Genomic DNA, 144,179 nt, shown 5'->3' with positions numbered 1-144,179 from the left:
AGAAAGGAAGGGGGGGGGGGGGACAACGGAGAAGAGGAACAGGGATAGAGGGCAAAAAAACAAAAAACAACTAAATAAGCAGACAAAAAAATTCATATATCAATCACCTGGATCACCTGTTGAGAAAGAAAAAAGAAAACAAGCAGCAGAAAACGAGAGCAATAGAATAAACAACATCACAATGATCTATGGGAATATAACTGTAAATATTAAACATTATTGTGCAGCACGTAAGATCGACAGAACACAGTGTGCTTTGAGGTAGGAGCCAAAAAGGGTGTAGTTTGTGTGTGTGATCACCCGTGTGTACACCTGTGAGCATGGACACGCTTGTTTTTAAAAGGTTCCTTCATGTAATGATCTGCTAGAGGGTGTGGGGGAGCCACTGCCGGGTCCTCCAAGGCATGAAGCAGGTATGGAGGAGATCAAAACTCCAGACATCCAGAGGCCCTCAGAAGACAAGAGACCAAGGAAGACCAACAGAGGGGCAGCTGCGCCACTGTCCCGGAAAGAGCTGAGGAGAGTCCCAGATGAGGGCTCACTCAGGAGCCGCGGAGCAGAAGCCAGGGGGGGTTGTGTCCGTGAGCTCCGCCGGCAGCCAGCTGTGCCAGAGTGACCGAGCCCCAGGTCGAGAGGCCGAGGGAACCCCACCCCCGAAGTGGCCCGAGCGAGCCTCAGGCTCCAGGACCCGATAAGCAGCCACCAAGGAGTGAGCCAGTGTGTACCTGGACGCCCACCCCCAGACACAAAGAACCACCAACGCACCGATGTCTGAGGGCGTCTGCCACCGGCAGGGGAAGTGGTGGGGGAGATAGGCCTCCAAACCTTGGAGGGGCTGAGATGTCCCCAGAGAGGTGGCGTCTGATACCCAACCTGACATATGGACACAGACAAACAGGCACACACAGATACAAACATCCATTCCCACCCTCATGCTCTCATATGCACTTACTCCACACTCAACCAACGTGGAGAGAGACATAGAGAGACACAGCAATCACACTCCCCAAGCGTACTCTAAGAACCAGGTCTAGGTACCCTTGCCCCTGGATGGGGAAACTGCACCCAGACCCAGGTGGTGTTACCCTTTTCCCTGGGGTGGAGAGAAGCAGACCGCTCCGACTCCGCAGCAGCAGGGAGGCCCCACATTCCAGACCCCAGTCGGACGGCCAACTCCTCCTCCATGTCCCCCGCTCCAGCAGGTCGCAGTTGTGTGAAGACTCCAAACCTCCCTCCGCCCGCTCATATGTAGTGTTGATGCATGTGTGTTCTAAGGTGCATTTAAAACCCAGGAGGGCATGGAGCTACCTGCCAGAGAGCAGCAGGTAAGCGCATAGCCCCTCCTGATAGCCCTCAATGTCTACGTGTATTTAAAATTGAGAGGTGGGTAATGACGCCAGGGGTGAGGTTGTACACCCTGATGGTCTTTTGGAGTCCTCGTAGCATGCCCACCCCCAAGATCCTATATGTATGTGTAATGAGAGTGTGAGTAATGTGAATGTCTAAGTTGTGAGATAAAATTGAGGCACAGGCAACCAGAAGGGGACAGAAGGGAGGATGCCTCCCCTGCACCCTGGTGACACACCTTTACCCCCAAGGCCCTGCATGTGTGGGTGATTGTGGTGGAGCGGGAAGAGGGAGGCAGCTGGAAATGGGTAGGAAAGGAAGGGAGGGGCAAGTGACCCCTCCCTGGGGCCAGCTTCCCCGCTGACCTCAGTAGGCACCCCCATACTCTGCAACCCGCCAGGGAAAGGGGGCACAGGCCCATCCGGACCGGGGCCCAGTACAGCAGCGACGCCCGGCCCCACAGAGCCCGGAACAGCCCACCCGACCCCACCACAGAGAAAACTGCATCCACCCCGTCATCCACTCATCTTCCAGACTACACAAGACAATAGACGCCCAGGCTGAGATCTTCCTCCACCTCTCCTGTATCTCCCCCTCCTGCAGAGTGAGTTCCTGAAGAGCTCCTGCAAGGTGTAACAACCTCCCCCACCAGTTGGAGAGCCCCCCAGGTGGCTTGATGCAAAGGCGGCAACCTGCGCCAGGGCTGGGCCCCCATACACCCACCCGCCCACAACCCCAGCAACACACCAACCAGGACCCAAGCCCCTGAGGCCCGGCCAGGGCCCCAGCCCAGAGACGGAGCGCCCCCAGGACCTTACGCCCGTCCCGGACCCACCCAGGGGCAGCCAGGCTACCAGGTCAGTAACCCACGTCCGTCAGCACAGACCCTCCCCTAGCCCCGCTGCACGCAGCCACGAGGAAACCGTCACCTGAGAGCCAACAGAGCCCCTAATAGGTCATGACTCCTACCCCGGGTTGAGCCCCCCAAGGAAGATGCTCCTGGGGAAACCCCCGACGCCCTAAACCTGTCCCTACCCCCACACCAATCACAACAGCGAAGGTGGGACCAAACTATGACCCCCCCACCCCCACTGGGTGATGGAGCTGATCAAAGGAGCCCAGAGCAATTGATCTGATGTGGTGGCAGAGGCTGTATCAAGACTAATGTAATCTAATAGATAATTTCTATATTGGTTAGAATTAAGATTATTTTTATTTTTCCAGTTCATGAGGACTGTTTTCTTGGCTATGCATAGGGCAGTGAAAATCATATGGGCTATATTCTTTTCTGAAGTGACATTATCTAAGCTGCCCAACAAACACACTAAGGGGGAAGTTGGAATGTTACATTTCAGACACTTTGATAAGTCCTCACATATCTCGCGCCAAAACTTCTGAACTGGTGGACAGAACCAAAGAGTGTGGATATAATTGTCCGGTGAATTGGTTTGGCAGTGTGAGCAGTTGTTGGTAGACGTAAAGCCCATCTTGAACATCCGATGACCTGTATATTGCACTCTATGTAGTATTTTGTATTGAATTAATTAAAGACTGGGATTGCTAATTAGATGAAAGGTTTTTAAGCAAATCTGAGACCAGAAGTTTAGGTCTAAGTTAACTGATAAATCCGCTTCCCATTTTGCAATAGGAAGTGATATTGATTCATCTGTTTTAGAAAGCATTCTGTATATTTTGGATAGTAATTTGGGGGTTTTAAGAGTAAGAAATTGAACCACACTTGGTGGTGTTTGTAGTTCAGCTTGACCTGTTTTAAATTTCTTTTTTACTATGGATTTAATTTGTTGATATTCTAAAAATCTTTTCTTGTTGATCCCATATTGTGTAACTAGTATGTCAAACGAAATAAATTCTGTTTCTGTTTTTTGTTTTTTCTTAAGATTTCACCAGTGTTCAATGAGCCCACTCCACCATCTTTTGGGGTAGTTGTTTAATACTGTAAAACTGATTATTGTAATAACACAGTAAGTATGTAATATACCATACAATGTATATTTGTAATTCATTCTTGAGCAAATGCTGAACTGAAATTATGAACAGACCATAAAATCAGGAGCCTCTATCAGCCTTATCACCATCCCTGCTGTCTCATCATCTTCATCTGACAGTACATATGATTTCTAAACGTTATTTAGATGACCAAGTACATCTGCAGTGAAACTACTCAAAAGTTTTTATAGAATAAATACCATAACACAGGCATTTTTTTTCTTATAAAAATCAGTTTGAGTCTTGTTCCTGTCATGATCCTTTCAATAATATAAAGAAACACAAAACACTGTGTCTGACTTCTTTATATTATTCTATGTTTTTTGTTTAGGTTTGCTATGTGTTAGGGTTTTGTTTTATACTGTGTTCCCTCTGTCTGTCTTTGGTGTTACTGTGTCTGCTCGTGAGTCTGTTAAGTTCAGTGTCTTGTCTGGTTCTCTGTGCCTGTTAGTTTCCTGTTTTATTCTAAAGGTCTCTGTCTCATTGTGAGTGTGTTCAGTTACCTTCCCCTGTCTCGTCAGCCGTGATTTCTCCCAGGTGTGTTCCTCTCCTGCCCCGCATCCCTTGATTACAGCTGTGTGTATTTAAGCCGTGTGTGTTCTCCTGCCTGTTGCTGGTTTGTCTGCAATAATCCCCTCTGTCATCCTGAGGAGTTTCCCTCCCTCTGTGTCTCTCTGTCCTTCACCCCGTTTGATTATCATTTCAGGTTTGCTCTTTAGTTTTCCCAGTTTAGGTTTCCTCAGTTGTTTCTCATACCCCACTGCCTATTGGTGTCATTTTGACACTTTGAAAATAAACATTCACTCATATTATCAATCGTTTGCCTGTGTTTAGGCTCGTTTAATAATTCCACACTGCTCATCCCACGAGCCGTGACAGTTCCTGTAAAATGTGTCACAATAATAGTCGTGTTGAGAAATGAAGGATCTCTGCCCACAAAAAAAAAGTCACTAGTGTTGATTTAACTTACAATGTGATTATTTAACTGCTTTAAACAGATAAACAAAGAGCTAAATGCAGAAATACATAAAGTGACATAAAATGGGATGAATGTGCTGGAGTATTGTTGTCTGCTTGCGTCCATGTTAGTATGTGAAGTCCAACATCTCCCTCTAGTGGCCATATGTAAACCATGTGTGAGGATGGTGTTAATGTAAAATGTGAATCATAGTGTTCCAGTCAGTCATCAGTGTGTCTCTGCACAGCTGTAATTAAAATGTGTTCAGAGGGCCTCAGTGTCTGAATGGTTCCAGTTCAGCTCCATAACAGCAGCGTCCCTGGTTTGATTCCTGTGTTTCAGCTCATATCTGCCTCTCTCACTGAGGGGGACGTCCTCTACATGGAAATGGATTTGTTCATCAATCAAACTACAGATCACTGACAGCAAAGGAGATTTTCTGCCATGTTTCTTTTCATATGTGTGAACTGACAAATGTTTTACTTCAGAAAAAATTAAGAAATAGTGCGCATAGTTATTGTGTTTGATTCACTTGATGAATTAAAATTATTTGTAGTCTCCCACCACTATATTTGAACCAATAGAAAGCTGGTGCTCAGAGGAAGAGGGCGGGCTTTACTTGGTGTCAGAGACAGAAATGAAAAAAAGCTCAAATGAGTGAGAAGGACGATGAAGGAAACATCTGTGCTGTGTCTGCTCTGTAAGTAGAATCTCTGTGTTTGTTTGAATTCTTGTACTTTGACTGTCTGCTCTCCTGATAACTGATGATGGAGGAGAAGACATGAAAAACAAATCAGGCTGAATTCAAGTTCAAACACCACGAGGACCAACTGCAGGTCTGAACTGACTCTTTATCTTTGCTCAGGAGTCGAGGAAACACAGCAGGCAGTGAAAAGATCAAATCATTCACTCATTATATCAACACAGCTGCACAGTGGACACATGACTTTACAGGGTTATTTAAAAGCATTTTATTTTATTTTGTTTTATTTTATTTTTTTGACACACTATTTTTGATGTCCAAACTGTAGCTTCTCCCCGAAGGGAGGAAGTATGTAGTCACTTCTTTTAATTTGTTAGCAATTTAACATCCACAGTTTTTAATATATAATTTTTTTCAAACTTTGTGTGATGGTAGATGCCCAACCTGATTTCATTTCAGTAAAAATCGCTCTCAGGGTCACACCGACTGTGAAAATCGCAACTATTTATTACAATCATATTCTTCCTATTTAAATTTTTTTTGTATATTCATTTTTTAAAGGATCATCTTCAAACTTGACAGCTATACACTAGACCTTGGGGGAGGACATGTGTTACCAAGGCTCGCCAATCATTTGACCTTGATTGTTAGTGTCCAAGGTCAAAGCTGAGCTTGAAAAAAATATTTCAATGAACCATGTTGATTAATACATAATATTAAAAGCACATGTACATTGTACTACACAATGTACATATTTTTGGTACAATGTCCCATGATCACAATGACGCCATAAAGTTATTCACAAACTCACACACTGCATGAATATATGATCAAATGCAGGGCGACCGTGGCTCAGGGGGTTGGGAATCGCATCTGTAACCGGAAGGTCGCCGGTTCGATCCCTGGGCTCTCTGTTGTGTCCCTGGGCAAGACACTTTACCCTACTTGTCTACTGGTGTTGGCCAGAGGGGCCGATGGCGCGATATGGCAGCCTCGCTTCTGTCAGTCTGCCCCAGGGCAGCTGTGGCTACAACTGTAGCTTGCCTCCACCAGTGTGTGAATGAATAGTGGCATTGTAAAGTGCTTTGGGTGCCTTGAAAAGCGCTATATAAATCCAATCCATTATTATTATTAAATCTCAAGTTTTTACACTTTATAAAAGATTTCAGTCAATTCTGCTCCTCATGTCGGTAAAGATAATAAAATACACAGTTTTAGTAGGTAAAGCTTCAAGGATATGGGACAAAACTCAGACACCATAGTGTTAAAATCAGCATGTTGTAATACAAATGTAATGAAACATCCATGTTTTGGTTTAGCCCTTCCCTTTGAGGGGAGGTGGACTCTGACTGACTCTTATTGAAACATGTTGCTGGCAACAAAAACGAAATGAGCAGATACATCAGAGAGAGACGAGTTTGTGTGTTTGTCAGCTGTTTGTGTGGAGTTGTTCTTTATGTTCACCTCAAATCAACCTGAGTGTCATTTCTCTTTAGTTCTGATCTCACTGCTGAGCTGCACAACAAACCAAGGTCAGTAACCTTCTTCTGTCACAGTTTAAACCTGAGAAATGCTCACTGATATGACCTGATTGGGTTCATGTTTCAGAATTAAGTAAAACACCTTTGTGTCAGGCAAAAGTATAACCAATCTGTCACAGGCTGGGTCTCCGACCCAGCACTCTGAGTTTTCTTTGTATTTGTCTCATTTTGTTATGTGATCAGTTTTGTGTTATTTCCTATTTTCCTTTAGTTTAGGCAGTTATTATTCTTGGTTTTCTATGTTTTGGGGTTTTGTAATTATTCATCACGTATTAGGTCTGTTAAGTTGTGTTGTCATGTTTTAGTATTTCCTGTTTTATTCTGGCAATGTCATGTGTTCTTTGTTTATTGCTTTCCTCTCCTGGTCCTGTCATTAGGTTTATGTCCGTCAGCTGTTTTCCCCCATGTGTCGCCACTTCCCCTGATCACCTCATGTCTGTATTTAAGCCTTTTGTTTTCTCCACGCCATTGTCGGTTCGTTCTGTCACGGCGGGGTGCGCCGGTGTGTGTGTGGAAAGAGGACCCAAAAGCAGATGACGATGAGGAGTAGTAAGGTTTTAACAGAAGGTGAAGCTTTATTGCGATGCCGGCAGGAAATAAACCAAGAGACCAAAACAAGCTGGCAAAAACACTAAGAAACAAAACACTAAAGGTACTAAGACCAAAAAACTATAACTATGACTGAGGTGAGATTAAACAGACGAAAACTATAACCATGACTGCGGTGATGTAAACAGACGAACCGACAATGGCGTGGAGAAAACAAAAGGCTTAAATACAGACATGAGGTGATCAGGGGAAGTGGCGACACATGGGGGAAAACAGCTGACGGACATAAACCTAATGACAGGACCAGGAGAGGAAAGCAATAAACAAAGAACACATGACATTGCCAGAATAAAACAGGAAATACTAAAACATGACAACACAACTTAACAGACCTAATACGTGATGAATAATTACAAAACCCCAAAACATAGAAAACCAAGAATAATAACTGCCTAAACTAAAGGAAAATAGGAAATAACACAAAACTGATCACATAACAAAATGAGACAAATACAAAGAAAACTCAGAGTGCTGGGTCGGAGACCCAGCCTGTGACAGAGCCCCCCCCTCAAGGGCGGATTCCAGACGCCCGAAAACACCCAGAAAACAAAACCACAACAACCCACCAAGGGCGGGCGGCGGGGGCCCAGGACGGAGGGCCAGAAACAAGGCCACAAAAAACAAAGAAACGAAAACACACAGAGCAAACACAACAATGGCACAAAAAGTCCGAGACCCGACTTCAGGAGGGCGACCATGAACCCGGCAGAACAGGAGCGAATGGCGAAGCGGTTCAGGTGGCCGCCCCGGAGGCCGACAACAAAACAAAAGACAGTTCAAAAGTTCAGGAGGCCGACCAGGAGGCCAACGGTCCAGCAGTCCAAAATCCACGAGCTCAGGGGGCCGACCCGGAGGCCAACGGTCCAAGAACCCAGAAAACAGTTCAGGAGGCCGGCCAGGTAGAAGGCACCGGTGGCGACGGAGCAGATCAGGAGGCCGACCGGGCGGGAGGCAGCGACGGCGACCGAGCAGGTCAGGAGGCCGGCCGGGCGGGAGGCACTGGTGGCGTAGCAGTTCAGGGGGCCGTCCATGACGGCGGCGTAGTTCAGAGGGCTGTCCATGATGGCAACGACGTCCAGTCATCGGCCGGACAGAACGTGCAGGACGTGCAGGCCGGACGGGACGTGCAGGCCGGACGGGACGTGCAGGAGCAGACGAAGCTGAACACTCGGAGGCCGGACCAGGCGGAGCTGCAGAGGCCGAGGCCGGACCAGGCGGAGCTGCAGAGGCCGAGGCCGGACCAGGCGGAGCTGCAGAGGCCGAGGCCGGACCAGGCGGAGCTGAAGACACGGAGGCCGCAGCAGACGAAGCACAGGCCGGAGCCGCAGCAGACGAAGCACAGGCCGGAGCCGCAGCAGACGAAGCACAGGCCGGAGCCGCAGCAGACGAAGCACAGGCTGAAGCTGGACCAGGCAAAGCACAGGCTGAAGCTGGACCAGGCAAAGCACAGGCTGAAGCTGGACCAGGCAAAGCACAGGCTGAAGCTGGACCAGGCAAAGCAGAAGCACAGGCTGAAGCTGGACCAGGCAAAGCAGAAGCACAGGCTGAAGCTGGACCAGGCAAAGCAGAAGCACAGGCTGAAGCTGGAACAGGCGTAGCAGAAGCAGAAGGTGGCTGGACGAGCTCCTCGGGCCCGCCAGCAGACGTGGCATGAGGCTGGAGGGGTTCTCCTGAACCCCCAGCAGACGTGGCATGAGGCTGGACGGGCGCCTCGGGCCCTCCAGCAGACGAAACTTGAAGCCGGCTGGGTTCAACTGAACCTCCAGCAGACGAAGCACGAAGCTGGCTGGATTCTTCTGAACCTCCAGCAAACGAAGCATGAAGCTGGCTGGAGTCTTCTGAACCTCCAGCAGACGAAGCATGAAGCTGGCTGGAGTCTTCTGAACCTCCAGCAGACGAAGCATGAAGCTGGCTGGAGTCTTCTGAACCTCCAGCAGACGAAGCATGAAGCTGGCTGGGTTCTCCTGAACCTCCAGCAGACGAAGCATGAAGCTGGCTGGGTTCTCCTGAACCTCCAGCAGACGAAGCATGAAGCTGGCTGGGTTCTCCTGAACCTCCAGCAGACGAAACATGAGGCTGGCTGGGTTCTCCTGAACCTCCAGCAGACGAAACATGAGGCTGGCTGGGTTCTCCTGAACCTCCAGCAGACGAAACATGAGGCTGGCTGGGTTCTCCTGAACCTTCAGCAGACGAAACATGAGGCTGGCTGGGTTCTCCTGAACCTCCAGCAGACGAAACAGGAGGCTGGCTGGGTTCTCCTGAACCTCCAGCAGACGAAACATGAGGCTGGCTGGGTTCTCCTGAACCTCCAGCAGACGAAACATGAGGCCGGACGGGCTCCCCGGGCCCTCCGACTGACACTGAAATTGGCTGCACCAGCTGTACCTCCGTCTCCAAACCGGCCTGGATAGCAGTCCCACAGCAGCTTAGCTGAGCCTGATGGCTAGCTTTTCCAGGGCAAACAGTCTCTGTATAGCCGGGCTCATTAACCGGAAAAGTAGTGTCAGTTTCCATAACCTCCGGAGAAAAAACATGAGGTGCCAAGATATAGTCACTCACTTGTGTTTGTGTAATGGAGCGTCGGCGGCGCGCACGCCGTTTTTTCTTAGGAGTGGAAGACGGCGGTGAAATAGGTGGAAGTCCCTGGTAACTCCGAGGTCCCCCGAGAGCCAGTCGAGTTCCCCGGAAAGAGTGCTCGTGCTCCGGAATGAGCCACGGCTTCCACCGGAGCTCCTCCTCCAAGAGAGCGCAGAATATAGACTGGCGCTCGTCGTCGTCCAAGTCTATGGTGTCCGGCGCTTCCTCGCGCTGAACTGTGACAGGAGTATGGCGAAACTGTGATGAGGGCGTGGAAACTGGTGAGCTGAGAGGTGGTGACGCTGCGGCGAATCTCAGCGAACCGACACGAACACACTCAGGTTCCGGAGGCAGCAATGGAGATGACTGATTGTGGGGTTGTTGTGACTGGTGGGTGCTGGAAGCCTTTTCCTGACTCGACAATCCCTGGGCCTGCAGCATCTCCTTTATCTTAGTAAAGGCATCAAGTATGGCAGGTGAGTCCGGGAGCTGGAGAAGGCGGGGATCCCTCTCCATGATAGCTTCAGCAACGCTAATCATTACCTGCTTGCTCTTTAAATCGGGCGCTGTAAGGATGCGGTCGAGGATCACTTGGATCCGAGCAGTCTCCTCCAGACACTCGGTGAGAGCAGCATCCGCTGGGTCCATACTGGTCGGTTCGTTCTGTCACGGCGGGGTGCGCCGGTGTGTGTGTGGAAAGAGGACCCAAAAGCAGATGACGATGAGGAGTAGTAAGGTTTTAACAGAAGGTGAAGCTTTATTGCGATGCCGGCAGGAAATAAACCAAGAGACCAAAACAAGCTGGCAAAAACACTAAGAAACAAAACACTAAAGGTACTAAGACCAAAAAACTATAACTATGACTGAGGTGAGATTAAACAGACGAAAACTATAACCATGACTGCGGTGATGTAAACAGACGAACCGACAATGGCGTGGAGAAAACAAAAGGCTTAAATACAGACATGAGGTGATCAGGGGAAGTGGCGACACATGGGGGAAAACAGCTGACGGACATAAACCTAATGACAGGACCAGGAGAGGAAAGCAATAAACAAAGAACACATGACATTGCCAGAATAAAACAGGAAATACTAAAACATGACAACACAACTTAACAGACCTAATACGTGATGAATAATTACAAAACCCCAAAACATAGAAAACCAAGAATAATAACTGCCTAAACTAAAGGAAAATAGGAAATAACACAAAACTGATCACATAACAAAATGAGACAAATACAAAGAAAACTCAGAGTGCTGGGTCGGAGACCCAGCCTGTGACACAAGCAACAGTTTGTTTGTTTTTTTGTTAGTTTTTTTCATTTTAACCCTCACAGCTCGTCTGACTGTGAGTCCCAGCAGCTCTCAGTTTTTTGAAAGAGACTTTGTGTCTCTGAGCTGTGAGGAGGACGACAGCTCTACTGGATGGACTCTGAGGAGAAACACAAGCAAACAACAGAGACTTCGGTGTGGAGGTCAGATGACAAAGCCAACCAGTTATTCCTGTAACATCAGTGAAATATTCACATGGGACAGTGGAGTTTACTAGTGTGAGTCCAGAGAGGGTCCCATCAGTAACATGGTTAACCTGACAGTCACTGGTAAGCTGAGTGTGTGGAGTTAGTGTTGATGAAGCTGTGTGTAAATGGATGAAATGCTGTAGTTTGTCTCTGTGTTGAGGTGGATCAGTGATCCTGCAGAGTCCTGTCCTCCCTGTGATGGAGGGAGATGACGTCACTCTGCTCTGTAAAACAAAGACCACTCCCTCCAACCTCCCAGCTGCTTTCTATAAAGAAGGCTCCCTCATCAGGAAGCAGCCTACAGGTCACATGACCATCCAGCATGTTTCCAGGTCTGATGAAGGCCTCTACAAGTGTGACATCAGCGGTCATGGAGAGTCTCCATCCAGCTGGATCACTGTCACAGGTGACACACTCACCTGTCTGTGTTTCTGCAGCTTTCAACATTCACAATGTGACGACAACTTAATGACTGTGTTTGCTTTATTTTAGGGGAACAAACCACCACACCTCCACCTACATCCACACCTCCACCTACATCCACACCTCCTCCATCACGCTCTCCTCCTGTTCTCTCTGTGTTGACATGTGTTGGATCAGTCTGTGTTGTGGTTCTACTGGTGTTACTGGTTCTGCTGGTGAGACGATGTGTTCACAGGAAACCTGAAGGTGAGACTCAGACGTCCTGATCTTACAAGAGTTGGTTTACTGAATGATTTTAAAAAATTTACTATTGTTACTTTGTTGGATTGACATTCTTTTCCCATTGAAGTAATTATAATTTGTTGAAAATTACAAACATAGAAATGTTTTCCAAAATAATTTCTTTATACAAGAGTTATGACAGCGGTTAAATGTTATTATTTCAGCTGAACAAGAAGAAGTTGCAAATGATAATTTCACAGATGACATCACATATAGTGACATCAAATCATCACATCATCAGCAAAGGGCAATCAAAGAACACAGAGGTAACATTGTGTTTTTCTCTCACGTGATATGGGTGGTAGTTGTGAAATAATTGTTTCTGCCAGACCTTGTCAAGATAGCCAGCTAGATAGATATGGGAACCATGAAGAAACTGCTAGGAAAGCCTCAATCACCAATTACCTGGAGAGGATAAGTTAAGGATAAGTCCTCATAAGGTCTGATCCAGATAAATAATAGCTACACCCTGCCAGTGGTCAGAAAACCCGTTGGGATAATAAGCTAAAGGAGGAGATAGAAGCCACTGACATCAAGACAAGAAAGCTCCTGATACAATTCAGAACAGCAGGGTGCAAGTATGGCCTGGAAGTCCCGAGATCAAAATGGGACAAGCACCTACCACAACACAAAGAGAGAAACGTAATTAAATGTATTCTACAAGATGAAAACCGCATTGTTGCTTCTAAAACCAAGGTTAAACTAATGGACTGTCCTTAAACTAACTTACATCTTTCATTCTGCAGACATTGATACAGATGTGGTGTACTCAGCAGTGAGAACTGAAGATGTCACTTGTGGACACATAGCCATCAAACCAAAGAAGATCAGAGGTACAGCTGCTGTTTGTCTGAACAGAGTGAAAACCAACTGTTCTTTTCATGTCCTCACGTTTCCATTCTACACTGAACAAAAATATAAACGCAGTGCTTTTGTTTTTACTCCCATTTGTCATGAGCTGAACTTAAAGATCTGAAACATTTTCTACATACACAAAGAACCCATTACTCTCAAATATTGTTCACAAATTTGTCTAAATCTGTGTTGACATGCCACACCTGTGAGGTGGGATGGATTATCTGCGCAAAGGAGAAGTGCTCACTAACAGAGATTTAGACAGATTTGTGAACAATATTTGAGTGTAATAGGTCTTTTCCTCTATGTTGAGAATGTTTCAGATCTTTGAGTTTAGCTCATGAAAAATGGGAGCAAAAACAAAAGTGTTGCGTTTATATTTTTGTTCTGTGTAATTTAGCTAATCCTAACATGATGTCATCATTTGGTAGTCACAGATAATCAGGGAGGACCACCCTGTTTCTGCACTAATAAGCATTGTTAGTGAGCAAGGATGTCACACATGCAAGCTAAACCAACAATCCAGAATACTGGGTAGAACACTACAACTAGAAAAATGTAAACCATTTGGTGCAGTCCTAGTTATAAGAACACCATCCAGGAAGGTACTGTTTGGATACTACATGTTCAATTCAATTTTATATTTACAGTGCTAGATGACAACGGTAGCCTGAAGGCACGTTCCATTATAAGGTAAAGATACTACAATAATACAGGAAAATCAGAGAAACCCCAACAATCCGATGACCCCCTATGAGCAAGCACTTTGATGACAGTAGCAAGGAAAAACTTAAAAAAAAAAAGAAACCTCCAGCAGAACCAGGCTCAGGGAGGGGTGGGGATCTGGTGTAACCAGGTGGGGGTGAGGAGAGGAAGACAGGAAAAAGACATGCAACATATAAACCGAACCGCGTGTGGTGGTGGTCTGAATGTTCAGCCTGTCTGAGAAATCGTGTCCTTCTTTTAATTCTTAATGTTATTCAATGGAGTTGATGACTGTGGCTTTGAAAGAGGAGGGGAGAGAAACCACTGATATCACATGCACCAGTATGATGACTGAAAGCTGGAAAGCTTTAAAATTACAGGGAAAGTCTGAACTGGGACTGTGTGTGATGCAGAGAGGTGGAGATTGGAGGTCTTGATTGAACTACAAAGCTTGTAATCATGTTTCCTGTTGTTTGAACTGTGTGTGTTTGTATTCAGACTTTAAACCAGAGCCAGACGTCGTCTACTCTTCACTGAAGTAGTCCACCAGTCCACCAGTCCAACCACTGATGTCCATCTGCTGGTCTCTAACTGGTCCCCCCAGCACCTCAGACAAGAGGAAATCCACATGTTGAAAATTTTTTTATATGCTTCATATCATTTTCTAACCAAATTATACTCAAATAATTAAAAAATAAAATAATTTGTCTTAATTGAAATGCAATCGGTCATATACAAATATTAGTTATTTTATGACACCAACGTCTTTGATATCTTTGCATTATTAAAGATGTATATATATTTTTTTGTTGTGACACTTTCGTCGTGTGGTTCAGTGGGTTTCACTGAGATGTCGGATGGAAACTTTAACTTGTTTACTTGTGGCTAACTGATGTACATCTCTCTTCAATGCAGGAAACACACACATTACAGGAAAAAGCAAAGACATCATTCAATACTGTGAACTGCACAGCAGAGCTTCAGTACAGGATGTGTCTGTTTGAGACTGAAAGACTTTATGTCCTTGGACACTCAGAAACCAACCAGCAGCAGGTGACATGGTGTACATTTTCATTTTAATGTGTTTAATTTAGTTTAAATGTGAGAATTGTCCAGTGGTTTCAACAATTTTGCCTTTTTTTTCCTCATTTAAATTGATTATAAAATGGAAAATGGGGTTAGTCTTTGAAAGCTGAACTTACTTTTTATTCAATAATCCCAAGCATCATTTTAGTTATCATTAGTCCTTGTGGGAAACCTTCACAATGTCACAAAGAGACTTTTAACATCCAAACTTAGAAAATATTTTTTGGGCTAAACAAATCCTTTAGATCTTGCCCTGAGGTCTTTTCTGAAAACTGTTTGGTCACCACCTACAGACAAATCAGTTCTTCTCATTAGCATTCAATTTTTTTGTGGTCTGAAACTACAAACTTCTGTAACAAACACATACAAGGAACGCCATAACCATTTGGCTAGCATAGCATACAAGAACATCTGTGCTGAATACAGTCCAGAGGTGAAAATGAGACACACCCTCTAGGGTGATTGAAAATGATCAAGCTAAGATCCTGCAGGACTTTCAGACACAGAAAAACATAAAAAAATTTGTGATACAGATGTTTTAATGCTTCAGTTTATAACTTCTGTTATTCTGGTAGGACAGAAGAATTCCCAACTCAGCACTTCCTGCATTTGCCCTAAGCTTCCTATTTGACTGTCCCTAAAGTACCTCACCTAGGATGTGAACTGAAGGATCCTCAAATGGTTCAATCACCTTGAATCTAGTCCCTTTTAGCCCTTTTTAATAGACCAAGCTGAGACTCTTGAGAGAGCCCAGATACAAAGGAAGCCATTTTGACCCTCAGTCATCTTTTTGGTCTCTTCCTACAGAGCTCATGGCCATAGTAAGAATGTTCGCCGATAAACCCAAAGCGTTTTTTTCATCTCTCCATTAAATATAACATAGCACTACATCTGTGTTATAGAGGTGCACCAGTCCTTTATAAGCAAGATCAGAAAAATACTTGAACAAGGTGTTCAAGTATTTTGCAATCTTGGTCACAAAATGCTTAACAAAAGGCTTCACATGAAACCCTTGATTCGAGTCAGGAACTATCTCAACCCAGAGTGTGCACTCTGCTTTATTCCAGTTAGGAATGATAGTATTAAACTGCTGAAGGTCTGAATTCTTATTCCAGCTATTTCATACTTGGGTACAAAGTGCTTGAGTGTGAGGTGGAGGTCTTTATTCTGTAAACCACAATGTCTACAAAAACTAGAGAGATCCTAAAATCAGTGAACCTAATAATGAATCCAATACACTGTCCTTGTTGGCTATAGAAATTCTGTCTGTAAAAAACGTGAACAAAATTGAAGATCAAAGTGCAGCTCTGGTGGAGTCAAACAAGCATCAGGAAGGAGTCTGAGTTGTTGTGGACTCACTACCCTCACTACAGTAGCACAAGGACCAGTTTTCCTGCAGAAATTTATCAGATTTCCATCCATCCATCTAAATATTTTAACCCAAAAGCACCTGGCAAACGACACCCGGAGTAATGTAACTGAATGTATTCTCCGAGATGAAAACCGCATTTATCCACCTGAATCCAAAGTCTGAGTAATGGACTTCCTGTCCTCTCCAGCATTATGGCATTGATCTTACAAAAACAAGCTGAGGATTTATACTTGTAGGAAAAAGAAATCACTCAGCAAAGCTTAATGTCATTTTTTTTTTTTTTTTTTTTACAATGGCTGATCTAACAACTCAAACAAAAAGGAAATACTGTGGATGTTAATTGTTTTGTGAGGATTAGTAAAAATCATCTCAACGTCTGGACAAAAGGATCTGTAATTTAGTTAAAATAATGCACATCTCAAATTGTAGCAAATTAAGCTATTGCTTAATTTTGTCTTCTCTTGAGTCCTGAATGTAAAACCAAAGCAGCAACTTCCTGTTGTTCACTACAGCGTGTTCCATTTTGGCTCATAATACTGTTCATGTTGTCAGAACATGTTTGCTTTGTGCTTTGTGGTGAAGTGCATCAGTTTGCATTAACAGAAGATAAAAGCTCTGTGGTCGACCGCCTTTTTTGCACAAACACCCACGGGTTCCTTCTGGTCAACTGTTTGTTCACAACAGAGGTGGTAAGCACTGTAAAAAATTAACCCTTAAGTGTGCAGTGCTATTACAGTTGCTGCTGTTAAAGTGATTTACGTGTTTGATTCTTCAGACACTGATCCATCTGCAGTGTATTAGGCTGTGAAAAAAAAAGATGCCACTTATGAACAATTAGCCAAAGAGGACCAGAGGTACAGCTGCTCTTTATCTTTAACTCTGAAAAAAGCCAAGCAAGTTGTTTTTCTTCCTGCCAAGTTAAACTACTCCTTTTTAAACACAGTGAACAGTGCTACCCTACCTATTTCCAGTTTGTATTATCCACAAAGCTAAAGACACACTTACCATACTCAAGATCATTCTGTAAATTCAAATTAAACTTACTAAAAAAACTTAATGCAAAGAAAAAAAGATTAAAAAAAGAAAAAATATGACACACAATAAACAATTTGATGTGCAGTAACTTCTTGCAATCAATGTGCTGTTAAATGGCTACAGGATCTAGAACTGAAAGAGCAAACATTTACTCTTCCTAGTGGCTGAAAACTGCCTAGTTGTTGCACTTTTTTGACCACATTTCCAAGATGGTGATCACAAAGTTTCAAGCCTATCTGAGTTTTTCATCACTGGCTCTGTGAACCTGCTGAGAACCAAGAATAAAAAAGGATCTTACAGTTTAATTTCTTTGTCCACTACAGAGGACATAAATAAATAAATAATAATACATTTTTATTTATATAGCACCTTTCAAGACAGAGTCACAAAGTGCACAATATGCACAAAGCGAATTGTCAGGAAAGAGATGGCTGTTTGGAGACACACCTCTTTTATTAATATTTTGAAAAACAAGTTATGGGTACATATTTGCACAACTTTTTAGGTATATGTACAAGTAGCGGTAATTACAAGTACGAAACATGTGCTGTGCTTCATAAACGAGTAACAAATGTAGTACATAACAATAACTTACAGCACACCAGAAAAATAGATTCAGACTACCTTTTAGGCTCAGGTGGATGAATGGATGTTTTCACACTTTTCCACGCTGTCAGATTCCACCGGTGGAGTTGAGCATAACTTGCTTTTCACAAGTTTATTGCCGCACACCATCCACGACTCCCGCTGAACACGTAGCGCTACTTTGAAGTTTGTTTTTCGCGCTACTTGTACGGCACTATGTTGCCTGGCGGATGGACATGTGACCAACATACCACTCTTGAACCCCGATACTGTGTGTCTGATCACATGCCCTTCCGCCAGGCAACGTAGTGCCGTACAACAGCGGAACAAACAAAACAAATCGTCTTACGATATGACAAAAATCAGGGACGATCCATAGAAAAGCCGCACCTGACTAAAAGCCGCAGGGTTCAAAGCTTGTGGAAAAAGTAGCGGCTTATAGCCCGACAATTACGGTAATTATTAAAAAGACTGGTTGAGAAATCAACACCATTTTGAGTCCCCAACTATAAGCAAGCCCACCACCCCGACCAGACAACAGAGGCTGGGTAATAAAAGTATAGCCATCCGGGCAAAGTTCAATAAGTGACGAGTAGTCTACATCCCGCTGCCAGGTCTCAGTCAGGAATAAAAAATCGAGTTTTTTAGATAATATAAAATCATTCAACAAGAATGATTTATTAAAGAGAGATTGAGCGTTGAAAAGCACCATATTCAGTGAGCTAGAAGCCTCATTATTTGCAGAGGCTCGAGTTAAGGGACGTAAATACACAGGGTTCGAGCCGTCACGCTCATAGAATCCACTCCCCGAGGGAAGAAAAAGCCAGCCCGCAGCAGAGTCTGGATAAACCCTCCTGAGGTGGCACAGTCTCAAAGAGCCGGGCCCAGCGTATCCAAACAAGGCCGTGGAAAACAAGTCCCCCTCCATGGAGCTTTTCTGGATACAGGAGACAACGCACGCTCGACGTCACTTACCAGCCAAACCACGCCGCCAGTACATCCTGAGCTTTACCTGAATACCTCCTCTTCTCCCTCTCCTTCTCCGTGGTCTAGAGGGACCACTGAAATCGCCTGACGAGGATCCAGCTAATGGAGGAGGGTGGAAAATGCCAGAGGACGACGAGACATTGTGTGGCATCATAGAGGATCGGATGGATAGCAAAGCCAGGCGATCATACACCAGGGCCACAAATACATCATTAAAACTGAGTGAGAACAGTAGAGCATAAAAAAACAACACAACAGTAGTAGAGCACGACAAACTACAACCGGAAGCGGCAGAGCCAAACACAGGCGCCATCATACCGGAAGCCATCGGTCTGTATATAAACATAATGGATAGGTTGGGTGTCAGGAGGTTAAAAACTAATTTTATTAACCTTTTTTGGTTTTTAACTTTTTAATGTAATTTAATTCTGTAGATGAACTAATTGTTAAAGATTGCTAAGTTCCAGGTTTGAGTATTGTGAATACCATGGTTGATTCAAGACATATTTTGTCAGGGTTCCTGGGTCGGTGACCCAGTGTTTTCAGTTGTGTTCATGTTCAGTTTATTTTGCCACTTCCATGTTCTCACTTCCTGCTTTTCCTGTGTCAGCTCGTCTCGTGTCATTAGCCAGATTATGTTCAGCTGTGGACTCACCGGTCTCTCATTATCATCCTCATCAGTCTATGTATTTAAGCCCTCTTTTCCCTTCGGCCCTTGTCGTGTCATTGATGTTCATGTCGTCTCTCCGTATGTATGTTCAGTTAGTCAGCCAGCCAGCCATTCATCCAGTCTTTCAGCCAGCCAGTCCTTCGTTCCTGCTTTGTTCATTCACCTGCTCCAATAAATCCTCATCATTTCTGCACCGTGAGTCCTGCGTTTGGGTCATCTCTTCCACGCCTCCACACACAACTCCTGTCATATTTAAAGTGTTGGCATCAGTTGAAGATGCTAATATGATTCTAAGTAAATATTTTAGTATATTTTAAGAAAAAAAGTAACTTTAATGCCATTATGTTATTTATATTCCCACAGCTGTGATCCAGTATCTTTGAACTATTATTCAAAGTTTGTTTAATAATGCTGCAAATTTAATTTTTTTTCCTGTGGTTCTGAGGGTTTGACTGAGGTGTCACATGGAAAATTTGACTTGTTTGATAGTGGCTAACTGATACATGTCTGTCTTCAGACATGTATTCATCCTGGCCACTGTTTACATCCCGCCAGATGCGGATGCGCAGGCACTCGCGGAGCAGATACTGCACATGGAGCGGACATTCCCGGACTCTCTCATCATTGCTCTTGGGGACTTTAACAAAGCCAATCTGAGCCATGAGCTTCCCAAATACAAGCAGTATATTAAATGCCCGACCAGAGAGGAGAGGACATTAGACCACTGTTACAGCACGATCAGCGGGGCCTATCGTGCGGTGCCCCGCGCTTCACTCGGACTTTCTGACCACGTCATGATCCACCTAATCCCCGCGTACAGACAGAGGCTGAAGCTCTCCAAACCTGTCGTGAGGACCAAAAAACTGTGGAGCAACGAGGCTGTGGAGGAGCTTCGCACGTGTTTGGAGTCTACGGACTGGGACACAATGAAGGCTGCTTCTAACAGCTTGGATGAGTTTACGGACACTGTCACCTCCTATATCCACTTCTGTGAGGACAGCATTGTGCCATCACGCACCAGGGTGAGTTATAACAATGACAAACCCTGGTTTACTCCTAAACTCAAAAAGCTGTTGCTGGAAAAGAGAAAGGCGTTCAGAAGCGGAGACAGGGACTGCTACAGAGAGGCCAAGTACAGGTTCACTAAAGAAGTGGACATTGCTAAACATCAGCACTCTGAGAAGATGCAGCAGCAGATCTCAGAGAATGACTCGGCCTCTGTGTGGAAAGGTTTTAGGAATATCACCAACTACAAGCCTAAAACCCCCCACTCCACTGATGACTTGCTCTTGGCCAACACCCTTAATGACTTTTACTGCCGTTTTGACGAGCCATCAGGCAGCCTTCACACCTCCAACGGCCCCAACAATAGAGGCACTTTGGACACTCATTCCCCCACCTCTCCCCCCTCCATAGAGCCATCACCACCTTCAAATACTTCACCTACAACACCCCCCTCCTCACCCCACACAAAAGAGGATTTCACATCACCTCCTCCCACCACAACTCTTCATATTCATGAAGCAGGTGTGAGGAAGCAGTTTAAGAGTCTGAATGCTCGAAAAGCTCCCAGCCCAGACGGTGTGTCTCCTGCCACCCTCAGACACTGTGCAAATGAGCTGTGTTCTTTCTCCTCTGCTCTTCTCCCTGTATACCAACTGCTGCACCTCCATCCACCAGTCTGTCAAGCTAATCAAGTTTGCAGATGACACCACCGTTATTGGACTCATCTCGGACGGGGATGAGTCTGCCTACAGGAGGGAGGTTGAACGTCTGGTGTCCTGGTGCAGCCACAACAACCTGGTGCTGAATGCCCAGAAGACAGTGGAGATTATTGTGGACTTCAGGAAACACACAGCTCCACTCTCCTCCATCATCCTGACTGACACCCCCATCACCTCTGTGGACTCATTCCGCTTCCTGAGTACCACCATCACCCAGGACCTGAAGTGGGAGCCCACCATCACCTCCGTCATTAAGAAAGCCCAGCAGAGGATGTACTTCCTGAGGCAGCTGAAGAAATTCAACCTGCCAACACGGACGATGATGCAATTCTACACTGCAATCATCGAGTCCATCCTCACCTCCTCCATCACCGTGTGGTACGTTGGAGCCACTATCAGGGACAAACAGAGACTGCAGCGTGTTGTGTGCTCTGCTGAGAAGGTGATTGGCTGCACACTCCCATCTCTGCAGGACCTGTACACCTCCAGGACACTGGGGCATGCAGCTCGGATCTCAGCTGACCCTTCTCACCCTGGACACAGTCTGTTTGACCTGCTCCCCTCAGGCAGGAGGCTCCGGTCCATTCGCACCAGAACCTCGCGCCATAAGAACAGTTTCTTCCCCTCTGCTGTTGGACACATGAACAATAACCGTATGACTGTTCCCACTACTAACACATGACCCTACGCTGTGTTCACTGCATCATTCCATGTTTGGCACTGATCACCACCTGCACTCATGTATATATCTTTCTACGTAGCACTTTTAATTCTTATTCTTATTTTTATTTTTTCATGTCTATTTAAGCGTAATTTATGACAGCATGTTTGCACTGAAGCACCGCAGCAATTTCCTAATGTTGTAAACCTGCTCAACATTTGGCAATAAAACCCTTTCTGATTTCTGATTTCAGTGCAGGAAACAAACACTACACTGAAACTGCAGACTAACAACAGCAGTAACATCATTAAGTAGCCATAGATGTGTGAGAAAATCTTCAATATAGGAAGTATCTGTTTGAGACTGAAAAGTACACTTTTAGAGACCAGTGAGTAGGACATATGGTGATTTTATTTTCCCTTTAAATTGTTCAATATTTCCAGTAGTTCAAACATGAATCTATTCATTTTCAAATGGTTTAAATTCAGTTTTGGCGGGTTGTCTACTGCTCCTCCTTGAATCGCTACCTTATCGTGGTGGAGGGGTTTGTGTGTCCCAGGGATCCCAGGGGCTATGTTGTCTGGGGGCTTTTGCCCCCTGGTAGGGTCTCCCATGGCAAATTGGTCCTGGGTGAGGGACCAGACAAAGAGCGATTCAGAAGACCCTTATGAAAAGGATATCGAGGGAACAGGCCCGGGGACGGTGCCCGAGAGCGAGCGTCTGGTGGCCGGGCCTTAGTCCATGGGGCCCGGCCGGGCACAGCCTGAAGAGGAGACATGGGCCCATCGTCCCGCAGGCCCACCACCCGCAGGAGGCGCCATAGGGGTCGGGTGCATTGTGTGCCGGGTGGCGGCCAGGAGCGGAGGCCCTGGCGGACTGACCCCCGGCTGCCAAGACTGGCAATAGGGACATGGAATGTTACCTCTCTGGTGTGGAAGGAGCCTGAGTTAGTGCGTGAGGTTGAGAGGTACCGGCTAGATATAGTCGGGCTCACCTCTACGCATGGCTTGGGCTCTGGAACCAGTCTCCTGGAGAGGGGCTGGACTCTGTCTCAGTCTGGAGTTGCCCCTGGTGAGAGGCGGCGGGCTGGGGTGGGTATTCTAATATCCCCTCGGCTTGCTGCCAGTACGTCGGGGTTTTTCCCGGTGGACGAGAGGGTTTGTTCCCTGCGCCTTAGGGTCGGGGAACAGGTCCTGACTGTCATCTGCGCTTATGCGCCGAGTGCCAGTTCAGAGTACCCAGCCTTCTTAGACTACCTGGGGGGGGGTGCTGGAATGTGCTCCACCTGGAGACTCTGTTGTCCTGCTGGGAGACTTCAATGCTCACGTGGGTAATGACAGCGAGACCTGGAGGGGCGTGATTGGGAGGAACGGCCTCCCTGATCTGAACCTGAGCGGTGCTTTGTTATTGGACTTCTGTGCTAATCACAGTTTGGCCATAACGAACACCCTGTTCGAACATAAGAGTGTCCATAAGTGCATGTGGCACCAGGACGCTCTAGGCCGTAGGTCGATGATCGATTTTGTAATCGTATCACCAGACCTGCGACCATATGTTCTGGACACTCGGGTAAAGAGAGGGGCTGAGCTGTCAACTGATCACCACCTGGTGGTGAGTTGGATCAGGTGGCGGGGGAGGACGCTGGACAGACCTGGTGCACCTAAACGCACAGTGAGGGTGTGTTGGGAACGTCTAGCAGAGGCCCCAGTCCGCGAGATCTTCAACGCACACCTCCAGCAGAGCTTCAACAGCATTCCGAGGGAGACTGGGGACATTGAGTCCGAATGGACCATGTTCAGCGTCTCCAATGCCGAAGCTGCTGCATTGAGCTGCGGCCGCAAGGTGGTTGGTGCCTGCCGTGGTGGTAATCCCCGAACCAAATGGTGGACACCAGAGGTGAAGGGAGCCACCAGGCTGAAGAAGGAGTCCTATCGGGCTTGGTTAGCCTGTGGGACTCCGGAGGCAGCCGACAGGTATCGACAGGCCAAGCGGAGTTCGGAGAGGCCATGGAAAAAGACTTTCGGACTGCCTCGAAGAGATTCTGGCAAACCGTCAGGCGTCTCAGGAGGGGAAAGCGGTGCTCTACCTGCACTGTGTATAGTGCTGGCGGAGCGCTACTGACGTCGACTGAGAAAATTGTCAGGCGGTGGAAGGAATACTTCGAGGACCTCCTTAATCCCACTGACACGTCTTCCGAGGAGGAAGCAGAGTCTAGGGATGAGGGGAATGACCCGCCAATTTCCAGGGACGAGGTCACTGAGGTAGTTAAACAACTCCTTGGTGGCAGAGCCCCTGGTGTTGATGAGGTCCGCCCCGAGTTCCTGAAGGCTCTGGACGTTGTAGGGCTGTCCTGGTTGACACACCTCTGCAATGTTGCGTGGAGATCAGGGGCAGTACCTGTGGACTGGCAGACCGGGGTGGTGGTCCCCATCTTCAAGAAGGGGGACCGGAGGGTGTGTTCCAACTACAGCGGTTTTCGTCCTGGTCGCGGAACACTGGACCAGCTCTTTATCCTCTCGAGGATACTTGAGGGTGCATGGGAATTTGCCCAACCAGTCTACATGTGTTTTGTGGACTTGGAGAAGGCATTCGACCGTGTCCCTCGGGGTGTCCTGTGGGAGGTGTTGCGGGAGTATGGGGTGTCTGGCCCATTGCTACGGGCCATTCGATCCCTATACAACCATTGCAAGAGCTTGGTTCGCATTGCCGGCAATAAGTCGGACTCGTTCCCGGTGGGTGATGGGCTCTGCCAGGGCTGCCCTTTGTCTCCGGTTCTGTTCATAATTTTTTTTGGACAGAATTTCTAGGCGCAGCCAAGTGGCGGAGGGCTTTCACTTTGGTGGCCTCAGAATCTCATGTCTGATTTTTGCGGATGATGTGGTTCTGTTGGCTTCATCGGGTGAGGGCCTCCAGCTCGCAGTGGAACGGTTCGCAGCCGAGTGTGAAGCAGCGGGAATGAGGATCAGCACCTCCAAATCTGAGGCCATGGTTCTCAGCCGGAAATAGGTGGAGTGCCCACTCCGGGTCGGGGATGAGTTCCTGCCCCAAGTGGAGGAGTTCAAGTATCTCGGGGCCTTGTTCGCGAGTGATGGGAGAAGGGAGCCGGAGATCGACAGACGGATTGGGGCTGCAGCTGCAGTAATGCGGACGCTGCACCGGTCCGTCGTGGTGAAGAGGGAGCTGAGTGTAAAAGCAAAGCTCTCAATTTACCAGTCGATCTACGTCCCTACCCTCACCTATGGCCACGAGCTGTGGGTAGTGACCGAAAGAACGAGATCGTGGATACAAGCGGCAGAAATGAGCTTCCTCCGAAGGGTGGCTGGCCTCTCCCTTAGAGATAGGGTGAGAAGTTCGGCCATCCGGGAGGGGCTCAGAGTAGAGCAGCTGCTGCTCCACATCGAAAGGAGGGTGGTCAAATCTCTGCACTCCAGCCCTCTGTGCATAAGAGTGCTGGAACATCATTATTATGTACACATTTTTCCATCTGGTATATGTAAATGTTCTCTTTCTCCCGTAGCCAGACTGACATTGCGATTTCATTTACCTATCGGTGCAATAGCCTGCATCCTGCTCAGATCCATCATAATGCCACAGTACTTTGACTTCCTCTCGCCAGATTGCCATTAATAGACAGAGGATGTATGTATTCATTCCTGAGGTGTAAAAAGTAATCAGGTAGATGCATTAAGGGCAGAAGGGTGATAATCCTCTCCTCTTCGCACTCTCATATTTCGTTGCCTTTCATCACCCTCTTCTCGGTGCATGCCGGGAGCAAAATTTGATTGATAAGGAAAGCATAAACAGCGTGACATGGAGAGAAGCTGAGTTCATAAAGAACATCATCGATTGTTTGTTCACCTATGGCCACGAGCTGTGGGTAGTGACCGAAAGAACGAGATCGCGGATACAAGCGGCAGAAATGAGCTTCCTCCGAAGGGTGGCTGGCCTCTCCCTTAGAGATAGGGTGAGAAGTTCGGCCATCCGGGAGGGGCTCAGAGTAGAGCAGCTGCTGCTCCACATCGAAAGGAGCCAGCTGAGGTGGTTCGGGCATCCTACAAGGATGCCCCCTGGGCGCCTCCTGGGTGAGGTGTTCCAGGCATGTCCCACCGGGAGGAGGCCCCGGGGCAGACCCAGGACACGCTGGAGAGATTATATCTCTCGGCTGGCCTGGGAACGCCTTGGTATTCCCCCGGATAAGCTGGAGGAGGTGGCTGGGGAGAGGGAGGTCTGGGCCTCTTTGCTTAGGCTGCTGCCCCCGCGACCCGGCCTCGGATAAAGCGGATGAAGATGGATGGGGTTGTCTACTGGTCAGACAAAAGCATATTTCAACGTATTAGCTTGGACACCAGACAAAGTTTTGCAAGTTTTTGTATTGGCTGTTTTACAAAACCTTGTGCACAACCAGTAGTAACGGAATACATGTACCGCCGTTACATATTTAAAATACAAAATATGAGTAACTGTATTCCGTTACAGTTACCGTTTAAAAAGGTGGTATTTAGAATACAGTTACTTTGTTGAAATAAATGGATTACACAGCGGTACTTTCCTGTTTCATGTTGTCGCGGGTCAGGACTGTTTGGGTTTTGTTTGACAGCTACATTCTGTTGTTCCAGGCGGCAGCGTTACGGTTGCCATGGTTACAGGGTGACGCTATCTCTCTCTGTGTGTTTCCTGGGTGAGAGAGAGCGCCTTTTTGTTGTTGTTGTGCTAAGCTAATAGGCAGAATGCTACAGGTATAGCTCTAAAGAATGTAGCATCATCCGTACTGCAGGGAGAATGGACTGCCATACACGTTGTGTGTCTGTGAGCGAGGGAGGGAGAAAAAGGAAAAGTACGAATGGTCATCGAGCAAAAACGGGAGCTGGAAGCATGTAAATATAATACAGGGAGTGCAGAATTATTAGGCAAGTTGTATTTTTGAGGAATAATTTTATTATTGAACAACAACCATGTTCTCAATGAACCCAAAAAACTCATTAATACCAAAGCTGAATGTTTTTGAAAGTAGTTTTTAGCTTGTTTTTAGTTTGAGCTATTTTAGGGGGATATCTGTGTGTGCAGGTGACTATTACTGTGCATAATTATTAGGCAACTTAACAAAAAACAAATATATACCCATTTCAATTATTTATTTTTACCAGTGAAACCAATATAACATCTCCACATTCACAAATATACATTTCTGACATTCAAAAACAAAACAGCGACCAATATAGCCACCTTTCTTTGCAAGGACACTCAAAAGCCTGCCATCCATGGATTCTGTCAGTGTTTTGATCTGTTCACCATCAACATTGCGTGCAGCAGCAACCACAGCCTCCCAGACACTGTTCAGAGAGGTGTACTGTTTTCCCCCCTTGTAAATCTCACATTTGATGATGGACCACAGGTTCTCAATGGGGTTCAGATCAGGTGAACAAGGAGGCCATGTCATTAGTTTTTCTTCTTTTATACCCTTTCTTGCCAGCCACGCTGTGGAGTACTTGGACGCGTGTGATGGAGCATTGTCCTGCATGAAAATCATGTTTTTCTTGAAGGATGCAGACTTCTTCCTGTACCACTGCTTGAAGAAGGTGTCTTCCAGAAACTGGCAGTAGGACTGGGAGTTGAGCTTGACTCCATCCTCAACCCGAAAAGGCCCCACAAGCTCATCTTTGATGATACCAGCCCAAACCAGTACTCCACCTCCACCTTGCTGGCGTCTGAGATAGATAGGGGGATATCTGGAGCTCTCTGCCCTTTACCAATCCAGCCACGGGCCCATCCATCTGGCCCATCAAGACTCACTCTCATTTCATCAGTCCATAAAACCTTAGAAAAACCAGTCTTGAGATATTTCTTGGCCCAGTCTTGACGTTTCAGCTTGTGTGTCTTGTTCAGTGGTGGTCGTCTTTCAGCCTTTCTTACCTTGGCCATGTCTCTGAGTATTGCACACCTTGTGCTTTTGGGCACTCCAGTGATGTTGGAGCTCTGAAATATGGCCAAACTGGTGGCAAGTGGCATCTTGGCAGCTGCACGCTTGACTTTTCTCAGTTCATGGGCAGTTATTTTGCACCTTGGTTTTTCCACACGCTTCTTGCGACCCTGTTGACTATTTTGAATGAAACGCTTGATTGTTCGATGATCACGCTTCAGAAGCTTTGCAATTTTGAGACTGCTGCATCCCTCTGCAAGATATCTCACTATTTTTGACTTTTCTGAGCCTGTCAAGTCCTTCTTTTGACCCATTTTGCCAAAGGAAAGGAAGTTGCCTAATAATTATGCACACCTGATATAGGGTGTTGATGTCATTAGACCACACCCCTTCTCATTACAGAGATGCAGATCACCTAATATGCTTAATTGGTAGTAGGCTTTCGAGCCTATACAGCTTGGAGTAAGACAACATGCACGAAGAGGATGATGTGGAAATACTAATTTGCCTAATAATTCTGCACTTCCTGTAATAACCACTGCAGCCAAGAAGAGTGCCTGACGAGCCCAGTTGTAAGTAAGCTATTAAGACTCGACTGTACGCTGTGTTCGTGTTTTCCTCCGAAACAATAAGTTCCATTGGAGCAGCCTTTCAACGCCTCTCTCTGTCTCTCGCAAGCAAAGTTGACCCACACAACAAAGTAAAGCTATTTTTCGGCTATGAGCCCGACACGGAACCAACGTATTAGTCAGAGGTCTCTTTACTACAGTTCGGAGCCGCGAACCTTCAGTAACAGTAATAAATCACACAGCAATAGTAGATTCACGTAGTTGTAAACAGCATGATAATATAGTAAGTAATCCAAAGTATTCAGAATACGTTACTCTCATTGAGTAACGTAACGGAATACGTTACAGAATACATTTTGGGGCATGTATTCTGTAATCTGAAATGGAATACATTTTAAAAGTAACCTTCCCAACTCTGTGCACAGCAGATAATATTTTATGAGAACACGTATTTAAGTTATTCACATCTATTGAAAAATGTATTGTTGAATGATAATCTGGCTCTGGATTATGGAGTAAATGAATGAAATGGATAGGCTAGATGTGCTTCTCTCCAGCCAGGAGATCTTTCTGTTCTCAGACAATACCAAGGAATCCCTAAATCCGCTGAAACTCATAATCCCTATAGAGTTTCCTGGCGCTCCACCTCTTACTCCTGCTCCTCTGAGGGCACAGAAGAGGTGGAGTAATCAGCTGAGGGCTCTGTAATTTGGACATCAAAGAATTCCCAATTCAGCATTTGCCCTTGGCTTGTGACAAGGCAGGGTCCAACGCCCACTGGGAATGAGTCTGAATTATTGCCAGCAATGCGGACCAACCTCTTGCAACAGTTTTACAAGAACTGAAACCCCATACTCTTTAAACACCTTACACAGAATACTTCAAGGGACATGCTCAAATGCCTCTAAACTCCACAAAAAACATATAGACAGGTTGAGCAAACTCCTGTGCACCTTAAAATGTCCTTGAGAGGATAACGAGCTGGTCCAGTGTTCCACAGCCAGGATGAAAACGACAATGTTCCTCCTGTATCAACTAAATAGTCTTTCCTTGGGAGGCTGAGGAATGCGATCCCCCTATAACTCGAGCTAGCCGTTAAAGATGCGCACTCAGACCAAAGCACAAACATTTGTTAAAATTATTTTTATATTTTTATATATTGTATATTGTTTATTTAGACTCAAAGAACTCAAAAAAATCACATACTTGAAATACCAGTTAAAATTGTATTTTTTTTCTTGTTTTGTTCTGCCAGGATTGCAACTGTCATATAAATATGTTATGTTTTATAACAGCAGTAGTTTTAATGCTATTTGTATTTTATGCATGCTTATTGATTCGTGTTCAGCTGTGATCTGGTTTCTTTGCATTATTAATAAAACCTTTGGTCTCACCTTTTTTGCTGTGTGGTGATGTTTGTTTCACTAATGTGACAGATGGAAAATTTCATTTGTTTGGTTGTGGCTAAATGATAATTAGAAAAAATATATATCTTCAGTGCAGAAAGCCAACTTTAGACTGCAACTGCAGACTAAAACCAGTAAAAACATTGTTCAGTCTCTGAAAGATGTACAGGAAAGCTTCAGTACTTCAGACTGAAACACTTGTACTAATACTAGTATCTGAGGAAATATTTTTTGACACTTGATCTTTTTAATTCATTGGTCTAAAGCATCACATTTTTACACTGTTATTTACACTGTCACATTTCACTGTTATTGCTCTGGGAAAATTTCAGTGTCACAAACAGAACTTTAACATGACAACAAGAACTGAAAGGTTTTGGTGTCTGAAACTAGAAACTCATGAACATGTGATATGACTCAGACTGGACTTCTTTTTGCATCATACCTCATGAAACAGCACAGAGCCTCTCCTAATAAACCACCCAGAAGCTTGAAATGATCATGACTCATGTTTCAAGTCTTCCATCTACTGGTTTTACTGGGTATTATACCAGAGCCGGATAACCTCTTAATATCCACCAGTTGACTAATGAAGCAATTTTATTTTGTTATCTTGGATTTTAGACCCACCTAATCAAACTTTAATCAGCATGGATTTTATATGCAAAAGATATGCATTGCGCCCATATGCAAATTTTAGAGAGAATTAATTTGAAATGTGATGTCTTCAAACTTTGTTTTCCCATGATAACTTTTTTATATGTACAGTGTGTATATGCCCTACACGGCAAGTTCGAAAACCAGATAATTTTGAATTTTGTGTCATTTTTTGCAACACTCTCAGTGTGTAACAGCCTTGATATTGGTAATTACCATAAACACCCACGTGAAGCTGGTTATCTACTTTATATGTTAACTGAGGGTTTCCATGCACTATCACATGAAAGAGGTGGAGTTGGCAACATCTGACTAATAACAAAGGGACATTTCAGGGGTCATGTGACTCTTCTTCTTCATGAAATGATCCCCATGACACTTACACCAGAGATGTTATCAAACAACGATTAAAAATACATAAAGAACACAGAAAATATAACAGTGAAATGCAATGATGTTGACTTTATCTGACACAATATACAGACCAAAATCACCTCAATGAAAAAAAAGAAACATAATTACTCTCGTCTATTCTGGTTATGGTCATGTGATTTATGAGAAGTGCTTACAGGTGTATCCTCTCATGGTCTTGTGGGTGGTTCTGCTGCTTCTTTGTCCCTCACTGTAAACAGATGTACTGAGAGACTCCTGCACTGATGTTTCAAAGGAAAGTCCAAACAGCCTCACTGGTTCTCCATAAAGAACAAAGATTTGCTCTCTGTGGCTACAACAAAACTTAAAGACAATCAAAGGTGGACAAAGTTTTCCAGAACAGCTGTGGTTTTATGGAGGCTACAGCTAAATGCTGCCTTCTCCATAGTACTATATACTGTTACGAGTTCAAAATTGGGGATGGAGACAAGAGAAAAAAACCACAATAACAACACTGGTCCGGCCGGGTTAAGTCAAACGATCATTTTAATGATAACACACGTGGGAGATGGACACTGTATGCAGACAGCCTCAGATCTCAAAATGGTGGAGCATTGATCACACTCTTATAGCCTCTGGTGCCCCCACCTTATCATAAAAGCCTAAACATTCACATGCTTTTCTCTCACACGGCGCCTAAGCTACGACCTTGGCTCCCCGTTTATCTGCTCCTGCTGAGATGGGGCAGAAAACTCCAGCATGTTCCGTTCTCTTCTAATCAGACAAATAAGGCAATGACTTTTTGCAAACAGCATTTCTTATGACATCATAAAACAATATCATTCATCCACAATAAATCAGCAGTCTAATGTAATGCAAAACAGTTTAACTACTGCAATAGTTATCAGCTTCTTCTAATTCAGGATAATAATGCACACTAAAACTACCTAATAATTCACAATCTTTAATTAGGGGTATAACATGGCATAAAATAATATTATAATCTAACAATACATTTTTATAGAGTTTTCATATTGATTCAATTCTTTCATGTTTGAAGATGACACAAGGTTGGGTATGAACCATCACATGCACATGCGTGGCTGTTGGCAATTACTGGATAACTGATTACTGTATTTGTACAGTAAGTTTGTTTCTAATATACCAGATATGGAGCCAGAATATGTCGATTAAGGGGATATGCAGGACAGGCAGATGAAGGACGGAGATGTAAGTTTGATTCTAAAAAGTGTGACAACTGCTATTAATAGAACATACCAGTGTGATGTCTTCATGACAAGAACAAATCCCTGGAAAAATGAGCCAATTAGAATCTTCAGCCGGAGAGCTGTTCCTCCAGGTGTGTCAGTAGAGTTCAGTGCGCCTGTGATCAGATAGGAGCTGCTTTCAGCCATTTGGCGATAACATTGTTACTTCTGACAGGATACTACCACCTGCTCCAATAACTCTAAATATGAGGTAATTAAAACATAAGAAAATAGCAATATGTGTGCAATATTTCTGGAAATAACCAGAAGACATCGAACAGGAAACATACTTACAGACTGTCCAAACTTAACACCATAAAGAGGATGCATATGGATTCCACCATGCCTTTCTGTACCACTGTGCCTCCAGATAAAATGGCGTTTCTATCCTCGTTGAAGACATTTTAAGACCTCCTCCACCACTAGGGGTCAGTATAACAAATTTTATTTACTGGAGCCAGAACGGGGTTAGTGTGTCTCTCTGTGCTATCTGTCAGTGACTCCATGAATTGCTGTGCTTTACATTTTCAGTGTTGTGGTGGAATATTTTGACAATTCGGAAAAAAAATATTCTACATAAGTTCAGTGTATGCAGCTGAATGATTGAGTCATTGAGTGTTTGTTTAATCTTCAGGTTCTGTTTCCTAAGATCATTCTTGTTCTGTGAGGTTGAAACCACACACACTGATGATCGTGTAGATATCAGATCAGCCATTTATTGATTCAAATGACAACACAAATATGTGATGATCTGAGTGTACATGTTGCTCTGTAGATTACAGAGCAGAGATGGGCAGTAACGCGTTACTTGTAACAATCAGGTTAAGATTACAAGATAAAAAATCAATACTTCCTCACAGTAACTGCACTTGTAGAGTTACTTTCTGGTGTGGATCTGTTGGTGTTTTTTCAGGTAATGTGGAGATTTAAAAGTCTTCTCACACAGGTCACATTTATAAGGTCTCTCCTCAGTGTGGGTAAACATGTGTATTTGTAGTTGTGCATCTGTTGTAAACAGTTTCCCACACTGATCACAGTAGGAAAGATCATTTCCAGTGTGAATGCGTAGGTGACTATTTCGGTACTTTTTTTCACTGAAAGTTTTTCCACAAAAGTCGCAGCTGTACGCCTTAATTCCAGAGTGGGTAACTAGATGCCTGTGTAAGTTTCGACTTTCACCAAAAGCTTTACCACACAAGTCACAGCTGTAAGGTTTAACTCCACTGTGGATGAGTTGGTGTTTTTTTAAGTATCCAGCCCAGGCAAAAGACTTTCCACACAACTCACAGCTGTAAGGTTTAAATCCACTGTGGATGAGTTGGTGTTTTTTTAAGTCTCCAGCCCAGGCAAAAGACTTTCCACACAACTCACAGCTGTAAGGTTTAAATCCACTGTGGACGAGTTGGTGTTTTTTTAAGCATCCAGCCCGGGCAAAAGATTTTCCACACATGTCACAGCTGTAAGGTTTAACTCCACTGTGGATGACTTGGTGTTTTTTTAAGACTTCAGCCCGGGTAAAAGACTTTCCACACAAGTCACAGCTGTAAGATTTAACTCCACTGTGGATGACTTGGTGTTTTTTTAAGTCTTGAACCCGGGCAAAAGACTTTCCACACAACTCACAGCTGTAAGATTTAACTCCACTGTGGACGACATGGTGTTTTTTTAACTCTGCAGCCAGGGTAAAAGACTTTCCACACAAGTCGCAGCTGTGAGGTTTAACTCCACTGTGGATGAGTTGGTGACTTTTTAAGCCTTCAGCCCGGGTAAAAGACTTTCCACACAACTCACAGCTGTAAGATTTAACTCCACTGTGGATGACTTGGTGTTTTTTTAAGCCTTGAACCCGAGCAAAAGACTTTCCACACAACTCACAGCTGTAAGATTTAACTCCACTGTGGACGAGTTGGTGTGTTTTTAAGTTTCCAGCCCGCGCAAAAGACTTTCCACACAAGTCACAGCTGTAAGCTTTAACCCCACTGTGGATGATTCTGTGGTTTTTTAAGTCTCCAGCCTGAGTAAAAGACTTTCCACAAAACTCGCAGCTGTACGCTTTAACTCTACTGTGGATGAGTTGGTGTGTTTTTAAGTTTCCAGCCCGCGCAAAAGACTTTCCACACAAGTCACAGCTGTAAGGTTTAAATCCACTGTGGATGATTCTGTGGATTTTTAAGTCTCCAGCCTGAGTAAAAGACTTTCCACACAACTCACAGCTGTAAGGTTTAACTCCACTGTGGATGCGTTGGTGTGTTTTTAAGGTTTCAGCCCGGGCAAAAGACTTTCCACACAAGTCACAGCTGTAAGGTTTAAATCCACCGTGGATGATTCTGTGGATTTTTAAGTATCCAGCCTGTACAAAAGATTTTTCACACAAGTCACAGCTGTAAGGTTTAACTCCACTGTGGATGAGTTGGTGTCTCTTTAAGCCTCCAGCCTGGGTAAAAGACTTTCCACACAAGTCACAGCTGTATGCTTTAACTCCACTGTGGATGAGTTGGTGTGTTTTTAAGTTTCCAGACTGGGTAAAATCCTTCCCACACTCATCACAGCTGTAGGTTTTCTCTCCCTTTCTTCTGTGAGGTTTGTCAGCCTCCTGAGAGCACTGACTTCTTGCTCCATGTTGGTCCTGCAGTGACAGAGATACAAACAGAGGCAGTGAGTGAAATGCAGTCATGGAACAAACTGAAACTCCCTCCATTGGTGGAATCAAACATGTCAACAAACACCTTGTTGGTGTGTTACCACCACCTTCTGGTGATGGTGTCACATTACAATAATGTGACACAATGAGAGGTATAATTAAAATGACATTAGGAAATATTGATCAGCAGAGAAAATCTTTTATTTCATAAAAAATTCAAAGTTCAACTGATGATATTGTTGTTTCAATGTGTGTAGATAAAATATGATCTTTGTATTTTCTTGTGACTTCTGTGGTTTCTGATTTTGAATGTAGATTCTGTATATATGGAGGAGCCCAGGATGGAAGCTGCTCTTAACAGAAAACTAATACTTTTCTCACCTTTTGTGTTGAAGACATTGTTTCCACTGTAGTGGCTGAGCTGAGTCCAAATGGCTGAAATTGTTCCTCTGCTGCACCACCAGACTCGTCTCCTGTTACTCAGCAAAAAAGAAGTACACACACACACACACACACACACACACACACACACACACACACACATTAGGGGTGCAACGATACAGAAAATTCATAGTTCGGTTTGATACTTTGGTGTCACGGTTCGATATTTTTTCGATACAAAAAAATGTTCATGCTTTTTTAATTTGTCATTTATTAAAGTTATAAATATATATTTTAACTCAAAAGTACAGTTTTTAAATTTAATGTTGCTGAAACAATAAAGTAATAAAAAAATAAATAAATCTGATCGAGAAATCACTCATCTTTGGAAAAGAGAGTTCATTACAGAGAAATGGCTCTTTCCAAAATAAAAGCTATACTATACGCTTCTTCAGGGCTATATTCTCATCAGCATATTAAACATATCAGGTCCCCATAAGGAGAATCATGTGCTAACGGCTGTCTAAATGACTCGGGTAAAGCTTGTAGCATGCATGCTTGTTGTTTTTGTCTGCTTCCACTTGTCTTTGCACTAGGATGATGTCGGCGTAAATGTGCAGTCATATTCGTTGTGTTCCCACTAGTGCTGTCAGCGTTAATCTGAAATGACGTTAACGCCACAACACGGCAAATCTCCGTTAACGAGCTACCGCTGATCGCCCCGTGCGTGGGGTTGGACGCCGTCAACACGTTAACGAGCAAACTGCACTAACGCAGTAGTTTCCACCCATGTAATTGAGCATTGTGTGGCACATCCGACATACTGTTTTACTTTTGTCCATGACGCACATACCTTCAGAGTCATATGTCACATGAAGACCAAAATAGTTCCAAAGGCCAGATCTGAATGAGGGTGGAGGAGGTTCAATTTGCCATGTTGCAACCAATGACTGTATAAAAGATGGACGACGCGACACCGCCTCCTCCCATTGTGCAAAAATGAAGCCAAAATATCCCGTTTGTGGAGGCTGCCATCTTGCAAATTTGGAGCCAGAGTCTGCGCAGTAATGACTTGAGGTGGAGCGACTGTGTAACACTCCCGCCCACACACCCGCTGGACATGACCACAAACACGCCCCCTACACTTTTTACGTAGCACCTGTGGCTCGAGTTTTTTGCTGGTTTACCACGACTGACGACTCGTTTAATTAAGGTAAATACAACCATGTCACTGTTATAAGAAAAGACACACAGCTTATCATCTTATAGTTCTAAAATTGCTCTGTTGTTAATTCGTTTGCTAGATTAGCCGCTAGCATATGCACTGTGTTGGAGGCTTGTTGCTAGCTAGTTAGCGATGCTACACACCTGTTACTCTAATAGTCTGTTATTGAAGGATTCAGCACTCCTTATGTTTTTTTATCCATTTTTAGACAGCGATGAGATCAGCTGCACACTCCACAGAGGCCCAGAGTTACTGTTAATATCAAAAATATAATGCTGTCCTTTGAGATTTTAACATTTAAGACTGAGTGTAATCGATCTAAAACTGTTTAAATCTCTAGTCTACAGCCTGGTAACATGAAACTTTAAAAACAACGGCAGAAGGTTTCAGTAGTGTAGTCTAATGTGTTCTTTTCATTTAATAATAATCCGTATTATGTATAACAGCTACATTCACCCTGGAGAGAAACTAGTGAGGGAGACCATCAGGACCGAGCTGGGTTTCTGGGTCCAGAGGTTTGGAGAAACTTCTTCCCTTTCTTTCATCACAGCTGTCCTGTGCCAGAAGTTCTGTTGACCCACTGAAAGAGGCTTCATTTAAGAAACACCAGGAAGATTGAAGCTCATCGCATTGATCAAGCAGGACTCATGATCTTCACCAGCAGCTCCCTCACAGGGAAATCTTCAGCACTCCTCTGTAGGCCCGCCCCAGAAGATGGATAAACCCAGCGTTTCATGAACACTGTGATGAGACCTTTGGTTTGTGTAATGTTATAAATACTCAGATACTCCCCAGAGGCTCCGGACTTTTACATAAAGATATTATATTCAGTCCTGTAGAAAGTTATATATTTAAAAATATATGATCCTCTCTGGTTACTCTGGTATGAATAACTCTGCATCACTTTATGGTAAATAACACACTATATGCAAAAAAACTGCAAAAAACTGTTTGTAGTTCAACATACAAGTGATGACCTTTGACCTTCATAAGGTTTTATTTAATTGTGTCAGAGAAACTCAAGCGTGCTCTTCATGCAGCTGAGTACATCAAGTGTTTAAAACTATGACCTCAGAGCGCATCGAAAGCCTTTTGGCCTCCTTCTCAGCAAGCTTCCACTACTCTCACCCTGGGGTTGCGCTCCCCCAGGCTTGTACCTGTGGCTTCATGTCCTGGGGTGGGGGTTGGTTGTTCTCCTGCCCTGCACCCCATCCTTTTGTTCATATTCCAAGACTATTTTCCCCAGCAACCGCCATATTATGATGTTGCAAGCAATCACAAACCCTACAGTCTGTCTAACTCCAATGTCTACCAAGCAATCTATTATTCTCAACAGAGCTAAACTCAACATAAACTGAAACCACATTAAAGTTAGCTCGATGCTTACCTTTAGATGAGCCCACAAACCGAGAGAAACTCCGTGATGAAGCTGGAACTCTTTCCAAACACAGGAAACAGATCAGGGAGCAGAGACCCACGTGGTTCACGCTGATCTCAGCTAGGATCCAGGAGACAAGGGTGTGCAGATCGATGCAGATATCGATCCAAACGTTGGTAGTGGTATATGTTCCTGTAAGTTTACTACTTTACTCCCGTTTCATGAAAAAGCAGCTCTCTCTGCTCGACTCCTCTCCTGCACACACACTTTGCTCCGCCCCCTTTATCTGGCTCCGCTGTGATTTGTTGCTGTGCGGTCACGTGACTCAGCTGCACAATGCAACCCCGTGGAGTGTTATTTCAAAAGTAGCGCCAATCTCCTTTTCCTAAACTCTTTTCCTTGGCCTCGATGAAAACGTCATCGTGGGGAGGACAACTGCTGAGAAGTCAGGGAAAGAGAGGAGCGGTGCTGAGAATTGGAACAGCCATACACTCGCCTCTCTGTAACAAGGTGACACCGGATGTCCGCCTGTTGAAACTACATTGTGCTGAAGATGGACTACAAAACAAACATCTTACTTCGTCACAATGTGTTCTAACCCTGTTGTTTTATGGAGGTTATATAAACAGGAACAGCCTGTTAAAAATATTGCTTCATTATTAAGTTTGAATTTTAAAGAAGAACCAACAGTTAGGGTCAGATTTACTAACATCTGCAGCAGCTCAAACACGTCTTTTGATGTTAAAGAGCTGCTAAATTCCTAATAAAAACAAAACAAGTTTTTAAAATGTAGCCAGCATTTTGCTCTAAATAAAAAATAAAAAAAACCCACAAACCAAACAACCTAAAACAGATAATTAATGAATGATGAATACCTCCAGTTACGCATAACTTTCCTTTCATAACAACCTTCATTTCCAAGAGGGTCTAACAGCAGTACAGATTGTGAGGAGATTTTGACAACCTAAAATAAAAATTGTATTTAGTAGAATATGTGTATTATTATGTGTGTGAATGTGTGGATGACTGGATATGTAAAGCGCTTTGGGGTCCTTAGGGACTAGTAAAGCGCTATATAAATACAGGCCATTTACCATTTTATTACACTCACTTAAGTAAACATAATCAATTGTAAGCATTTTCAAAATAAGAATATGCTGCTAAAAAGAACAGTAAAACAAAAAAGAGAAAAAACACATGAGGTGTGAACATGTACCACAAGGATCCAGTGTGCACCGGAGTTCAGTGGGCACAACCAAATGTCCTCAGCCGGAAACAACATCTGTGGAATATTTTTAAGTTTATAAAGGTTTAGATTTATTTACATAACATACACTATATAACCAATATAACATCTACATTACCTTGCTGACACATTTAAACTTCACAGAAAACAGAGAGGTTGCAACAACGCAAGACAACTGATACACGAGGTTCTGAAAAATGCAAGATTTTATTTTATTTTTTTAAATGATTACAAAATTGTATAAAATGCTTTTGTGAAATAACTGGCATACGTTCTTACTTGCCTTTTGTTTTCTTAATGAGGCAGTGCAGGTATGCATCAATGACCTGTTTGGATTAAAAGAAGATTATTTTTACAGACCACCACTAGGACCAAAAATGATTATTTCACTTACCTCATCAGAAAGCCACCCACTATCCTCCAGTGTGCGAAAAGAAGAGTCATACAATTTGTATGGCCCAACGACTGCCTCCACACGCCCGGTGTCTTTTGCAGCCCAAAGCCACTTCACTAAAAAACAAAATATGATAAGTTTCTTTAGTAATAACAGTTGCCATTTGAAAATCACGGTCAATGGCCAACGGGCCACAAGCAGACAAGGGCCAACGGGCCAACAACATAAACATGCCAGAGGGGAGTAGCTTTATGTAAATCAGAAATTAGCCAAAATTGGACCAACAGGTCAAAATTAGCAAGAGGGGAGAAAAAAATAAAACATTCTATCCATTTGACTAGTCAAACAGGCAACAATTGACCAACCGGTCAGAATGAGATTTTTAGCTATGCCACCTTTTTCTTGCGTGCTGGGTTTCTGGGGGGTCACTGGTACAAGCTCTTCTGGTGCTTGGACTGATTTTAACTGAGCTATTTTTGGTGCAAACTGAATGACAGAGGATCTGTTATTTTGCAGCGCTTCATGTTGATGCTGAGGACTGCAAGGCCACATCTCAGAAGATGGGCTACTCTCAACAGGTTCAGCTGGAGTTGAGACTTGGACAGGGTGGCTTGTTCTATAGGGTTTAATGTGGTCAATACTGTATAGACTTTTTAAAGTATTTCCCTCAGTGTTTTTCAGTCTAACACATTTTCCACTGAAGTCATCAATTGTGTAGGGACCTGAAAAATCCGGTTCAAGTCTTCCTCCTTTTCGCCCACGTTTCCTCATATTTAGAAGCAGAATTTGATCCCCTACATTGTACACAACATTTTTGTACTTTTTCAGGGCCCGCTTGGCGTATGCAACCTTTTGCTTGTCTTGTGACTTCGCAATGTTTTCTTGTGCAGTTTCTTTAACTGTATGTTGTGCTTCACTTTCAGACTGTACATAGTCACTGTACCTTTTGTCGTCTGGCAGAATGATGTTGGAAATCTAAAATTTTGTAGATATTAGCAATTAAACCAAGATGATATCATATTCATAAAGACATTACTGGGTTTTTTTCTTAAATAGTTTCAATTCTTAGTTCTAACATAGAAAGAATTTGACAAACACTCACCGGCACTTGAGCAGGCACTTCTGATGGAAATACTGCCTCTCTTCCATACATCAGAAAAAAAGGTTTGTATTTTGTTGTGGTGTGTACTTTTGACCGAAGTGAAAACAGGGTGGCCTCTAGATACGGATCCCAGTTATTCTGCTGGTCATTCACCAGTTTTCGGAGGGCTCTAAATGCAGGCATAGAAATATGTAAACACAGTAAGTAAGACAGAAAGTTTAATTAGAAGTAAAGAAATTAATAAATTATTAAGTAACAATTAAGTTTGAATAACATAAGTAATGTTATTAAAAACTGATAGATAAAAATTAGGCATACCTTTTTATGTTGTCATTGGTCTTTTCATCTAGACCATTGGTCTGTGGATGGTATGCTGCTGTGACACTTCTTTCAATTTGCAATAACTTGCAAAGATCAGAGTTGAGCTTCAAAAGATAAGGACAAGGTTATACTACTTATACAAGCACACAAGAAAAAATCTTTGACCCCAGTGAAGTAAAGTTAAAAAATGTAACTGAAAATTATTTAACACTTACTTCATTCACAAACTCTCTGCCTTGGTCTGACAAAATCCTTTTGGAGCAGCCATATCTATATATAATGGAGCACAAGTGCTGGGCTACCTCAGATGCAGATTTCGTTTTTAATGGGAAAGCTTCAACCCATTTTGAAAAGTAGTCAGTTGCAGTAAGTATATACTGGAAGCCGCTTGAAGTTTTAGGAAGAGGTCCAGTAAGATCTATACCAATAAGTTCCCACACTTCAGACACCTACCAAGGACAAATTAATAATTTGAATAACAATTTGTATAATGTACACATTAACATTGATGGTTAAAATTAGTTGGCAAACCCTCCTGCCTTTATGAATATGAGCTACAAGCATAGTTTGATGGGTAAACGGGGCATAATATTTACCTGAATACACTGCAACGGTTGCACAGCAGTCAGTGGTTTCCCAACTTTTTGACACTGGTCACATTCCTGAATCTTTAAGGTAAAAATATTTATGGAGTTCACGTAAATGTTCAACATTCTCATTTGTAAAAAACAAAAACACTTAATGACATATTCTCTAACGAACAAACTATTTAGCAACAATAGTTTGTGTGCGTGTCTTCAAATCTCTGCCAGGCCTACAGGTTATTACTGTAATATCACTAATTAACCATATTTATTTATATTTTGCAAGTGTTCAGTTTCTCTTTTAACTGATATAAAAAAAATTGCTTATTTTAAACACTATTTAACAACAGTACAAACAGTTAATACATACCCATGTTTTAATGTCAACTGTCATACCAAACCAGTAAAATCTGGAACACACTGCATTTAGCGTTTTGTGTGTGCCAGTGTGTCCTCCAATTGGAGATGAATGAAACTCATGAAATATCTTCCTGGCACCATCCATGGTTTTTACTACTCTTCTGGTTCCAACAAAGAGTTCTCCATCTGCAGTAAAACAATATATATTTAGAAATTAATTTAACCACATATATGAGTTGTTAGTATTAACAATAAATTACTGACCCTTTTGTTTGAATTTTGAGGCATATCTTCTGAGGTTTTGCCTCTGAGCCTTGTCATATCCTGAAGGGTAGGAGCCCGCAGAAATGAACGCGTAAATCTCTTCCCACTTCTTCTCCATATCTATGAATGTCAGTAAACATTTTCTTATGAGCTTCAATATGTGCAGTTGACAATGCAAATAATTTAACTTATTAAATAACGAGATTACCGAAACAGCCTTAAAACACCGAAGCTGCGGACTCAAAAGTGTTGTGCAAATACCACGTGTCCAGTAACTTGACAGCAGACTTCACCGAATCTGCAAATTCGACAGTTTTGTGCAGAAAGCAGATAGCGACTTCACTTTAATATTGACAAACAATCACAAAGGCTTAAAAAATCAAGTATCAACGTCAATAAAAAGTACTAATACTTACTACTTACCTATTCTCCTGCAAATATGACAATGGAGTAGCGTGAAATCACAGCCGGATGCGCTTAGCTTCCCTTTTTGTGTTGTGTGCATGTGCGCACATGCTCAGGAACAACGGGTAGGACGGTTTACGGGGTAGGAGAAATTCCCAGAACACCGGCTCCCAGAAGAGCCTGGCTCTCCCATCGCAACGTTCGGGGAAAGGTTCGTGACTGTTTGTTTTCATAATTTGCCTCACTTTACAAATCTGTCACTTCTATAACATATAAAATTAAATATATAATACAATAAGTACTTTGTGAAGGACTTTGCTGACATCTTGGCTGAATACATGCCAAAATATGATTGTGTTTCTATTGTTGGGGGTTTTGATATTCATGTGTGTTGTCCTGATATGCCCATTGCAAAGGGCTTTTAAGGCCTTATTGATTCTTTTAATGTTGTGCAATGTGTGACCTGTCCCACACATGAATGTGGACACACACTTGATCTTGTTTTATCTCATGTTTTGTTTTGGGTTTTTTGTTTTGTTTTTAATGTAGAGATTTGTGATGCTGTGTTTTCTGACCACAGTCCTGTGATGTTTGAAGTTCCTCTTGCCTGTACCTCAGTTAAACCTCACGCTGCTGCTCGGCGCTGTCGAGTTTTTAACTCCTCCCTTGCTGAGCAGTTTTCAACAGTTTTAACCAGAACTGCAAAATCCCAGATTTTTAATGCAGCCAGAACTGAGCTCATGATTTTATTCCACCTGCCAGACTGCTTTGGACTGCTTTGCACATTGCTTAATTAAAATCCAGCCATTCTAAAACTAAATCTGAGCCCTGGCTGAACGACACGACCCGAGCTGTCAGACACGAGTGCCGTCGAGCTGAGCACATTGTCAGATGTAGCCCCCAAAATTTTTTACATACTGTAGTCAAACACCTGTTTAAAAAAACCTGTTCTTGATCTTACGATTCTTGCAAATTACAGGCCTTTCTTCTAACTACCTTTTCTTTCCAAAATTCTTGAAAAGAGAGTTGACAGTCAATGAATGACCTTCCTGAAAAAGCAAAATGTTTTACACGTTTTCCAATTTGGTTTTAAACCCTTTCATAGCACTGAATCAGCCATTTTACAAGTTTTTAATGACATATTTTGAGCCACTGATGCTGGGGACTGTGTTGTTCTTGTACTTTTAGATTTGACAGTTGCATTTGATACAGTGGATCATGCATTTTACTCTGTCATTTGGAGCACTGGGTGGGCACTTGAGTGGTTCAGGTCCTACTTGGCGGGGCAAACATTTTGTGTCAGTCTCTGTGACCATGTGTCGTCCTCCGCTCCTCTCTTGTGTGGTGTCCCACAGAGCTCAGTTCTAGGCCCCTTCCTCTTTTCTTTGTATCTGCTCTCTCTTGGATCTATACTGAGAAAACACAGCATTGCATTTCACTTCTATGCTGATGACTGTCAGATATATGTCCCTCCACAGAAAAAAGGCACATATTCCTTACAACCATTACTTCAGTGTCTTGATGACATTAAGGCTTGGATGTCTCTTAACTTTTTAAAATTCAATGATAAAAAGACTGAGGTGATGATTTTTGGTAGCCCCACTGAGATGCCAAATGTATATTTAGATTCCTTGGCTCAGTATGTTAAGCCAACTGTCACAAACCTGCTGGTCAAAGTGGAGTGTAATGAGAAAAGATGACATTATATGCCACGGTAAATGCACTGCCTAATTGTTACCTCTCCCCACTGCCTTCAGTGGCAGGCAGCAGGAAACAGATCAGGAGGCAGAGATGATCTTTAAGTTTAACATTACTCACAATATTGCCAAAGAGTGATATGGAATTTAAGCACAAGTGCGTTTCAGTAACTTATCTTTCTTGTAGATCTGTGCTCCAAATAAAGAACTTTATGCTGACAAGATTATTAGTTAAAATAACAAATTTTAAGTTACAAATCAATATTGTCAGCATGGACAGATATTCCACATTCCATATATCATCATTCAGGTCCTGCATCAATACATTTCCATATTTTTATATCTATAAAAAAAGCTGACACTTGCTAGACTCTATCAAAGGTGTGAGCATCACAGCAGATGCCTTTGTGTCAAAGTAGCTGAGGATAAAACACAGAAAAACACGAAGTTGATTTTCCTGGCCTGGGATTTTATAAAAATATTCTGCAGTACATCAAAAATGAAAGAAAACCATTAATCAACATATGAACCTCAGCTGATGCTGCTGAAGTGAAGCAGAGCAAAGTTACAGAGGTTTTATTAGAGACACAGCTAAGTGTTTTGAAATTTCGCATAATTTTAAAAAGTTTAATTTTAAAAAGAATTTGTTCAGTAGCCTATTGAACAGCAAAAACGAGACTTTCTTTTCAGAATTATGTAAAAGGGAAAAAACAGCGGCCGACAGCGCTGTAAACAACGGTAGACTTGTGCGTAATAAACAAGCGAATAATGCAGAAAATAGATTTTTTTGACGGGAAACTGTTCTTGAAGTACACATAGACAGAAAGAGAGAGAGAGAGGGAGAGAGCTGTGCATGAAGTGTGATTTTATTGTTGTGGAAGTAAAACAGCAAAAGTCAGAGGAAATTATCACGATGTTTATGTGAAGGGTTGGATCTGCTTTTGCTGCTGGTTTAGTCAATATTGTTTTGAGAGAGAAAAAACCTGCAGCTTCAGAATCTAGTGGACAAAGGGCATGAACACAAAGCACGGACCCACCGAAACATCAGCGAGCTGTCGGCTTTCAGCCCCGACCGTGTCCGTGCTGTCGGGAGAGAAAGGCGACATCTCGCTGATTCTGATCCGTCGGTGGATCCACGCTTTGTGTTTACGTCTTTGTGCAGAATCATGTTCCTGCTCTCATTTACTATTTCAGCTGTTTGGTTGTTGTTATTTGTTGAAATTTTGTGAGGTTTATCCTGAAATTCTGGCATTTTGGTCAAAATAAATTTGTATTAAAAAATCAATTCAGGATTTTAATGAATCGATGGTAAATGGTAAATGGCCTGCATTTGTATAGCGCTTTTCTAGTCCCTAAGGACCCCAAAGCGCTTCACACTACATTCAGTCATTCACCCATTCACACACACATTCACACACTGGCGATGGCAAGCTACATTGTAGCCACAGCTGCCCTGGGGCGCACTGACAGAGGCGAGGCTGCCGGACACTGGCGCCACTGGGCCCTCTGACCTCTGAATCGATATCACATTATCCAAGCCAGAACCGATTTTAATCGATAAATCGATAATTAAAAACCCATGTGTAATGTTATAACGTTCTTTGCAGATATATAAGTGATCTAAAATTTAATACTTGCTTTTAAAAGTTTATTCTTTGGCCACCACGCTTCAGCCATCTGCTGGGGTTTTTTCTTTTTTGAAAAAAATAATAATAATAATAATACATTTTATTTAAATAGCGCCTTTCAAAGCACCCAAGGACACTGTACAACAGATAAAAACTGGAAATATACACAATGATAAAAATAGAAGATAAAAGTTAAAACATACAGAAATTTAAGAATAGGCAATTTTAAACAGATGAGTTTTGAGGGTGGACTTAAAAAGAGAGAATGAACTAATATTTCTGAGGTCCGGGGGTAGGGAATTCCAAAGTCGAGGGGCAGAGCAGCTAAAGGCCCTCCCTCCCATTGTGATCAGACGAGCAGAGGGAACAGAGAGAGAAAGAGAAGATGAAGATCTGAGGCAGCGGGATGGGAGCTTCATCTGTAATAAGTCAGAGAGGTACGGTGGAGAGAGAGAATGAATAGCCTTGAATGTATACAGAATTATTTTCAAATGGATGCGAAATTTGACCGGGAGCCAGTGAAGTTGCTTCAGGATTGGGGAGATGTGGTGGGTAGAAGAAGTCCTAGTAATAATACGGGCAGCAGAGTTCTGGACACGTTGGAGCTTGTTGATAGATTTTTGTGTAAGGCCAAATAATAATGAGTTGCAGTAGTCAATTCTAGAGATAACAAGATTATGGATGAGAATGGCAGTGGCGTGAGGTGTGAGGAAGGGGCGGAGGCGATTAATGTTACGGAGTTGGAAATATGCTGCACGTGTAATATTATTGATATGTGAGTTAAAGGATAATGTGCTATCGAGAATGACACCCAAGCTTTTCACAGAGGGAGAGATAGGGACCAGCGAGTTATTGATGGTGAGAGAGAAATTGTTAATTCTGGATAGCAGTCGTTTAGTGCCAACCAGAAGAAGTTCCGATTTATTGCTGTTGAGTTTAAGAAAGTTGGAGGAGAACCAAGAATTAAGTTCAGCTAGACAGAGGATGAGGGAGGGTGGAGGAAGAGTAGAGTCAGGTTTGGTAGAGAGATAGAGCTGGGTGTCATCGGCGTAGCAGTGGAACTGAATATTATATTTACGAAAAATATGTCCGAGTGGAAGAAGGTAGATGATGAAAAGAAGGGGCCCGAGGACAGATCCCTGGGGCACCCCAGTGGATAAAGGAGAAAGCTGAGAAGTGAAGGATTTTAATTGAATGAACTGAGTGCGGTCAGATAGGTATGATTTAAACCAGGCTAGTGGAGTGTGAGAGAGACCAATAGAAGCTAATCTGCTAAGGAGAATGGGATGAGAGATGGTGTCAAAAGCTGCACTCAGATCAAGAAGGATAAGGATGGAGAGGAGACCAGAATCAGCTGCTATAAGAAGGTCGTTTGTTATTTTTATAAGAGCAGTTTCAGTGCTATGTAGAGGACGAAAGCCAGACTGGAACTGTTCGTAGAGGTTATTATCAGTTAGGTGAAGATGGACTTGTGAAGCAACTATTCTTTCAAGGATTTTTGAGAGAAATGGTAGATTGGAGATAGGACGAAAATTATTAAAGTTGTTGGGATCTAGACCAGTTTTTTTCAGAATTGGGGTAATAGCAGCAACTTTGAAGGAAGCAGGAACAGTTCCAGTGGTGAGTGAAGAGTGAATAATAGCAGATATGAGGGGAAGGAGAGGGAGTAAGCAGGCTTTGACGAGGACAGTAGGGATAGGATCGAGCTGGCAGGTAGAAGGCTTTGATTTATGGATGAGATCAGCAATATCAGCTAAGGATGGAAGTTGAAAAAAAAGAGAGGAAGTGAGAAGGGGGAGAAGTTAGGACAGAGAAGCTACATTGAGCATTAGGGTCCAGGTCTAAGTGTATTTTATGAATTTTATCAATAAAGAATAGCATTAGAGCATCACAGAAGTTAGATGAATAGAGATGAGCAGGGAGAGAATCAGGTGGCCTGTTAAAAGAGTTGAATAGTGAGAAAAGGGTCTTGGTAGAGTTCTCACTTGAGCAGACAATAGCAGAGTAATAAGCAGATTTGGTTTGACTAATACATTCCTGGTAAAACAGAACGTGGTTATTAAACATATCCTTATGAATAGTAAGGCCAGTTTTCTTATAGAGACGTTCAAGCTGTCGGCCTTTAGCTTTCAGTAGCCGGAGTTCAGGGGTGTACCAGGGTGCAGAGCGAGAAAAAAGTACAGTTCTGGTTTTTTGTGGAGCCAGGGAATTTAAAATACTACTAAGGCTATGATTATAAAAAAGTACCAGGTCCTCTTGAATAGCTAAGTTGTTAGAAGACAAGCAGCTAGAAAAAGCAGAGGAAAGGATATCAAGATTTATATTCTTGATATTCCGGAAAGAGATAATACGGGGATTGTTAATTACAGAGAGGGTCATGTGAACATTAAAGGAGAGAAGCAGATGGTCCGAAATTAGCAGTTCGTCAGCTCTACAGATGGAGGGGGTAAGTCCAGAACAGCAGACTAGGTCCAAAGTGTGGCCCTTAATGTGGGTAGGGAAGTTTATGTATTGTTTAAGGCTGAAGCTATCAAGGCAGGATAGAAGGTCCTTGGTAAGGGGATGGTCGCAGTTATCCACGTGAACGTTAAAGTCACCCAGCAATATTATATTAGGGGAGACAGTAGCTAGATTGGTCAGCAGATCGGCAAAGTCACTGATAAAAACAGAATTAAATTTTGGGGGGCGGTAGATGACAGCTATTACAGTTGGGGTAGGTCCTGAAAGTTGACAGACAACAGATTCAAAGGAGCTGTACGTAGGGGCGGACAGCGGCGAGACTTTCCAGTTCTCGCGATAGATTATCGCGAGGCCACCACCACGGCCGGACTCGCGAGGTTGGCAGGTGTAAACAAACCCCGGGGGGGTGGAGTCGTTGAGTTGCGAAAAGTCATTGGGCTGTTGCCATGTCTCAGTCAAGCAGAAAAAGTCAAACTTACGGTCTGTTAGGAGATCCTGGATGAGATGTCCTTTGTTCGTAAGCGAACGGATATTAAGCAGGCCAAAGTTGACAGAAATACTGTCGGACTGGATGAGAGTGTTAGCCGACCTAGGCAGACTAGTCAGAACATTGTGGTCAATAGACCTGCAGGGGTTCCGTTGAGAGCGACCAGAGGTGGACCAGAAGGACTGAATTGGTTTGGAATTATCCTGATGGAAATACCGACGGGAGCCTCGATGTACGTACTTTCGACGAGGGAGGAAGGCAATGTCCGTGTGGAAATGAAGAGCAGCCAACGGCGGAGCAGCTAAAGAGAAGCGGAGCCGGAGGAGCTCATCAGCTGTATATTGATGAAGTCCAGTGCCGAGTCGGTAGATCGATGACATAAGGATCCAGACCCACACTGAGAGTACATAGATCCTGAAAGGCCACATCATGGACAGGAACAGCCGGGTAGGGACACCGGTGGGCCTTAGAAACAGGAGTAGGACAAAAGTCCAGAAGTCCAGAGTTCAGTAGCGTTAGCGATAGTGGTGAGTGGCGGCCGGTGAGTAGCGGCAGCCAGTCGTGCCAGCGTTCACTCAACCGGAAGTGCAAAAATAGCCACAGCCACCACTGCGCTATGAATTCTGGCCTATGTTGGGACATAATCAGCCTTCAAATGGGGCCTCGAGGGATGCAGACGAAGTATAGATAGATAATATAAGTGTAGATACTTACATGAAAACAAACATAATAACTTGATACTGTCACTGGGTTTAAACTAAAGGAGTGTTCACAAGAAATCATCAGTATCAAACTGTGACAATAAAAAAATGTTCATTAAAGCAATCAAGAATGAGTTTGATGTGAATCTTTGGTAATGCATGGGGGAAGCTCTGTGCCAATTTTATCAACAGCTACGGATTTTATTCTTTTCTGGATGCAATACCTTGGCCTCCAGTAACACTATATGGAATCTTAGAGTCATTTTGACCAGGATTTCTCCTTTAATGGAAATATTAAGCAAATATTTATGACTGCTTTCTTCCATTGCTGCAATATCTTGAAAATCAGAAATATCCTGTCCCAGAGTGATGCTGAAAAACTCATTCATGCATTTATTTCTTCTTGTCGGGAATATTGTAATTCATTATTATCAGGATGTTCTTTTTTGCGTTGGGACACAGGCAGGATGCGATGGCTGCTGTTTTATCCATGTGTGGATGCACATACCCAGCTCCCAAATTGTACCCAAATACTGTACGTCCCTCCATCCAACCACACACTTTAGGGACTGTGACCACCCACTGCACATGCTCCACCGTGGTATCACTATGAATGACAACATCATCCAGGTGGCAAACAGCATATGCAGTGTGAGGACGCAGCTATCGCTACAGCAGGTGCTGAAAAATGCCAGAGTCTTCAAACAAACCTAACAGAAGTGTGATGAATGGTACGAACCCTGCACTCACTTCTTAATTACCTGGAAGCACCTTAAAGACAACCGGCCCCTCTCAACTGCGACAAATCATCTGGAGAAAAGGTAAGCATAGGAGACCAAACACTGAGGAACAAATCCTCGTTTCATCCTATGATAACAGCATTTTCACCATTTCAGCCAATTCCTTTTGCACAATTTGTCTCTTGTGCTTAGGCAACCTGTAGGGCCATGAACGCACTTTCCAGGCTGCGTTTCAAATTGGTGCTGCATGAGAGTCTTGCAGATGATCGGGGGATGACCACATCTGCAAACTACTGTTGCAATGCAGGAACATCTGCTTTATTGGAACGTGTGAGATGCTAATCACAATGCATCTTAAACACACTCATGTTAAAACGTCATGCCCACATCTTGTTTTTAAGAAAAATTAATCATCTTTTCCTTGAAGATCATTTCAGAGTTTTTAATGAGCTGCAGGAACCATGCCGAGAGCAGCCAAGTCTCCTCCTCTGATAAACCTCCACATGTACCACTAAAAACATTTAAATTAGTTTGAATCGGAAATCATGGCTCAAACTACTTGCTGTGAGACCATTTCTTTATTTTTCACACCAAACTGTTTTATAAGACAAACTTTACACAGAGTTCAACAATTATAACTGATGCTTTAACAGTATCAGGATTTCATAATGCAAACTTCAAATCAAAAGGCAAACAGCTGCAGAACATGTGGATCAAAATGAATTCATTAAAAAAACAACGTGGACTTCAAGGATATAGTAAATACACTAAAGTGAAAGGAGGATCCAAAAATAGATGTTTAATAGGATTTAAATTAACTAAAAGTAGTCACCTGTAATCTTTAAAATGGTTCTGATGTGTGCTGCTGTTTTTAACTTTTAACAGTTCTTTGCTGCCACTGTGAATATTGTGTTCTTTGCCTAATTAAATAAAGGTTACACAGCATCACTGCTCCATCTTCTGGTAAAAAAAAAAAAAAAAAAAAAAAGGTATTACATGGAAATACAGCCCAAAACCAGTTCAGCTTGAGTTTCTTTTTTCTGGACATAAAGTCACAGCAGGTGTTGTTTCAAAGCTGGTGGACAGATTTAGTTCATTTTGGAAGTTTTAAGAGCAACTGCTGTGAAAATATTTGCTTGTTTTGGGAGAAAAGGATTTAAGAGAAGATTTTATCACAGCAAAAGTTTAAATATGAATGAAGGATTGAAATTTAACTGAGGTGAAACATGCAATGAATACATAAAAAATAAGTTAATTTTGGAAAACTAAAAAAGTTCAAATAAAATAAATGATTTACATATCCATATTTGATTTTTGATAGAATACCAGTTTGGTTAAAAAAGAAAGAAAGAAAAGACATTCCTATAACTTTAATAGTACAACTACTAAACACTACTGTGTCCTAAGGGAACAAATGTTAAAATGTAACAGGGATAACATTTTAGAGAATTAAAATCCCTCAAAGGAAAAAACATAAACTTGATATGCATATCTATACATGCAGCTTCCTAAATGTAACATTCAGGATTATTCACCGCAGGTCCAGAAATCAGAGCTACCTCATCAGATCCAAGTGTGACATCAGCTGACACTCTTTACAGGAGATTCCATCTGAACTCTGTGGAGCCTGATCTCAAGGCTTTTAAGTCTGAGCCTGAAACCAGAAGAGGATCTTTCTCTCTCTTCAGATTCATTGTGATCCAGTGATTTCAGTCCTGCATGATCAGGCTGATGTTTGCACAGAGCAGATAATGAAGTGAAGGTTTTTGCACATTGGTAACAGTGAAACAGTTTATTTACAGTGTGAGATCGTTTGTGTTCGGAGTATGAACTGAGATTCCTGAAACTCTTGTCACACTGGTCACAGCTGAAGTTCACTTCCATGTGTGTACGTTCATGTTTGTTACAGTGACCTGATTGTGAGAAGCTTTTGTCACAGTGTCTGCACTTGTATGGTGTCTCTACTGTGTGGATTTGCTTATTCTTGTTCTTTAAGCTCACGTGGAGTGGTGACGGATGACCCACACTGGTCACAGATGTGCTTTTTGAACACACTGTGGAATAGTTCATGCATTTTTAATGCACTTGGTGTGTGGAAGCCTCTCCCACATTCTTTGCAGTAGTTCATTTTGTCTCCAGTGTGGATACGTTGATGTGGTTTTAGGTCCCGTTGATGATTGGAAGTTTTTCCACAAAGGTCACAGAGAAACGTTTTCCCACCACCACAGTGACGACAGGGTTGAGAACTGGATCCATCTGTGTTGCTCTGCTTCTAAACAATGTCAGCGTAAGTGATCTCTGCCAATGTCCAATTACGTTTTACTGTTTACATTATAACACTCAGCTTACCGAGCGAAAATGATTCTTCATTTTCCAAAACAGTTCATTCAGAATACCTCCATAGGTTTACTGATCAGACTTGTTCCAAACAATCAGGTTAAAATGACAAGATAAAAAATCAATACTTCCTCACAGTAACTGCACTTGTAGAGTTACTTTCTGGTGTGGATCTGTTGGTGTTTTTTCAGGTAATGTGGAGATTTAAAAGTCTTCTCACACAGGTCACATTAATAAGGTCTCTCCTCAGTGTGGGTAAACATGTGTATTTGTAGTTGTGCATCTGTTGTAAACAGTTTCCCACACTGATCACAGTAGGAAAGATCATTTCTGGTGTGAATCCGTAGGTGACTATTTCGGTACCTTTTTTCACTGAAAGTTTTTCCACAAAAGTCGCAGCTGTACGCCTTAATTCCAGAGTGGGTAACTAGATGCTTCTGTAAGTTTCGACTTTGACCAAAAGCTTTACCACACAAGTCACAGCTGTAAGATTTAACCCCACTGTGGATGATTCTGTGGTTTTTTAAGTCTCCAGCCTGGGTAAAAGACTTTCCACAAAACTCACAGCTGTACGCTTTAACTCCACTGTGGATGAGTTGGTGTGTTTTTAAGCCTCGAGCCCGCGCAAAAGACTTTCCACACGACTCACAGCTGTAAGGTTTAAATCCACTGTGGATGATTCTGTGGAGTTTTAAGTTTCCAGCCTGCAGAAAAGATTTTCCACACAAGTCACAGCTGTAAGGTTTAAATCCACTGTGGATGCGTTGGTGTGTTTTTAAGTTTTCAGCCCGGGCAAAAGACTTTCCACACAAGTCACAGCTGTAAGGTTTAAATCCACTGTGGATGATTCTGTGGAGTTTTAAGTTTCCAGCCTGCACAAAAGATTTTCCACACAAGTCACAGCTGTAAGGTTTAACTCCACTGTGGATGACTTGGTGTTTTTTTAAGCCTTCAGCCCGGGTAAAAGACTTTCCACACAACTCACAGCTGTAAGATTTAACTCCACTGTGGACGACATGGTGTTTTTTTAAGTTTCCAGCCTGCACAAAAGATTTTCCACACAAGTCACAGCCGTAAGGTTTAACTCCACTGTGGATGACTTGGTGTCTTTTTAAGCTTCCAGCCTGGGTAAAAGACTTTCCACACTCATCACAGCTGTAGGTTTTCTCTCTCTTTCTTCTTTGACGTTTGTCGGCCTCCTGAGAGCGCTGACTTCTTGCTCCATGTTGGTCCTGCAGTGACAGAGATACAAACAGAGGCAGTGAGTGAAATGCAGTCCTGGAACAAACTGAAACTCCCTCCATTGGTGGAATCAAACATGTCAACAAACACCTTGTTGGTGTGTTACCACCACCTTCTGGTGATGGTGTCACATTACAATAATGTGACACAATGAGAGGTATAATTAAAATGACATTAGGAAATATTGATCAGCAGAGAAAATCTTTTATTTCATAAAAAATTCAAAGTTCAACTGATGATATTGTTGTTTCAATGTGTGTAGATAAAATATGATCTTTGTATTTTCTTGTGACTTCTGTGGTTTCTGATTTTGAATGTAGATTCTGTATATATGGAGGAGCCCAGGATGGAAGCTGCTCTTAACAGAAAACTCTAATACTTTTCTCACCTTTTGTGTTGAAGACATTGTTTCCACTGTAGTGGCTGAGCTGAGTCCAAATGGCTGAAATTGTTCCTCTGCTGCACCACCAGACTCGTCTCCTGTTACTCAGCAAAAAAGAAGTACACTCAACAAAAATATAAACGCAACACCTTTGTTACTGCTCCCATTCCCCATGGGATGGACGTAGAGACCTAAAATTCATTCCAGATACACAATATAACCATCCCTCCCAAACAGTGGTCACAAATCAGTCCAAATGTGTGGTAGTGGGCACATCTGCTATATTGAGATAATCCATCCCACCTCACAGGTGTGCCACATCAGGATGCTGATCTGACATCATGAGTAGTGCACAGGTGTACCTCAGACTGCCCACAACAAAAGGCCACCCTGGAATGTGCAGTTTTTTGCGCTATTGGGGGTCTGGGGACCCAGAACCGGTCAGTATCTGGTGTGACCACCATTTGCCTCATGCAGTGCAACACATCGTCGCATGGAGTCTATCAGATTGTCAATTGTGGCCTGTGGAATGTTGGTCCACTCCACTTCAATGGCTGTGTGAGGTTGTTGGATATTCGTGGGAACTGGTACACGCTGTCGTATACGCCGGTCAAGCACATCCCGAACATGCTCAATGGGTGACATGTCCGGTGAGTATGCTGTCCATGCAAGAACTGGGACATTCTCAGCTGCCATCTGCCCTGAACAATGTGAACCATGATTCATCCGTGAAGCGCACACCTCTCCAACGTGCCAGACGCCATCGAATGTGAGCATTTGCCCACACAAGTCTGTTACGGCGACGAGCTGGAGTCAGGTCAAGACCCCGATGAGGACGACGGGCATGCAGTTGAGCGTCCCTGAGACGGTTTCTGACAGTTTGTGCAGAAATTGTTTGGTTGTGCAAACCAATTGTTCCAGCAGCTGTCTGGGTGGCTGGTCTCAGACGATCTTGGAGGTGAACCTGCTGGATGTGGAGGTCTGCGGTTGTGAGGCCGGTTGGATGTGCTGCCATATTCTCTGAAACGCCTGTGGAGACGGCTTATGATTGAGAAATGAACATTCAATGCACGGGCGACAGATCTGGTTGACATTCCTGCTGTCAGCATGCCAATTGCACGCTCCCTCATTGCTTGTGGCATCTGTGGCATTTTGCTGTGAGACAAAACTGCACATTCCAGGGTGGCCTTTTGTTGTGGGCAGTCTGAGGTACACCTGTGCACTACTCATGATGTCAGATTAGCATCCTGATGTGGCACACCTGTGAGGTGGGATGGATTATCTCAATATAGCAGATGTGCCCACTACCACACATTTGGACTGATTTGTGACCACTGTTTGGGAGGGATGGTTATATTGTGTATCTGGAATGAATTTTAGGTCTCTACGTCCATCCCATGGGGAATGGGAGCAAAAACAAAAGTGTTGCGTTTATATTTTTGTTGAGTGTATACACACACACACACACACACACACACATATATGTATATATACACACACATACACATATATTAGGGGTGCAACGATACAGAAAATTCATAGTTCGGTTATGATACTTTGGTGTCACGGTTCGATATTTTTTCAATACAAAAAAATGTTCATGCATTTTTAATTTGTCATTTATTAAAATTATAAATATATATTTTAACTCAAAAGTACAGTTTTTAAATTTAATGTTGCTGAAACAATAAAGTAATAAAAAATAAATCTGATCGAGAAATCACTCATCTTTGGAAAAGAGAGTTTATTACAGAGAAATGGCTCTTTCCAAAATAAAAGCTATACTATACGCTTCTTCAGGGCTATATTCTCATCAGCATATTAAACATGTCAGGTCCCCATAAGGAGAATCATGTGCTAACGGCTGTCTAAATGACTCGGGTAAAGTTTGTAGCATGCGTGCTTGTTGTTTTTGTCTGCTTCCACTTGTCTTTGCACTAGGATGATGTCGGCGTAAATGTGCAGTCATATTCGTTGTGTTCCCACTAGTGCTGTCAGCGTTAATCTGAAATGACGTTAACGCCACAACACGGCAAATCTCCGTTAACGAGCTACCGCGGATCGCCCCGTGCGTGGGGCTGGACGGCGTCAACACGTTAACGAGCAAACTGCGCTAACGCAGTAGTTTCCACCCATGTAATTGAGCATTGCGTGGCACATCCGACATACTGTTTTACTTTTGTCCATGACGCGCATACCTTCAGAGTCATATGTCACATGAAGACCAAAATAGTTCCAAAGGCCAGATCTGAATGAGGGTGGGGGAGGTTCAATTTGCCATGTTGCAACCAATGACTGTATAAAAGATGGACGACGCGACACCGCCTCCTCCCATTATGCAAAAATGAAGCCAAAATATCCCGTTTGTGGAGGCTGCCATCTTGCAAATTTGGAGCCAGAGTCTGCGCGGGAATGACTTGAGGTGGAGCGACTGTGTAACACTCCCGCTGGACATGACCGCAAACACGCCCCCTACACTTTTTACGTAGCACCTGTGGCTCAAGTTTTTTGCTGGTTTACCACAACTGACGACTCGTTTAATTAAGGTAAATACAACCATGTCACTGTTATAAGAAAAGAACACAGCTTATCATCTTATAGTTCTAAAATCGCTCTGTTGTTAATTCGTTTGCTAGATTAGCCGCTAGAATATGCACTGTGTTGGAGGCTTGTTGCTAGCTAGTTAGCGATGCTACACACCTGTTACTCTAATAGTCTGTGTTATTGAAGGATTCAGCACTCCTTATGTTTTTTTATCCATTTTTAGACAGCGATGAGATCAGCTGCACACTCCACAGAGGCCCAGAGTTACTGTTAATATCAAAAATATAATGCTGTCCTTTGAGATTTTAACATTTAAGACTGAGTGTAATCGATCTAAAACTGTTTAAATCTCTAGTCTACAGCCTGGTAACATGAAACTTTAAAAACAGCAGCAGAAGGTTTCAGTAGTGTAGTCTAATGTGTTCTTTTCATTTAATAATAATCCGTATTATGTATAACAGCTACATTCACCCTGGAGAGAAATTAGTGAGGGAGACCATCAGGACCGAGCTGGGTTTCTGGGTCCAGAGGTTTGGAGAAACTTCTTCCCTTTCTTTCATCACAGCTGTCCTGTGCCAGAAGTCCTGTTGACCCACTGAAAGAGGCTTCATTTAAGAAACACCAGGAACACTGAAGCTCATCGCATTGATCAAGCAGGACTCATGATCTTCACCAGCAGCTCCCTCACAGGGAAATCTTCAGCACTCCTCTAGGCCCGCCCCAGAAGATGGATAAACCCAGCGTTTCATGAACACTGTGATGAGACCTCTGGTTTGTGTAATGTTATAAATACTCAGATACTCCCCAGAGGCTGTAGAAAGTTATATATTTAAAAATATATGATCCTCTCTGGTTACTCTGGTATGAATAACTCTGCATCACTTTATGGTAAATAACACACTATGTGCAAAAAACTGCAAAAAACTGTAGTTCAACATACAAGTGACGACCTTTGACCTTCATAAGGTTTTATTTAATTGTGTTAGAGAAACTCAAGCGTGCTCTTCATGCAGCTGAGTACATCAAGTGTTTAAAACTATGACCTCAGAGCGCATCGAAAGCCTTTTGGCCTCCTTCTCAGCAAGCTTCCACTACTCTCACCCTGGGGTTGCGCTCCCCCAGGCTTGTACCTGTGGCTTCATGTCCTGGGGTGGGGGTTGGTTGTTCTCCTGCCCTGCACCCCATCCTTTTGTTCATATTCCAAGACTATTTTTCTTTATGTATTCTTTCCCCCCAGCAACCGCCATATTATGATGTTGCAAGCAATCACAAACTCTACAGTCTGTCTAACTCCAATGTCTACCAAGCAATCTATTATTCTCAACAGAGCTAAACTCAACATAAACTGAACCCACATTAAAGTTAGCTTGATGCTTACCTTTAGACGAGCCCACAAACCGAGAGAAACTCCGTGATGAAGCTGGAACTCTTTCCAAACACAGGAAACAGATCAGGGAGCAGAGACCCACGTGGTTCACGCTGATCTCAGCTAGGATCCAGGAGACAAGGGTGTGCAGATCGATGCAGATATCGATCCAAACGTTGGTAGTGGTATATGTTCCTGTAAGTTTACTACTTTACTCCCGTTTCATGAAAAAGCAGCTCTCTCTGCTCGACTCCTCTCCTGCACACACACTTTGCTCCGCCCCCTTTATCTGACTCCGCTGTGATTTGTTGCTGTGCGGTCACGTGACTAAGCTGCACAATGCAACCCCGTGGAGTGTTATTTCAAAAGTAGCGCCAATCTCCTTTTCCTAAACTCTTTTCCTTGGCCCCGATGAAAACGTCATCGTGGGGAGGACAACTGCTGATAAGTCAGGGAAAGAGAGGAGCGGTGCTGAGAATTGGAATATCAAAACCAGGAGCTTTTTTACTTGTTTCACAGTAATAAAGAATAAATAAAAAGACTATTAGAATCAGCATTTGTTGCATTCTGTCCCACATTTAACCTGTAACAATTTAAAGTAAAACTACTGTACTTCCATGTGTTATTTTGTACATGTAAATATTAATAAATGTGTTGTGTAAAAAAAAAAAAAAAAGAAAGAGAGGAGCGGTGCTGAGAATTGGAACAGCCATACACTCGCCTCTCTGTAACAAGGTGACACCGGATGTCCGCCTGTTGAAACTACATTGTGCAGAAGATGGACTACAAAACAAACATCTTACTTTGTCACAATGTGTTCTAACCCTGTTGTTTTATGGAGGTTATATAAACAGGAACAGCCTGTTAAAAATATTGCTTCATTATTAAGTTTGAATTTTAAAGAAGAACGAACAGTTAGGGTCAGATTTACTAACATCTGCAGCAGTTCAAACATGTCTTTTGATGTTAAAGAGCTGCGATTTACTGAAGAGACTGTCCTAAAACTCTCCAGTCAGTCCTCAAGCTGTGTTTTGAGGTGAGCCCCACTTATTTTTCCTCCATAATACAGTTTATATGAAGCTGAAATGAATTACGCTTCTTATTTTTTAATGGTGCACACAGCTAACTCTCTGCTGAATATGTAAAAAATAAAAGTGTTACTGTGTTACATGCCTGACTGTTGCTCATGGTCTGATGGGAAATCATGTTTTCTGTTCTTTAGCACATCGAAGAGTCAGCTGTTCACAGCTGCTCTCCAGCTGATTTTTACTGAACTGAAGTGGCTTCTTCATAGAGAGATTAAAGCACACTGTTAGTAGATTATCCTGTAATTGTGACATTGTGGTGGACCACTGGAGGGCTCCACTCACACCCAGTTCTCAGGAAGTATTGTTGCTGTGTTTTGGAGGGAAAGTGTTCAGTTCTGTGGTGATGAGTAATAAACGAGCAGTGTTTATCGAGAGCTCTCGTGTTGTCTGTGTTTACCTCCACATTGGTGACCCCTGACTCGAACATGCTGCAGTCCGATGGTGGCGCCGACTCCGCTCTGGATGCATCAGCAGCCGCCAGCCCTCTGCCTCCGGCCGCAGCTACGTTTGCTGTGGCACTCGAGCTGCCGGACTTTTGGCTTCACGATCCCCCGTCGTGGTTCGTGCACGTGGAGGCCCAGTTCGCCCTTCGTGGCATCTCGGCTGACGACACGAAATATCACCATGTGGTGGCTTCTCTCGACCCGCTAGCCACCCGTCGTTGACTCTCCTCCGGGACCCACCCACCCGAGAGAAGTACGCCGCCCTTAAGGAGCTGCTTCTTCGGCGCTATGCCCTCACCGACGCAGAGGGAGCCGAGAAGCTCCTCTCCCTCTCAGGCCTGGGTGGTGGTACGGCTCTCGAAGTGATGGAGCACATGCTATCCTTTCTCAGACCGGACGACGGGGGATTCCTCTTCGCCCACATTTTCCTCTGACAGCTGCCGGCGGCCGTGAGAGCCGGCCTCGCCAACTCTCCGCTTCTGGGCACGAAGGATTATCGCTCCCTGGCTGAGGACGCGGATCGTATTCTCCTGGCTACCCGCACTTCCCACGATCACGACCCAATTCCAGCCTCGCCGGCGGCGCCTTCCACTTCCCCGCTGACCTGCCACGACGTACCCGATCCTTCGCTGACGGCAAAGATCGCGGCACAGCGACACCACGGACGGGACCTCTGTTTCTACCATCAGCGTTTTGGCGCCGAAGTGCGCCGCTGTCTGCCGCCGTGCGCTTTTCCGACCCTGGGATATGGACCCCGCCAGCGCGCTGTAGCGGCCGCGATCGCTGGCGACAAAGAAAAACTGCTCTTCATAGAAGACTCGCGGTCTGGGAGACGTTTCCTGGTCGACTCCGGTGTTCTGACAAACCATCCTACTTTGGCAAAACGACCTACCAGTAGGAGAATTTTACGCTGCCATATGACAAACTGCCCTACTTTGGCAAAATGCAAGACATTACTGGGGTTTTTTCTTAAATGGTTTCAATTCTTAGTTCTAACATAGAAAGAATTTGACAAACACTCACCGGCACTTGAGCAGGCGCTTCTGATGGAAATACTGCCTCTCTTCCATACATCAGAAAAAAAGGTTTGTATTTTGTTGTGGTGTGTACTTTTGACCGAAGTGAAAACAGGGTGGGCTCTAGATACAGATCCCAGTTATTCTGCTGGTCATTCACCAGTTTTCGGAGGGCTCTAAATGCAGGCATAGAAATATGTAAACACAGTAAGTAAGACAGAAAGTTTAATTAGAAGTAAAGAAATTAATAAATTATTAAGTAACAATTAAGTTTGAATAACATAAGTAATGTTATTAAAAACTGATAGATAAAAATTAGGCATACCTTTTTATGTTGTCATTGGTCTTTTCATCTAGACCATTGGTCTGTGGATGGTATGCTGCTGTGACACTTCTTTCAATTTGCAATAACTTGCAAAGATCAGAGTTGAGCAGATAAGGACAAGGTTATACTGCTTATACAAGCACACAAGAAAAAATCTTTGACCCCAGTGAAGTAAAGTTAAAAAATGTAACTGAAAATTATTTAACACTTACTTCATTCACAAACACTCTGCCTTGGTCTGACAAAATCCTTTTGGAGCAGCCATATCTATATATAATGGAGCACAAGTGCTGGGCTACCTCAGATGCAGATTTCGTTTTTAATGGGAAAGCTTCAACCCATTTTGAAAAGTAGTCAGTTGCAGTAAGTATATACTGGAAGCCGCTTGAAGTTTTAGGAAGAGGTCCAGTAAGATCTATACCAATAAGTTCCCACACTTCAGACACCTATCAAGGACAAATTAATAATTTGAATAACAATTTGTATAATGTACACATTAACATTGATGGTTAAAATTAGTTGGCAAACCCTCCTGCCTTTATGAATATGAGCTACAAGCATAGTTTGATGGGTAAACGGGGCATAATATTTACCTGAATACACTGCAACGGTTGCACAGCAGTCAGTGGTTTCCCAACTTTTTGACACTGGTCACATTCCTGAATCTTTAAGGTAAAAATATTTATGGAGTTCACGTAAATGTTCAACATTCTCATTTGTAAAAAACAAAAACACTTAATGACATATTCTCTAACGAACAAACTATTTAGCAACAATAGTTTGTGTGCGCGTCTTCAAATCTCTGCCAGGCCTACAGGTTATTACTGTAATATCACTAATTAACCATATTTATTTATATTTTGCAAGTGTTCAGTTTCTCTTTTAACTGATATAAAAAAATTTGCTTATTTTAAACACTATTTAACAACAGTACAAACAGTTAATACATACCCATGTTTTAATGTCAACTGTCATACCAAACCAGTAAAATCTGGAACACACTGCATTTAGCGTTTTGTGTGTGCCAGTGTGTCCTCCAATTGGAGATGAATGAAACTCATGAAATATCTTCCTGGCACCATCCATGGTTTTTACTACTCTTCTGGTTCCAACAAAGAGTTCTCCATCTGCAGTAAAACAATATATATTTAGAAATTAATTTAACCACATATATGAGTTGTTAGTATTAACAATAAATTACTGACCCTTTTGTTTGAATTTTGAGGCATATCTTCTGAGGTTTTGCCTCTGAGCCTTGTCGTATCCTGAAGGGTAGGAGCCCGCAGAAATGAATGCGTAAATCTCTTCCCACTTCTTCTCCATATCTATGAATGTCAGTAAACATTTTCTTATGAGCTTCAATATGTGCAGTTGACAATGCAAATAATTTAACTTATTAAATAACGACATTACCGAAACAGCCTTAAAACACCGAAGCTGCGGACTCAAAAGTGTTGTGCAAATACCACGTGTCCAGTAACTTGACAGCAGACTTCACCGAATCTGCAAATTCGACAGTTTTGTGCAGAAAGCAGATAGCGACTTCACTTTAATATTGACAAACAATCACAAAGGCTTAAAAAATCAAGTATCAACGTCAATAAAAAGTACTAATACTTACTACTTACCTATTCTCCTGCAAATATGACAACGGAGTAGCGTGAAATCACAGCCGGATGCGCTTAGCTTCCCTTTTTGTGTTGTGCGCATGCGCGCACATGCTCAGGAACAACGGGTAGGACGGTTTACGGGGTAGGAGAAATTCCCAGAACACCGGATACCTTTCTAAAGTGACGTTGCTGTCCCTGGCTCTTTCTCTCCCTCTCCCTCTTGCTCTTTACCTGTGCTACTGAGTATAACTACCGCCCCTCCTCCCTCTTCCCAGCGTAAAGCACAAGACTCGCATGCTGAGTGAAGCGGAAAAAAGTGCGAGAGAGAGGGTGAGACAAAAAAACAAAACACGACTTGCGATAAGGAGCCAGCTTGCGTCGTTCACGTCAAAGACCCGGCTCTAAGAGCCATTTCGTTCGCGCTGATCAGGGCTGATTGCAGGAGAAAAAAAACTGACCGTTGAGTCGATCGAGAGAGGGTGTAAAGGTGAATGAATCGGCCGGGTTATTGCACGCTGTCAACTGATATGTAATCTGTAATTTGTCAATATCTGACAAGAACGCCAACCACCTCTCAATTTTAAATCCATGTAGACATTGAGGGTTCTCGGGAGGGGCCGTGCTAACACCTGCTGCTCTCTAGCAGCAGCACCATGCTCTCCCTTGTTTTAAATGCACTTTAGAACAACACGCAGCAACACTACACATGAGCGGGAGGAGGGAGGTATGGGGTCTTCACACACCCCCATTCTCTACTAGCCATCGGGGCGGAGGGGCTGGGAAAAGATGTTGGCTGTCCGATTGGCCTCCCTGCTGCTGCGGAGCCTGGGACGGTCTGCATGCCTCTACCCCGGAGGGAAGGGTAACATCTCTTGGGTCTGGGTGCCGTTTCCCCCTCTGGGGGTGAGGGTACCTGGACCCGGGGTATAGAGTATGTTTAGGGAGTGTGATTGTGTGTACATGTCCATTTATGTCAATCCTTACGTTGGGTGAGTGCTGAGGGTGGGAATGCATGTTTGTGTCTGTGTGTTCCCGTTTGTCTGTGTCTATATGTCAGGTCGGGTCTTAGACTCCACCTCTTTGGGAACTCCCAGGCCCTCCAAAGTGTGGAGGCCTATCTCCCCTCACCACACTCCCTGCCGGTGACTGATGCCCTCAGGGGTCGGTGCATTGGTGGTTCACTCCCGGTGGCTACTTGGCGGGGCCTGGCGCTTTTTTGCTCGGTCAGGCTTTTTCTGGGGCGCGGGGGGCCCTCGGGCCTCCGGCCTCTGGGCCTGCGGCTCAGTCCACTCTGGCACAGCTGGCTGCCGGCAGAGCCGGCGGGCACGCCGGTGCAGGCCCCTCTAGCTTCTGCTCGGTGGCTACTGGGTGACGCCTCATCTGAGGATCCTCAGCCTTTCCCATGAGGGTGGCACAGATGCCCCTCTGGTGGTCCTCCTTGGGTTCTCGCACTCTGGGGCCTCTGGATGTCTGGGGCCTGGATCTCCTCCATGCCTGCTTCATGCCCTGGGGGACGGGGCTATGGCTCTCTACATCCTCTTGCAGACCATTACATGGGGAAACCATTTGAATACAAGTGCGCTGATCCACACAGGTGTGCACACAGGTGTGCACACAGGTGTACACTGCTCGTAGACTTAAATTACACCTTTCTTGGCTGCTACTTCAAAGCACATTGTGAGCTGTCTGTCCTGCGTGCTGCACAACGACATTCAATATTTAGTATTTACTGCTGTTTACACTTAGCTAGATTAATGCGATGGTGTTGTGTTTAGTATGTTGCTTTGTTTTTTTTTTGCTTGTTTTCTATTCTTTTTCTCTCAACAGGTGATCCAGGAGATTTTTTTTTCTTTCTCACTGTCCCTCTCCCCTTCTGTTTTTCTTTTCCTTCCTCTTTCTTTCTCCCTTTCCTATCCCTCACTCATGTCTGTCCCGTCTCTAACAATTGAAAATAAAATAAAATAAATAATAAAAACAAAGGTCGATCTAATGGACCAATACGGCAATGCCATGATGATCCATTTGGCAAAATAAATCCATTGTTGGTATTCAGACAACAATTCTGACGGCTAAAGAACCAAATGGGACAGGCAAAAAAAAAAAAAAAAAGAAAGCCAACCACAGGGACAACAGCAGCCAGGGGAGCAGGGAACATGCAGCTGATTGACCCGGAACTTATACGGGGTTCATTCTCGCCACAATAAAGGGATTCGCGGAAGTGGGGTCAGGTGGTACCGTGTTTACATTTGACTTTAAGCTTTTCTGTATAGTTTCTGGGATGCTTTGAACTCAAACTGCACTGCTGGAAATAGTTTATTTTGATGCACATGCTTTTTTTTTTTTTGCATTATAATATTTATTTTTGTTTTTCATGCAGTGTATATACAAATTTATTTATCTTAAAAATAAAACTATTTTCTTGTGTTGGGAAACTATTTTGTGCATCTTTTTTGTATCTACAGTTTTGAGGGATAAACCTCTTAAATTTCTCTAACCAGAAAGATATGTAAAAAAAAAAAAGATTTTTTAATTTTTTAATTTTTGTAGTTTAATGCACTGTTTTGCAAGTTATGTAGTTAATATGGACTTATTGCATACATATTATTACAATTTTGGCTATAACAGTTGTATTGATGTAAAGCAACTTGAAATGCTCCCAAAAATGGCACTACAGCATGTAAAAATATAAATATAAGCTCTGGCGGACTTGGTTCTATAGTAGGTCTTAAAGGGTTACCACATAATGAGTTAGAAAGGTGACTCAAGAAGAAACATCTATTGCAGCAAAACTATGGGAGGATTCAGGGTCACCTCATCCAGCCCTAACTTTTTTAAGCATAGGCAGTTTTAAGCCTAATCTTAAAAGTAGAGATAGTGTCTGTCTCCCGAATCCAAACTAGAAGCTGATTCGACAGAAGAGGGGTCTGAGAACTAGGGATGGGTACCGGTGTCCAGTGCCATGATGGCACTGGTTCTGACATAAACGGTAGTAACCAGACCGAAAAGCAGCGCACATTTCGGTGCTTTTTTTTCCTGAGATGTGATACACTTTGAATTCTAGCCAATCATTTTACGTTTCCGAGGATAGTAGGCGGGGCCAGGTACGTACGTTCTTTTAGCTACAGATTAAAAATGCCCAAGGCGAAGCGCTCGAAAGTCTGGCTGTACTTCACAGCAAAAGATGCAAACTCAGCAGCCTGCAACAAGTGCTTTAAGCTGATACTGTGATACTGTCAAAGGAGGTAACACCTCAAATCCGATGAAACACCTGGCGACGCATAGTGGGTTTTTTTAAAGCCGAGAAATGCGCCGTATTTGATAGCTTGCTGCGAGACCTCACACCGAGCACATCTACTGCGGGTGGGTTGCCAGTTATCGGACCCGGAGTTAGCAACATCCCCCAAAAACACGAAGAGTAGAGTCCTGGCCCGTAGCCCTGCCAGTGTAGCAGAAATGATGAGGATGATGACGGCAGCAGCAGCCGTTCTTCTCTGCGTGAGTAGCTTAATGTTGTTCGTGTGTAATTTACTTTGAGTAGGCTAACCACGTTATTACATTAATGCATGTAAGGTGAACTAGCAAACACCTTAGTAGTTACATGCGGCTGTCTTCTTGTTTGATGGCAGATACTCCCTTCACCCTGGCCAAAAAGGCTAAAATGACCAAAGAAAAAGTGGAAAACAGTTAAACATGAGAGGTTTTTGGACAGAGTTTGTGTTTTTTCCATTGTTTAAGCACTGCTTCCAGCCAAGAGTGATACCATATATGCCCTATAGCTGCAGAAAAGGCTAACATTGTTATCTTTTTACAAAAAAACAGCTGAACATGAGAGGTTTTTGGACCAATTTTGTGTTCTCCATTCTTTAAGCAGCGGTTTGAGCACCGTTTAAGCACCGGCACCGTTTCAAAAGTACCGGTTTGGCACCGGTATCGGATAAAATCTAAACGATACCCATCCCTACTGAGAACTGAAGGCTCTCCATCCCATTCTACTTTTAAATACTCTAGGGACAGCAAGTAAGCCTGCAGTGCGAGAGTGAAGTGCTCTAATTGGGTGATATGGTACTACAAGGTCATTAAGATAAGATGGGGCCTGATTATTTAAGACCTTGTATGTGAGGAGGAGGATTTTGAATCCAATTCCAATTGTCTTCCAATGTGAAGAGGACTCTCCATTTATATTAACAAATTGGAGTCTATTAGATGATGACCTGTAACTAGAGATGGGCAGTAATCCCATTACATTTTTCAAGTAAGGAGTAAAGTAAGGGATTACTATTGCAAAAAAGGTAATTAGATTCCTGTTACTTTCCTGTAAGCATGCTGCTTTACTGCATTACTTAACGGTTTCTGCTGTGTTTTACTTGCATCTACTTGAAAGTGTGAGTGTAAACACAAAAAACTATTTTATTTTATTTTATGTGCTGGAATGTGCAGAAAATAGGTTAAAATTTTAAAAACATTTCTTCCAGTCAGAGAATGTTGCATATAATTTAATTTTTGCTTGATGCATAAAGTTCAAAGATTAAAACTAATAAAACAAGTTTTAAAAAATATAATACTTTTTTCTTTCGATTACATTTTATATTATGGATTATACAGAAAAAGTAGAATTGGGCTGAAAGATGTATTGCTTTATTACCTATTCAGGTTGAAAATTATGTTTTAAAAAGTTACTAAGTAACTAAGTAACAAATTACTTTTGAAAATATGTAATCAGTAAAGTAACAGTATTACTTTTTGGGGAAGTAATCAGTAATTAGTTACTGATTACCTTTTTCAAGTAACTTGACAAACACTGCCTGTAATACCTACAGCGTGCTCTAATCGCTCTAATAGGATATTATGGTCAACAGTATCGAATGCTGCACTAAGGTCTAGCAGGACAAGCACAGAGATGAGTCCACTGTCAGAGGCCATAAGAAGATCATTTGTAACAAGCACAGAGAAATAAGGCACTCCTCTGCAGACTCTTTCAAGAATTTTTGAGATGAAAGGAAGGGTGGAGATTGGCCTCAATTGGCTTAAACAAGCACAAATAACCATGACATGACACATGGAGTCCACCACCAAAGACTATGACTATATCCAATAAACACCATCAAATGCACCCACCCTACTGCAGAAGCACACTGCTGATCTACAGCTATTAAAGAGGCCCAAACTTACGATCAAATCATTGCTTAATTTGGGCTTCCCCAGCAACAACCTGCAATCCATAGAATAGAATCCAGAGAATCATTCTGATAAAGTAAGACTTCACAGGCAATTTCTGTGAGAAATATGGAAGTGTGGTGAGCAGAAACACAGATGTGTACAGCAATACATGAACAAGTGTGGGATGCTCAGATAGCAGCTGCTATTTATCATCTGACCACATAGTGGAACTGACCACCAAACAAGTAATTAGCTATGCAATACTGAACAAAGGATTTATTCTCTGACAAATCTGTGGGTTCCATGTTTGTGTTTTGTGAATTCAATGGTTCATTAAGATGCAGATAAAGCCTTAGCAATATTTGAATCTGAAGCTGATGTTATTCCCAGTACAGTAAGGCTTTAGACTGTTTGTGATGCAGAGAGGTGGAGATTGGAGGTCTTGATTGAACTCCAAAGCTTGTAATCATTTATCCTGTTGTTTGATCTGTGTGTGTTTGTGTTCAGACTTTAAATTGAACAAGAAGACGTCTACCCTTCACTGAAGTAGTCCACCAGTCCAATGACTGACGTCCAGCTGCTGGTCTCTGATTGGTCACCCAGCACGTCACACCAGAGGACATCCACACATTGAAACTATTTTTATATACTTCATGTTTTCTTCTAACCAAATTAATTAACCAAATCAACGTATTCAAAAAGACAGATCTTTTTTTTTCTGTGGAAATTTAATTGAAATTTAATCGGCCATTTACATATGTTACTATATTTTACAACTTTGCATTATCAAAAAAAAAAAAAAAACATTTGTGGTGTGGTTCTGTGGGTTTCACTGAGATGTCGGATGGAAACTTGTTTGCCTGTGGCTAACTGATGCACATCTCTCTTCTCTGCAGGAAACAAAAACAGTGCAGGAAACAGCAAACGCATCATTTAATACTGTAAACTGCACAGCAGAGCTTCAGTACAGGATCTGTCTGTTTGAGATGGAAACACAGCAGTTTAGTTTAAGTGAGAAAAATTTCTAGTAGTTTCAAAATTACATTTTCCCTTTTTTCTCATTTTTAAATGATTAGAGATTTTAAATCAGGGGTTTTTCTTCTTTGACAGCTGACTGTAGTTTTTATATCTTTCTGCCAACCAGTGTTAGTGTTATTCCTTCTGGGAAACATTTATAAACTTGAAAACTCGTGATTTGGCCAAACACATCATCGAGATCCTGCCCTGATGTCTTTTCTGAGAACCGATTGGTCAATAGGTGATGACCAATTGTCAGGGTTTCTGGGTCTTTGACCCAGTATTCTTAGTTCATGTTCACTGTTTATATTCTGTCTGCTTCACCTCCTGTTTTATTGTGTTAGCCTTGGTCCATGTGCATTATGTTCCGTCCTCTTCCCGTTTATCATTAGGTCATTATGTTCAGCTGTGTACTCACCAGGTTCTAATCTCTCATCACTCAGCCTGTGTATTTATGTCCCTCAGTTCAACCAGTCCAATGTCGTGTCATTGATGTTATTGTGATGTTGTTCTCGCCGCTGTTAGGTTGTCCTCTGTTCAGTTCCGTCAGGTCAGCCGGTCAGATGTCAGTCAGTCTTTCATTCATCCATTCAGTCAGTCGTCCAGCCGGCCAGCCGTTTCCTACTTCTGTTCTGTTTGTTCACTCCGTTGACAATAAAACACCAATCTTCACCTACCTGTGAGTCCAGCGTTTGGGTCCTCCTTCTTTCGTCCACGACCTCATCCTGACACCAATCAGCCAATTCATATTTTTTTTCTACAGGGCTGATCTAACAAACAGGAAATATTGTAGATGTTATGATTAGTAAAAATGTTCATTAATTCATCTTCTTAACTAAAGGATCTCTTGTTTAGTTGAAATAATGCCATCTGTCAAGTTTTATGTGGACAACAATTCTCCTTAACTAATAGCATTGACTGAATCACAGGTTTACCTGGATACCTGTATTTGTAATTCTATGCTTCTGTTCGGTGTTCCACTTATTGTATGGGTAGGCAGGTTGTGTGCGTATGTATGTGTGTGGACGTCAAGCACCTGAAGGCCTGATGGGTTTGGTCCTGCTAGAGGATTTGCCACGCCTGAAGCTCCACACACACCTGCTGCTGATCAGGCTCGTCGGGGGAGCTATTTAAGAGACCGATGGAGCTCCCACCGATGTGGAATCATTGCATGAGACTCCACATTAGTCTTCAGCTTAGTAAAGTTAGTGTGTGTGTGTGTGTGTGTGTGTGTGTATGCCCGCAGTTGTAAAGTGTCCTGATGTCTGCTTCTGTTGTTTCCCCAGGAGAAGTGTGGAGTGCCAGACAGCAGCCAGCATGAGGAGTGCTGAGACACGGACTTTTCAGGGAAAGACAAAACACGGGAGCCAGGGGAGAGCACGGGGATTTATTGTTGTTTTTTCCATACACTGTAAATAAACGCACTGTTTACACACAGAGCTCAGCGCCTGGGTCCTCCTTCCCTACATCCCCACGGTTTGCCCCGGCGTCTACAAGGAAATGATGTTCGCGCCGCCGGCGCTCCTCACCGCAGCCGGATTCCCGTGCATCTCAAGAGCCGGCTGTGGTGAGTAATAAAGAGAATATTTTGTTTTCCTCACCATCTTTGTCTGTGTCTGCAGTGGATGATGATGTAGCTGACGCTGCTTTTAGCCAGCCGTTAGCGCAGGCAGCATTACCTCAGTCAGAGGTCTCCACTCCACTCGCGGCTTCACCATCTTCCGTGGCTGTACCACCGCTCTCTCATCTGCCTGCAGCCACCTTTCTGCCATCCTCTTCACCACCTGCTACGTAGTGGTTCGCAGTAATGAGGGTTCTAAACTTGGGGCGTCACAGCGCCCCTTTTATAACATCGTACAAACTCAACAGTTCTTTGTCCAACCTGGGCTGTTGCTGAACAGAGAAGACTTTCACAAATACAAATACGAGGGTTTCTACAGACAAAAATATGGTTGTGCTATGGGCTCCCCCGTGTCACCTATTGTAGCCAACTTTTACATGGAGGAAGTGGAAAGAAAGGCTCTTGGTTCCTTTAAAGGGAGAGTACCCAGCCACTGGTACAGATATGTAGACGACACCTGAGTCAAAATCAAGACGCAAGAAGTGGAATCCTTCACTGCGCACATTAACGCTGTGGATAAAAACATCAAGTTCACCAGGGAAGACACAAAGGACGACTGTTTGCCTTTCCTGGACTGCGCCGTGCACATTGAAGAGAATGGCAACCTCAACATTGAAGTTTACCAGAAGCCCACACACACGGACCAGTACCTCATCTTTGACTCCCATCACCCTCTGGAACACAAACTTGGAGTAATTAGGACCCTACACCACTGGGCAGAACATGTTCCCTCTAAGCCTGAAGGAAAAAAGAAGGAACACACACATGTAAAGGAAGCACTCAAAACGTGTGATTATCCTAATTGGACATTTATAAAGTCAGCAAAGAGGCACAGAAAAGAAGATCAGACACCAGCGAGGGAGGATAAGAAGGACAGACGCAACAACATTGTCATCCCCTATGTAGCCGGTGTATCAGAGAAACTCAGGAGAGTTTTCTCCAAGCATGACATCCCGGTGCATTTCAGACCCAGCAACACACTCAGACAAAAACTGGTTCACCCGAAAGACAAAACGCCAAAACACAAACTTAACAACGTGGTGTATGCTGTACAGTGCAGCGAGGAATGGCCAGACCTCTACATTGGAGAGACCAAACAGCCACTTCACAAACGCATGGCACAACACAGAAGAGCCACCTCCACAGGACAAGACTCAGCAGTCCATCTGCATCTTAAGGATAAAGGACACTCTTTCGAGGATGCCAATGTTCACATTTTGGACAGAGAGGACAGATGGTTTGAAAGAGGAGTGAAAGAAGCCATTTACGTCCACTGTGAGCGACCATCTTTGAACAGAGGCGGGGGTTTACGACACCAACTCTCTGCCATCTATAATCCAGTTTTGAGATCCCTCCTCAGACGCTTTAACACCCACTCACATCCTGGGCCATCTGACCTCAGGAAATCACATGATAAGGTGGGGCCAGGTTTCACAATGAGCTCACCCGAAACCCTGGCTGATTGGGACCCACACCCACTGTCACACCTTGGCTCATGTGATTAGAGGATCATCAGGGGTCCTTTTGTCCCTCTGTGGGGGGTCACTCAAACTAGGTTTAAATCTGGGACTCTCCACCATTTGACCTTAGAACTGAAGAAGCTTCTCGGATGAGAGGTGAAACGTCTTCAAGCAACTCAAAGAAGTCCAGACGCTTTTCTTTCCAAGCTTCTTAGACTACGATGACCTGGATGACTGAGAACCTTCACAGACGACTTCCACAATCTTTTCCCAGGTCAGCACCTGGCCCTCCTATGTTTTATCCTTCTGAGCATTTCCCATAACATCAGCTATGTGTAACAGAAAACATGGCTGATGAACAGTGTTGGTCAAGTGACTTGAAAAAAAGTAATCAGTAACTAATTAATGATTACTTCCCAAAAAAAGTAATCCTGTTACTTTACTGATTACTTATTTTCAAAAGTAATTAGTTACTTATTTACTTTTTAAAACACGATTTACAACCTGAATAGGTAATAAAGCTATAGATCTTTCAGCCCAATTCTACTGTTTCTGCATAATGTTCCATAATAATAATAATAATCTGCAACATGGCAAAAAACTGTGGTCAAGCTTAGGGCTGTTCAATATAACGATATATATCGGCTGACGATATAAAAACGTCTATCGTTTCATTTTACACTATCGTTTGTTTCGTGGTGTCGCAAAATAACCTGCTTACGGCAATATGTTTTCATCGTTTTGATGGTCACTGTAGTGGCTATATTCATTTCTTAAAGTTCTCTCTTTCTCTTATATTTAACATAACCACACTACAGACATACAAGCATTTGTTTTTGTGCGTTGTCGTTAGCAACAACGAATGTAAAACCACGGCGTGTCCGCTTGTTCCACATAAACCTTTCACAATAAAGCTCAAGATCCTGTTGAGAAAGATGCAGCGTATTTACGGATGAGAAGCAAAAAAGAGCCGCCAGGTTCTAAAAAATAAACTTTAGACTCAAACGTTAGAACAGGCTTTTCCCCGCAGCACGCCGTGTAATAAATACTACAAAGAAAACAGCGGCAGTTACAACCCATGTCTAAAAATGTATAGTTGTTACGGCCCTAGCAGGGCCTCCTCCTGAAGGTGCCTGTGTGGGCGTGTCCCACCACTTCTTCTGCCTGAGGTGCCACCTTTCCCTGTAACACAGCTGACTCACATCAGTAATTAAAAGTATTTAAGCCCAGGGAAAGGTGAGCTCTGGGCCAGAGTGCCATTTTGTGTGGTGTTTGCAGCTAGTGAGCTGTGTGTGTTTTGTGGTGTTTGCAGCTAGTGAGCTGTGTGTGTTTTGTGGTGTTTGCAGCTAGTGAGCTGTGTGTGTTTTGTGGTGTTTGCAGCTAGTGAGCTGTGTGTGTTTTGTGGTGTTTGCAGCTAGTGAGCTGTGTTTGTGGTTTCCAGCTAGTGAGCTGCGCTTTCCTTTTGACTTTGCTTTATTGACCAACGCCTGAGTTTTGTTTGTTTTTCTTAAATGGTGATAGCGGCTTGTCCGTCTCTCTTAGTTGAGCTACTTTAATAAAACTCTTTAATTTAACCCTTTTGCCTCCTTGACTCCTTTTTCTGACCTGGACACCTTTTGTTACTTCCCCCTCACCGCCTAGACCCCTCAGGGGAACGTAACAATAGTTGTATACAAATATATACATTTAAATATATATATATATATATATATATATATATATATATATATTTATATCGTTATCGGACGATATATGTCTTAATTTTGGTCATATCGCACAGCCCAAGTCAAGCTATTTATTACTGCATGCAACAGTTACACAGCAGATTTGCATTGACTGATCAGAAATATTTATTATGGTGATGATAGACATCAGTTATATTCACAAGAAAAGGAAAACTATCACTTACCAGTTACTGTGATAAGGGTAACCCAAGAGAATGGATGGATGAAAAATAACAATTATTATCACTATCATAATCTTCCCAACAAAAACTCCATCTCACCAGAAGCAGAAGTATCTGTGCTATAGTAAGGTCTCCTCTAGGTGCAGCTGTTAAGTTTCTTTCTTTTTTTTTTTTTTTCTTATGGCGTAATAAAGAAATCCAAAACGTAATTTTGTCACTTGCAACAATTTTGGTCACCACAGATTGGTCAAGGGGGAAAAAAGAAATATAAGATTATTTTTAAAGTCACTGGAATTATGAAAACTGCTGGAAAAATGTTCATGTATTACCATTTTTAATTTGTCTCTATGGTCACGCGCAGCGTCGATTGTCCACCAGAGGGTGCTGCTGAACCTGCAGCGTCACAGCTTCTCACAGCCGTCAGTACAAGTGTTAAAATCCAACACTGTTCCTGCTTCCCTGTTTATCGATAGTTTGATGAACACAAACAGTTTCTTTTCTTTTTTTCACTCACCACCAGGCCAGACAAAGGAAGTAAAAAATTTATTGTTGCTCTCAATCAAACTTTGTTCCTCCCCATTAATCTTTTGTTTTTTCATCATGTGTCCTGTTGTCTTTAAAGTCGTATTTCAACCCCTCCGCTACACTTGGAGGGGTTGGAGTAGCGTTTGTCTTGGTTTTTTCTAAAAAATCTGACATTGATTAATGACTCTGACAGAAATTGTGTACAGATGATGGTAAAAACAGTATATACAGATATAAACACTGTGTTTTAAGAAGCTTTTGTTGGAGATTCATTTATAAAGTATTTCTAGTTTTGTAGCTTGAGTAAAGCAATCAGCTTGATTTGATATGATTTTGATTTTTGACTTCTGCTTTCTATCTTTTCATTTAAGGAATCATCTGAAAATATATGTCGTAACATTTGTTTATATGTAGTTTGTGTAATATTAACTATAAATTGTCCTCATTTGTTTTGCACCTAACCATCTTGCAGAGGAAATCACCACCTTTTACTTTTATTGATTAGACTGAGCTGATCTAATTTCATAAACTGAGTGGAGTGGGAAGTTGTCTCTGCACATCTACCTGATTTATTGCAACACTTCACTTCTTCATTACTTCTCTGTTTCTTTGTATATGTGGTAGCTGTTTGTCACATGTGTGTACTTAGATTTGGAGAAGATAGGAATGTGGTTGCTAAGGTGTTGCTATGTGCACTGATGTCACACAGGTGAAGGGTGTGTTGTACCAAACAGGATGACACACGGATGTGTGGGTTAATTTGATCTGTGGCTCTGTGTGTCACGGGCTGCGATGGCAGACCATGGAGTGGCAGTGAAAGTAGGGCCCAAAACGTGAGACTCTTAGCGAAGGACAGTGGATTTATTTACAGGAGGTGAAAAACACACAACTATATACAAAATCCCAGCACTGTGGTCCCGTGGTGATTCTCCCTGAATCCCACACAGTGCAGATGTCCGTAAAAGAGAAAGGTGGCGACTCCAAAAAAAACTCCAATTCCCACACCGTGACTTAGAAGCACACTCCGCTCCAGATTCCTGGTAACACAAAAAAACAGAAGGTTAGCAGGGGATCTATTTCCTCGGAGGTTACGCAAAAGCTCACGGCAGTACTGACGAGTTCTGACTCAAGGATCCAGCGTCGGCCTCAGCTCAGCTGCAGTCTTAAATGCCGTTCCCTTGACGAGCGTAATCTGCTGCAGCTGGCAGAGGACGACGAGCGGCAGGTGTGGCTGTCTCTGGAGCAGAAACACTTCCGGGTTCGCAGTCTCCTCAGCGAACCCACACCTCCGGAAGCTCACATGGAGACACATGGAGAAACCAAAACAACACACGGAAAACATAAACATAAACATACACTGAAAATACATGAGCCCTGGGTCCCTAGACCCAGGCCATGACACTGTGGTACAGAGGCCACTTTATACACAGACTTTAAACTTGCTATATTTTATTGTTCGATTTCTTAACTATTTTTAACTTTTTTAATTGTATTAAGTGGAATAAATATTCAATATGTCCCTATTGATACCACTTTTTTATGTCCGATACCGATATCATAAATTTGGATATCTGCCGATACCGATATGAATCCAATATAGATATAGTTTTTTTTTATATCTTGCTGCATTTTGTACTAGTTCATACTCAAGTTTAAATAAACAGCAACACTAAAGCTATTCTGTTATACCTGTATGTAAAAAAATACACTGCACCCAAAATATTTCATAGTTCAGCAAAACTGATCAATCTAATAAACTTAAACCTACTCAATCCTTCCTATTCTGGTATTTTAAAGAGAACTTAGCAGAAATATTAAGTAACCTAACTAATAGGGTTGCAAACTCCCAACAAAAAAAAATAGGGAACCACCCCCCACCCTCCACCTCATGATGCTTAATTGACGTAATCAACTTTAATTTGATGCAGGTTGGAAAAAAAATGCACAGAAATAAATTATTTTTCAAGAATAATTAAATAGATTCAACATCTTTCTTCAACAGAATTGCAGACTGCACAGATGGTATCTTCCCAAAGGAAAAAGTACTATAGCTTACTAGGGTATATATATTAGACTTAATAGTTACTATATACAGCAATGGACTTCTTTACATCTTACATCAGATTAAAACTTTGGGTGTAAGATTCAGATAATTATTTATTAAAAGCTCGACATTTTAAATGAGAATAAGAAAGAAAAGTATGTCTTTGTGCCCCCTTTTCCCTGTTAATGCCCTATCGGCCCCCCTGGCTAAACTTTGCTAGATCCGCCCCTGCACAGTTACCAGCCGTCAGCTACGTAGAAAAGGATCCTGGTGTAGAAAGTAATATTAAATAAATTGTAACAACAGCTTATCAAGCTTAAACGTGCTGCTGTTGTTCAGCCGCTGGTTTCCTCTTTCTGGTGCAAAGTGGGCCAAAAACAAACAAGAGAGACGGACTCGCGACAGAAAAGCCGATCAGCTGATCATTTAAGCAGTTTCACGATTGAATTAGCAGTAGGAGAGGGAGGGAGAGAGAGAGAAGAGGCAGTTGCTCCATATATCGGTTGTTAAGCTTAACGTGGGAATTCAGAGATGAACTTACACACTTGCTTTACTTCTCTCTGGGATCACTTCCTCGGAGATGAAATGCCGCTCTATGATGTGAGCACACTGCTCTGACGTGCTACGGTTATGGGCTGTATTAGCAGATTTCTTTTTCTCCATGATGTATTAATCACGTATGTAATCATATCACATTAGTTATAATAATTTCATATTTTCACTTAGTTGTATGCATGTTCACTACAGAGGGGCCTTGTGCTCTACACACAGTGAGACCATTGTATTGAAGACATTAAACGATAGTGAGAGTCAAGGATGAGTTGGACTGAGGGTATATATATATATATATATATATATATATATATATATATATATATATATATATATATATATATATATTAGGAGAAAAGGAAAAAGAGGTGTGATATACTGTTCGGAATGATTCAATATTTCGCGTGTCTGTTTGAGACATTGCTATTGTTCTAAATAAAGTTTATTACAAAAAGAAAATCACACCTTTTGGTCCTACAGCGCAGCGTAAACACACGTCACTACAACGCGATTTTTTTCTGAGAAAACCAAGGTGTGGAGTTTGAACGGGTAGCTGAAAAACAAATATTTTATCTTTATTTAAACCTTAAATTAAATCTCATGTAGTCAGTTTTAAAACTCTGGTTTTGTTATTAACTGAAAATACCAACAGACTCAAACTTTTAGAACAAACTAAGGGTTAGATCGTCAAAAACAGAAAACACGGAAATGTCTGCGTCGCTCTGCTCGACTTTGCTGATTCTCGGTGTCTTCGTGTTTGTCTCTGCAGGTGAGGTTTATAAACCAAACGGTGTTTCCCTCTGAGATAAAGAGGAATAAACATCAGTCTGGTTTACATGTTACTTCCCAAACATTTAGTTTCAGAGCGTCTGTTTACATGTAGTTTCATATTGAATCAGTTTGTGTGTAAATGTCATGAGGTTCGAAGAAGTGAATTTACCCGCTTGGTCAGCGGTGCAGTTTCCAGCACAGAGACAAAAAAGTGTAATGTGTTGTAGTTTCAGGAGTCAGCATACAGCCAGAGGCCGATCTACAGAGGTGGAGTGGCATGTGCCACCTTAAAATGATCTCTTACCACCTCTAGTGCCACAGATTATTTTAGGGTGGCACATGCCACCGCAGCAATTTCCTAATGTTGTAAATCTGCTCAACATTTGGCAATAAAGCCCTTTCTGATTCTGATTCTCTGTAGATCTGTCCCAATGTCCCAATGGTTGTATAAAATAAAAAAATGTCAGAATCATTGTTTACATTTCAAGGCATTCTACAGATAATATGTGTAAAGAAATACCTGTATTAAAAAGCTTTTTGTTCAGTGTATACAAACAGCTGTAGCTCCATAAAGGCAGCATGCAGAGACTCACAGTGTCTTATAATGAGAGGCTGCTTTCTCTCACACATTATGTTCACTTTCACTTATTTCACTGTATAAGTGTTTATATACTGTCATCCACAGTAATGTACTCATTTATTCTAGATGCAGCAACCCTTCAACCCTCTGAGTTTCCGACTTAAAATTAAACTAACTTTGACTGTCATACTGTCATAATATAAGATTTGGGAGCTTTAACAAAAAAAGCACTACTCAAATTCTATGCAGCAAAAAATAAGTAAATTTTTATAAAAATAAAATAACAGCACAATTGACTGTATGAAGACATCTTGTTAATATAGAGTGATGAAGGTTGTAACTGACTTTTGTGTCAGTAGGAATAGATTAAGGTCAGATCTCTGTAGGGTGGGGTGCAGTGGTACTGTGTGATATTAACAGCATTTACTGTCATAATGATCATGTGTGTACTTTAGCATCAACAAAAGATTTTTTTTAATTCTTTTTTTATGTATATCGTGCACGGATGTACTATAATTTAATATGTGCATACACTCCTCACTCCATCTGGCTGCCAAAGTAGTGATCAGTTGCACTTTGACCTTTAACCTCTCTGCTCTGTGTCGTTTCCTCTTTCAGACCAAAAAATCATCACAGCTGAGTCTGGACAGAACGTCACTTTGCCATGTCGAGCTCCAAATAACAACATCATCTTAGGTGTAGAGTGGAACAGAGCTGACCTGGAGACACAATATGTGCTTTTTTACCGAGATAACCTGTTTGATCCAGATGAACAGCATCCATCTTTTAAGGACCGGGTGGGTCTGCAGGACAGACAGATGAAGGATGGAGACGTGTCTTTGATTCTGAAGAATGTGACGATTAATGACACTGGAACATACGAGTGTCGTGTCAAGACAGAAAAAAAACGTAGAGAGAATCAATCAAATGTAATCAAAGAACCAATTTTAAATGAAAACGCATTCAGCAGCATCACACTGATTGTCGTACCTCCAGGTGAGTGAGTAGAGTTGAGTGTGTGTGTGATCAGAGGTGAAGCTGCTTCCTGCTTGTTGATGTTTGTTTCTAAAGATGTTGTTGATGAGACTTTGTAGAAAGCAGCTGGTCTGAGTGATGTGATCAGAGTGCAGTAGATAATGTCTGACAGCAGTTTGAAGAGGAAATGGATTCTGTTCTGTTCTTCACTCATCACCTACCTGACAGCTGACACCTCACACCTGTTTCTCACCTGCAGGTCAGACAGGAGGAGACACACAGGATGGACCTGTTGGACTGATAGTTGGTCTGTCAGTTTCTGCTGTGCTTCTTGTTGCTGCTGTTGTTGGTTTTTTGATCTACAGAAAACATAAACAGCAGAGTCAGGGTCCATACTAGCCTCCTGAGTAACTGCAGCATATTTGAAATGTCTTTAGTGTTTTTGATGATGATGATGTTTGGTAAGAGAAGCATCACTACACTACATCAGTAAAATGCAGAATGGAGTTCAACTGCCCAATATGCAAATTTAAAAAAGAAATACAAGCAGGTTGAGAACCAGGAGCTGCTGATCTGTCAACCTGAGACTGGCAGAGATTTATTAAAACAGACATATTCTTTAATATCACTGAGACTGAAATTCTAGCTTTTTTTTTTTTTTAATTCAGTAGGTTAATAGCATAATATGCTGTGTATTATTTGTTTAAAATGTTAAAGCCTACACTGTTTTAGTAAGTGTAAGAATATATTAGGCTTACGGTATTTTGTAAATTTGTAAATAATAATAATACTTAGCAGTAATAGTAGTAGAAAAGTACCCCGCAGCATCTCCACCACTGGTTTTATATTTTGCTAAGAAATTTGGAGTTCTGATCTACAGAAAACATAACAAAAACAACCGAGTCAGGTTTCATTCATATTAAATGGAGCATATTTTTAGATAACAGTGAAGCAAATAATTAGGAGAAAGTAAAACCGCCCAAAGACAAAAGAGATTGAGCTGCTGATCTTTCAGCCTGAGACTGGCAACAATTAAAAAAATAACACAGATATTCTTTAAAATCTGTGGGTTTAGACTCTACATGATGACGTCCTGCAAGAATAAACATTCATTTTATTCTCTAGGTTAATAAGATAAGATGCTGCCTATTAGATCAAGTTTAAGATTTTACGCCTACAACATTTTACATGTAATTTATTTCAACCTTTGAGCAGGTTTTTGTAAAACTATACATAATAATAATTGTTAGTTTTTAGCAGTAGTAAGATTACACTCTTACATCCTAAACCAAGTTTTATTTCATTATATTTTGCTATGAAAAGTGGAAGTAGGTGCAGCGATATACTGAAACAAGCACACATGTAGAGTTTGTACAGTTCTAATAAGCTGAAAGTCTGTATTTCGTATGACTGCCTTTATTCTTCAGCACAGCCTGAACTCGCTCAGGCAGCTTTCCTGTATTTCAGTAGTCTTCAGGAATAGTTCTCCAGGATATTCAAAGCTTTTCTTTGGATGTTTCTGCCTTTTGTTCTCTGCTAAGATGATCCCACACTCCTTAATTAATGTTGCGCTCTGGGCTCTGGGGAGGCCGATGCATGAGTCATAGTTTTCCACTGTGTGTTTTTCTCTCCAGTTATGCTTTTACTACATGGTCGATGGATATGGTTTAGATTTACTGCAAATGCAGTTTGTTTGGGATCATTGTTATGCTGAGTAATGAATTTAACTTCAGTCAAATTCTTTCTTAATCGTGGATCAAATTCTAATATACTGTAAACTCAGAGATTAAGCGGGTGTTAAAGACAGGGTGATTAGTTTATGTAAAATGTAGTTTGTTGTTCTGGTTTATGTGCTGAAAATGGTTTTATTTGTGTATGTGTTAGACTTGTACATAGTTAAACATATATGGATCAAATAATGTTGAATCCTGGAATGGAAGCAATGAAATTTGAAATAAGGGGGTGGGAACAGGAAAAGTGTAAATTTCATCCTACTCCTTTTCGAGCACACATATTCTGTAGACATAGATATTTACATATTTACATGACAAGTTTCTTTTGTTTCTCTTGTTATTTCAATTATATTTGCATGTATGAAATAAAATGATATCTATCTATAATCTTGTGTTTATTGAATCATAATTCCATCATTTTTAACAAGATCTCCAACACTACTGCCTGAAATGCAGCTTCAAACCTTGACAGACTCTCCATCCTGTTTTACAAGAGGTGTAGAGATGAATATTTAAACCAAAACTTTCAAATGTGGATTGTGATTAGACTTCAGCACGCAGTAAATGAATCGTCTGAAGGTCCAGATGCATCTCTTGTCCTCTGTCAGGTCTTTGCTGGGTTTGGGGCGATGGTGGCTCAAGAGTTGGGAGTTCGCCTTTAAATAGGAAGGTTGCTGGTTCGAGCCCTGGCTCGGACAGTCTTGGTCGTTGTGTCCTTGGGCAAGACACTTCACCTGTTGCCTACTGGTGGTGGTCAGAGGTGGCGCCAGTGTCCGGCAGCCTCGCCTCTGTCAGTGCGCCCCAGGGTGGCTGTGGCTACAATGTAGCTTGTCATCACCAGTGTGTGTGAATGGGTGGATGACTGGATGTGTAAAGTGCTTTTGGGGTCCTTAGGGACTAGAAAAGCGCTATACAAATACAGACCATTTACCATTTTGTTTCTAGTTCTTAAGGACATGACTTTCAGAAACTGGCCTGCTGCATCTTCTTTTGTCCTCCTCTTGTTCAGTTTCCACAGTAATTTTAAGGACGCACTTCACATGATGCCAAGATATACCAAGTTTTTGGGGATTCAATTGTCTAGTGCAAATATATTACTTTATATCTATGCAACTGTGCTGTTTCTGGAAATAAATTGTGTGTTTTTGTGACTGGTACTAATAACAAAGTGCCCAAGTTGTCTGTTGTGTTTAGACACACACTGGTTCAGCCGTGGAGCTGCTTAAATGATTCATAGGTCACTGTTAAGTGTCTTTGCAAACACAGAAAAAAATATCTTTGAAATTGTTCAAGTAAGAAGAATTGGACTGAAAATGAGTGAAGATTTTTTGTGACAATCAAACAAATTCTCATATAGAGATCAGCTGTTACAGAGTAATTACAGGCACAGAACACAAACACTGTGAAGCTCTGTGGATTATAGACGATGGATCATTAGTTGTATAATGTCCGGGATCAATTTGCTACCTGTAATTAAGTCATTATGAAATCAAACCAGAGAAAGAAATATTTTCTAAGTAGCTGCAGAGTCAGATGTTGCCTCTCTTATTACTAAAGTTTAAACCTTTCATTCTGTTTGTTACTTTGAATATGTCAAACGTCATTTACATATTGTTTATTTATTTTTTATGTGTGTTTGCTTGTTTATTGTTAATAAAGCTTTGCAAACATCGTTACTAAATATTTTAGTCTTCATTGAATGTCTATGTTGCTTTTTCTGAGCTGTTGAACCTGCGGATGCAGATTTTGTCTGAGCTGGAATCAGACAATAAAGAAAAATAAAATAAAAATAAAACCACTGATTTCTCAGGAAGAGCAAACGTTACCAAGAATAACATTCAAATAATCCTTTTGGTTTTTTGTTCTCAATGAACCTGAAACAAGCCATCCTTAAGATTCGAACACCGAAAAAAAACATCTGATAAATTGCTAAAATATTAGGCGTTGCAAAATATATCATACTGAGAAGGAAAGGTGAGGAGGTAGGTGTGTTGATATCCAAATCTACCATAAAGTGAAGACTGCATGGAAGTAAATAAAAAGGCTTCACTGAAAGTGAAAGTGGTGAAACCACTCACAAGCCTCAAGAACAGAATGGCTAAATTGGACTTTGCTAAAAAAAAAAACAGAAAAAAAAACATGAAAAAAGCAAAGTTCTGGAAAGACATTCTTTGAACAGATGAAACCAAGGTCAACCTCTATGATGGTAAGAAAAAGTATGGGGAAGGTGTGAAACAGTTAATGATCCAAAGCAAACCACATCAACTGTAAGACACGGCTGAGGCTGAGGGTTGGGCGTACATGGCTGTCAGTGGCACTGGGACTCTAGTGTTTACTGATGTGACACAGGACAGAAGCAGCTGTATGAATTCTGAGGTGTTCAGAGACATGCTGTCTGCTCAAATCCTTCTAAATCCAGTCACTTCGATTGGGCGGTGTTTCATAATACAGATGGATAATACAGTCAAAGCAACCCAGGAGTTTATTAAAGCAAAGAAGTGGAATATTCTTGAATGTTCAAGTCAGTCACCTTAACCCAACTGAGCGTTTCACTTGTTGAAGACTACATTTCAGACAGAAAGTCACACAAACAAAACAGCAACTGAAATTGTACAGTAAAGGTTTGGGAAAGCATTAAAAGGGAGGAAACACAGCATCTGGTGTCATCCAGGAATTCAAGACTTCATTGTCAGCAAAGGATTTTCAACTAAGTATTAGAAATTAACATTTTATTTTAAGTTATTTAATTCGTCCAATTACTTTTGAGATCCTAAAATCAAAGGATTGCGTTCAAAAGTGCTTGATTTCCTCACATTTTTATGCAATCTTTCTGCTAAGCCCAGTGAATTAAAGCTGAAAGTCTGCATTTCAACTTCACCTAAGTTGTACTGTATAAAGAAATTAAGATGGAGGATTGCTGACTGAGTCAAAATCTGCTTTGACGTTTCTGTGAATAAATTCAAGTAATGTTCCTCCCCTAATGCTGTACTCTATGATTGACTCTGTTTTTTAAAAACAACATAAATCTTTTAACTGGGGAAACAAAAAACAAGTCAAACAGTGAAAGAGGATTTTCAGTGTTAGGTTTGACCTTTGACCTTGTGAAAAGACAACATTGAAAGTCCATCCCACTGCCTCAGGTTCATCAGACCATCCCTGCCCTTATGAGTGTTAGTTGGCTTGAAGTTGAGACTTTTAGCTGCTTAAAAATAATTTTAAAAATTAAAAAGGATTAAAAAGAGATAAAAGAAACTTTATGGAAAACACAAAACCCTCACTCACAGGTACATACCTGTACGCCCATCCCCCGGACACCAAGAACCACCAATGCACCAACGATGGAGGGCACAAGCCACCAGCAGGGAGTGTGGTCGGGGGACACAGGCCCCCACACACGGTGGGCCCTGAGATGTTCCCAGACAGGTGGAGTCTAAGACCCGACCTGACACATAGACAAACAGGCACACACAGATACAAACATGCATTCCCACCCTCATGCACACATATACAAATACTCGGCACTCACGCAATGTGGAAACAAACAGAAATGGACACTGTGCACACACTCACACTCCCCAAATATCCTCTATAGCCCAGGTCCAGGTACCTTCGTTCCCAGAGGAGCAATCCGCCCCTAGACCCAGAAGATGTTACATTTTTTCCCTGGGGTGGAGTCAAGCAGACCACCCCTGGTCCTGCAGCAGCAGAGAGGCCAAGCATCCCAGACCACGACCAGACAGCCAACTTTTCCTCCCAGCCCCCCGCCCCGATCATCTACTAGAACAGGTCATCTTGGTGGCTTGGGTGGCTGTAGCTCAGGTGGCAGAACAGGTCAGCTTGCCATCGCCAGTGTGTGAATGTGTGAATGTGTGTGATGAATGGGTGAATGACTGGATGTAGTTTGAAGCGCTTTGGGGTCCTTAGGGACTAGAAAAGCGCTATACAAATGCAGGCCATTTACCATCTACTAATCACAAGGTTGGTGGTTTGATCCCTGCCTGCTCCAGTCTGTGTGCCTGTATCCTCGGGCAAGATACCAACCCCAAGTTCAGTTCCACCCTTAAATAAAAACCACTGCAGAAAAAAAGCACCTAAATGTATGTTGATGACACAAGTTGTATAAAGCAGTCTGAATGCTCAAGTAGAAAACACTATATAAGAACCATTTACTAGAGTTGGTCATTACTCAGAAGTGAAACATTAATGCAGAACTTGAAACAGAAACATATAAACAGGTAGAAGTCAGGTCAGCCTGACTGCTCATCACTGCTTCTGTTACCTGTTGAAGTTCAGGGTCTGGCTGCTGGGCTGGGGTCATCATTCACTCAGCTTTAATGTCACTCTGGGTTCTTGGCTAGCTTAGCGCTAGCATGTTGTCTGTGCAGGTGCTAGCAAAGAGCTGAAGTTGTGTTTGTGTTGTTTCTGTCCTGGAAGCATTTTTTACCTCACCATCGGATACTTTCATGGAATAAAAATAAAAGTGACGTCCAGACTGGTGCACTATGTTGCTTATTCAGCACAGTAACTGAATCAGCTGATTGCAACCAAAGCACATAAAGCGTGTTTGTTTGTTTGATTTTTCTGACTTGCGTAGAGAAACCTAAGGAACCTTTGTAACACAAATCATGACAGAATTGTAACTGTAATGTGATTATTAAATGTAGTAAAGTATTGAGTTACTGACAAATATAGTGTGATCACAGGTTACTTTGCAGGTGTTGTGTTGATCGGCAGAGTACAGACTGTAAGCTGAAAGAACTTTTTCTGCTGAATGTGATTATTAAATATATTCACAGTACTCTGTCGACACACTGTTTATCACTCTACACAGTTTCATCATCATCTTCAGAACATATGTAAGTGAAGAGAATTTTTATCCACAGTTAAATGCTCAACATGTTAATTCTCTAATAAGCTGTGAAAGCATCACTGATGATCTGCTTGTATCCATGTTAGTGTTTAAAGTCCAACATCTCCCTCTAGTGGCCACATATAAATCATGTGTGAGGATGGTGTGAATGTAAATGTGAATCATAGTGTTCCAATCAGTCATCAGTGTGTCTCTGCACAGCTGTAATTAAAATGTGTTCAGAGGGCCTCAGTGTCTGAATGGTTCCAGTTCAGCTCCATAACAGCAGCGTCCCTGGTTTGATTCCTGTGTTTCAGCTCATATCTGCCTCTCTCACTGAGGGGGACGTCCACTACATGGACATGGATTTGTTCATCAACCAAACTACAGATCACTGAGAGCAGAGGACATTTGAATTTATTCAATGAACTAATGTCTAGGATGTTTGTGGGCATCATACACATGGATTGTAATCTCACTGGTGACATTTAGATTATGTTACTACTTTTTTACATGTCCATGTTTAAGTCCTTGTACATAAGTTTAAAAGAACAGAATTGTGATTTATTGTTTTTTGTTTCTGAAATAAAAGTGCATTGTTACAATGTACCCTTAGATATATGTTTAAATTATTTTATAACGTAATTGTTAAAAAAAGAAAAAAGTGAGTTTCCCACCTCGGTGTTTGAACCAATAGAAAGCTGGTGCTCAGAGGAAGAGGGCGGGCTTTACTTGGTGTCAGTGACAGAAATGAAAAAAAGCTCAAATGAGTGAGAAGGACGATGAAGGAAACATCTGTGCTGTTTCTGCTCTGTAAGTAGAATCTCTGTGTTTGTTTGAATTCTTGTACTTTGACTGTCTGCTCTCCTGATAACTGATGATGGAGGAGAAGACATGAAAAACAAATCAGGCTGAATTCAAGTTCAAACACCACGAGGACCAACTGCAGGTCTGAACTGACTCTTTATCTTTGCTCAGGAGTCGAGGAAACACAGCAGGCAGTGAAAAGATCAAATCATTCACTCATTATATCAACACAGCTGCTCAGTGGACACATGACTTTACTGGGTTATTAAATGTAACAGAGTGTCTATAGTCACAGTATAAACAGTGCACATACATATAATAAACCACCCATTATGTTCATATCTCAGGTACAATGATGATGTTCATTGGTCTGTTTGAAACGAGACATGTTTAGTTAACCAAAAGATTTCAATAAACACTGTTTTTTTTAATCTCATTATTAACTCCATTAGTAAAAAATTCCACACAAAAATTAGTGCAGTGGTTTGTCTCTCACGATCATGGTTCAGTCAGGATATATCACTAATTTCTCGTAAGAAATGTACATTAAAACAATGTATATTGAAATGACTTGCACATAAAATATATTTGTTTTTCATGATGTTGATTTTTTAATATATTTTGTATAACATTTTATTTTTTTGGAAGAGTTATAGTTGCCAGCTTTGCACTTGTCTCTCAATTAGAAAATTGATTTATTGTGTGAAAATATTAAGTCTTTTTTAATAGAACGGAGGGCAAGATTGGTTGCAGTGGTTTGTCAGCTGTTTGTGTGGAGTTGTTCTTTATGTTCACCTCAAATCAACCTGAGTGTCATTTCTCTTTAGTCCTGATCTCACTGCTGAGCTGCACAACAAACCAAGGTCAGTAACCTTCTTCTCTCACAGTTTAAACCTGAGAAATGCTCACTGATATGACCTGATTGGGTTCATATTTCACAATGGAGCTCATTAAAACTGATGAGATAAATGATAAAGCACAGATCACTTTTCATACTTGTGTCATGTCTAACATATCTTTTTTTTTTTTAACCCTCACAGCTCGTCTGACTGTGAGTCCCAGCAGCTCTCAGTTCTTTAAAGGAGACTTTGTGTCTCTGAGCTGTGAGGAGGACGACAGTTCTGCTGGATGGACTCTGAGGAGAAACACAAGCAAACAACAGAGGACTCAGTGTGGAAGAGATGGGTTTGGACAACCAGCTGGTTCTTCCTGCAACATGAGCTACAGCACCACTTGGGACAGTGGAGTTTACTGGTGTGAGTCCAGAGAGGGTCCCATCAGTGACATGGTTAACCTGACAGTCACTGGTAAGCTGAGTGTGTGGAGTTAGTGTTGATGAAGCTGTGTGTAAATGGATGAAATGCTGTAGTTTGTCTCTGTGTTGAGGTGGATCAGTGATCCTGCAGAGTCCTGTCCTCCCTGTGATGGAGGGAGATGACGTCACTCTGCTCTGTAAAACAAAGACCACTCCCTCCAACCTCCCAGCTGCTTTCTATAAAGATGGCTCCCTCATCAGGAAGCAGCCTACAGGTCACATGACCATCCAGCATGTTTCCAGGTCTGATGAAGGCCTCTACAAGTGTGACATCAGCGGTCATGGAGAGTCTCCATCCAGCTGGATCACTGTCACAGGTGACACACTCACCTGTCTGTGTTTCTGCAGCTTTCAACATTCACAATGTGACGACAACTTAATGACTGTGTTTGCTTTATTTTAGACAAACACACCACCACACCTCCACCTACATCCACACCTCCTCCTGGTTCCACCCACATCACTCTTCCTCCTGTTCTCTCTGTGTTGTCATCTGTTGGATCAGTCTGTGTTGTGGTTCTACTGGTGTTACTGGTTCTGCTGGTGAGACGATGTGTTCACAGGAAACATGAAGGTGAGACTCAGACTTCCTGATCTTTCATGTCTGAGTTTGTTTAGTAGAATAAAGTTCACATTCATTAAGATCAGTAACAACGTTCTTAAATATAATCTCTGTTTAGATATTTAATATATGTTATTCTCCGTTTTCTATCTTTTCCAAGAAGAAGATGGAGAAGATGAGATCATACACAGTACCATCAAAATATCAAATCATCCACAACAGCCAATCAAACCAAGAAGAGGTAGTGTTGCTTTCTCTTTTTGGTGGGCGTCATCACCACTGAATGTGAGGTCAAAGGTCTGTTTGTAAAATGCACCTAGTAAGCAAAAACATGATGATTCCCACAACTCTGCTCCCAAACAGCCAGTCAACAGCTGAAACAGGAAACATGTGACTCTGGCTCTTCATAAGTGTCATCTCACTGTTGTCATAGTGTCATAGTGAATCTAAAGGTCAGTGTAGTTACTGTTCATGTTGCATTACTGTGTTCATCATATAAACCAAGTGGGAGAGTTGGTTTGTTTAATCTTCTGATGAACATGTGACATATTTCACCTCTATGTCGCAGAAGTATCACTTACATATGCAACAGTTATGATTGCTTCATATATGAAATGTATATTTGGTTCAAATGTGACACAACTGCAGTTTTCCTTTAGGCCCAGTTTGACTTTAACTGATGGTGTCGGCTCAGACTCGTGTGTGTTGTGACTTTCTGGCCGACAAAACATTATCAGTGTTGTAAGTGAGCTGTAGGTGTCCAAAGCAGCTCTGACTGGACACACATGTGTTTGCTGTCTGAGTTACACGTTAGTGTATAGTTTATTGTCTCTGTGGATGTTCTCACCGAGGTGTTCCTGGTTAGTCTTACAATAGTGTTCATGTTGTGAGAACATGTTTGCTTTGTGCTCTGTGGTGAAGAGTGTCAGTCTGCAGTGGAAAACGTGTCAGCTCTGTGGTCGTCCACCTGCATCTTTCTCAGAAACAGCCTCCAGTTCTTTGTGGTCACTCAGTGTTTCTCAGCAGAGGTGTTAAGACGAGAAAAAAACTCAAAAACACAGAAGATCATTAAAGTTGTTGTTATTTTAAAGTAATGCATTTTTGTGCAAACTAATAAGAACTAAGATCCACTGAGATCTCACAGAGGCTCAGTGCAGGACAAATTTTCTGGTCTTCATGAGCTAAAAATCATTATTTTCTGTCTTTTTGATGCAAGATTACAAATTATAAAAATGTTTTAGCCATCTTTAGCTCCTGTGTAATAACATCTGAACTGTTGTACCTGCAGTGATTTTAATAGTTTACTCTGCAGACATTTATTCAGCTGTGGTCTACTCAGCAGTGAGAACTGAAGACGTCGGTTATGGACAAACAACCATCAGAACAAGGAGGCCCAGGTACAGCTGCTCTTCAGCCCAGTATTAAGGCAAAATATGTAACAGACATGCTGGTCCCCTGTGTCCATTTCAAAAAAGACAACTGAGCAACTAAGTACCCAGAAATGTACTTTATACATTATTTATTCACTACTGATTTCTGTCCTTTAAATATTTTATCTCCCCCTCGCTGATAGTGCAACGTCTGCTTGCGGGACCAAGTAGTTGTCTTTAAACCACTGAGACAGTCGCTGGGTAGACTCATTGTCCCCAGAAATGACAACCATCACTGTGAGTCAACTGCAAATCTGATGAATGTGTTGCTGGGATGGGAAGAAAGTATGGAGCAGGGTGCTCAGCACAGCTGTAGAGGTCTGAGGTCATACTCTCACCCTCTTTGTGCATCGTGATGGGAAGCCGTCGATACAAAGTCATAATATGTGGCGTCATTTTCACAAAAAAATAAAATTCTCTAATAATAAGACGGAAACTTTGCTTAAATATGAGAGCGAAGCTGGAAGCAGCAAATCATTCATCTTTTAAAATGTGACTTAATGCACTTTCTTAACAAATTGTTGCAGCTCTGTGGGCTCCAGGCTCAGTTCTGTGAATCAAACAGGCACCTAAAGTGTGATTTGTATCTGAACTGGTTCCCAGTAAAGTCTGAACTGGGACTGTGTGTGATGCAGAGAGGGGGAGACTGGAGGTCTTTATTGAACTACAAAGCTTGTAATCATGTTTCCTGTTGTTTGAACCGTGTGTGTTTGTGTTCAGACTTTAAACCAGAGCCAGACGTTGTCTACTCTTCACTGAAGTAGTCCACCAGTCCAACCACTGACGTCCAGCTGCTGGTCTCTAACTGGTCCTCCCACCACCTCAGACCAGAGGAGATCGACAAAATGATAAAACATTTGTTATTGTTTTGCATTTTGCAGCAAAATAATTAATGAAATGCATCCAACTCTTACAAAAAACTGCTTTGTTTGTGGTAAGAGTGCAATTCATTGGCATCAGCAGAAACTAGAAGATTTATGATTTCTAAATTCATTATAACGCAACAAAAAACTTTTATTATTATTTTTTTAAATAAACTATGGAAACACTGATTATTTGCTTGTATCCATGTTAATATATGAAGTAAACTAGTGGCCATAGATAAATCATGGGAGAGGATGGATTTAATCTAAGATGTGAATCATAGGCTGTATCCCAATTCAGGGTCTGCAGCCTTAAAGTACGCAGCCTTAACGATCCTCAAGGGCCGCGTACTCAAAGACCGCTAAGGCCGGAAGTGCGAGGCTTGTGAAATGGGACGGTCTAGCCTTTGTTGCGCTGCCCAGGTTGCCTAGCAACCATGATACTAACAGCTGGAAACGTGTCATACAGCTTTGTTTGACAGAAATGAAGGAGAAAATCTTTTGTTCATTTGTTTGTTTGTTTCTACATGAGCTTTGATCATTCTCTGTAGGATTAAGCTCAGCTATTGAACGGCGTATGTTTTAAAGTAAAGGCTTTAAAACCAAGTTAGTACAAACGTCACTAATGTCACATAACTTTGCCGACATGTGGCCAACAGTAATGTTTTAATGTTTTTCGTTATTAAACATTTGCACATAAATAAGTGACATGATATTCAGTACTTACTTAAAGTTTACTCTTCGGCCGCCACTCATCCGCCGTTTTTTCGGCAAAATTATCCACACCCACCGCCGCGCTATGCATTCTGGGATATGTTGGGCCACGAAGTCTACACCGCCACCTCCTTAAAATTCAGGGAAATGAAGGACGCATTTCAAGGCCGCATTTCAAGCAGCCTTCGAATTGGGACAGCCTTCGGCGTGCCGCTGTGACGTAATGGGCCTTGAAATGCATACTTTAAGGCTGCAGACCCTGAATTGGGATACAGCCACTGTGTTCCAGTTGGTCATCATTGTGTCTACACAGCTTTAGTTGTAATGTTACAGTCTGAGACAACACTGGCATCTCATGTTTTCTGACAGTTACATTTTAGACACTGAATCAAATAAATGAAAAAGCAACAACAACATGCATAAAACACCTTTTAGGATGAAGGTAATAGGATATAAAATTTGAATAATAATGATCCAGTTAGTCATCAGTGTCTGCACAGTTCTAATTTTCCAGTTGGAACTCATGGTTGTAGTGTTGTTATCCTGGATCAACACGATTGAAAGTAAAATTCTTTAGAGCTGATTTAAAACCAGTCTACTGACTAATGGAGAGATGTATATCTGTCATGGAAATTTTCTGTAATAAAGTCTGCAACAAGTTGTGGTCAACTTATTTATTACTGCATGCAGGAGAATGGACACACACATCAAAACACCCCAGGTTCGCAGTAATGAGCATTCTAACCTTGGGGTGTCACAGCACCCCTTTTATAACGTCGTACAAACTCAACAGTTCTTTGTCCAACCTGGGCTGTTGCTGAACAAAGAAGACTCCCACTATCTTTTCCCAGGCCCTTAATTAATGTTTGGTCTGTGTTTCCACATAACCCGCTAGTTTAGAGACTTATTCATCATGAAGAACACAAGACATAACAGAACAACCAACTCGCTAACGAGGGAGGTTTTGGGTCAGAACCAGCTCTTGGAGCTCACGCTCCTCACCTGACTCCAAACCCAAATCCTTCAAAGAGCAGCTGTCCTCGTAGCCTTTTTATTGACAAACTGTTACAATACACATCACAGCAAAAGCACCTCCCCTCGTAAGACCCCTCTTGGTTACAAAGACAAGGCACTATGGGTGTGTGTAAGCACCTGTATGCATGTGCAAGAACTTGTGTGTGTGTGTGTGAACTCCTGCTCACCAAAAGGGTCATAAAAGCAGAAAGCAACATCAACTTCACAAGGGATGTGTCTGTGATAACTGATGTTCAGTTATGCAATATGCAACTGAACTCTGAGGGTCCACTGAACCTATCGCGTCTGATTAATTCTGAGGTTGTTGCCCATTTCTCTGCGGCCTTTGCTAACTCTGTCTGTTACGATGACATCAGTAATGCACCTCTCTCAGTTGATGGCGTAGTCAACTCTTTTATTTCTACATGCTCTTCTGTTTTGGACACTGTGGCTCCAGTAAAGACTAAACGCTGTAAAACCTCTCGCCAACTCTGGCTAAATGAATCCACCCTCGCTCTTAGACGTGAATGTCGTCGAGCTGAGAGGAGATGGAAAAAAGATCAACTTCAGGTGTCCTTTGACATTCTGCATACGAGCCAGTCTCAATTTCAGAAGGCTGCCAAAATGGCAAAAACTTATTTTTTGTCGAACATCATTGCAACTAATAGTCACAATCCTCGAGTTCTGTTTAAAATCTTTAACTCAGTGGTTAATGCTTGCTCTGATGTTTCGATGGAAGTAAATAATGTTAAGAAATATACTCTAAACACTTCTTCAGTAAAGACTCAGAGAAGAGAAACACAGAGAATTCTTGCTAGCAAGGGCAGCCTCCAGAACTGAGACTCGCACTCAGAGACTGCCCCGGTCTTTATTTATATGGTTCAATGGGTGTGTGTGTGTGTGTGTGTGTGTGTGGGGGGGGGGGGGGGGGGGGGTCCTGCTGATCAAAGGGTCATATAACATGAAAGCAGAAAAGGAACATCCTTGGTCAGGAAGAGAGTAGTCTCCCCCTCACCCTAGATGGTTCACCCTAGATAGCACAGTGAGGAAGTCCAGCAGTTCATCTTAAACAAAAGGCACTTAAAGCAAGACAGACATAGCTACGTTAAAACAATGAAACAATAAAACAAGGTACGAGCTCTTTCCCATGCTGACAGGATGTGGGGGTGCATTCCTGGAGTGCACACCAAGCCTTTTTGCAGCCTGCTAGAGATCACACATCCTGTCACTACACAATTGATTATACGCCTCTAAGCATACATGGTTAAATATTTCCTAATACAAATAACTACATGCAGTATTCTACCATATGCGAACTTATATCACTAAAAGATTATACTGACCAATATGTACAATTTTCCATTGACATAAAAAATCAGAAGTAATCAGTAACTAATTACTGATTACTTCCCCCCAAAAGTAATCCTATTACTTTACTGATTACTTATTTTCAAAAGTATTTAGTTACTTAGTTACTTTTTAAAACACGATTTACAACCTGAATAGGTGATAAAGCGATAGATCTTTCAGCCCAATTCTACTGTTTCTGCATAATCCATCATACAAAATGTAATCAAATAAAAAATTATCCATTTAAAACTATTTTTATTAGTTTTAATGTTTTAACTTTATGCATCAAGCAACAATTAAATTATATGCAACATTCTCTGACTGGAAGAACATTTAAACTTATTTTTTGCACATTCCAGCACATAAAATATTTTATTTTATTTTTAGTTTACACTCACTCTTTCAAATAGATGCAAGTAAAACACAGCAGAAAATAAATAAAATCAAAGACTCGGTGGTCCTGTTGCTCTATTGTCACATGTTTAGCAGGAGTGGGGCAGGCGGAGGTTTGCCCTGGTGCAGGTGTGTCGCAGAGGTCACGTCAGTGGAAGAATCTTTGTCTGTGAATTTCACTTTACAGTGGCTGCGTACTGCCCATCTCTCCTGATGAATAACAGCTGATTTGAAAAGATATGTGGAAGACAGTGTTTGTGACTCCAGTGTTTTGGAATACTTTGCAATTCGCGGTCACAAATCAAATATTCCTTGGGGGGAGGGGGGGAGGGTGTTCCTCCTATAATTATTTTACTTGTACATCCCTTGTGTGTGGCATTAGGGGCAGAGATGTAGGTTAGTAGAGGAAGCTACACAGTTTTACAACTGTGTGGTTGTTGGTTCTGATGGTCATGTCATGTGTTTTTTTCACTCTGTTTTTGTTGCTGCTTTTAAGATATAGATAATAAATAAAGTGTTAAAAGTACTGGCCATGGTGAACCAGAGTTGGAAATTACTTCAAATTCCCTCAGTTGGCTTTTTGGTGGTTGGATTGCCACTGATGGTTTAATTATTGAGAGCAATGTTCCAGTTTACCCTCATGATGACTGTGTTGTCTTATTGTTATCGTTTCTTAGATAGAGTTAGATATAAAGTTGTTATGGATGTTTTTATCTGTGGTAAATTAAATTGAAAACTCTAATATCTATCCAATCATAACAATGATACAAAAACAATAATCTAAATAATCCTAAAAAAGCAACAGAAATAGGCTGATTGACTGATGACAGAAACACAATGAGTACTCAAAGTCTAAAGAACTTCTAAAGAAAAGCGTCTGGACTTCTTTAAGTTACTTGAAGACGTTTCACCTCTCATCTGAGAAGCTTCTTCAGTTCTAAGGTGATAAGGGTAACTGTAGAGAATGGATGGATGGAAAACAACAATTACACTTGCAACAATGGTGGTCACCACAGATTGGTCAGGAAAAAAAGAAATAAATAAAAGATTATTTCTAAAGTCACTGGAATTATGAAAACTGCTGGACAAATTTTCATGTATTACCATTTTTACTTTGTCTCTATGGTCACATGCAGCGTCGATCGTCCACCAGAGGGTGCTGCTGAACCTGCAGCGTCACAGCATCTCACAGCCGTCAGTACAAGTGTTAAAATCCAGCACTGTTCCTGCTTGCCTGTTTATTGATTGTTTGATGACCACAGACAGTTTCTTTTCTTCTATTCACTCACCACCAGGCCAGACAAAGGAAGTGAATATTTAATTGTTCCTCTCAGTCAGACTTTGTTCCTCCCCATTAATCTTTTGTTTTTTCATCATGTGTCCTGTTGTCTTTGAAGTCGTATTTCTGTCTCTGTCAGCGACTTAGTGGAATAAACAGGGAAAGAAGCGACCGCTGCAGTCTGAGGGGTTGGAGGTATGAAATCTGTTTTTTCTCTATAAATCTGACATAAAGTTGACTGTAGTTGCTGATGTTATTTAGGGTTCAACATTTAATCATTTAGTTTCATCCTATAAAGCATAAGATCCCCATATTTGAGGTCTTCGTGTTTTTAGTTTCCACAGTTTGAAGTTTTTATAGTTAACACAACATTGCAGCATGGAGAGAAATCTTAATAAAGAAGCTCCACAGAAAGATTGAGCTTGCCGATTCAACACAAACAGGAAGAGATATTTTTTTTATTGCATACCTGCTGATGCTACACTGTGCTTCAAGCCTCAATAACAGCATAACAGAACTCACTTATGGTACTGCATTCATTCTATAAAACAATAACTGTCAGTGACTTTGAACCGCAATATAAACACAACATTCAAGATAACAGTTAAAAGTGATGTAACCATAAACAATCAAACAAGAACATCTAAACAGCAGCATGTCCCAAGGCATGATGGGAGAGAACTAGCTGCTTCCCCAACACGCCACTATATAAATTAACGTGGAAAAAAATAGTAAAAAAAAACAGTTGAACTTTAGTGAATTTCACTAGATTAAATGCAGGTAGTTACTGATGAGTGTTACTTTGTACGGAACACTAAATCCACAAAGTTATTAAAATATAAATAAAAAAAAGAGAAGAATACAGATGCTTTTTAGTTGAATTTGATGTTTCAAACTGTTTGAATTGATGAGGCAGGCTGAGCTGACCACAGCTATGTTCACAGCTAGCTCTAATAAGAAGCTTCGATGTGAAATCTCTTCACAGTCAGACCTTTCATGAACACAGAAGAACAAGGAGAGAAAAGTCAGGTTTGTTGTCAGTGGTAATAAATGTACTTTACAGTACACACCACAGGTCATGTCATTGATTTACAGGGTCAATCTGTACCAATGACAAACATACACTACTTAACCAGTTTGACCAGGATGTTCACACACACACACACACACACACACACACACACACACACACACACACACACACACACACACAGACCTTTCTTTCTCTTACACAGAGCTGCTGAAGATCAGAGGATTAATTAAATTATTTAAAGAAATGCATGGATTGTAGAAAAAGTTAGATGATTCTGAGGAAGTCAGGTGGGAGAATGTCAGTGATTAATGACTCCGACAGAAACGTTGTACAGATGAAGGTAAAACAGTATCGGATATAAACACTCTGTGTTTTAAGAAGCTTTTGTTGGAGATTCATTTATAAGAGTCTGAATGCTCGGAAAGCTCCCGGCCCAGACGGTGTGTCTCCTGCCACCCTCAGACACTGTGCAAACGAGCTGGCCCCAGTGTTTTCTGGCATCTTCAACTCCTCACTGCAGGCATGTCATGTGCCTGCCTGCTTCAAGTCCTCTACCATAATCCCTGTCCCCAAGAAACCTAGGATCACTGGACTAAATGACTACAGACCCGTGGCTCTGACATCTGTGGTCATGAAGTCATTTGAGCGCCTAGTTCTCTCCCATCTCAAGACCCTCACGGCCCCCCTCCTGGACCCCCTGCAGTTTGCATACAGAGCCAACAGGTCTGTAGATGACGCCATCAACATGGCCCTACACTTCATCCTGCAGCATCTGGACTCCCCAGGAACCTACGCCAGGATCCTGTTTGCGGACTTTAGCTCTGCCTTCAACACCATCCTTCCAGACCATCTCCGAGGCAAGCTTTCCCAGATGAATGTGCCTGATCCCATCTGCCGGTGGATCACTGACTTCCTGATGGACAGGAAGCAGCATGTGAGGCTGGGAAAGAATGTCTCGGACTCCCGGACCATCAGCACCGGCTCCCCTCAGGGCTGTGTTCTTTCTCCTCTGCTCTTCTCCCTGTACACCAACTGCTGCACCTCCACCCACCAGTCTGTCAAGCTAATCAAGTTTGCAGATGACACCACCGTTATTGGACTCATCTCGGACGGGGATGAGTCTGCCTACAGGAGGGAGGTTGAACGTCTGGTGTCCTGGTGCAGCCACAACAACCTGGTGCTGAATGCCCAGAAGACAGTGGAGATTATTGTGGACTTCAGGAAGCACACAGCCCCACTCCCCCCCATCATCCTGACTGACACCCCCATCACCTCTGTGGACTCATTCCGCTTCCTGGGTACCACCATCACCCAGGACCTGAAGTGGGAGCCCACCATCACCTCCGTCATCAAGAAAGCCCAGCAGAGGATGTACTTCCTGAGGCAGCTGAAGAAATTCAACCTGCCAACACGGACGATGATGCAGTTCTACACTGCAATCATCGAGTCCATCCTCACCTCCTCCATCACCGTGTGGTACGCTGGAGCCACTATCAGGGACAAACAGAGACTGCAGCGTGTTGTGCGCTCTGCTGAGAAGGTGATTGGCTGCAGACTCCCATCTCTGCAGGACCTGTACACCTCCAGGACACTGGGGCGTGCAGCTCGGATCTCAGCTGACCCTTCTCACCCTGGACACAGTCTGTTTGACCTGCTCCCCTCAGGCAGGAGGCTCCGGTCCATTCGCACCAGAACCTCTCGCCATAAGAACAGTTTCTTCCCCTCTGCTGTTGGACTCATGAACAACAACCACATGACTGTACCCGCCACTAACACATGACCCTACGCTGTGTTCACTGCATCATTCCATGTTTGGCACTGATCACCACCTACACTCATGTATATATCATGTATATATCTATCTACTTAGCACTTTTAATTCTTATTCTTATTTTTATTTTAATGTCTTTTTTAGCGTAATTTTATGACACTATGTTTGCACTGAAGCACCGCAGCAATTTCCTAATGTTGTAAACCTGCTCAACATTTGGCAATAAACCCCTTTCTGATTCTGATTCTGAATTCTGATTCTGATAAAGTATTTCTAGTTTTTTAGTTTGAGTAAACAATCAGCTTTTTTACTTCTGCTTTCTATTTTTTCATTTAAGGAATCATCTGAAAATATATGTCGTAACATTTGTTTATTTTTAGTTTGTGTAATATTAACTATAAATTGTCCTCATTTGTTTTGCACCTAAACACCTTTTAGAGGAAATCACGACCTTTTACTTTCATTCATTAGACTGAGCTGATCTCATAAACTGAGTGGAGTGGGAAGTTGTCTCTGCACATCTACCTGATTTATTGCAACACTTCACTTCTTTGTTACTTCTCTGTTTCTTTGTATTTGTGGTAGCTGTTTGTCACATGTGTGTACTTAGATTTGGAGAAGATAGGAATGTGGTTGCTAAGGTGTTGCTATGTGCACTGATGTCACACAGGTGAAGGGTGTGTTGTACCAAACAGGATGACACACGGATGTGTGGGTTAGTTTGATCTGTGGCTCTGTGGTACAGAGGCCACTTTATCCAAAGACTTTAAACTTGTTACATTTTATTGTTTGATTTCTTAACTATTTTTTTAAACTTTTTTTTTATCAAGTGGAATAAATCTTCAGTGTGTTCCTTTTTACATACTGAAAAAGCTGATACTGAACTCGGACTTTTTGTTTTTTTATCTTTCAGTGGATAATTTCAAATTTTCCATCCTGATGATCAGAAGAATGTTTGAGGGTTTCAGAGATCCTTCAGAACAACAGTAAGTGTTTAAAACGACGTCTTTCAGTCTTTTAGATAATCTGACAGGTTGACTGAAGTCTGTGAGCTTCAGTGGATTAACAGATTATTAATATTGATCCAGCTGAACGAGGATTAAAACTTCACTTTACTGGTTACAGATGACTGTCATGTGGAGTTAGTGTGAAGTATTTGATTTACTGGTTTTTATTTTCTTTTTTTATTTTAATTTTCTGGTTTCATCTGTGAAAACACATTATTAAAATTATTATTATTATCATTTAATCTGAAGATCCAAACGATGTCAGACTTTATCTGACACAATATAAAGAAGAAAAAAGAGGAAGTGTACTCAGTTACTCCACTGTACTCTGATTACAGTCATGTGATTTACAGGAAGTGCTGCATCAGCTGCAGGTGGTGGACAAAGTTCTCCAGATCAGCTGTGGTTTTATGGAGGCTCCAGCTAAATGCTGCCTCCTCCATAGTACAATATAGATTTTTATACAGTGACGTAATTTTGAAGTCCTTTGGCTGATGATGGTCTTTAGTATGTAGCTGATGATTGATGATGAGAGAGGTTATGTTTGTGTTGTTCTGCGGAGATCATTCAAGAACTGAACCTGTAAAACACTCAGACCTGCTTTAGATTTCACCGCTTTAGTAATGACGCACTTATTTATGATCGTCCTACAGCGCAGCGTAACAGACGTCACTCTAATGCGACTTCCTTAAGAGATTGAAAGTGTGGCGTTTGAACGAGTGGCTGAAAAACAAATGTTTCAGCTTTATTTAAACCTCAAAGTTAACCTCATGTAGTCAGTTTTAACTCGGGTTCTGTTATTAACTGAAAATACCAACAGACTCAGACTTTTAGAACGAACTAAGAGTCAGATCAGCAGAAACAAAAACACGGAAATGTTTCCTGTAACTGCGTCGCTCTGCTCGACTTTGCTGATTGTCGGTGTCTTCGTGTTTGTCTCTGCAGGTGAGGTTTATAAAACAAACGGTGTTTCCCTCTGAGATAAAGAGGAATAAACATCAGCCTGGTTTACATGTTACTTCCCAAACATTTAGTTTCATATTCAATCAGTTTGTCTGCTTGTGTGAAGACATCACGAGGTTTGGTGGTGTCTGTGTGCAGTTTCCAGCACAGAGATAAAGAAGTGTAATGTGTGTGTCTGTGTGATGTGTTGTAGTGTCAGGAGTCAGTATGCAGCTACAAAGCTTTTTGTTCAGTGTATACAAACAGCTGTAGCTCCATAAAGGCAGCATGCAGAGACTCACAGTGTCTGATAATGAGAGGCTGCTTTCTCTCACACATTATGTTCACTTATTATCAGCTCATGTTTCACTGTATAAGTGTTTATATAACACAGCTACTGTCATCCACAGTAATCTCCTCATTTATTGCATCCCTTCAACCCTCTGAGTTTCCGACTTAAAATTAAACTGACCCTGTATTGTCAAAATATGAGATTTGGGAGCTTCAGCAAAAAAAAAGCACAACTCAAATTCTAGGCAGTGAAAAATAAAATAACAGAATAATTAATTGTATGACAAAATCTTGTTAATATAGATGGGTTAGTGTAATTTTAATTTTCCCATCCTGATGATCAGAAGCGTGTTTGAGGGTTTCAGAGATCCTTCAACAGTAAGTGTTTAAAATGACGTCTTTCAGTCTTTTAGATAATCTGACAGGTTGATGAAGTCTGTGAGCTTCAGTGGATTAACAGATTGTTCATGTTAATCCATCTGAACTGGATTAAAGCTTCACTTTTCTGGTTACAGATGAATGTTGGAGTTAGTGTGAAGTATTTGATTTACTGTTGGCTGGTTTCATCTGAGGAAACACATCATATGAAATGAATTCAATGTTTTTCATCATCTGAAGAACTAAAAGATGTCAGACTATATCTGACACAATATAAAAAAGAAAAAGAGGAAGTGTACTCAGTTACTCCACTGTACTCTGATGCTGCATCAGCTGCAGGTTGTGTAAATATTTTATTTATTCTGTAAATAAAATAATAGAACAATTAATTGTATGACGAAATCTTGTTAATATAGAGTGATGAAGGTTGTAACTGACTTCTGTGTCAGTAGTAATAGATTAAGGTCAGATCTCTGTAGGGTGGGGTGCAGTGGTACTGTGTGATATTAACAGCATTTACTGTCATAATGATCATGTGTGTACTTTAGCATCAACAAAAGATTTTTTTTAATTCTTTTTTTATGTATATCGTGCACGGATGTACTATAATTTAATATATGTGCAAACACTCCTCATTCCATCTGGCTGCTGAAGAAGTGAGCAGTTGCACTTTGACCTTTAACCTCTCTGCTCTGTGTCGTTTCCTCTTTCAGACCAAAAAATCATCACAGCTGAATCTGGACAGAACGTCACTCTGCCATGTCGAGCTCCAAATAACAACATCATCTTAGGTGTAGAGTGGAACAGAGCTGACCTGGGAGATGAATATGTGCTTTTTTACCGAGATGAACAATTTGATCCAGTTAACCAGCATCCATCATTTAAGAACCGGGTGGATCTGCAGGACAGACAGATGAAGGCTGGAGACGTGTCTCTGATTCTGAAGGATGTGACGATTAATGACACTGGAGCATACGAGTGTCGTGTCTTCATGAGAGGAACAAACATAAGGAAAAGAGCAAATCAGGATGGTGACCCCATCAGCATCATCACACTGAGAGTCGTTCCTCCAGGTGAGTGAGTAGAGCTGAGTGTGTGTGTGATCAGAGGTGAAGCTGCTTCCTGGTTGTTGATGTTTGTTTCTAAAGATGTTGTTGATGAGACTTTGTAGAAAGCAGCTGGTCTGAGTGATGTGATCAGAGTGCAGTAGATAATGTCTGACAGCAGTTTGAAGAGCAAATGGATTCTGTTCTGTTCTTCACTCATCACCTACCTGACAGCTGACACCTCACACCTGTTTCTCACCTGCAGGTCACACAGGAGGAGGCACAGAGGATGGAGGGAAGGAGGATGGAGGGAAGGAGGATGGATCTGTTGGACTGAAAGTTGGTCTGTCAGTTTCTGCTGTGCTTGTTGCTGCTGTTGTTGGTTTTTTGATCTACAGAAAACATAAGCAGCAGACTCAGGCTCCATACTAGCCGCCTGAGTAACTGCAGCATATTTGAAATGTCTTTAGTTTTTATGATGATGTTTGGTAAGAGAAGCATCACTATGGTAAAATGGAGTTAAACTGCCCAACATCCAATTTGTTTTTTAAAAAATAGCAGGTTGAGAAGCAGGACCTGCTGATCTGTCAGCCTGAGACTGGCAGGGATTTATAAAAACAAACACATTCTTTAATATCACTTAGACTGTAAGTGATGACTTTGTTTGTTTTGTTTTTTTTATTCAGTAGGTCAATAGCATAAGATGATATATATTATATGTTGAAAGTGTTAAAGCCTACACTGTTTTACTAAGTGTGTGAATATATTTGGCCTTCGGTATTTTGTAAATAATAATACTTTGCAGTAATAGTAGTAGAAAAGTACTGCACAGCATCTCCACCACTGTTTTTATATTTTGCTTGGAAATTTGGAATTAGTTGTAGACTTTTATTAAAACGTGCAAACGTGTGAGTATAGAGGGTTTATGCAAAAACGTTCTAACAAGCTGAGAGTCTATTTGGTGTTATCAAAGCAAATTCTTGACTAATACTTTTCAACTGCATGTTTTCATATCCTGGTATGATTTTACTGCACTGGCAATGTTTTGGGGATCATTGTCATGCTGAAAAATGTATCTGCTGCCTATCAGACTCTTTCTAGATGGTATTACACGGGGATCAAAATCTATTGATACTTTTCTGTGTTCATAATTGCATCACCTCTAACAAGTTCTCCAACACCACTGAAATGCAACTTCCAACCATGACAAAGCCTCGACTGCAGCCCTTAACGAGATCAGTTTTTAGCTGATACCTTATTTACAATCACATTGTTGTTGCATAAATAATATTTTATGCACTGACAAAGTGTCATTATTGATAATTATTATTTATTTAATTAAAGAAATCAATTAAATCTGCAATTTTGTGACTGGCTGCTGGTAACAAAGTGCCTGTTATCTGTTATCCATAGGCACAGAACTGGTTCCTCCCTTGAGTAAGGATTGTTTTTTTTTATATTATTTTTTTATGGTTGAATAATTCATCAGTCAATGTTAAGTGTCCTAAAGAACACAAACAAGATTCCCTGTGTAAACTGGACTGGACTGAAAGTTATTGGAAACCTGTCATATCAAACAAACCAATGCAGAGATCCACAGTCACAGATAATTACAGACACTCAACCAAGTACAGAAACACTGTGTCATAATCTGGTTATTAATAATCTGCCTAATAATGTTCAGGATCCGTTTAGCAGCTATTACTGAGTAAGCTTTGTGGTAGATATTATGAAACCAACGAGAAATCTTTTCCAAGCAGCTACAGAGCTACAGATCTCGCTGATCTGTGAAGCTTTGACTTTTCCTTCCATTTACAAGACTTTGAAGTCTGTAACTTCTGTTTAAATATTGCTTGTTCATATATTGCTGTTTATTTATTTTTATTTCTGTTTATTTTTAATAAAACGTTGCAAACATTGGTACTAGTTTTAATGTTTATTGATTGTTTATGCTGCTGTGAAATATGTTCTGACCTGTTGAACTCATGTTGGCACATTTTATGAGCCGAAATTAGTCGAGGAACACACACACACACACGCGCGCCTGTTCAGCTATCTTAGTGAGGACCTTCATTGACATAATGGTTTCCCTAGTCCCTTACCCTAACCATTCAAAACGAATGCCTAACCCTAACCATTAGGAATTTTTTTTATTATATTTTTTTATATACACATACCGCTCTTCCCGTTAACTCATAAGTTGAATATCTACACAGTAACTTAATACAAGGACCAGTCAATTAGAAGGCACGTCTACAGTATATACCAAAGAGGACCTTTGAGGGAAGGAGAAGAGGAGCAGAAAAAAGTTGATCGGGAGCTTTAAAGGAGAGTATGGATGACCCAGCGGCCCCTAGGACTGTGCACCAAAAATCTTTAACACAAGAGAACTAAATCAAACCCTCTTTATACCTAACCATAAACTAATTGAAACCCTGACTAAAAGAAACTCAATTTTGAGCCTCAAAAAGGCCTTCAAATTTGAGAGGATCGCGAGTGTGTCCTCACAAGTGATTGTTGGTTCTGCAAGTATAGTAGAATGCAGATTTCGGTCTTCACAAAGATAGCTAGACAGGAACACACACGATCTGACAGGAATACGAGATGATGAAAACTGATGACAGAGTGGAAATCTGCTTAGAAGCTGTGAATAAATTGAAGTGATGGTAAATGGTAAAATGGCCTGTTTTTGTATAGTGCTTTACTAGTCCCTAAGGACCCCAAAGTGCGTTACAGATTCAGTCACACACACATTCACACACTGGTGATGGTAAGCTACATTGTAGCCACAGCTGCCCTGGGGCGCACTGACAGAGGCGAGACACACTGACACACAAGACGTGAGTTCACACTTAAACATGGTGGAAACAAAACAAGGCAACAATTGTTTGTTGAACGGATGGTTTTCTTTTCTTAGGTGTGACCTTTGATCTTATAGAGTGGTATGAGTGTTTGCCCCCCTTTCCTGATTACCATTTTTCACACTTAAATGTTTCAGATCATCAAATTAAATATTTGACAAAAATTACACAGTTACGGTGCCGAATGTCTGATGTACGTCATCGCGTTAAAATTAACATGTTTGTAGTTTATAACTTGATTTTTTTATTTAAAATTTAGTCCCGACCTCTGTGTTTGAACCAATAGAAAGCTGGTATTCAGAGGAAGAGGGCGGGCTTTACTTGGTGTCAGTGACAGAAATGAAAAAAAGCTCAAATGAGTGAGAAGGACGATGAAGGAAACATCTGTGCTGTGTCTGCTCTGTAAGTAGAATCTCTGTGTTTGTTTGAATTCTTGTACTTTGACTGTCTGCTCTCCTGATAACTGATGATGGAGGAGAAGACATGAAAAACAAATCAGGCTGAATTCAAGTTCAAACACCACGAGGACCAACTGCAGGTCTGAACTGACTCTTTATCTTTGCTCAGGAGTCGAGGAAACACAGCAGGCAGTGAAAAGATCAAATCATTCACTCATTATATCAACACAGCTGCACAGTGGACACATGAGTTTGTGGGATTTACTTTTTCAGTCGCTTGTTGTCCAAACTTTATTGAAACATGTTGCTGGCATCAAACTGAAAATGAGCAGATACATCAGAGAAATAAGTTTGTGTGTTTGTCAGCTGTTTGTGTGGAGTTGTTCTTTATGTTCACCTCAAATCAACCTGAGTGTCATTTCTCTTTAGTTCTGATCTCACTGCTGAGCTGCACAACAAACCAAGGTCAGTAACCTTCTTCTGTCACAGTTTAAACCTGACAAATGCTCACTGATATGACCTGATGTCTGCAGATGCTTTTTGAAAAAAAAAAAAAAACACTCTTAAGAGATCATCAGTTTTTCATTGTAACCCTCACAGCTCGTCTGACTGTGAGTCCCAGCAGCTCTCAGTTCTTTAAAGGAGACTTTGTGTCTCTGAGCTGTGAGGAGGACGACAGCTCTGCTGGATGGACTCTGAGGAGAAACACAAGCAAACAACAGAGGACTCAGTGTGGAACAGATGGGTGGGGGAGAATAGCTGGTTCTTCCTGTAATATCAGTATAACAGCACCTCATGACAGTGGAGTTTACTGGTGTGAGTCCAATCAGAGTACCATCAGTAACATGGTTAACCTGACAGTCACTGGTAAGCTGAGTGTGTGGAGTTAGTGTTGATGAAGCTGTGTGTAAATGGATGAAATGCTGTAGTTTGTCTCTGTGTTGAGGTGGATCAGTGATCCTGCAGAGTCCTGTCCTCCCTGTGATGGAGGGAGATGACGTCACTCTGCTCTGTAAAACAAAGACCACTCCCTCCAACCTCCCAGCTGCTTTCTATAAAGATGGCTCCCTCATCAGGAAGCAGCCTACAGGTCACATGACCATCCAGCATGTTTCCAGGTCTGATGAAGGCCTCTACAAGTGTGACATCAGCGGTCATGGAGAGTCTCCATCCAGCTGGATCACTGTCACAGGTGACACACTCACCTGTCTGTGTTTCTGCAGCTTTCAACATTCACAATGTGACGACAACTTAATGACTGTGTTTGCTTTATTTTAGACAAGCAAACCACCACACCTCCACCTACATCCACACCTCCAACTACATCCACACCTCCACCTGGTTCCTATCTTCTTCCTGCATTGTCATGTGTTGGATCAGTGTGTGTTGTGGTTCTACTGGTGTTACTGGTTCTGCTGGTGAGACGATGTGTTCACAGGAAACCTGAAGGTGAGACTCAGACTTCCTGATCTTTCATGTCTGAGTTTGTTTAGTAGAATAAAGTTCACATTCATATAAGGTGAGAGTTAGAAAACTGCATTTCAGATGTGTGGTTATGATAATCTACATATGTTACCATTTATACATATATACTCCTATTTATTATTATTATTATAATATATGTTTTTTCTCCATTACAATTTATCCGTACTCACATTTCTACAAATTACACATGTAGGGGAGGCCGGGGATAGTTGTAACGTGGGTCAGTTGTAACTAGAGATGGACCGATCTGATATTACGTATCGGTATCGGTCCGATAGTGACTTAAATTACTGGATCGGATATCGGAGAGAAATAAAAAATGTAATCCGATCCATTAAATATCAAAAATGACATCTCGATTTTACATGTGTGGTTTGGTTTTAGGGAATGATCTAGGCAGTTATTACATTTGTTTTGTATTTACACTTCAAGTCTCTGCAAGTAACTTTGTTTCACATTACAAATTTAGAATTTCTTTCACCGTTTATTTTGATTAAAGGTTCAAATAGAGAATTTGTATTCAGTTCTTTTCCTGTTAGATTTGGATCATTTGAAAGAGGTAAAGCTGCAGGAGAGGACATCCTAGAAGACATCATATACAGCAATGTTAAGATGTCACAACAACAACAGATAAACAAAGCAGAGGCAATATTGTGTTTATGTTTTTTTTTTTTAGATGAACTGATTAAACTGTGTCTTTATAAAATTAAATACTAGCATGCAAACAAAATTTAAAAAAGTAGAATTCCACTTGAAGTCCTGAAATGGAGATTTTGTACATGCAGTAAAGTTATGTCTCCCTGTATTCATATAGAAAGCAACTTCAAAATAACTTAATGTAACACATTTCTGCTGAGTGGTTCAACCTGCTTGTGTTAGAGTGTGGTGAACAAGGATCGAAAATGCAAACACAGAAAGTCAAGGGGAGTTGAGCAAAAGGCGAGCCTTTTATTGAACTGATGAGCTGGCAAAACAGAAATGGGAAAGTCAAAAGAACAAAGTAATTAAAACTCAATGTGCCTAGGAGACACTGGGAGATGTAAAAGAATGACCATAACAGTGTGATATGGCAACAACAAGCAGGAAGAGAGCAAAATAAATAGAAGGCAGGAAAATCAGGATACCTGGGAAGAAATTGAGACACAGGTGAACAGAATCTAACGGCACACATGAGAAAAAAGATTAGCAAATAAAACTGGAAACTGATACTAAAACCTACACGCTAGACACAAACCTACACACTAGACACAAACCTACACACTAGACACAAACCAATGGTAAACAAACATGGGCTTGGAGAGAGTGGACAGAAAAGGGAACTACAGCCAACTACCTGTGAACAGCTGAAAACCATGAATACTTGAGACCCTAAATTCTCTCATAACTGCCCATTAAAATACTTTAAAAACCTTCTTATCATGCTTAAGCTCTTTGGCAGAAGCCTTTAGGAGGCATCTGACAGCATGATAAAAAAGACACAGAAAAAATTAAGAATGAGACAGGTACACATGCAGTGAAACACTCAAACAGCAGGGGTCTATGAGGTGAACTGCAGAGATGCAGGATCCCACAAAACATCTAGGCGGTACAGCCAATCAAGGGCAATAAATAACATGAAAACAATTATTAAATTATATAAGGGATGAGAACTTTATGACGCATGTGAGAGGTGGTCAGAGGTGTGTGCTATTGTGAACAAGAAACATATATTTTATTTTATTTTTACTTTTTTATTTTTATCTCATTTTTTTATCGGACAAAGAAAAGTTAGTGTATTGACTGTTGTTCTGTGTGGTGGATTGTGTACTTGTGGTCTGTGGTTAACTGAAGCTAACAGCTCTGCAGTTCAGCATCCTGTATGAGATTTAAAAAAAAGTTGAACAAAAAGGTGTCCCGTCACCTTAGATGGTGTGATATTTAGGTGTTGAATTTAAAAACAGAACAAGAAATTATTAATAACTGGATGAAGTTAAATTACTTAAATTGTTAATAATTTTAGTTTTTATGGCCTCACATGATGACCACATACATCCATTCTATCGATGAGCAGTGAGGTTGTAAACATAACTTTGACTTTTAATTTGTGTTGCTTCAAAGCTTTTTTCTGCCTGCACTGATGTCCTGTGTGTGTTTTACTGTGTAGAGACTGATCCAACTAATTTGTCTACTCAGCAGTGAGAACTGAAGACGTCAGTTATGGACAAATCATCATCAACGACAAGAAAAACAGATCAAAGCCGAGAGGTAAGCTGCTCTTCTTTGTCTCCATCATGATTCTCCTCTTGGACAGAAGTTGAGGGTTTAAGTTAGGTTGTAGGAAAACACGAAAATGCTAATGCAGTGATGGTCAGTAGCTCTAATAAACAAACAAACAAACAAAAAATCACGGAAGGTTAAAAATGTGTGAACTAGCATGAAAGCACTCCTGTTGGACTTGGAGGTCTATAAGTTTAAAAATGATAAAAATGAATTAGCCATCCAGCTAAATGAATGAATTAACAGTACTTCATAGAATTTAAAGCATCCTGTGATGACAAACTAAAGTGTAAACAATGTATTTTCGGTATTCACACCTTCCACACCCTGATGAATGGGAAATAAGAACACTTCATTCACATGGAAAAGTTCAATTTTCCATTGCCAGGATTCATTCATGGACAGGAAAGCTAGTTTTCACATGTAAACAAGTCATTCAGTATTTGTGTCTTGTGCACCTCTTATCTTATTCTTGTCAGAAACACTTTAAAATGTTTTGTTTTTATTGCTGTGCTGGTCTGACAAAAGTAAAGAAACATAGTTGATACAATGCAGCTAATAAAAAACTTGACTAAAGCACCCAACCTATCCCTATCCAAAGTCAAGACCAGGAAGAAGCGCTGACATAGCTCTCTGCAGCTTTCACTTGATTTAAGCCGATGCCATATGATGATATAAGACTGTTTTCTTAGTGCCACATTTGGTTTTAACGTAATGGTGTTCACACAGGTCCACCTTAAATGGATCAGATGTGAGGTTGGTTGTAACTTTTGGCCATGCCATAACTCAACATGTGAGCAAAATGCCCAGATGTGTCTGCTGTCTTGCTTAGGCACAAGCATAAGTTGTTAGCAGGGTGAACATTGTTAGAATTAAATTAATTAAATGTCTGAAGAAAGAGACTGAAGAGACCAAATGTCCTTTAACAAGTTCTGTATGTTTAACCACAGCAGTTATTTCCTGTTGTTGATTCTAGCGTAATGCTGAAGGGGCTTCTCACCACTGTGAGTTCTGGTTTGGCCATGGGAGTGTTCATGCTATGAGAACTTGTTTGTTTGGTGCTCTGTGGTGAAGTGTGTCAGACTGCACTGAGATGAAGGTGCAATCTCTGTGGTTGTGCACCTTCGTCTTCACTCAAACAGCTACAAGTTCAATGCAATTAATTCTAGTTTCTCAGCAGAGGTGTAAAGAAGAAAAAAACTGTGAAAACCTGCAGCTAGTTGCAGAAGATCTAACTTAATCTCTTCATAATTAAAATTAAAAAAATATTATCAGAACTAAACTATAATTTGTGTGTGTTTTTCCTTCAGAGCGTGATCCAGCTGTAATCTACTCAGCAGTGAGAACTGAAGAACTCAGTTATGGTCAAATAGCTGTTACACCAAAGAGGAAAAGAGGTACAGCTGCTCTTCATGTTCAACTTTGGGCAGAGACAAGTGTTTCTGGTCCGCATGCTAAGCTAACCACATCATTTCTCAAGCTTAGGACATCAAACACTTTTATCGTCATCAAAATGTAAATAAAGTCAAACTTTATTGTCATCTCTGCTATACACAGTACAGTATACAGAGAGACGAGACGACGAGGTTCCAGTTACATTCAGTGCAAAAGATCAAACAACAACAACAACAACAACAAAAAAAAACAGCTAGAGCAAGAACAAGAATAAATATATAGACCGGGGTAAGGGGGGTATATACACTTAGAGGTAAAGGGTCAATAATATTCTAAATATTTATTTGATTCTCTGTTAAATTTGTAATTTTGCTTATTTACAAAGAAAATTTTTTTATGTTTTCATTTTAATGGAGAAAGACAGAATATTAACCAAATAAATAAATAAAAGACACATTAATTAAAGCTACAAATTGATATCATTGAGGGAATAAGTATTAGACCCCAATTAAAACTTGATTTAGTACTAAAGGGGTGGCCAACTCCAGGCCTCTAGGGCCGGTGTCCTGCAGGTTTTAGATATCATTACCAGGCCTCTGGAGAACTTCAAGAAATGTTGAGGAGGTAATTTAACCAGGCAGCACGGTGTTCTCCCTGTGTTTGCGTGGGTTCTCCCCGGGTACTCAGGCTTCCTCTCACAGTCCAAAGACATGCAGTAGTGGGGATAGGTTAATTGGTCTATCTAAATTGCCCATTGGTGTGAATGTGAGTGCGAATGGTTGTCTGTGTCTCTATGCAAGCCCTGCAACAGACTGGCGACCTGTCCAGGGTGTACCCCACCTCTCGCCCTATGACAGCTATGACAGGGATAGGCTCCAGCGCCTCCCGCGACCCTGGAAAGGATAATCGGAAGCAGATGGATGGATGGTAATTTAGCCAATTGAATCAGCTGTGTTGGATCAAGGACACCTCTAAAACCTGCAGGACACAGGCCCTGTAGTCCTGGAGTTGGCCATGACTGTAGTACTTGGTGGAGAAGTCCTTGTTGGCAAGGACAATACTAAGACATTTCTTGTAGTTGGTCACCACATTTCAGGAGGGATTTTGGCCCACTCATCTTTACTGAAACTCTCTAAATCCTTTAGGTTTCTTGGCTTCACCTCAAACCTCAATAGATATTTTGTAGGACTGAGGTCAGGAGACTGGCTCAGCTTTAATGTGCTTCCTCTTTGTTTCCCTTGTTGAATGTTTTGGATCATTGGCATACTACAAGACCCATCCATGAATCTGATGGAGGAAAAGAGGTTCTCTTCCAAGTTTTTTCTGTACATGGTACCATCCATCCTTAATGAGGTGAAGTTGTCCTGTACCCTTAGCAGAAACACAGGCAAAAATCCCAATGCTACCACCTCCATAGTTAACTGTGGGATGGTGTTCTTTGGACATACTCAACATTTTTCTTCCTCCAAACAGTGGATCGAGTTAACACTGAGTTGAGCTTCCAAATTAATTTAGGTTTCATCTGACTGCAGCACTTTCTCCCAAGCCTTCTTTGAATCATGTCAGTGTTCACTGGTAAACTTAAGACAGCCTGTACATAGGACTTTTTGAACAGGGGAACCTTGTGGGTGCTGAAAAGGTCGACAAATTATGACATAGCATGTTACCAATGTTGTTCTTGGTGACTTTGGTACCAACTGCCTTCAGATCATTAACAAGCTACTCCTGTGTGGGCTGATCCACCATCTTTTCTCATGATCATATTTACCCCATGAAGCAAGATTGTGCATGGACCTCCAAACAGAGGGCGATTGATGTTCCTTATATTTAACTTTGAGTTTTGCAAAGCTTGTCTGGAAATAAGCAGAAGTGTTTTATGTTAAATATGGAGATTGTGTATCTATTATCCTGTCCTGTTGAGTGGAAGCAGACAGTTTCCTATTCAGTTGTGGCATAAATTATACCCAAACAAACCAATAGCAATGGTTCTCAATCCATATACTTCCTTCAGAGCATTGGCTGTAGCAAGCCCCATGCACTATGCCAGCTGTCCCCAACCCCCGGGCCTCAGACCGGTACTGGTCTGTGAGTCGTTTGGTACCGGGCCGCGAGAGTTGAGGCTCAGGTGTGAAATGTATAGTTTTCAGGGTTTTTATTGGTTTTCAGCGTTATTTTGTTATCATTTTTATCATTTACTCTGTTTTCCTGGGTCTTTTCACGTGTGTTATGAATAAATTTTCTTTTTTTCGGTACCGGTACTAGTTTTATTTTGTTGTATTTATCTGCGACACCTTAAAGGCTGATCCATGAAAATATTGTCAGGCATAAACCGGTCCGTGGCGCAAAAAAGGTTGGGGACCGCTGCACTATGCAATACTAACTACTGCATTTCCACATTATGACAATTTAACACACACTAACTGGCTGCAATAAATCTGCTGATGTTGCTGTGTCTGGATGTTCTTTTAAATCTATCTGCAGCTTCTGTCTCAGTAGAAGCTTTTTTTGGTCACCATAGATACTGTCTCATCATATGAAGCTCACAGTACCTGTGGTGTACCACAAAGTTCAATTTTAAAACAATTTACTGGGTCAAAATTTACACACCCACGCCTCACTTCACTGCACTACTGCTCACCTTTACTCTCTGAAACCTCACTGCTCTCTCACCCAGTGAACATGTCACATAGACAGAGAGAGAGAGACAGACAGAGACAGAGACAGAGAGAGAGGCTTATTTGTCTTATTTGTCAGTAGAAGAGGTGAGGTATACCTTTGAAAGATATCCAGTCTATCATAGGCTGTTTTTTCTGAGTATGAAACGTGGCTAAATCTTGCAGCAAAATCACATGACAGCATGAAAATATGTATCCAGCAAACAAATCCTAGTTTATGAAATCTCCACCCAGTAATGAACAGAATCAATATTATACAGGTCCTGGTTTTGTGTTTTTTCTGTGAGAACCTGGAAAACAGCAAAATATTTGACTTGCAGTGTCGCTGAATATAGTTGATGCAAATGTTTCAGCTCTGTGGGTTCCAGGTTTGACATTTTGCATATTTTAAGATGCAGCTACAGTGTGGGTGATACAGAAGCTCTGTCAGCTGTGTCTGAGCTGGTTTCCAGTAAAGTCTGAACTGTGTGACACAGAGAGGTGGAGATTAAAGCCTTGATTGAACTACAAAGCTTGTAATGATGTCTCCTGTTGTTTGAACTGTGTGTGTGTTTGTGTTCAGACTTTAAACCAGAGCCAGACGCCATCTACTCTTTACTGAAGTAGTCCACCAGTCCAACCACTGACGTCCAGCTGCTGGTCTCTAACTGGTCCTCCCAGCACCTCAGACCAGAGGACATCCACATGTTCAAAATATTTTTTAACATATTTTATTTGTTTTTCTCACTTATTTAGACTCATATTATTAAAAAAAAATGCTATGGCAAGTCTTCTGACTGACGCGCAAGCGAGAGCACATATCCCCTATCCTCGCCTTGCTACACTGGCTGCCAGTACGTTTCTGAATTGATTTTAAGATCTTGACGCTGGTTTTTAAAACATTGCATGCACTAGCCCCTATATATCTTTCTGATCTTCTAAGTTGGTATACTCCGGTGAGATCTTTGAGGTTTGCGGACCAAATGCTTCTAGTTGTCCCCAGGTCTAGGTTAAAACACAGAGGAGATCGGGCTTTTGCTGTGACTGCTCCGAAAACTGTGGAATAAACTGCCTTTACATATCAGGAGCTCTCCAACACGGATACTTTTAAAACTCATCTAAAGACCCATTTTTACTCCTTGGCTTTTAAGTCGGTATGAGTCTGTCATTATTTTATTCTTATTATTTTCTTATCTTGGTTTTACTTTCCTTTTAAATTTTATCTGATTATTATTTTGTACAGTTGTTTTTTTTTAAAGTGCTATATAAATAAAATTGATTTGAAAAATAAATAAATTAAAAACACATATCTTACTGACTTTTTCTGCCATGGTTATGCCAGATTAATAAAGTTTTGTTTTCATTTCTTTTCCTCGTGTGGTTCTGTTGGTTTCACTTAGGTGCAGATGGAAAACCTGACTTCTTCCGGTTTGGTTAACCGAAGCATGTCTCATTTTACTGCAGAAAACAAAGAATAAGCATCAAACCACAACAGAAGCAAAATTCACTCAATTAAATGGTGCAGAAATGTTTTCGTGCTGAGTGTGTGTAAGGTGAGCTCACCTAGAATCAGAACAGCAACATTCATGTAAAATTGTTATATATTATTTATTATCCTTTCATTCAATGCGTCAAATCCAGTAGTTCGAAATGAAAACAGAGAGCTGAAGAGTGTCTGATAAACTACAAACGCATGAACATGACAGATTCATATCTTGTGAACCAGCACAGATCCCACCTTTTGAGTTAAGCTGCTTTCAATCTTGAAACGACAATGTTACATGTAACACATGTCAAATCTGCTTCCACCTACTGGTAAAACTGGGTGTTGCAGCCCAGCAGCTGCTTTATAAATAAGATAAGATAAGATAAGATAAGATAAGATAAGATAAGATAAGATAAGATAACCTTTATTAGTCCCACACGTGGGAAATTTGTTAACACCAGTGACACCAGTTTAACTTCTAAAAATACTCTAGTTGTCCATCAAACCAACACAGGGTAGAATTTAGGGTGAATTTTACTCACATGTTGTCTTCAGAAACTAGAAGTTAGAAGACGTTCATTTGAGTGTGACAAATGGACATCATGGCTTGGAGGTTTTTTTTTTCACTGTTCTTAGAAACAGCCAGTTTCCACTATTAGCTTCCACACTAAACATGATCTATTTTTTTAATAACAACTCTGGTTTTACGTGGCCTGTCAATGCAATTTACAATCTAAGCAATATATTCAGTTTTAGAAGTAATATTGAATGTTAACTGTAGCTAGACTCAAAGTGTTAACTCATTTTAATAAACAACATTGTGATATGCAAAAGGTGCTTTTGGGGAGGTAAAAAAAGATTATTTACGGTGGCTCATATTTAAAGTCAAACATCTGTTTTTCTCTCCACACCACACAGTTAAAAAATAAATAAATGCAATGAATTTTTCCAACATATTACAGTTTCACCGTTTTTAGCCAAAAAGTGTAATTCTGAGGAGCTGATACAAAACCAGTCTGCTGACTAATGGTTCACAAAGTATATCAGCTATGTATATGACAGAAAGCAAGCGGCCCATTTTGGAGATGTGCGTGCTTTTCGCCAGCAGGTTTGAGAAGTCATGATGAGCTGTGCATGTTTTTAAAAGCTGCTGAACATCACTAAAACAAATTGAGATTGAATAATTGGTCATAATATCAGGAAATATTTTTTCATTTTTCTCTCAGCTTTCAATTGTTATTTAAATTGTTTCAATGTCAAGATTTGTTCCCCACTTAGTTTACATGAGAATCCACTGAAATTCCCGAGTTTCACCTCCTAGCGGCAGTAGCATTTCACTATGCCTGTGTCCTTTAATGATCGCATCTTAGAAACAACATGTGTTTGAGAAGTTTAAATCTCAACACCAACGTGAATAAAAGATCTGTGTGAATTATATTTGCTGTTAAATGGTTATTGATGTTTACATGTATGATTACGAACAGTCATGCACAACCTCTACCATCCAGGAGGGGGTGCTGCAACATCCTCATGGTCACTTCTTTCTACAGTCTTCACTACAAGTGTGTGAAAATCCACTGAATCCCACAAACATTCTTCTTTATTGTTTACTGACTGTTTGATGACCACAAACATGATATGATAGCTCACTTCCAGCACAGAGAAGGGAAGTGAACATGTAAAGGTTCCTCTTATTCGATCCAAGAGGAACATCTCTGTCTGCTGCTGATTCATTATGTGTGTCTTTCACATCACGTCTCTGATAGGATCTTAGTGGACAAATACACAGGGAGAGAAGCAAACATTCACATTCAATGAAGCTGGAGGTATGAAATCTATTTCTTTGTTTTTCTAAAAAAAAAAATAAATAAATAATGGACTTAAAGATGAAGGTAGCTGCTAATGAATTTTCTGTAGGTTAGTTAATCATTTATTTTCCATGGTTAGTTTGTACAGAACATGATATTAATATAAATTAATGAAAGCATAAAGGTACTTTTCAGTTTTACTTATAAACTTTACTTGAGTAAATGTACTTAGTCACCGGTGAGAATGACTTTTCATTGCTTTTCATTAAACACAAGCTGGTAAGCAGTGTAGGGTGCATCTCAGTGGGACATTAAATAATGATAATACATAAACCATGTTTAGGATTTTAATTGTAGTAATTGTAATAAATAAAGTAATTGAATAAAGTTTTGTAATAAGATGTTTCAAACTGTTTAGATTAATTAAACAGGCTGAGCTGACCACAGCTATGTTAGCTCTAACAAGAAGCTTTGATATGAAATCACTTCACAGTCACACATTTCATGAACACAAAACAAGGAGAGAAAAGTCAGGTTTGTTTTTAGTGTTAATAAATGTACTTTACTGTACACACAGGTCATGTCATTGATTCACAGGGTCAGTCTGTACCAATGACAAACACACACTACTTAACCAGTTTGACCAGGATGTTGACACACACACACTCACACACAGATCTGCTGAGGATCCAGTGATTAATTAAATCATTATATTAATGATTTTAAAACCATTTCAAAGCACTTCATGAGGGAAGTGTACGGAAGTGTGACACTCTTCATGAGAGTCACGTCTCTACAACCACAAAGCTGATTTCACAGATCCTTTAAAATGTAAAATTTTTTCCTTTAAAATTTAAAATGAGCAAACTGATCATATTTTCAGTATTTGGAAACAGAAAAATATGCTTCTGTGGTTTCTTTCTACTTTTCAACATATTTATAGCTTTATTAAGATTTTTACACACAAATCTAATGATTCTGAAGAGATCAGGAGAGACTTTGTTCAGATGAAGGTAAAAACACCATCAGATGTGATGGTTTTATTGCTGCTTTCAGTATGTGATCAACTTTATTTATAATGTCTGCTTTTCACCTTTTAGTTAAAGGCAGGTTTTAAAATAATATCTTACATCAGGTTTATTTATATATAGTTTGTGTAGTTTTACCTGCAAATTCAAGCTCTTGTTTTATTCGTGACCTAACATGTTACAGAGGAAATCAAAACCTTTTACTTTTATTCATGAGACTGAGCTGATCTAAATTCATAAACAGAGTGTTGCGAGTTTGTCTCTGCACATCTGCCTGTTTAATTGAAACATGTTCTCTTCCTGTTACTTTGTATATGTGGCAACATTTCCTCACATATGTTTACTTAGAGGTGGAGATGTTGGTGTCACACAGGTGATGGGTGTGTTGTGTAAAACAGGATGACACACACGGATGTACGGGTTAGTTTGATCTGTGGCTGTTTGCTAAGGAGGTCACTTTAACCACTTTGAGCTTTCAACTTGCTGTATTTTATATTTTTGATTTTTCTTTTCTTTTAATTTTTGAATAATAATTGTTCATGTTTCTTTTTTAAGTTTTCCTTTTTTAATCTTTCTGTAGAAAGATTTTATTTTTCCATCCTGATGATCAGAAGAATGTTGGAGGGTTTCAGAGATCCTTCAGAACAACAGTAAGTGTTTAAAATTACGTCTTTCAGTCTTTTAGATAATCTGACAGGTTGACTGAAGTCTGTGAGCTTCAGTGGATTAACAGATTGTTCATGTTAATCCATCTGAACCAGGATTAAAGCTTCACTTTGCTGGTTACAGGTGAATGTCATGTGGAGTTAGTGTGAAGCATTTGATTTACTGTTGGCTGGTTCCATCTGAAAACACATCTTAAATGAATTCAGGGGCGATTCTAGGATCAGAGCTTTGGGGGTGAATAAATACATATCCTAACCTTAATTACTGGGGAGAATAATGAATGATGCTCAGAGTGAGTAAAAAGTAAACTGAGTGCATTTTTTGGACAGAGATTAACTTTTAATGTGTATGTATAATATAATACAGATATATAAAAAATACACTCCAAAAATAGAGTCCTTGAAATGCACAAAATATTGATTAAAAAAAAAACTTATAAAAATGGAGGCAACTTTGCCTATGGTACAATGTATGAAAAGATCTTTATTGACAATACTACTATGGCTCTGCAGATTTTTTTCTTTTATTTTAACCCATGTCGCCTCACCTTGAAGTTGGCAAATCACTTTTGGTGGTCAACTCTCTCAAGCGGTTAAACAGTTTTTTTTGCCCGTCACTATTCCCTGTCTGTTTCCTTACCTGGTTCGTCCTGAACTTGTACTTTCTCCTCATGTTCCCCTCTGTCCTCTCTCCCTCTTTGGACTGACAATCATACACAAATAGATTGTATTCAATTAGATGAAAAAATTTACATTAATATGAAAAACAATATTATTAAGATCACTAATGAAAAAGTCCTCTCTCAGTGTACTTTCAACCAAAAGGCAAATAACATAACCACATGTAAATCTAATAAAAGATAAATATTGAAACACTGATCCAACATTATCCTTTATTGATGGATCATTTGTTCTTTCATTTTTACCTTTTTTTTTTCTGCCTGTCCCGTTTGGCTCTTTTGCCATCAGAATTATTGTCTAAAGGCAAAGAAAGATGCCCAACGGATTTACTTTACCAAATGGACCATTACGGCAAGGCTGGGATGGTCCATTTGTTTCACCTTTTGTTTATTTTATTTTCATTTGCTAAATACGGGACAAACTTGACTGGGGAAAAGAAAGGGGAGAAAGAAAGAGGGAAAGAAAAACAGCGGGGAAGAGGGACGGGGGAGAAGGGCAAAGAAACAAAAAACAACAAAATAAGGAGACAAAAAATACATATATCAATCACCTGGATCACCTGTTGAGAGAAAAAAAAGAGAAAACAAGCAGAAGAAAAAGAAAAAGAGCAACATAATAAACAACATCATCGTGATGATCTATGTGAATATAACAGTAAATACTAAATATTAAACATTATTGTGCAGCACGTAAGATCGACAGCGCACAGTGTGCTTTAAGGTAGGAGCCAAAAAGGGTGTAGTTTGTGGGTGTGATCACCCGTGTGTACACCTGTGAGCATGGACGCGCTTGTTTTTTTTAAAAGATTCCTTCATGTAATGATCTGCTAGAGGGTGTGGGGGGGCCACAGCCCCGTCCTCCAGAGCATGAAACAGGTATGGAGGAGATCAAAACTCCAGACATCCAGAGGCCCCCAGAACACAAGAGACCAAGGAAGACCAACAGAGGGGCAGCCGCGCCACTGTCCCAGAAAGAGCTGAGGAGAGTCCCAGATGAGGGCTCACTCAGCAGCCGCGGAGCAGAAGCCAGGGGGAGTTGCAGTGACGTGCCCGTGAGCTCCGCTGGCAGCCAGCCGTGCCTGAGTGACCGAGCCCCAGGCCGAGAGGCCGGGGGCACCCCACCTCCAAAGTGGCCCGAGCGAGCCCCAGGCTCCAGGCCCCGACAAGCAGCCACCAAGCAGTGAGCGGGTGTGTACCTGGACGCCCACCCCCAGACACAAAGAACCACCAACGCACCGACACCTGAGGGAGTCCGCCACTGGCAGGGGAAGTGGTGGTAGGTGGAGATAGGCCTCCAAACCTTGGAGGGCCTGAGGTGTCCCCAGAGAGGTGGCGTCTGATACCCAACCTGACATATAGACACAGACATACAGGCACACACAGACACAAACATCCATTCCCACCCTCATGCTCTCATATGCACTTACTCCACACTCAACCAACGTGGAGACAGACATAAAGAGACGCTGTACACACAATCACACTCCCCAAGCGTACTCTACGAACCGGGTCTAGGTACCCTTGCCCCTGGAGGGGGGAACTGCACCCAGACCCAGGTGGTGTTACCCTTTTCCCTGCGGTGGGGAGAGGCAGACCGCCCCGACTCCGCAGCAGCAGGGAGGCCCCACACTCCAGACTGCAGTCGGACGGCCAACTCCTCCTCCTAGCCCCCCCGCTCCAGCAGGTCGCAGAGAATGGGGGTGGGAGAAGACTCCAAATCTCCCTCCACCCGCTCATTGTAGTGTTGATGCATGTGTGTTCTAAGGTGCAATTAAAACCCAGGAGGGCATGGAGCTACCTGCCAGAGAGCAGCAGGTAAGCGCATAGTCCCTCCTGCTAGCCCTCAATGTCTACGTGTATTTAAAATTGAGAGGTGGGCAACGACGCCAGGGGTGAGGTGTACACCCTGATGGTCTTTTGGATTCCGTGTATTGTGCCCACCCTCAAGATCCTATATGTATGTGTTATGAGAGTGTGAGTAATGTGAATGTCTAAATTGTGGGATTACCTGAATTTTACCTGAATTCAGGTACCTTACACTTTTACCTGAATGTGGCTCCTGGGTTTAATATCGGCACAAATGACAAAATAACCAGATTCTCTCCTTCCATTTACTACGGGCAATGCCCGTATGCCACATGTATGCCACACTGTATGCCACATACAGGGCCCGACAACAGTAGGCTATGGGCAATTTTAAGTTTTAGATTTTAAATAGGCTGTATACATTTCAATGTGAGCAACAGGACGGTCAAATGTCTCTGAATTTACTACAGAGTAGGACGGATTGTAGGGTAGCAAATATCATTGGAAAACACGTTTTCAGCACTGCAGGTTACCTGGGTGTAAGGTTTTTCCAGCTAAAAAGAAACATGGTCTGACTCTTACCTAACTATATGAAGAGTAACAGAAGGTTAAATGCAGCTAATTTGTCCTGTTTTAAGCTAGGCACTTACACCTCCACTCAGCTGCATGTCAGCCACCATCACTCTGGCAGCAAGTGATGTGCGGATCAATACTGAAATATCGATTCCTCCGATACCATTAATTTATGTTGTAGAATCGATTCTCATATTAAAATATCGATATTTTAGTAATTTAGGGTAAATTTGTAGTTCATCATTAAGTGCAACACAGTGGAAAGGAAATAAGGAAATATCATTCAGATTGTCTACATTGGAAGGAACTACTTCCTCTTCCACCTTTCATAGTCATATTCGAAATACGGCTGTAAAAATGTGTCTCAGCGCCTGGCGTGCGCACTCACAACAATGACTGACCGTAAATTAAGTCTTGAGTGCTTTGATTCATTTTTGGGGTCAGCACCCCCAAAAATGTGCTAAAATCGCCCCTGAATGAATTCAATGTTTTTCATCATCTTAAGAACCAAAAGCTGTCAGACTTTATCTGACACAATATAAAGAAGAAAAAATAGGAGGTGTACTCAGTTACTCTCATGTACTCTGATTACAGTCACGTGACTTAAAGGAAGCACTCCAGCAGCTGCAGGTGGTGGACAAAGTTGTCTGTGGTTTTATGGAGGCTACAGCTAAATGCTGCCTCTGTGGTGGATCATAAATTTGATTAGTTTTGAAGTTGTACATCTCTGTTCCTTACATTTCATGTCATGCCTTTATTAATGTTTTATTTGTTGCTTTGACTGTTTTGAAAAGAATATGCAGTGGGAATATAGAGGGAGATAAGTAGTGAAAGTTTTGCCTGGGCTGATTGTGCGTCGATTGTTAATGCCTCAGGGCTCCAGTAGGTGGGTTCCCTCCTCCTTCACTCAATACAGACGAGTGAGAGTGAGAGCTGCGTGTCTGTGCCGTTCTTTCACCGCTCCTCACTATTTCCCCTGTTTAAGGGCACAACACCTCGTCCATAGTACAATATACAGTGACGTCATGTTGAAGTTCTTTGGCTGGTGATGGTCTTTAGTATGTAGCTGATGATTGATGATGAGAGAGGTTATGTTTGTGTTGTTCTGTGGAGATCATTCAAGAACTAAACCTGTTAAACACTCAGACCTGGTTCAGATTTCACCGCTTTAGTTATGACGCACTTATTCATGGTCGTCCTACAGCGCAGCGTAACAGACGTCACTCTAATGCGACTTCCTTAAGAGATATTGAAACTGTGGCTGTTGCGGCTCCTCCAACCTATGGCCGCGGCAGGCTAAACATGAGGACACAGATGACGCGCAACAATAAACACATAAAATACACTTCTGTACCATTTGCTCCTTTTATTATGCTTCTTTATTTCCACATGCAACTGTCCAATATACAAATCAGTACCTGGGATTAACTATTAAACAAATGCACAGACTGCACAAACAAATAACTGCAAATCACTACTATGCCAAATTACAACTTTGCGCACTAATATACAAAAACCATCAAGTTACAGTCAAAACACATCAAAATCTTTCAAGCTGCGTTCAACAGAAAGTTTTGCCTCATGCTCACCCTACCTTTCTGCTCATCAACATTAGGTGCTGTGAACAGGTGAGTGCAACCACATTTATCATCTACCACACCCATGAGACACGCCCCACACCCCGCACCAAATACAGTGAGTCCATTTAAACCAACCCACTTAGTCAAAAAAAGGAACAACTCATATGGCTTCTACAGTGGCGTTTGAATGAGTGGCTGAAAAACAAATGTTTCAGCTTTATTTAAGCTTCAAAGTTAACCTCATGTAGTCAGTTTTAAAACTCTAGTGTTGTTATTCACTGAAAATACCAACAGACTCAGACTTTTAGAACAAACTAAGAGTCAGATCAGCAGAAACAAAAACACGGAAATGTTTCCTGTAACTGCGTCGCTCTGCTCGTGTTTGTCTCTGCAGGTGAGGTTTATAAACCAAGCGGTGTTTCCCTCTGAGATAAAGAGGAATAAACATCAGTCTGGTTTACATGGTACTTCCCAAACACTGAGTTTCATATTGAATCAGACAATCATATTGTCTGATTGTGTGACGGCATCACGAGGTCTGGTGGTGTCTGTGGATTTACCCGCTTGGTCAGCGGTGTTGTTTCCAGCACAGAGACAAAGAAGTGTAATGTGTGCGTCAATGTGATGTGTTGTAGTTTCAGGCATCAGTATACAGCCAGGGACGCATCTACAGAGGCAGCATGTGCCACAGTAAAATGATATGTTGCCACCCCGAGTGCCACCGTAGTTTTGTATGTGACAATGTTGTCAATTAAGGGGGAGCAAGAGACCACTCCATGCCACCTCTGTAGATCAGCCCCTGAGTTTTAAATAGTTGTATAAAAAATCAGAATCCTTGGCTACATTTTAAGGCATATTTCACATTGTAAAAGCTGCATGTGTAAAGAAATGGTTTAGATTTTGCCACCCTAAGAACATTTCATTACATCCAGCCCTGTATACAGTGTAATGTATACAGGGCTGTATACATTACATTACATTAATTATATGTAATAATAATTTAAATTTTTGATTAAACTGAAATTTAATTTAAAAATTTTATTGAAATGTGGATAATCCAGAATAATCCAAAAGCACAATCAAGACGTCTAGAAGATCCTGAACTGAGGAAGGGTGAACAGAATCCAAAATACTGAAAAGCCTGCGAGCCTGAGAATCTCAGGGGGGAATCCAGGAGGCCTGTAATGGCCTGTAATGGCCTCCTGAACTATAGTTCAGGAGGCTTAGTCATTAAGACAAGATGGGGCCTGATTATTTAAGACCTTGTATGTGAGGAGCAGGATTTTGAATTCAATTCTGGATTTAACAGGAAGCCAATGAAGGGAAGCCAAAACAGGAGAAATATGCTCTCTCTTTCTAGTCCCTGTCAGGACTCTTGCTGCAGCATTTTGGATTAGCTGAAGGCTTTTCAGGGAGTTTTTTGGACATCCTGATAATAATGAATTGCAGTAGTCCAGCCTGGAAGTAATAAATACATGAACTAGTTTTTCAGCGTCACTCTGAGACAGGATATTTCTAACTTTAGAGATGTTGCGCAAATGGAAGAAAGCAGTCTTACATATTTGTTTAATATGTGCATCGATGTCCTGGTCAAAAATGACTCCAAGGTTCCTCACAGTATTACTGGAGGCCAAGGTAATGCCATCCAGAGTAAGAATCTGGTTAGATACCATATTTCTAAGATTTTCAGGGCCGAGTACAATAACAAGTTTTATCTGAATTAAGAAGCAGAAAGTTAGCGGCCATCCAGCTCTTTATGTCTACTGTAGTGTTTTGCTGTTTAAAAAAACCCAGCTACATTGTAGCTACAGCCACCCTGGGGCGCACTGACAGAGGCGAGACTGCCAGACACTGGCGCCACCGGGCCCTCTGACCACCACCAGTAGGCAACGGGTAAAGTGATGCTCTCTGCAACATTTGCGGCCGTATGACGTCCCTGCACCTCCTGAAGCTCCATTGTTCTACTGAAGGAAAAAGCAACCCAGACTATTATCGTCCACCTTCCACTGTGGCATGTAGAAAACATCTCAGGTGGGATCTGCATGTCATGCTAGTAATGTTGAAAACCATAAGGACATTTCTCATCAGAGAATAAAACTCTCGTCCACTTTTCAGTGTTCCATGTTTGGTACTCTCTTGCAAAGCCCAAATGGTCAGCTGTGTGGCATTCAATGAGACGAGGCCTCTGAAGACGTTTTTGTTTTTGAAGCCCTTCAGTCTCAGATGCTGTCTGATGGTTATGGGACTGCAGTCGGCACCAGTAACGGACTTCATTTGGGTCGAGGATCGTCCAGTGTGTTGACAGACAGCCAACTGTTCCTCCGGCTCAGTGCTGGTTTTTTTTTGCTCTACCATCTACTATCTAACTTTTTTGTTCCATAACCCATTTAAGAAATTCCAAATGGCTGATGCAGGTAGCTGTATCCTTGCTTTAACTGCATCTTTGTTGGAAGCCCAATAAATAACACCTCTGAGCTTGAGAGAAAAGCCTCCTTAACAAATTCTCCGTCTGTAAATGGCTTTCCATGTTTAGCAATACAGTGTGCAATACGAAAACTTACTTGAGTTCCATGATGTTTTGCAGCTGTAAAAACTTAGAGAGCACTAGCCTGCTTCTCATATCTTGACACAGTACATGTAATTGATTCAACTTTCTCTGCCTCATCCGTGAAGGTTTTTGATGTTTCATCTCAAAATGTCATTTCACACTGGAGGTCTGGCAAACAACACTCTCAAGGCAAAGGGCACATACAGGATGATCTTTCTGTTGGACAAAACCCCAGTCTTCCGTCCAAATTGGCATAGAAAAAATTATCTATTTTTGCTCGCTTCAACGCCATATTTCACAGGACTGGCTAGCTACATCCCTCTCGTGTGTGTAATTTTTAGCCAATTACAAGTAAAACAAGAAGGTGAGGCTGATAGCTTAGAGACTGTCATTAAGAAGAGCAGTCATTAGCTGTATTGTCATTAGCTCTGTGGGAGCTAATTTGCGATGTGCATTGGTGGCCCAGCCTTAGATACTGAATTTTAAATACACCTTCTCAGATTATTTCACTGCATGTTGTGCCGTCAATTAAGCCTTCGCGTGGCACACGTGCCCCTGCTTTAGAAAACAAAGTCTTCATTTTTGTAATGAAATTCACATTTGTGTACATTTCTTAATAGTGTTACAGAACAAATGCCCCAAAGCTAAACCTATCAAGCACAGAATTTAGTTCTGATGGAATCAAACGTTTTGTAGAAATTTGAAAAGACTATAAAATTATTTAAAACTATCATTTCAAATGAGAAGTAAATAATCAATAGGATCTAATATTAATCTTATATGATCAGTTCCTCTGTCTGTGCCTCATCAGATATGAAAGCTAAAGCTACCTGGATTGTATGAGCAAATATGTGGGTGGAAACTTTCTAGTCCTTTCTAAGACGTTAGATGGGACGCCAGTCAGAGTGTTTGAGGGATTCATTTTTATATATTTTTATATATTTACATTTTTATACAGTGGAACAATCTTAAAGTCCTTTGGTCTTCAGCATGGAGCCGATTTTTTATGGATCAGAGAGGTTAGGGAGATCATTCAAGAAACACTCAGAGCTGTTTTAGTTTTCACCTCTTTTCTTATAACTCACTTTCTGATTCTATAGCTCACAATGTATCTGACGTCACTCAAATGCGACTACCTTAAGAGTACTGAATCGCAAGTGTGAAGTTGAAACGATCGGCTGAAGCTCAAATAATCTTTGTCTTGCTTAAACTTTAAATTGAATCTCCTGTAGTTACTTTGTAAAACTCATAGTCTGTTATTCGCTGAAAATGTCATCAGACTAGCATATTTAGAACAAACTTGTCCGATCATCAGAAAGAAGAACACGGAAATGTCTGCTGTAACTGCGTCACTCTGCTCCACTTTGCTGTTTTTTGGCATCTTCGTGTTTGTCTCGGCAGGTGAGGTTAATAAACCAAAATTTTCCCCTCTGAGATAAAAAAGGAAAAAATGGTATCTTTGTCGTTTACGTGGTGCTAATACTTCACAAATAATTAGTTTCATGTCGATTCCATTTGTTTGTGTCCGTGAATGCATCACGAGGCTGGGTGGGGTCTACTTGTTTTATCGTAGAGTTAGCATGTTTGCTATCTGTACCACTGTGGGGACTGTCCTTCTGACTAAAGTGAGATCTGTGGTTGAAATGATGGCAGTGCACAGATTCTGTGCTTTAATCGGTCTGTAACGTCTGTTGCTCGTGGTGTTTGTGGTCTGTCAGCCAGCTGGGGAGCAGAGCTAAGGCTAACATACCAAAAGCTCCCGAGTGTTAAAAACAAAGACAAGTATCGCTACAGTCACTGTCTTTGCTTTTCGTGCTTTATTTTTTTATGTTTGAAGTTTTTTAGGTTCTCTTGTTCTCGGTGAACTCCGGTATCACTTTTTTTCATTTGCCAACCAATGAGCATTTAGAAATGGCCTACGTCATCTGGCTTCCAATGACGTACAGTCAGGATCTTGTAGAACCGCACTTTACATCCTCAACCAAAAAGTGGATGGTAGGACCATAAAACCAACTTAGTGTGTGAAGACTTGTTGGAACACTGCAGGATAGAACCGACCTAAATCAGCTATTAAAAAGACTGCAGGAGTTTGGCTCACATATGATGAAGCAATTATCATCTCCATTATACTGGTTAGATGAGAGAAGGCAAGGAGTTGCAGAAAAGGGTGCTGGGTAGGAGTGCTGTACATATGATGGTGCAGGATAATGAACAGGTGGATGTGACAGTGGAGTAGACTGCCAACATCTGAGGAGCTCACTCTACTGCTGCTCTGGTGGGGCAGGGTTAAGATGCCCATGACTCTGACTGCGGTGTAGCAGGAGACACCAGGTGAAGGTGCCATTATGCTCACCCTTAAACTTGTGTTTGTGGGGGAAAAATGCAAAAAAAAAGAAAGAAAAACATTTGACAAAGTCTTGGATTTTTGACTTCTCCTTACCGCCGATTATGAAGCAATATTGTTTGAGTGGGAACACTTATCCACATACGTTCTATAGATTGGCATTTTGAGGCATCATAACAGTAGCTGGAGGCTGCGGTGAAGCAGGAGGAAGAGGCTGCACTAGTAAAAGATGAGTAAAGACCACAGGAATTGTAGATGTAGCTGGCTGTAAATTCACAGCTTCAGATGCAGTTAATATAGTTGATACAGAAGTGTCCACCTGTTCTTGTTGTGCTGCATGCAAAGCCTGATGATAAGATGTAGGTGAATCCCTACACCTACGTTAAAATCAGCACTGCTTTAACCACCAAAGATGAGAAGTAACTCTAAACCTGTCAAAATATAAGATTTCTGGATTTTTTTGACAGTTTTATCAAACTCTCAGTAGTAAGGAGACAAAGTTCTGAGACATTTAATTTTAAGTTTTCAACTGGAACAATCTTTGGTGTCAGCAGAAGTGGATTCATGTCAGATGTGTTGTGCAGTGGTACTTTATGCATTAGCTGCATTTCCCCCCTTTGTCTTCATCCTCTCAGACATAACACATCACTTGGCACAGCGCCAAGAAATGGTACTGATTATCAAACCTGTTTGTGTTTGTCTGACCCTCCCTCTGATTGGCTGCTGTAGAAGTGAACAGTTGCACTTTAACCTCTTTGCTCTGTTTTTTTTTTTTCTTCACCTCTGTCAGTGCGCCCCAGGGCAGCTGTGGCTACAATATAGCTTGCCATCACAAGTGTGTGAATGTGTGTGTGACTGAATCTGTAACGCACTTTGGGGTCCTTAGGGACGAATTAAAGCACTATACAAAAACAGGCCATTTACCATTTTCTTTCAGACCAGAAAACCATCAGAGCTGAGTCTGGGCAGGACGTCACTCTGACATGTCGAGCTCCAAACAACAGTATCATCATCGTTTTAGAGTGGAGCAGAGAAGACCTGGGAGATGAATATGTGCTTTTTTATCGGAATGAGCAGTTGGATCCAGGCAACCAGCATCCATCTTTTAAGAACCGGGTGGATCTGCAGGACAAACAGATGAAGGATGGAGACGTGTCTTTGATTCTCAAGAATGTGACGATAAATGATGCTGGAACATACGAGTGTCGTGTTGAGACAGTGACAAAACGCAGGAAGAGAGCCAGTTTAGATACTAATCCCATCAGCATCATCAGTCTAAGTGTCGTTCCTCCAGGTGAGTGAGTAGAGTTGAGTGTGTGTGTGATCAGAGGTGAAGCTGCTTCCTGGTTGTTGATGTTTGTTTCTAAAGATGTTGTTGATGAGACTTTGTAGAAAGCAGCTGGTCTGAGTGATGTGATCAGAGTGCAGTAGATAATGTCTGACAGCAGTTTGAAGAGGAAATGGATTCTGTTCTGTTCTTCACTCATCACCTACCTGACAGCTGACACCTCACACCTGTTTCTCACCTGCAGGTCAGCCAGGAGGAGACACAGAGGATGGAGGGAAGGAGGACGGAGGGAAGGAGAATGGACATGTTGGACTGATAGTTGGTCTGTCAGTTTCTGCTGTGCTTCTTGTTGCTGCTGTTGTTGGTTGTTTGATCTACAGAAAACATAAACAGCAGAGTCAGGATCCATACTAGCCTCCTGAGTAATTGCGGCATATTTGAAATGTCTTTAGTGTTTTTGATGATGATGATGTTTGGTAAGAGAAGCATCACTACACTACATCAAGTAAAATGCAGAATGGAGTTCAACTGCCCAATATGCAAATTAAAAAAAGAAATACAAGCAGGTTGAGAACCAGGAGCTGCTGATCTGTCAACCTGAGACTGGCAGAGATTTATTAAAACAGACATATTTTTTTAATATCACTGAGACTGAAATTCTAGCTTTTTATTTTAATTCAGTAGGTTAATAGCACAATATGCTGTGTATTATTTGTTTAAAATGTTAAAGCCTACACTGTTTTAGTAAGTGTAAGAATATATTAGGCTTACGGTATTTTGTAAATTTGTAAATAATAATAATACTTAGCAGTAATAGCAGTAGAAAAGTACCCTGCAGCATCTCCACCACTGGTTTTATATTTTGCTAAGAAATTTGGAGTTCTGATCTACAGAAAACATAACAAAAACAACCGAGTCAGGTTTCATTCATATTAAATGGAGCATATTTTTAGATAACAGTGAAGCAAATAATTAGGTGAAAGTAAAACCGCCCAAAGACAAAAGAGATTGAGCTGCTGATCTTTCAGCCTGAGACTGGCAACAATTAAAAAAATAACACAGATATTCTTTAAAATCTGTGGGTTTAGACTCTACATGATGACATCCTGCAAGAATAAACATTCATTTTATTCTCTAGGTTAATAAGATAAGATGCTGCCTATTAGATCAAGTTTAAGATTTTACATGTAATTTATTTCAACCTTTGAGCAGGATTTTGTAAAACTATAAATAATAATAATTGTTAGTTTTTAACAGTAGTAAGATTACGCTGTGCAACATTTTAAACCAAGTTTTATTTCTTTATATTTTGCTATGAAAAGTGGAAGTAGGTGCAGCTATATAATGAAACAAGCACACATATAAATACAGCAGATAAGGTGAAACCAGAGTTTGTACAGTTCTAATAAGCTGACAGTGTATTTAGTATGACTGCCTTTATTCTTCAGCACAGCCTGAACTCGCTCAGGCAGCTTTCCTGTATTTCAGTAGTCTTCAGGAATAGTTCTCCAGGATATTCAAAGCTTTTCTTTGGATGTTTCTGCCTTTTTGTTCCGTTCTCTGTCAAAATGATCCCACACTGCTTAAATAATGTTGAGCTCTGGGAGGCCGATCCATGACTGATTCAGTTACTGCATTTGCAGTGTGTTTGAGATCATTGTTATGCTGAGTAATGAATTTGTTTCCAGTCAGATTCATTCATTCTAGATGCATCGTGGATCAAATTATAATTGTATGTTTATTCGATCATTATTCCATCAGTTTTAACAGCACCGCTACTACTACACTACTGGCTGAAATGCAGCTCCAAACCTTGACAGACTCTCCATCCTGTTTTACAGTTGAAGAGATGAATATTTAAACCAAAACTTTCAAATGTGAATTGTGATGAGACTTCAGCGCCCAGTAAATGAATCAGCTGAAGGTCCAGATGCATCTCAGGTCTTTGCTGGAATTGTTTCTGGTTCTTAAGTGGCTTTCAGAAACAGACCTGCTGCCTCTTCTTTTGTCCTCCTGTCCAGTTTCCTCGATAATTTTAAGGACACACTTCACATCATGCTGAGATCCACCTAGTTTATAGCTAACAGCTTTTTGGGAATCCGTTTGCTGGTGCAAATATATTACTTTATGCCTATAAAACTGTTATTTTTGGTAACAAACTGTGTGCTTTTGTGACTGGCTACTAATAACAAAGTGCCTAAGTTGTCTGCTATGTTCAGACACAGTACTGGTTCAGCTGTGAAGTTGCATGAACGATTGTCACCGTTAAGTGTCTTGCCAAACAAGAAAAAAAAACCTCTCTGAAATGGTTCAGGTAGAAGAACTATAGACTGCAGGAAATAAGTGAAAGTTATTTGTGACAAGCAAACTAATCCTCGTATAGAGATCAGCTGTTACAGAGTAATTACAGACACAGAACACAAACAATATGAAGCTCTGTGGATTATAGACGATAGATAATCTGTTAAATAATGTTCAGGATCAATTTGCTACCTGTAATTAAGTGATTAGGAAACTGGGTTATAAAACCAAAGACAGAAATATTTTCCAAGTAGCTGCAGAGTCAGATGTTGCCTCTTATCTCTGAAGCTTTAACTTTTGAGTCTGTTTGTTTGTTACTTTAAATATTCCAAAACTTGTTTACATATTGTTTATTTATTTCACTTTTGCCTTTTTTTTTGTTTGTTTATTCCTAATAAAGTTTATCAAACATTGGTACAAAATGTTTTAGTCTTCATTGATTGTTTGTGTTGTTTTATTGGCCTGTTGAACTTGTGGATGCCGATTCTATTTGAGCTGAAAGCAGTAAACCAGTAAAAGAATAAAATCACTGTTTTCCCTGGAAGAACAAACATTACAAAGAATAACATTCAAAGAATCCTGGTTAACTGCAGGAGATTGGGAGATGACTAGGTTTTGAGTCTGTGCCTGCAGTTAGGTCCCAACCCTATAGTTGATTTGGGGCGTGGTGTTTGCATTTGGAAGATGTTGCTGTGAACAGACAACATGCAGTCAAAGGAGCTTTCCGTGCAGGTGAAACAAGCTGCAAAAAACAGGAAAAAAACCCCCCAACAATCCTGGTAACTGCTACAATATTAGGATGGGCATAATCTACAGTTTGATACGTCCTAAGAAAGAAAGAGCACTGGTGAGCTTAGCAACACAAAAAGACCCGGATATCCATGAAAGACAACAGTGGTTGATGATTACAAATCATTTCCACGGTGAACAGAAACCCCCTCACAGCAAACAACCAAGTGAACAACACTCCTCAGGAGGGGCGTATGTTGATATATAAATCTACCATAAAGAGAAGACTGCATAGATGTAAGTACAGAGGATTCACTGAAAGCTGCAAGCCGCTTACAGGCCTCAATAATAGAAAAGCTGGATTGGACTTTACTAAAAAGATTTACCAAAGGCAGCAAAGTTCAGCAAAACATTCTTTGAACAGATGAAACCGAGATCAACCTCTACCAAAATGATGGCAAGAAAAAAGTATGGAGAAGGTATGGAACAGCTCGTGATATAAAGGATACCTCGTCTGTAAGACACGGAAGAGACGGTGTGATGGGCATATAATGGCTGCCAGTGACACTTGGACTCTAGTGTTTATTTTTGAATGTGACACTGGACAGAAGGAAATTAATTCTGAGGTGTTCAGACACATACTGTCTCCTCATATCCAGCTAAATGTAATCACATTGATCGGGTGATGTTTCATAATACAGATGGATAAGGATCCAAAACACACAATCAAAGCAACCCGGGAGTTTGTGAAAGCGAAGACGTGGAATATTCTTAAATGGCCAAGTCAGTCACCTGATCTTAACCTAATTAGGAATTAATTTCATTTGTTGAAGACTAAACTTCAGACAGAAAAGCCCACAAACAAACAGAAACTGAAAGTCGCTGCAGTAAAGACCAGGCAGAGTTTTAAAAAGAAGGAAACCCAACATCTGGTGATGTTGATGAGATCAAGACTTCAAAGCTGTTGTTGTCAGAAAAGGGTTTTCAACCAAGTATTAAGAATTAACATATTATTTTCTGTTATTTAATTTGTCCAATTACTTTTGAGACCCTAAAATTAAGGGATTATGTTAAAAATGCATTAGTTCCTCACATTTTTATGCATCTTTTCATTCAACCCACTAGATGAAAACTGAAAATTTGAAAAACTTCATCTGAGTTGTTTCATTTAAAATTAATTGGAGTAATGTAAAGAACCAAAAATTAGAAAAAAATGTTCTCTCTGTCTAAATTTTTATGGACCTAACTGTATAAAAAAAAGAAGATGGAGGATTGTTGGCGGAGTCGAAATCTTCTTTAAAGCTTCTGTGAATAAATTTAAGTGATGTTCCTGCTCTAATGCTTTACTCTAGGATATCCTCTGTGATTTCAACACAACATAAATGTTTTAACTGGAGAAACAAAAACAAATCAGAAAGTGAACATGGATTTTCAGTCTTAGGTTTGACCTTTGACCTTTTAAAAGTCAAACAGTGAAAATCCATCACATTACCTTAGCTTCTTCTGACATTGCAGCCTCTGATACACCGTCCATACTGCTTCACCTCAACTATGTTTCTAAGGCCTGGAACTCATCAGATTCAGTTGCTCTGCCCTTTTATTATACATTCACAGGAAGTGTCGCATTTTGTATACATACCGTTATAAAATTATTGTTATTAATAGGGTTATTGCATTCGAAAAATACCAACAGAAACATTATAAGTGTTAGTTGGCCAGGAAGTTGACAGTTTTAGCTGTTTAAACAATTTAAAAGATTAAAAAGAACATCAAAAAGATATAAAAGCATCACGTATGATCTTCTTGTATCCATGTTAGTATTTAAAGTCCAACATCTCCCTCTAGTGGTCATATATAAACCATGTGTGAGGATGGTGTTCATGTAAAATGTGAATCATAGTGTTCCAGTCAGTCATCAGTGTGTCTCTGCACAGCTGTAACTAAAATGTGTTCAGAGGGCCTCAGTGTCTGAATGGTTCCAGTTCAGCTCCATAACAGCAGCGTCCCTGGTTTGATTCCTGTGTTTCAACTCATATCTGCCTCTCTCACTGAGGGGGACGTAACTACATGGACATGGATTTGTTCATCAATCAAACTACAGATCACTGAGAGCAGAGGACATTTGAACTTTCTTTGTTTTGTTTTGGGTTTTTTTTTTTTTTACTTTGTTTTCATTTGGTTAACCAACGAATGTTTTATTTTAAAGTATTTTGGGAAAACAGACAAAAAGTTGCAACTCATATTTTATGAAAAGGCTTCGATGATGATGTCTCTTTAGTAATTAGAAAAAGTGAGTCCCCCACCTCTGTGTTTGAACCAATAGAAAGCTGGTGCTCAGAGGAAGAGGGCGGGCTTTAGTTGGTGTCAGTGACAGAAATGAAAAAAAGCTCAAATGAGTGAGAAGGACGATGAAAGAAACATCTGTGCTGTGTCTGCTCTGTAAGTAGAATCTCTGTGTTTGTTTGAATTCTTGTACTTTGACTGTCTGCTCTCCTGATAACTGATGATGGAGGAGAAGACATGAAAAACAAATCAGGCTGAATTCAAGTTCAAACACCACGAGGACCAACTGCAGGTCTGAACTGACTCTTTATCTTTGCTCAGGAGTCGAGGAAACACAGCAGGCAGTGAAAAGCTGAACAGATTTCATCACAGTAGATCTCTTTGTGAGAGTTTTCATTCAATTATGTTATTTTCTTCAAAGCTTTGTAGCCACACAGAGAAGAGCAGCTACCTGAAGGCTACTGCAACAATAGTCGTTGATCTTACATTTACTTCCTTATTATATATGACTCTGGATACTGTAGCTCCTGTGAAAAGAAAGCCTCAAATTTAGAAGTACTTGACTCAAATGTGCAACTTAAAACAGATAATGTGTGCGCTGGAGAGGAAGTGGTGTCTCACTAATCTCACGTGGCTCACGATCGTGGCTCAAGAGTTGGGAGTTCGCCTTGTAATCGGAAGGTTGCCGGTTCGAGCCCCGGCTTGGACAGTCTCGGTCGTTGTGTCCTTGGGCAAGACACTTCACCCGTTGCCTACTGGTGGTGGTCAAAGGGCCCGGTGGCGCCAGTGTCCGGCAGCCTCGCCTCTGTCAGTGCGCCCCAGGGTGGCTGTGGCTACAATGTAGCTTGCCATCACCAGTGTGTCAATGACTGGATGTGTAAAGCGCTTTGGGGTCCTCAGGGACTAGTAAAGCGCTATATAAATACAGGCCATAATTTGGAAGATCACCATTTAGCCTGCAAAAGTAGTTTGCTGCTTTATTTACAAACAAACAAACAAGTCATCAATAAAGTTAAAACATCTTACTGCACATCTTGGTTATAGAAAGATTTAAAGAAAATAAGAACAACCAGAAATTGTATGACTGTAGTCAGGCTGACAAAAAGTCAGCGCTCTCTTGATTTCCATTTCTTTGATACCATTTCTTTAATGTTATCTAGTAACTTCATGGAGTTGTTCAAAAATAAATGTACTATAGCTACTTTCAACACCACTGGTATCTATTTAGACAATTTTTCTCCAAGTGATATTTTTGAGTTCAGTAATTACATCCTCCAAACCATCAATGCGTCTTTTAGAGCCCATTCCTACAAGACTGCTCAAGACTACATCTGACACCAAGAAGGTCTATAAGCTGACACTGATGGCCACAGTTGGTGTTATGTTTTAATTAAAATTTAGTCTTGTGTACCCAGTTTTTTATGAGGAGAATGAAGAGTTGTTATCTTATTCCAGTAAAACAATTACTCCAGAAATCTTTGGATATGGTGTGAAATGTTGCTAAGAAAGAATGTAACCATTAACAAAAAAAGTAATAATACAGAGGCCTCGTAGAGGCACAGTTGTTGGTGCTGTTTGTGTGGAGTTGTTCGCTATGTTCACCTCAAATCAACCTGAGTGTCATTTCTCTTTAGTTCTGATCTCACTGCTGAGCTGCACAACAAACCAAGGTCAGTAACCTTCTTCTGTCACAGTTTAAACCTGAGAAATGCTCACTGATATGACCTGATTGAGTTCATGTTTCACAGTGGATATATCATATAAACTGATGAAATGAAGGATTCATTAGAGAATTATAACAGTTTTGACAAAAGTATAACAAATCCAATATCTTTATTTATTTATTTGTCTTCAAATGTATTTTTCTCATTGTAACCCTCACAGCTCGTCTGACTGTGAGTCCCAGCAGCTCTCAGTTCTTTAAAAGAGACTTTGTGTCTCTGAGCTGTGAGGAGGACGACAGCTCTGCTGGATGGACTCTGAGGAGAAACACAAGCAAACAACACAGGAGTCAGTGTACAGATGGGTGGGGAAAACCAACTGGTTCCTCCTGTAGCATCACCTACACCACCACATGGGACAGTGGAGTTTACTGGTGTGAGTCCAGAGAGGGTCCCATCAGTAACATGGTTAACCTGACAGTCACTGGTAAGCTGAGTGTGTGGAGTTAGTGTTGATGAAGCTGTGTGTAAATGGATGAAATGCTGTAGTTTGTCTCTGTGTTGAGGTGGATCAGTGATCCTGCAGAGTCCTGTCCTCCCTGTGATGGAGGGAGATGACGTCACTCTGCTCTGTAAAACAAAGACCACTCCCTCCAACCTCCCAGCTGCTTTCTATAAAGATGGCATCTTCATTGGGAATGAGTCAACAGGTCACATGACCATCCAGCATGTTTCCAGGTCTGATGAAGGCCTCTACAAGTGTGACATCAGCGGTCATGGAGAGTCTAATTCCAGCTGGATCACTGTCACAGGTGACACACTCACCTGTCTGTGTTTCTGCAGCTTTCAACATTCACAATGTGACGACAACTTAATGACTGTGTTTGCTTTATTTTAGGGGAACACACCACCACACCTCCACCTACATCCACACCTCCACCTACATCCACACCTCCTCCTAAATCTATCTCCGCTCCTGTTCTCTCTGTGTTGTCGTCTGTTGGATCAGTCTGTGTTTTGGTTCTACTGGTGTTACTGGTTCTGCTGGTGAGACGATGTGTCCACAGGAAACCTGAAGGTGAAACCCAGAAAATTGCATTTCAGATGTGTGGTTTACCTTCAGGACATAATCTCGGCAGTTATTAAATTTGTTTTGTATTCATACTGAAAGTAACTCCTGTTTGTTACATATTACAAATGTAGAATTTCTTTGATTAGCAGTTCAATTACAGAATTTTATTTTGCTGTTAAATTTCGATCATTTCAGCTCAACAAGAAAAAGCTCAAGAAGAATGCATTGCAGATGACATCACGTACAGTTATGTTAAAACATCCAAACAGACAACCAAACATAACAGAGGTATTTTTTTTCCTTTTTTTGATGAATTGTTTGAAATATATTTTTATTAAATGAGAACACTAACATGGAGATAAAATCCTAGAATTATACCCATGAAAACTGGAACATAAACTACTTGGATCAACAGCAGCATTATTGCTGGTCAGGTGATTGCATTACGAAATATTAAAAAGCTCCAGCTGTACAATTATGGTTCAGATTTCTAGTTCAATGACTCCAGTTAGTTGAGGTGAAGCACAGACAGCTAAGAGCTATAGCTCTAATGACGCATACTTTCAATTTTATTTTATTTACCTAAATTACAAAAATAGTCGCCTCAATTTGTTTTATATTGTAAGGTAGACCCCACAATGATACATACAGAGAAAAAACCAGCAATCATATGACCCCCTATGAGGAAGCACTTTGGAGAGCGTGGGAAGGAGAAACTCCCTTTTAACAGGAAGAAACCAAAAGACATGCCGTGGAAGAGAGCCAGAGATTAATAACACGTATGATTCAGTGTAGAGAGGTCTAATTTCTGTTTCTTACAACTATTTCTGTTGTAAAGTTGGACATTTTAACACATCTATGGAGACATTCTCACTGTACGAAATGCCAAAACTGCAGTTTTGGCATTTCCTCTTCATTCTACTGGAATTGAGGGTGTGATGTAATTTGACTCTGCTGTATAGTTCTATTTTGAAGCAAATTCCCCAACTGAAGATTTTAGACATGCCGTTTTTATGTCTTATTGAAAATAAAGGTTTGTCTCTGTATTTGTATAGACAGGAGCTTCAAAACACCTATATTAACCTATGTTAAACTGATGAGGTAGCAAAACACAAATCCAAATGGGAAAGTCCAAAAAGAAAAAAAACTAAAGCTCACTGGCGTTAGGACACGTAGAACAGGAGCTTAAACATGGACAGAAACAGTACAGCAGTAACAGAATGATCGTAACAGTGTGATGTGGCAATGACAAGAGGGAAGAGAGCACTATAAATACACAAAAAGAGAAGCGAAACTGAAGACAACACATACAAAATAAAGGTTTGCAAATAAAACAGGAAACTGAGCCTAAGATGTAAAAAAAGGACTCAAACCTACACACTAGACACAGAACAACAGTAAACAAACACGGACACACGATTAACTAACACCATTTAATTAGCTAAGAATTAGAAACACAGATAACAAAAAACTCAGAGACACTAGGAAGTATTAAATTATACTCCAAAGATTAAATACTAAAATAGTTAAAGAACATAATTTCCTTCACAAAGCCAAAAATAATTATTGAACCCACAAAAATTCTAAACCCAAGATTAATGACCCGTGGACCCCAAGAGCTTGTAAGAAGACTTTGGTCAAGCTTCACAATGCAGCAACATTTTTGGAATGTATGTGTTTAAGGATACGATGTTCTCTGACCTGAACCTCTCCAAGAGTTTCACTTGGTGTTTGTTTGCTGCTGATTGTTTCTGACTGTGATTAACGATGATTCATATAAGGGATGAGAACTTTATGAAGCACGTGAGAGATGGTCAGAGGTAGAATAATGTGTATAGTTGTGAGAAGAAAACCAACATCTTACTGATTTGAAATTTGGAATTACTTTTTTACAATTATATTGAAATTAACATTAATTTTTTTTAATTTTATTTATTTTCTTTGTCTAAATCTAAAAGGTTCCGAGGTTGTTGTTGTGTGTGCTAGATTGTCTACTTGTGGTCTGTGGTTGACTGAAGCTAACAGCTCTGCAATCATCCAGCATCCTGTATAAGATGAAAAAGAAGGTTTAACAAAAAGGGTGCAGGTGTCGCATCGCTTTAGATGGTGTTAGATTTAGTTGTTGAATTTAAAAACAGAATAACAATTGGATTTAGTCAAATTACTCAAATTGTTGTAAAAGTAATTTGGACTTTTAACTTTTGTTGTTTGAATAGAAAAAGTTAATTTTTTGTAGTGAAGATTTCTACAGCATTTGTGTTTGTATTTGTATTTAAATGATCAGCTCTCAGCTGTTCTGCACTGATGTCCTCTGTGTGTTTTTATTGTGCAGAGTCTGACACAGATGCAGTTTATTCAACAGTGAAAATTGACGATGTCATCAAAGAGAAGAAAAACAGATCAAAGACGAGAGGTACAGCTGCTCTTCTTTGTCTCCATCATGGTTCTCTTCTGTGGACAGGAACTGAAGCTTTGAGTTAATCTACATGCTAACATAAGAACGCTAATGCACTGATGGTCAGTAGGTCTGTTAATTATATCCAAAATGTTAAGTAGCAAGCTAATATTTACTAATTGGCAAACAGCAGATGGAAATATTGAGTCCTATAATGTTTTTTTTTTGGTTTGGTTAGTCACCTGGAGTTTAGAAATTACAATTAGCCAGCTTACAATTAGCCAGCTTACAATTAGCCAGCTTATACGCACCCAAGATAATAAATTGTTCCCACAAGGTAACACATCACCCTGACAGTCTGTCCAGGATGTATTCCGCCTCTTGCCTTATGACAGTTGTGATACGTTCAAAAAATACCTTTGAGAAAACAACAAGGTATATTGTTGTTACCATCAGTGTGAGAGGCAGCTTAAAATAAATCAGTGATATTTAGAAAATATGTGTCTGGGCAGCTGACGTGATTCATCGTTGTGCAAAATAAAATTTCCAATTCCAACTTTAACCATGGAAGATTAAATATTTGTGAACTAACTTGAAATAAATCCTGCTGAACTTGGAGGTCTATAAGATAGAACACAATAAAAATGCATTAGACATCCAACTAAAAGAATGAATTAATGGTTAATTCATAGAACTCAACCCATTCTGTGATAACAAACTAACAGGTAAACAATGTATTGTGGACAATCAGCAGACCTCCCACAGGCTGATACATGAGTAATAACAATACATGCACACTGTAGAGGAACATTTCATTTAAATGGAAAAGTTAAATTTTCCATTGCCAGGATTCATTCAGGGAAAAGCTAGTCTTCTCTTTTTAACAAGTATTTGTGTCTTTTTCACCCCGGATATAATTTTTTTCAGGCACACTTTAATACCTCATGTTTTCATGCTGTTCTGGTCTGTCAAATGCAAACAAACAGAATTCATACAACACTGCTAATAAAAAATAAAAATATTTAAAAACTTCACCAAAACACCCAACATATCTCTATCCAAAGTCAAGACCTGGAAGCAGAGCTGACTTGCCTCTCTGCAGCTTTCACATCCTGTCATCACAAAAAAAAACATTTCCACAAAAACCGTGTCAGCTCTCAGAGCACCAAAAATAATTTCCTGAAAATGAGGAATAAACTATCTTAGCATTGTGGGTTCATATATGAAACAGTTTTCTTAGTTTCTTACTTCTTAATAGCCTACGCTCAGGTCCACCTTAAATAGATCAGATTTGAGGTAGGTTGTAATGGTTGGCAGCGCCGTAACTGAACATTTCTTGATGCATGTTCAATCATCCAGGTAAGTAAATCCCAAAAGGTTGATTCTGTTCATCTGGACATAATGTTTTGTGGGAGAAACGTTTCGTCACTCATCCAAGTGAATTCTTTAGTCATGATCAAGGAACTGACCTCCCAGCCCAATGTTCATTCAGTGGGCTAGGTTACATTATTGTACAAATGTACTGTTTATGAGACACCTGGATAAGTGACGAAACGTTTCTCCAATCGAAAACGCTACATTCAAATGAACAGAATCAACCTTTTAGGCATAACTGAACATGTGAGTAAAATGCCCAGATGTGCTTGCTGTCTTGTTTAGGCACAAACATAAGTTGTTAGCATCGTGAATGTGTCGTTAGAATAAAATGTCTGAAGAAACAGACTGAAGAGACCAAATGTCCTTTAATGCAATGAAGCAAGTTCTGCATGTTTAACCACAACATCTACTTCCTGTTGTTGATTCTAGCCTGAAGCTGAAAGGACTTTTCACCACACTGAGTTCTGGTTTGTCCAATGGCAGTGTTGATGCTGTGAGAACTTGTTTGTTTGGTGCTCTGTGGTGAAGTGTGTCAGACTGCACTGAGATGAAGGTGCAATCTCTGTGGTTGTGCACCTTGTTTTTCACACAAACACCTACAAGTTCTATGCAATTAATTCTTGTTTCTCAGCAGAGGTGTAAAGAAGAAAAAAACTGTGAAAACCTGCAGCTAGTTGCAGAAGATCTAACTTAATCTCTGCATGATCAAACTATATAAGAATACTATTGTACCTGAAATATAATTTTTGTTTATCTGTGTGGGGGTTTTCCTGCAGAGACTGACACAGCTGTAGTCTATTCGGCAGTGAGAACTGAGGACATCGATTATGGACAAATAGCTGTTACACCAAAAAGGAAAAGAGGTACTCTTTATGTTCTGGTGTTCATGCTAAGCTAAGCTAAGATAAGCTAAGCTAACTAAATCATTTATTAAGCTCAGGATATCAAACAGTTTTATCATCATTTGAGGAAGAAAAATGTTTTTTACTATACATTTAAAGTATAAAACAGAATGTACAGTGGGGGGATTATTTATTTGATTCTCTGTTAAATTTGTAAGTTTGCTCACTTACAAATAAATGAAGTCTATGTTTTTTATGTTTTAATTTTAACGGAGAGAGACATAATATCAACCAAAAATAATAAAAGAATAGACAAATTAATATTATTAAAGTTATAAATGGATTTGCATGTCATTGAAGGAAATAAGTATTAGATCCCAATCAAAACGTGATTTAGCAGTTGGTGGAGAAATCCTTGTTGGGAAGGGCAATTATTTGTTATAAGTCACCAGGTTTGCACACATCTCAGGAGTGACTTTGACCCACTCATCTTTACTGAAACCCTCTAAATCCTTTAGTTTTCTTGGCTTCACCTCAAAACATCAGCTCCCTCCTCAGATTTTTAATAGAACTGTTCTAGGCCACTCCATGACCTTTTGCAATTCCTTTTTTTTGCCTTTCTTGTTTGTTTTGGGTAACTGAAACGCTGGAAAACCGATGCCTGACCGATCTTCAGTGTTCTGGCTGAAGATCGGTCAGGCATAGAGATTCTCTTCCTAGGTTCTCTTCGCTTCCAAGATGTTGCTCTAGAGGGTAGCATCCATTGACGTTGTTCTGTATCCTTAGCAGAAACACAGGCCCAAATCGTAATGCTACCACCTCTTTGGATCATACTCGGCATTTCTCTTCCTCCAAACACAGCAACTTGAGTTAATGCCAGAAAGTTGATTTTGGTTTCTTCTTCTTTGAAAAATTTCAGTGTTCACTGGTAAACCTAAGACAGCCTGAACATTGGCCTTTTTGAGCAGGGGAACCATGTGGATTGTGAAAGAGTTAAATACATCCTGGTGTAATGTGTTACCAGTGTTGTTCTTGGTGACTGTGGTCCTAACTGCCTTCAGATCATTAACAAGCTACTCCTGTGTGGTTTTGGGCTGATCCACTGTCTTTCTCATGACCATCTTTACCCTCGGAAGCAAGAAAAACATGGAACTCCAAACAGAACATGATTGATGGTCATTACGTTTAACTTTGAGTCTTGCAAAGCTGCTCTGGAAATAAGCAATGAGAAGAGTTTGGAGATTGTGTATCTATTATCCTGTCCTGTAGAGTCAAAGACAGACAGTTTCCCATCAATCATACCATAAATTACAGCCAAACTTAAAGCCAATAACAGTGTGTCTCTATCAATATACTTCCTTCAGAGCATTAGCTGTAGCAAGCCACATACACTATGTACTTACTAACTACTGCATTTCCATATTATGACAGTTTAACACTAACTGCCTACAATAAATGCATGTGCATGTTCTTTTAAATCTATCTGCAGCTTTTGATCCAGTAGAAGCGTTTTTTTCTCAACATCTGTAGCTCACAGTAGCTGAGGTTAAATTTTAGATCCTAGTTTTTTTTTTCAGTTTAAAAATTTCTGGGTCAGAATTTACACACCCACGCCTCACTTCCCTGCTACACAACCACTGTGCACTACTGCTCACCTTTAGTCTCTGAAACCTCACTGCTCTCTCACCCAGTGAACATCCCACGTAGACAGAGAGTGAATGCTGTTTCTGTGCCGGCAGAGCACAACAACTAATTGGTCCAATGTTTTCTTGAAATATTTTGCTAGACCCATCAATCTATCCATTTTCTTAGCTGCTTATCTAAATTAGTCACGTGGGGCGCTGGAGCTTACCCAAAATGGGTTGTATCCTCGTGAGGTATACCCTGGAGAGGTATCCAGTCTATCACACGCTGTCTTTTCTAGGTATGAAATGTGGCTAAATCTTGCAGCAAAGCCACAATTCACAGATAAGACAACAACTAAATATGTACCCAAGTCTATCAAAACAACATCCAGTAGTGAACAGAGACAATATTTCATGGTTCCTGTTTTTATGGATTGCTGTTTGTCTGAAAAATATTCTGTGAGAAGCTGGAAGCAGCAAAAGATTTGACTTTTAACGTCACTGAATGTATTTGATGCAAACGTTTCAGCTTTGTGGGTTGCAGATTTGACTGGTGTGAATTTCAGAAAGTAGCTACAGCGTGGGCGGTACAGAAGCTCTGTGATTTGTGTCTGAGGTAGTTCTCAGTAAAATCTGAACTGTGTGACGCAGAGAGGTGGAGATTAAAGTTTTGGTTGAACAGCAAAGCTTGTAATCATATTTCATGATGTTTGAACTGTGTGTGTTTGTGTTCAGACTTTAAACCTGAGCCAGACGTCATCTACTCTTTACTGAAGTAGTCCACCAGTCCAACCACTGACGTCCAGCTGCTGGTCTCTAACTGGTCCCACAGCACCTCAGACCAGAGGACATCCACATGTTCAAAATATTTTTATATGTTTGACATCTTTTTCTTGTTAATTTAGACACATATGATTTAAAAATCAATTCTTAAATTTCAACTTGAGTTTAAGTGTGTATTTTCATGCAAATCATGTTTTATGTTCTCAGTAACTTTTCTGTTGTATATATTATTTATGTTTTCTGGCCTTTGCTGACATGGTTATGTCAGCTTAATAAACTTTTGTTCACATTTGTTTTCCTCGTGTGGTTCTGTGGGTTTCACCAAGTTGCAGATGGAAAATTTGACTTCTTCCGGTTTGGTTGTGGCTAACCAATCCTCGCCCCGTTTCACTGCAGAAAACAAAGAATAAACATCAAACCACAACAGAAGCAACATTCAGTGTATACAAAGTGCACGGAAACGTTCAAGTGAAGTGCTGAGTGTCTATAGAGTGAACTAACCCAGAAACCGAACAGTAGCTATGATGAAATAAAAAATGGATTCACATTAACTAATTATTTAATTGTAAGAGAAATAAGAAAATTAACCGCTATAATCTTTTTTTACATTTTTAAATTATTATAACCTCAAAATTTGGTATTTCTGTGTTTGTCAGACACAGC

General features: G+C 41.2%; 7 protein-coding genes and 3 long non-coding RNA genes across 10 annotated transcripts; 8 read left to right on the top strand and 2 right to left on the bottom strand.

Annotated features, from left to right (window-relative positions):
- Positions 1–12,134: 12,134 nt before the first annotated feature.
- On the top strand, positions 12,135–14,137 carry LOC146578651 (uncharacterized). Its single transcript, XR_014891583.1, has 3 exons — positions 12,135–12,238; positions 12,719–12,805; positions 14,031–14,137. It is a non-coding gene; the product is annotated as an uncharacterized LOC146578651 (long non-coding RNA).
- Positions 14,138–31,140: 17,003 nt separating this feature from the next.
- On the bottom strand, positions 31,141–57,991 carry LOC146578649 (uncharacterized). Its single transcript, XM_085269158.1, has 4 exons — positions 57,739–57,991; positions 53,823–53,914; positions 52,729–53,424; positions 31,141–34,359 (listed from the first exon to the last, which is right to left on the bottom strand). The coding sequence occupies exons 2-4, from the start codon at positions 53,838–53,840 to the stop codon at positions 32,719–32,721; spliced, it is 2,355 nt and encodes a 784-aa protein (XP_085125284.1). The 5' UTR covers positions 53,841–53,914; positions 57,739–57,991; the 3' UTR covers positions 31,141–32,718.
- On the bottom strand, positions 40,767–41,847 carry LOC146578650 (uncharacterized). Its single transcript, XR_014891567.1, has 4 exons — positions 41,738–41,847; positions 41,484–41,659; positions 41,126–41,197; positions 40,767–40,978 (listed from the first exon to the last, which is right to left on the bottom strand). It is a non-coding gene; the product is annotated as an uncharacterized LOC146578650 (long non-coding RNA).
- A 19,172-nt stretch (positions 57,992–77,163) lies between the features above and the next one.
- On the top strand, positions 77,164–79,466 carry LOC146578648 (coxsackievirus and adenovirus receptor homolog). Its single transcript, XM_085269104.1, has 3 exons — positions 77,164–77,259; positions 78,460–78,837; positions 79,076–79,466. The coding sequence occupies exons 1-3, from the start codon at positions 77,199–77,201 to the stop codon at positions 79,213–79,215; spliced, it is 579 nt and encodes a 192-aa protein (XP_085125230.1). The 5' UTR covers positions 77,164–77,198; the 3' UTR covers positions 79,216–79,466.
- A 7-nt stretch (positions 79,467–79,473) lies between these two features.
- On the top strand, positions 79,474–131,171 carry LOC146578644 (uncharacterized). Its single transcript, XR_014891571.1, has 2 exons — positions 79,474–80,031; positions 129,661–131,171. It is a non-coding gene; the product is annotated as an uncharacterized LOC146578644 (long non-coding RNA).
- On the top strand, positions 86,176–91,736 carry LOC146578647 (low affinity immunoglobulin gamma Fc region receptor III-like). The gene is made up of 7 exons (XM_085269164.1): positions 86,176–86,211; positions 87,033–87,068; positions 87,246–87,512; positions 87,592–87,837; positions 87,924–88,094; positions 88,246–88,323; positions 89,395–91,736. The coding sequence occupies exons 1-7, from the start codon at positions 86,181–86,183 to the stop codon at positions 89,505–89,507; spliced, it is 942 nt and encodes a 313-aa protein (XP_085125290.1). The 5' UTR covers positions 86,176–86,180; the 3' UTR covers positions 89,508–91,736.
- Positions 99,615–103,513, top strand: LOC146578646 (programmed cell death 1 ligand 1-like). The gene is made up of 3 exons (XM_085269075.1): positions 99,615–99,881; positions 101,261–101,620; positions 101,859–103,513. The coding sequence occupies exons 1-3, from the start codon at positions 99,812–99,814 to the stop codon at positions 102,023–102,025; spliced, it is 597 nt and encodes a 198-aa protein (XP_085125201.1). The 5' UTR covers positions 99,615–99,811; the 3' UTR covers positions 102,026–103,513.
- Positions 104,793–113,978, top strand: LOC146578645 (low affinity immunoglobulin gamma Fc region receptor III-like). The gene is made up of 8 exons (XM_085268923.1): positions 104,793–104,856; positions 105,282–105,317; positions 105,453–105,719; positions 105,799–106,044; positions 106,131–106,301; positions 108,510–108,581; positions 109,904–109,990; positions 113,226–113,978. The coding sequence occupies exons 1-8, from the start codon at positions 104,826–104,828 to the stop codon at positions 113,267–113,269; spliced, it is 954 nt and encodes a 317-aa protein (XP_085125049.1). The 5' UTR covers positions 104,793–104,825; the 3' UTR covers positions 113,270–113,978.
- LOC146578643 (junctional adhesion molecule B-like) lies at positions 125,854–131,171 on the top strand. The gene is made up of 3 exons (XM_085269073.1): positions 125,854–126,217; positions 128,098–128,454; positions 128,693–131,171. The coding sequence occupies exons 1-3, from the start codon at positions 126,148–126,150 to the stop codon at positions 128,860–128,862; spliced, it is 597 nt and encodes a 198-aa protein (XP_085125199.1). The 5' UTR covers positions 125,854–126,147; the 3' UTR covers positions 128,863–131,171.
- Positions 131,172–133,565: 2,394 nt separating this feature from the next.
- Positions 133,566–143,756, top strand: LOC146578642 (uncharacterized). Its single transcript, XM_085269167.1, has 9 exons — positions 133,566–133,917; positions 135,396–135,431; positions 135,646–135,909; positions 135,989–136,234; positions 136,321–136,500; positions 136,690–136,782; positions 138,827–138,907; positions 141,043–141,129; positions 143,469–143,756. Exons 1-9 carry the CDS (start codon positions 133,887–133,889, stop codon positions 143,510–143,512), a joined length of 1,062 nt encoding a protein of 353 aa, XP_085125293.1. The 5' UTR covers positions 133,566–133,886; the 3' UTR covers positions 143,513–143,756.
- The last annotated feature ends 423 nt before the right edge of the window (positions 143,757–144,179 follow it).

This window comes from Mchenga conophoros, linkage group LG3, assembly GCF_057382185.1.
Source record: "Mchenga conophoros isolate Kocher_MC1m ecotype Shallow Benthic linkage group LG3, M_conophoros_male_GT1.1, whole genome shotgun sequence".
NCBI lineage: Eukaryota > Metazoa > Chordata > Actinopteri > Cichliformes > Cichlidae > Mchenga > Mchenga conophoros.
The sequence above is the reverse complement of the archived record's forward strand: the minus strand, read 5'-3'. Positions and strand labels throughout refer to the sequence as shown.

Bases quoted from the DNA above. Each gene is read 5' to 3' on its own strand.
- LOC146578649 (XM_085269158.1), bottom strand. The intron at 34,360-52,728 runs GCTGGAGACTTA...GATTTTACCCAG, and splicing joins GTGGAAAGTCTTTTACCCAG to TCTGGAAACTTAAAAACACA.
- LOC146578648 (XM_085269104.1), top strand. From the start codon at position 77,199: ATGTCTGCGTCGCTCTGCTCGACTTTGCTGATTCTCGGTGTCTTCGTG. The intron at 77,260-78,459 runs GTGAGGTTTATA...TTCCTCTTTCAG, and splicing joins CTTCGTGTTTGTCTCTGCAG to ACCAAAAAATCATCACAGCT. The intron at 78,838-79,075 runs GTGAGTGAGTAG...TCTCACCTGCAG, and splicing joins ACTGATTGTCGTACCTCCAG to GTCAGACAGGAGGAGACACA.
- LOC146578647 (XM_085269164.1), top strand. From the start codon at position 86,181: ATGAAGGAAACATCTGTGCTGTTTCTGCTCT. The intron at 87,513-87,591 runs GTAAGCTGAGTG...CTCTGTGTTGAG, and splicing joins GGTTAACCTGACAGTCACTG to GTGGATCAGTGATCCTGCAG. The intron at 88,324-89,394 runs GTAGTGTTGCTT...TTTACTCTGCAG, and splicing joins GCCAATCAAACCAAGAAGAG to ACATTTATTCAGCTGTGGTC.
- LOC146578646 (XM_085269075.1), top strand. From the start codon at position 99,812: ATGTTTCCTGTAACTGCGTCGCTCTGCTCGACTTTGCTGATTGTCGGT. The intron at 99,882-101,260 runs GTGAGGTTTATA...TTCCTCTTTCAG, and splicing joins CTTCGTGTTTGTCTCTGCAG to ACCAAAAAATCATCACAGCT. The intron at 101,621-101,858 runs GTGAGTGAGTAG...TCTCACCTGCAG, and splicing joins ACTGAGAGTCGTTCCTCCAG to GTCACACAGGAGGAGGCACA.
- LOC146578645 (XM_085268923.1), top strand. From the start codon at position 104,826: ATGAAGGAAACATCTGTGCTGTGTCTGCTCT. The intron at 104,857-105,281 runs GTAAGTAGAATC...ATTTCTCTTTAG, and splicing joins ATCTGTGCTGTGTCTGCTCT to TTCTGATCTCACTGCTGAGC. The intron at 105,720-105,798 runs GTAAGCTGAGTG...CTCTGTGTTGAG, and splicing joins GGTTAACCTGACAGTCACTG to GTGGATCAGTGATCCTGCAG.
- LOC146578643 (XM_085269073.1), top strand. From the start codon at position 126,148: ATGTCTGCTGTAACTGCGTCACTCTGCTCCACTTTGCTGTTTTTTGGC. The intron at 126,218-128,097 runs GTGAGGTTAATA...ATTTTCTTTCAG, and splicing joins CTTCGTGTTTGTCTCGGCAG to ACCAGAAAACCATCAGAGCT. The intron at 128,455-128,692 runs GTGAGTGAGTAG...TCTCACCTGCAG, and splicing joins TCTAAGTGTCGTTCCTCCAG to GTCAGCCAGGAGGAGACACA.
- LOC146578642 (XM_085269167.1), top strand. From the start codon at position 133,887: ATGAAAGAAACATCTGTGCTGTGTCTGCTCT. The intron at 136,235-136,320 runs GTGACACACTCA...GCTTTATTTTAG, and splicing joins CAGCTGGATCACTGTCACAG to GGGAACACACCACCACACCT. The intron at 136,501-136,689 runs GTGAAACCCAGA...CGATCATTTCAG, and splicing joins TGTCCACAGGAAACCTGAAG to CTCAACAAGAAAAAGCTCAA.